The sequence below is a fragment of the Oreochromis niloticus genome, linkage group LG9 (genome assembly GCF_001858045.2).
Source record: "Oreochromis niloticus isolate F11D_XX linkage group LG9, O_niloticus_UMD_NMBU, whole genome shotgun sequence".
NCBI lineage: Eukaryota > Metazoa > Chordata > Actinopteri > Cichliformes > Cichlidae > Oreochromis > Oreochromis niloticus.
Window position 1 is genome coordinate 8,831,633 of NC_031974.2, and position 138,369 is coordinate 8,970,001.

Here is a 138,369-nt window from a genome sequence, read left to right on the forward strand (position 1 = left end):
GCAAATATTATTTTCATATTTTCCCATTTAAAATGTACTCTTCTGAGTCAGCACAGACGTAGGCTTACTCTTCTCTTGCACGCCTGTGTTTATGACGAGGAAGATTACACAGTTATGTTACGGAGAGTTACTCAATGCAAAGAGGATAGGCAAGATCATCTGAACCCTCAAGTAACCATGCTATTTCATGCTACACTACAGAAAACAGTGGTTGGAGACTGCAGCACAAGCAAAATTACTACAACTGAACTTGCCGTCTCATTGCCTTTCAAATGGTTGCTTTAAAAACAGGCTGTGTTACACTGTAATAAATTGCCTGTTTTTCCACAAGTTTGCATAAATGGAAATGGTCAAATTCGATGTGTGATTAAAAAATGCTGGAAAAAACACTCAGAAAAATATAATATGGGAAAGTATTGTTTTTGTTGGCTTTTTTGTTTTGTTTATAGTGTATATGAAGTTATTTTGGGGTACTAGAGCAATTAACTGTGATACATCAGCAAATACTGCAATGCTGTTGCTGTCTACATACACAGGAATTCACATTAACGACTTATATTCAGAGTCCAGCCAGAACCACAGCGAGTGATGCTGCAGGACAGCAATTTAAAGTGTTTAGAGTGACATTGTTTCTCCATGACATTGCTTTTATATCCAAGCATAGCCAAAATACTGTGAAGAACTGTGAGTTGTCTGCCTACAATAATGAATAATAGTTTGCAAATCTTCTGGAATCTGTCTAAGTGACTGCAGTCAGTCCAAGTCAGACTGACTGTTTGGGGACAGGTCGCCCTCACTAGATGATCTGTGCAACAGGGGCGGCTCTACTGTGGTGGCATGGGGTGGCGTGTGCCACCCTAAAAATGGTTCCGCCAATAGCATCGAAACAGCTTTATTTCTTGCTGCCAGTAGCAACCAAAGCCTATGATTTCACCAGAGCACATTTTGAATCAACACCATGGGCATTTCAAATTTCAACAAAGGTGTTTAACTCTTAAACTTTGGAAATGGAAAGACCGTGAGAGTTATTAACCCAATAAATCATGAAAAAAATTCTTCACAACAGTCCAGATTTCAGAAATCTTTTGTAAATTTAAGCCACTAACAATTTGATTATTCCTAATAAAAAGAGTGTGAAACAAAATTAGACTTGTATTTCTAACTGATCGACCTCATCTTGTGTAGCCTTCTGGGTTTTATATTTTTGGGCTACATGCTGGTTTATTATATAGGCTATACAGTACATAAAATCAAAAATGTAATTGTAGTTATTTGAGCTAAAGCCAATAAGAAAGTTACAGGCTATGTTTATATGAAAGGTGTATACTTACTGCATTTGATGTATTTTAACGATATATAATACATATTACAGAATGTAAAACCTGGACAAAGGTAAAGAAATGGCTGATTTTGCCACCCTGTTTGATTCCAGTGCCAACCTAAAAAATTTCTCTAGATCCGCCCCTGCTGTGCAGTCACCTTTAAGTTGCAAGTGCTCACCAAGAGGTTGAGGCTGTTATGTGCTAAACCTCTGAGCAAGTAGTTGGTCACTGCTACTATTTCCAATGAATCACTAAAGGTGAAAAAAACAAACAAACAGCTTGCACCCACCAATTTTTCTTAGCCTTAAAGAGGCTGCAGTCCTGTTTTTATTCTAGTGTGATTGAATCAAATCAGGTTTGAGTTGGGTGCCTGTTACAAGTTCTGTTTTCTTTGCTCTTTTATTTTAACAGCTTTATTTCCTGTGACATCTTTGAATATTTGATTCATGTTAGTCATAGTGATGAGTTTCAGTGTTGCATCAATAGTTTTTGGTTTGTGTCATGGAAGTTTAAGTTCATCCCTCCTTCTCCTCCAGTTTCCCCCTTCTTCGTCTTTAGGTTTAGTTGGGGTCTGCTTGTCTCCATGTTCAGTATGTTTCCTTTTAAAATGTAGTTATTAGAAGTGAAAGATTGCAATCAAATCAAAGCATATAATCTTAACCTTGTGAGATCTAAGTCATCATATGATGACATTAACTCTACACTATCAGAATATGCATTACTGTTTTTACATTTTTTGGCAACTCGGGGACAAAAAGAAATAAACATCCTGACATATATCAAATATATTTACATTTTTCCAAGACATGTGGTTAGAGTTGAGGTTCTCATCAAGTTATTATCCTTCTTGCACCAATGTGCCAATTCCTGTGAACCCTGAAACGCTGTAGAGGCAGACTCATGATGGGAAATGTATTTATTATTAAACTAAAATACCCATCCTAGTCAGATGGCAAAATGTGAAACGAAACGTAATTCATCCATTTGTATTCATGAGCACGAACCATCATTAACTGTTGTGTGACGATCAGCAAGATTTTCAATATCACGTATTTTCAAAAGGAAGTATATTTCATGTCTGCAGCACATATGTGGTGCAGACAAAGCGGGGACGCGCCACCAAGAAAACCGAAGTTTGGAAGAAGCAGCAACCATTGCATTTTAACACAAGCAAATATCTTTTTTAAGTCTAACAGAGACACTTTTGATATCTAAACCAAACCAAGTAATGTATTTTCAATGGATTATTTATTAAAAATAATAAAAATGATGTGTGGCCCAATCTCGGGTCCCTGGTGTGAGCAATGAAATGATTTATTTCATGTTAATGTCAGCTGGCAGAACAAAAATCATATTCAGGGACACGAAAAACTGTAAAATTGACATCTATAAATTAAAGGTCGTAACTATTGCGCAACCTGCTGTGAGACTGTGTGGGAATATCACAATGATACATATAAAAATATAGCTGGTATCATAAATTACACCGCTGGGTCACTTGAAGGAAACCGACCACATCTAAACTTAAGATGTGGTCGGTTTCCTTTTTAAAGCTTTCTAAACTTTTCTGCTTTCTAGCTCTCCATAGTTGTGAACATACATGTGTTCATGGTTTTACACAAGATCCTGTGCAGCAGGAGGGTCTTTACCTTGCAATATGAAGCACCTTTGGGATGATAGTTGTTCTGATTTGGTGCTAGATAAATAAAACTGAATTGAATTGAATAGCAGCTAACTGAAATTATAACAATGTGTCCAGAAAAGACAACAGGAAAGAGTCATAATTCATATTTTGGCAGTGAAAAATGATAAATCTTCAAAGAAAAACACCCACCCGTGTTAGAGACATTGCTGCCTTGCAGTGTAATGTTATATAATCTTTTCCCCTCTGATTCTTTCATGGTTTTCAACAGAGGGGATGTCCTGAATCCCTCCTCAGCTGTGCTCATTGCAGGCTTGATGATGCAGGTTTGGTTGTTCATAGCATGCAAAGACAGAAAGACCTGTCTGTCAGGGGAAGCATATTTTTGCCATTTCTTAATCACATGACCAGGCAGGCATGTTGTTTACTGTCACGCAAGCACCTGATGAGTTTCCTGCAAGCTTTGACTTCAAGAACAAAAGCTAATTTGAGAGGAACAGAAAAAAAGCGACCAAGGATGGGAAGCCAACCTATTCCTTTGATATCCAGTGCGAGATCAGCTCAGACTGAAGCCAGTTTTTCACCCGGATGACAGATGGAGAAAGTCTGGCACAAGTCTCTCGCTCTGCACATGTTTTTACTCTCCAAAATATCAAATAAGAGACACTGATCAAAATCACAGTCTTAAACACTAAGTCAAGGGATTAAAAAATATTGAAGTGTAAATCTATCACATTCACAACAGAACCATTTGGTTTTACATTGTTTCTAGAACATAAAATATGGTAGTGATAAATAACATCAACACATATGCATAATGGTGGATTTACTGGCTGAAGGTTTGTGTGCATTGGAGGATTTGGCGCCATCTCCTGTGGTAGACTTTTATTGTGAACTTCAATACCAATTCATTAAACGCTGCTAAAAAATAAGTGATAGCACGTGCATGCTTTATATTTGAAAGATTTAGAATACGTGTAACAGACATACACGCTTCCTTACTTAGAAATTACAGCAGTGGGATAAAGAATAAAATAGTAAGTACATTACAGGCAATTATAATAAATGCCAATTTAGTGACTATAATATAATTTATGAATGTGTGATCCATAGCGAATTAACTGAATAAATAATTATGTAAAGTATAATTAAATCACTATGGAATATTTGTTTTGTTATTTCAAATATTCCAATAATAATAAATAAAATAATTACACATCACTAATGAGTGTAATCTAGGCTCCTAATAACAATAATTAAATGTGAATATCAGACTTATTCTTGGCTCATGATGGACATTTAGGGGGAAAAGCAACACACATGCAGATGTGAAAAATGAAGTGCACCCTCACTGTTACCATAAAAAAGTAGTAAGGTGAGTAGAAGCTGGGTCCTGCTAATTAAATGCACCTGATTATCTGATCATCAGCAAATGTGAAAACCTCTATAAAAGCAGCAGTTTGGGCAGTTTTGCTGGTCAGGACCATTCAGGTATGCCACGGAGAAAAGACATCAGCAATGATCTTAGAAAAGCTGCCCATCAATCTGGGAAGGGCTATAAGGTCTTTTCCAGATAGTCTGAAGTCTATCCCAAAAATGCAACATGAATGTCGTCTTTAGAATCGCATAACAGAGCTTATTTAATGACGATGACATATGCAATGAGGGGCAGTACTCTGTTGATGGCAGAGGTCGGAGGAGGATAACCAGACAGCTTTGAACTGACAGGGACGCAACAGCAACTCAAGTAACCCTTTGTTACATGAAGTTATGCAAAAGAGCATCTATGAACAGACAACGCATTGAACTGTGAGGCAGATGAGCTGCAGCAGCAGAAGACCACACTAGATTCCACTTCCCTCAAGTAAGAACTGTTTTCCAAAGTTGGCTATCCGGAATTGGCCATCATGATAGATAATTCTGGTTAATGCTCCATGTTGCAAAACTTAAATCCTCTCAAACTGGTTTCTTGACCATGACAATGAATTCACTGTACCCAAATGACCTGAACAGTCACCAGACCTTAATCCAGTAGAGCACCTTTGGGAAACACGTCAAGGATGTGAAGCAAATCTGCAGCAACTGTGTGACCAACATGAAACAAAACCTCTAGACCTCGTTGAATCGTTGTCATGAAGAGTTAAAGCAGCTCTGAAGGCAAAAGCGGGTCCAATGTCATAACAGCAAGGTGTAACTAATGAAGTGTCCAGTGAGCGTGTATAAAGCAAAGTGCTTCTTCAGTTAAGAGTGCAGTGGTGTGCAGCGGTTTTATTTAAATCTTTTTATTTCATTTATCTACAATGACCATCGTAGAGTAATTCTGTAATTCCTCACTATGTCCATTAGGTTTAAAGTCCAGCTAACCAGCGTAGGACCAGTTGTACCTCTGGAAAAACAAAATGTTGCCTACTCCTAATATATTAACTAATATTTATCACTTATAAGAACTGCTGACACTTTTACCACATTTTAAATGCACAAAATAACAGTGTCTGGATCTCATTAAATTATTATATTTCATTTTTTAAACATGTATAAATGGTGAGGTTAGCTCACAACAGGAAGAAAAACATCTTTACTGGCACAATTTGTTTATTAAAACTTATTATAATAATACGTTGTGAACTTATTAAGATATGATAGCAGGCGCTCTAAGTGAATTAAAGTTCAAAAGGTTCCCTCGACCTGCTGACATATCACAATTATAATTATAATTACCGCTGCTGCAGATGTGATGTCAAACAGCTACATGTGGCACCGTTTTGGTGCACAGCTGGCGATATGAATGAGTCACATTCACAGCAGGTTTTATGTTATATGAAAGCATGTTCAGCAGACGTAAATAAAACATCATAAGGGTGAACAGGATGGGAAAATATGGTTCATCACACAATATTCTCATGATTGTCGTATAACTTTGATTTACATCGAGTGCAAAAGAATAATAATAGCAAAACAGCAGAATTTAATTTAGAGCCCTGAAATCTGTTGACTTTGAAAATGAGTTCCAAAACAACCAAACGCACTTTTTTGGGGGGGGGGGGGGGGGGGGGAAGATGTAAGATGTCGAAAAATATGTTTGTGTAAATGTATATGTTAGTTATTACCGCTGCAAACATTTCCGTTATTTTAAATCTAAATAGATACATTTATTTATTTACCAATTTATAATTTTTCTGCACAGTTTTCTTTTTTATAAAACATCAGATGAATATAACAACGTAACATAATATGTATATATGATAAGATTATAGAATATCTGTATTTCACAAAAGCTGACCCCAAATACAGAAGCTGTAGAAGAACTTCCATCACGAGTTATTTTGTTTAAGTAATGATTGAAACATATACTTCCGCCATTACAGCTGTGATCCCTGTTTTATCACTAGTGTTACCTTTATCATGAATTTATTTGTAGAAACTTCCAAGGTTGGCACACAGTTAGAGCATGTAAAGCATCCGTCTTCTAACATAGAATCATATGAGCTCAATAAATGTCTGTGAAGGTTCTCAGTCATCCAGGTCATCGTAGTCAAAGGAGCTTGCAAAGAAAAGCGTCTGGACTTCTTTAAGTTGCTTGAAGACGTTTCACCTCTCATCTGAGAAGCTTCTTCAGTTCTAAGAACTTTGAGCTCAATAAATATGTGTATATATGTATTTATATTATGTGTAAGAGTATTTATGGATCAGTTGTTATATATTATAATAATAATAATACTTATGATTATTCTTATAATTATAAAATCAAATTATAAACAATACTTACATTATATAATACATATTAATATATAATTATATTTATATTTAATATTATTTGGTCATATTAACAAATATTAATTAATATATATAACAAATGTTAATTAATTAGTTCATAATAGCAGAATAAAAACATTAAAATAAGAATATTATTACATTAACTAATCCAATATTTTTATTGTTAATTTATATATATACATTCTTTTTAAAATTATTTTTAATTGTTAAAAAACAGTTAGGGAGGTTTTTTTAATCACACTTCATCATCATTTCACACCTTGGCAGCAGTTCGTTGCCCACCCCCCTCTCTTACTGCATGTGTTTGTGTTGTGTCTGTACCCCATAGTTAAAACTGCAGGTCCAAAGTCTTCCTCAGTGTCATTCCCAACACTGGTGACTACTCAGTAACAGGCTCCCTCCATGAAGCGGTGTCGGCGCTGTGCTAGCCCCTCCGATCAGGTCTAGAGGTGACTCAGAGCTGTGCAACTGTGAGATAAGTACCAGCAAAGTAATAGTGACTTTAAAACTGCAGAGGCCTGACCTTTGACTGGACATTTGTTCTTTTTTTCTTATTATTATCCTTACAGTTTTATAGATCTGTCAATGGAAAATTGTACTTAGTAGTCAGTATAAGCTTTTAATGATATAAGTTTGCATATGATAGAATACTGTATGTTGACCTCTGATGACTTAGACTGTTGTCCACTACAAGACTGTTTTATAAATTCTTTCTCACAGCGATATTAGCTGAACAAGCAGGAAGAGGAGAGCTGGACACTTTTATCTGCGCTCTCTAACAAGAAGAAGGGCCGCGTCCTTCTGAATCTCACAACACACACACATACACCTGAACCACTCTTATCTTCACTCCCTACGCACTAACATTCCTCTGCCTATGAATAGACGTATTCACTGTTGTATTGCTTTGTATATAAATAAAGACCAGAGCGGTAACAGAGCGCGCAGCACAGGGCCCCCACTCTGGTGTGAGCGTTCTGTGACCGCCCTTGTATACAAGTGAAAACCACAGCGTCTGTGTGTGTTTCTACCCTTAGACTCTTAGCTGAAGAAGTGTCTTTAGAATAAATCTCTTGACAAGATCTATCTAAGCTGTAGTTTACAATGACATACATTATTTACTATAACTTAATATATATGAACTCTTTATATATATAAATACCTGTATGTATAATAATAAAGACAAAGATGCAAATGTTAGTGCTGGGATTGGTAGTGGTGATGATGATTTGCTGTTGAGATGATGATGATGATGATGACGATGACGGTCTTAGCAAAATTGTTTTAGTTTTCCTTTTTTTTGCATTTTTTCTGCTTGTCTTGTCCTATTTTGTCTGACTCAATTGTGAGGAAATAAAGCAGTTTGAAAAAGAAAATTAACATCACTTCATTCTTCTGTTTTCTTGGCGTAGTCGAAGAGTCTGTCAGTCTTCACTTGGAGATGAGTTACTTGTTGTTGAAATTACTGCCAGATCATCTGCACAGTTAAGATCTTCCATTTGTGCAGACATGCTCCGTTGGACGCATCGTGGACGATCACATGTTGTTTCACGCTTCAACCAGTCTATGGTAATGAAAAGCAGGATCGGAGAAAGGCAGGAGCAGCACCAGCACCGAGGAATTGAAGTGTTGCGTTTGTTTTTGCCAATACCATCGACAGTACGTTTAACCGTAACTTTGACCACCAGGTGGCAGTATTCAACCAGCAGGTGTGTGACATGTTTCCAGAAGTGTAAAGTTTTTGGTCTTGATGTTTCTTCTTTTGCTGCCATGGTAAATAAAAACATGTTTTTAATTACTTGCCTGGTTAAAAAAAGGTTATACTGACTCACTGCACCATCTTGTGGTAAAAACTGGTATTACACAAAAAGTAAACTGCAGCCCAAGTTCAGCGTGACTTGACATTTCTTCAGTTTAGTACTTATATATTTTTTTTACAAAGTCACAGCAGTTATTGCTTCACATTCTGATGAGTTTTAGTGAATGTTGCAGGAGATTTAAAATTTTAAAAAAAATCTATGTATGAAGTGCTGTGCAAATGTCTCCAGCTACCCCTCGTGTCTTTATATTTTGCTTCCAAGGTGTCAGACTTTCTTGAAATTTTTAAAGTGGTCTTAAGTTGAAGTTCTCCACACTTTCTGGTAGTCTTTCACATTTTTTCTCTGGACACTAACTGCTTTTTCACACACCTTCAGTCCAGTGTCTGTACTTGAACTGTTTGTTCAGCCCCTTATCACTTAAGCAAAACAAAGACACCCAGCTCAAGGGATGAATCAGTGTTGTGTCTACACATAGCAGATAACTTGGCAAAGAATCAATTGTGAACTGTATCTTTAAGGTCACAAAAACACAGGATTTGTTCCAAATTTTTCAGCTGAGTCTACAAAAATGTCAAAGATAAAACAGTTTGGTTGGAAAAAAAAACTGCAATTTTGCAGCAACAAGGTGATGCAGAGATCCCAAAGAGCTATTAGCTGAAAACTCGGCATATCTCAGCATTCTGTGCAGTGTCCTTAAAGAAAGAAAACTGGACAGTGGAGGACAAAAGAAGCACTTACAGGCTTAATAAATTATCTACAGGAGATGAACAGTGTGTGGAATCATGTCCTTAAGGAGTAGGTAAAACAAGTCCAGCAGAGGACCTGAGATCGGCATCTGGCCCTTCAATCACTGAAGCTCCATCAGAAATGGTCTCAGTGGAAGGGTGGCTGTCAAGAAGCCATTCTTAAGGAGGGGAAACAGGAGAAAGGGCTGTGGTAAGCCAAATTACACAAGAACTGAACTTAAAATCCGGGCAACAGGTCTAATGGAGGGAATCCAAATTGTACATTTTGATTCAAATCATCGTCAGCGTGTGCGGAGGCGCTCAGGCTGGTCAGAAAGTTCAGGCTGTGTTGAAGAATAAAGTGGTCACACCAAGATATCAAATTGTATACTCAGTTTTTCCCTGATATACTGTATTCCCACATATGTTTGCACCACATTTTTCAATAAATCACTGCACATTTTTCCACTTTTTCCCTAGCAACCTACAAAGAAATGGCTCGAGACTTTTGCACAGTACAGTACCTTTAATGGTCAAAAGAATTTATGGGTTGTGAACTTGATACAGCACCTGAAGAGGGATATACCAGAAAAAAACAGTTTAAAAAGCACTCTGACAGTAATACTGGAGTATGTTTGATATCATCTTTATGCTGCTTTTACATGCTCAGCAGGACTTTTAATTAAAGCACAGTGTTACCAAAACCTGAACCTCGTTTCAGCTGCAGTCATATCAACATCAGTACAGTTATAAATGATTTATGGGTCTGGATCTTGGCTTTTTTTGAATAACAGCAGATGTAGATAAACCATTATGTTGCTCTTCTACCCGGTGCTGCTGAGTACCGCCTGCAGTTCCTTTGTCCTTGTAATCACAGCTTAAAAACTTATCCAGGAATGTCACGGGTCTCCCACACTGACACGTGCACGGACAGAAAATTAAAACCCAGATTACAACAAACATACAGCGCAGAATGGAAATAAAAACATAGATAACATAAAAGGAAACATCTTCATCCTCCCTGCACAGTTGTGACAGCAGCCAATAAAACAGCTCCTTTACGAGATTTACCAGCACTGCAGGAGCACATCTGGGCCCAGTTTTCCATATCTGCTCGCCTGAAACAACCTGTTGCATAACCCGACTCGCATTAAAACCTTATTTATACAATGTGAACCCATTAAACGCATAATTTCACATACAGAATTAAAATGACAGCACTCAGACTTACTTTTCTGCAAGCCCGCATGTCTAATTTATAGATGAGTTATACCATTATACATGTACGTGAATAAAAGCCACATGTTAGAAATAAGACGTCTGGAATCATTTCCTTTAAAGGAGAGAAAGAAAATTACATTTTTGTGGAATAATGCGAGGGGTGTAATGACCACCCTCAGCTCGGCGTTCCTGCTACAGTCTGGCTGAACGCCAACAGCGAGTCATTCACCGCCGTCAGTTCATTATATTTGTTTTGAGCCAGCAGCACCGGGCGAGCGGGAAACGTGATATTCCGCTTGGGACCGATTCTCTCGTGGCGATAGAGTAATTTTACTCTTGTTTAAAAAATAATAATTCACAGCGTTCATCATTGCATTGGCCCCGTGGTCCAGTGGTCATCTGAGAGTGAAGTTACAGAGATTGAGAGACAGTTTGAGACATACATTATTGCACAACCCAGTGAGTATACACAGCTGTGAACTCTGACATACTTTTACAACACACACACTGAGCCCGACTGTCTGGTTTTGTGTGTGTGTGTCTTCAGTGTCTCGTTACATCATAAAACATCATATCTGAGGAACTTTGAGCCATACTACGGGCCAGCTGGGCCTGTTGTCATTTCTCTTCATAATTATGCTGAAAATGGGGATTTAAAATCGAATGTTTTCAGTAATTTCAGTCCTGAATGTCACCCAAAAGTCAAACTTCCTGCTGCAAAACAACAATTTGCAGCAAATGACGTCACTTTGTAATCAAACCTGCGAGGTTTAAGTTATCAGCCATCAGAACATGTGATTTTTGCTTTTAAAAATGACTAAGTCACGGCAATCAAGGGAGAAAAACGCAGTAAACGGTCTGACATTCAAGAAAAACTGTTTCATTTCTTTTCACAGAAGTCCTGTTTGTTTATTCTGCAAAATACAGGGTTTAGATTGGGAGCAGGGCAGCTAGAATATTTAGACCTCTGAGGGTTAAAACGACCCAGAGAAAATGCTTCTGATGGCAGAAAACTTTAGAAGTAAGCCACAGATTATCCTTCAGCACAGTTAAGCTGTGGCTGTGTCGTTTCTTCTTGCACTTCTTCTTACACTAAATAAAACGTTTTTTCTCCAGTATGTAGATTTGTCTTTTTTCCCACCTCGGCTGTGTTTAAAAAAATAACAACAATAATAATAATTCATTATTTAGTATCCAGTGTTTTCTCAAATCTGAGTGTTAATATGTATATTTTATATTTCCAGAGAAACACAGAAAAAAATTCTTTTCAGAGGAACTTTGCTAATAAAAATCAAAAAGCATACCTGATTATGATAAATATCAAACCTTTGATTCACATTTAACTGATTTGTACTTCTTAGCGAGGCTCATCACTGAGATCAGGTATTAAGATGAGAACTAGCAGGGATGCGGTGACCAGAGATGAGAAAATGTCAGTGAAATTCACAAGTTTGCACATTAGCAGGTCTAGATTTAAATGCATCTTTAGTTTGAGGTGAGTGACTAAAGTGGTTACTAACGATACAGCTGACTGCGGCTGACATTAGAAGGATAAATTAAGCCTGAAATATCCCCTAATCACCGACCATCAGCTACAAAGTGGCGTACGACAAGGTTTTAAGCTACGACTCAGAAATTAAACGGTTTTAGTGGAAGTTGAAACCACACACAGGAGCAAGCGTATCATTTTTTACAACACTCACAGGGTTATACACCATGAATCTCTCCCCCGTGGCAGACTGTAATCAAGCAAACTCTACGATAATCTCCTGAGGTATCTGAGGGTTACAACTGTGCTGACTCAAAGCATTTAAAACCATTTTTTGAGTAGCCACATGGTTTGGGGTTTTTTAATCATCAGCCACCCTACACAACACCATTCAAGTTCTAAGATCCCCATTTTAACATAGTGGAGGAGATCCAGAGAGCATTGCAGAAAAGTCCAAATGGTCAAAATTGGACTCCTGGGGAGCAATCTAACCAATCGCTGCCTGAGGAGGCGACCTTGAAGGGTTAGATCAGCCCAATTTAAACCAGGTTTGACTTTTGACTTTTATGGGCGGAGCTATGGAGCAAAAATACCGCCGTGTAGCTGTGCATCTGGCAGTGATGATGTGCATCACAGCAGTAATTATACTGTGGGCCCAAAATGCTGCAGGGTTAGCCATTTGTTTTAATGAATCACCTGCCAGCTAATCACAAGAGTGTTTTATGCTGCTATGGCACCATGTTTTAAGCTTTAGGGGTTTTCAGCAATTATTTTTGTATAAAGAAGTTTCTTATATATTTATGTTTGTAGTTTTCTACTCTTTTAAAACTAATAAATAAAAGTAATAAGTATAAAACCTGTCTTTATAAGTTTGCCATTAATTATATAGATATTTCTATATAAAAACTTTCTTTGGTCACAGTTGCTTGAAGACGTTTTGGTGTCAGGACACACTGAGGATGTGCGGTGGCGTGTTTGATTGTAGATTTATAGGTCCAGTGGTTTTAAACTTTAATGTGCTAAACAGACGCCTCCGGTCCAAAGCAGCATCGACACAGTGGTTCCAACCTTTGACCTTCTTGGCTAAAGCTGGGATGTTTTAACAGCTATGATCACGTTTTTTTTCCTCTAGTCATCCCAGATTTCTGCCCCAGTACGTCTTTCATACCACAAAGTGGAAACTATGGGGGGTTTTTTCCTACAGATTTTGGTCCAGCCAGCGGATGTAGTTGTTCATGCTCCTCCGTCCCACGCTCGACATCATCGGCAGATACGCAAACACCATGCAGCCGTGAAAGCCGTCCTCATAGTGGTCACTGGTCACCGTGACGCCAGCGTCCTGCAAACGTCTGGCGTACATTAACCCGTCATCCCTGAGCACGTCAAACTCACAAGTCATCACGTACGCCTTAGGCGTCCTACCCAGAACGCCCTGCTCCGCCAGCAGCGGCGACGCCCTCACGTCTGTGAGCCCCGGCACCTCGCCCACCACACCAGGTGACCCGGTTTCTTTAAGCACTGGCCGGAAGTGCTTCCTGCGCTCAGCTGGCAGCAAAGCGGTCCAGTTCAGCTTCGAGCGAGTCTCTGCGCTGATGCCCGACTCGTCCAGAGAGCTGTGGTTGTTGGCGAGCAGGAGAGGCTCCAGGGAGGTGTTGCCACCCAGGTACTGCAACCAGAAGCGAGCCATGACGGGCCTGTAGAGGATGGGCACGGCCTGGTTCTGCTGGTAGGATGGGGTGTGGAAGTCGAGCGCCTGCAGCACGGGGTAGATCAGCGCCTGGGCCTTGAACTTCACCTTCAGGGTGTCGTCTGAGCTGAGCTGTGGACACACGCAAGCTTTAGATTTCAGTTCAGAGGAAAAACTCTCAGAAACACCAGATTTCATAAAATTTACATAAAATATTCGGTTGCTGCTTTTTGCCTGATATTTAAAGCCCGACCAATTTTCTTTTTTTTGACTGACACCAATATCGATATTTGACGACAATATAGGCCAATATTTTTTTGTCCTTTTAGAAATGGGAAACATAAACATTGATTTTTATGTGTGCCTAAGATAATATGACAATGCATGTTTAAAATAAAGTCGCAGCTTACTCCCTTACGCTCTTCCCGACCCTGCTCTGATCAGCTGCTTGTTATATTTGTGGGGTACCAAACACGTGTTGCCAACAGGAAAGCTGAAGAGTCCAACAGCAACACTGTAAATGCTTTTCTTTTAGCTTTAGGTACTTTAGGACAAACCTGATTAAAACTGTCCACATGCTGCCTTGTGTCACCTGTGTAATAACTCAAGCTGATGAGGTTAGTTTCTGACCCGTGTCTGAGCACAGCTGGTGTCTTCTGACAGTTTCCACTGTCTCCGCTGTGATAGGCTGGTTAAACCAGGCTGTTATGATGTCAAGGAGTGAAGGAGGACCTGCAGAGGGTTGGTGGGACAGAACTGGATGTGATAGAGGCGGATGACCCACTGTGGCACCCACTCAAGGGAGCAGCCAAAAATAGAAGAAGAACACGAAGATGTTCCCATTGCTGCACTTTACATACAGGGTCGCTACCACCAGATAATCATTTCAAGAGATAAACAAACAGAAACGTGTGTATTCTGCATAAACAGGAAGTAGAAACAGTAGCAAACTACTCCAAAACTGCTTCTCCTTCTCTGTATGCATTTGTTTTTCTACCTTTTGCGCCACAGCGGCAGCCAGGTTTCCCCCAGCGCTGTCTCCCGACACACACACCCTCTCTGGATCGATGCTGTAGTGCTCTAAAACCTCAGTGGACAGGAAGGCCCGCGACGCCGCTATTGCATCATGGTACTGATCTGGGAACACGGCCTCTGGAGCAAGACGGTAGCTACAGCAAACAGACAATTTAACATGACAACAATATTATACTCAGGTGTTATAATGACTATAATTAAAATCAGTTTAAGTGAAAAATAGAAAGAAAAAGCTAAACCAGGAGGTAAAAATGAACATCTGTAATATTAAATGTTGACTTTCTCTGTATTTCACAGAATATTAGAGTTTTAAATCCTTCATCTGTGATGATATTCCCGAGCTAGCAGCTGGGGTGAACAGTGATTTCAGTAGGTGCTTACTGCAGAGCCAAACAGGCTGAGCTGGGCCTGGTTAAAGGCTATGGCAGGGATGTAGATGGTTTAAAGGCAGAGCTGAACTAGACCAGGGGTTCTGCAGTAAGCAGCCTTTCTGGCAGTGCTGAAGAGAGGAGTATATGAAGATGGATTTGGATAAAGAAGAAAAACAAAAGGAAGAATCCAAGTCCAGAAACTCTCCATTAAGAGGAGAGAGTCACCAGCGGGGGCAAACTGATTTGAAAGAGTAATCTTTTCCTGTGTAATCTTTCTCATGTCAAGACAGGACAGAAACTTCAGGGTTTGTTTGGTTTTTTTTTACCAAGAGGGTAAACTAAAATAACAGAAAAACTAAATTTACACACACACACACACACACACAAAATATCTGTCTTTCAAATATTGACATCAGCCTAGAATGGCACAATCGGTACATCTCTAACCATAATCTCATCACAAGTTTCACTGATGTTTTGAGCACATTCAGCCACATCACATGGCCTTCAGCTAAACCACGTCCATGATAAATGAACAGACCCGAGTCTGTGCGGCAGACTGCTGCAGACTGTTTCCAAGGTCACAAACGGACCGTGATGCTAAACATGAAAAAAAAAACTCCTGAAAACTTTCACCCAGTTTTCCTCCTTGGGGAAGAGTTTGAAACATGCTGTCTGAAAACGTCAATAATACTTTCACATCAAAATGACACGAAACAATCAGCTGTCATTGCTATGATTGGCTAAAAAACAAGAGAAAAGCATTACTTGTTTTCTTCAAACCTTTTACATTGACAAAATCCACGACCTGCAGCTTAAATGTGATCGACGCCCAAAACTTACTCAACTGACATAACGACAGCATCCAGGTCCTCCGCCATCTTCCGGCAAAGATGGTCATAGGAGCGCATTCCTGTGAAGCACATAAACCGATGCTGAAGTTACAGTAAGGCTACAGTAATATATTGTAAATTCACTTTAGGCTTAGTTGGTATTACATTATACTGGATACCAAGAGATTTAGAAGTCTCAGCATTCCTGGGCAGCAGAGGATGACTCATATGGCTGCTCATATAACTTCCTGTAGTAGTAAAGTCTTTGGGAATATGACTTTCAGATCATTTGACCTGTGACTTTATGACTTTATGGATTCAGTTGTTTGTTTCGACTCATAACGAATAAAAACTTAAGTTATTTCTGTAAAATACTGGAGGCAGAAAGATGACCAAGCTACAATATGCTCACAAACTAAATACAGCAAGTCTTTAGGCAATGAAAGCACCACACACCGAATATGTGAGGCTCAGTGTTGATGACACAGCTATGAAGATGATAGCATCTTCATACAAAAAGAAAAGCAGTGTTTGCTCCGAATGTGAGAAAAAAGTTCACCCTTCATATAAGATTGTGTTTAACAAGCTCATGTTGTCACAGTGAGATCTAAACACTGAAGCCAGCAGAAAAATAGGCTTTAAAATAGACTTAAGTTGATTGGATTTGTTTAACCGTCAGCAGCTTTACGGTTGTTTAAAGCCTCTTATGCACCGCACTCACGTCCGCTGCCGAGGGCCCAGCCGCCACCGTGGAAATAAATAACTCCTCTTTTCAGCCTCTCCCCTCTGATGGGATGAAACACCCGGGTGGGGATGCCTCCCAGCGCGGAGTCTGTGACGTTCACGGCGGGGCTGGAGCGAGCCTCAATCACCTCCACCCAGGACACCACCCGGTTCAACAGGTGGACGCGGTGGCACACGCCCATTGCATGAGCTACGTCACTCTGGAAATTTTTAAAAAGAAATAACTTTTATATTTTGTGCTCAAGAAAAAATTTTCAAGTACTTTTTGCAGTTCTCCATCACAAACATTGAAATATTGCAGGTTTGCAGTTGAAACTATGATAAATCCCATAATACTGATGCTCAAAGCTGGTTACAGAACCAAGATTTTGGCTTTAGATTGTCACACTTGGACTGAGCATGCAGGGGGTTAGCACATGGTTTGCCTACACGACCTCATCTGACACTTTCACCAGTCTTAAAAGATTTTTTAGGTTTAGCTACAGCTCTGTTCTGAAGCAGAGCAGATCATTAGTTAAGCTTGTGTGGCACCATTCGCCTATTCCCTGAAATCAGTTTACAGTGTAACCCGATAATAATTCCCACGATCAGGCACAACGATTGTCCTCAAACTACACATCCAGCAAATTTTAATCTGGACTTTTTGTGCGGTTGCAAAGCGAGTTAATAATGCATGGTTGAAATAATATGCATAATATTAGTCTTTCTAAAGGAACTGATTTAGTTTGAACTGGAATGCCACAGGTTTGGTGTTGCAGTCTCTTTGTGCTCAAAGTGACCGGACCTGAAGGTAAGAAACCAGCAGGGCGTGAAAACCTGTTCAATGTGGGGAACACACATGGAAACTCGTCACTCAAGATGTGGGTGTGTAAACTGTGTGGTGTTCAATTAAATGTGAAGCATTTCAGGTGAGCTACAGATCTGTGACATGCAACAGGTTCAAGCCCATCCGCCTGCCTAGTTAAAGGTCCTTTTTATGTTATTCCCTGAATACAGATTGGAGGACTGTGGCTGCTACTGATTTTACAGTTAAAGTAGAGCCCCCCCCCTTTTACCTCCCCATGTGCATTCAGTTTTATTCTCCAATATCCACATCCACACAATTTTTTCCAGATTTTTTGGGTGGTGGTTGGGGCAGGTTTGTAATTTTTCATTGATGGAAAGCCAAAACCTGTTTGGTCGGTGCCAATATTTTCTGTATGGAGGAAAAACTCTCTCTCTCTCTCTCTCTCTCTCTCTCTCTCTCTCTCTCTCTCTCTCTCTCTCATATATATATATATATATATATATATATATATATATATATATATATATATATATATATATATATAAAATATAGTTTATAATTAATATCCCTGGAAAAACTGTCAGGATCAGGTTAAAATCTGCCAAATCCAATATGCAAAAGCTTCAGTCGATATTTCTGATTCTGCTGTGGAAGTTCTGGTTTACTCAAGTGTAGGACAAAGTTTCCCAGATGATGTGAGGTGAAAGTCTTCAGATTTAGTCTTTGCCAATGTGTTAAAATGGTGACGACAACCAGCCTGAGGAGGTGTTATTGATGCTCCGTGTCTGTGAGTCACCAGCCTCGAAAAAGTGCTGTGTTTAGTTGGAATCTAAAATTCCCAAAATTTCCCCTTACAAACCACTTATAATTAAATAATAACAATAATAATAATAATAAAATATGAATGCTAAGCAAGCTAAACCAAAATTTTCACATAGTTTAATCAAAAATTAAACCAAAAAAAACGTGTTGTTCTGTGTAAAGAACAACAACAACAACAAAAAAAAAACTAAGTTGTTGCTGTACATTATTGCAATAATGCTCACTATAATTATTCTGGCCGATATTTAGTAAACAAAATTACAAATTTGGGTAAAATAGTAATGACTAAATAAATACATAAGGAGTGTATTTAAATATGAGTGAAAGGGGATGCGCTGAAACGCAAAACGAGGATAGTTTCAAAACAAAATGCAGCACAATAATCAATATTTTGTTTTAATAACCGCTGCAGTCAAGTCCAGCCACCTGTTGGGATTTTTACAAAGTTTGGGAACAGAAATTGCTAAAACTGCATTAAGAGTTTTTCCCTCTGGATCCAGTTCAGATTTAAGACTGCAATCAGGACAGACGGAGCAAATCTATTTAAAGTGTTATATACAAGGATTCTGCAGGATAGCCAGAACAAGAAGAGAGAAGGCCATCTTAGTGATGAAAACAAGCTGTAAAATAACCCCAAGACTTTCTAAAACCTCTGGATTTATCCTCTCAGTTAACCTGTCGAACTTATGAACAGACTTAAAGTAGTTTTGTATTTTTTAGATACCTTTTATTCCTTTTTCTGTTTTTTTTTTTTTTTTTTTGTGGTTGTTGTTGTTGTTTTCCACGTTTAAGACTCGCCTTTATCAGTTTCAGTGTTGAGTTAGATCTTTTTAATCATTAGATTATAGTAGGCGTTGGTCAAAGGCGAGATTTTAGAAGTTGAGAATAGATACTGGCTGAGACTAAACGCATATTTTTATTCTCGTTTAGATTTTATTTTTATAGACATTTTTATTTTGGCTCATTCGTCATACTAAAGCAGGCTTTCATTTTAACCAGTAACTTCCTTCTCTCTGCACTAGCTCTGATCTGCAATAAAATAAAACCTGATTCTCATATCACCTGTTCACTTGCACGGTTTTGTGCCTCAGGTGTTGTAATCCTGACAGCCCTGCCTTTCCTCACATCAACCTGCCCTCTTCTGCCCTCCTGTCAGTGTCATCAATCAGCTCTCACCGCCTGCATGAAGCTCCGGAAGAGCGCGTCCAGCATCATCAGTTTCCACGGCTCGCTCACGCCGCTCGGTAGCGGCAGGTAGACGTAGTAGGCGGCCGCCGACAGCAGCACGGCTCCGGCCAAACGGAGCCTCATCGCGTCCACGGTTGAAACGAGACTAACCCTCCCACGGTCCTGAGCGGTCGCTGCCTCCACCAGAGATCGACGAGACTGGGAGGAATGACCCCGGCTTCAAAATAAAAGCCCTATGTAGAAACCATGGACCTTTTCACAAAGATAGGACGTTGCGCTGGAAACATTCGTCTTATTTTGAAATGCTTCATAAGGAAGTAGCTTAAGAATTTCGTAACATTGTTGCATTTGGGAAATGTAGTCCTTTTGAGCTCCGATCGTAAACCGAAGCATGCTGAAATAAAACTGCGACATTTTGACAAATTTAAATTCAAATATTTTCTTTTCGTGTCAGTTTTGATCAGATTTATAGCTCTATTTGCAAACATTTTAATCTAAACGTTAAATAGAAATGTCAATTTATTAAGTATGAATATAAATTAAAATGGTAAATCCAAATACCAAATTCTAAATATTTATGTAAAATATTTAGGAAATTGCAAAAAAAATTACAAAACTGTGAAATGTAAATAAAAAATCATATATGCTTAGTATAAATAAACAATTTGAATTCTTAAATATAAATTTGAAATTAAAATTTGAAATTCATGCATACATTTTACAAATATACATTTTATAGTTAAATGTAAATATTAAATGCATATTTTAAATTTAACATGTTTATGTGTTAAAAATAATGTAAATGTTAAAATATTACATAAATCTAAACATTAAAAGTTTGTTTTCATAATTAAGTAATGAGTCTAAATACTGGAATTTAAATGTTGTTGTTTTTGTTTCTTTTATTTGTGCACAATGGTAAATAAAATATTTAAAATATCAAATTAAAAAAACTTAAATATGCATTAAAAACTAATGTTGATTCATTAAAATACTGATTTAAAAAACGAACACCAAATCTTAAAAGATATTAAATATAAATATTAAGCGTAACTGTTACATGTTCTTGCAGAAATCCGATGCTGGTCTGCTTCGTTCCAAACAAGCCTGATAAAACATTTGAAGAAAACTGAACTAAAGGTTGGCAGTGTTGCTCAAATCTGACTGCAGTACTTCCTTGTCCTTCGCTGGTTTCCTAATTAGCTACACCTGCCTTCAAGTAGTCACACAGCTGGCCAATTAAGCAAGAAGGTAAGAAAATAAAGTTTTGCAAAGAGTTTAGCTGACTCACTGTCTGTTCATTAGTTTCTAGGTCCGTAGTTTGGTAGCAGCTGACAGAAGTGGCTGAATTTGCTGCTTCCTGTAGCTGAAGCTATGATGTTTATATTAAGGCAAGCTTTAAAGCAGTTTTTTAAAGATGAATCAAAAACATTTTTAATGTCACTATTAAAGCTTATAGTCTCTTTTATGTCATGTCTAGATGGTTGCTGTTGTTCTTGCTAGCTGTCAAAAGTCATCAAGAAAATGGTAAGCAAATGAAATTTGATAATTTTATCCACCAACATTTTTGCCTAACATACTCCAATGTTCTCTCACAGATCAAGAAGTGCCCCATACGGATGATCAACTGGATTTAAGCAGCATTTACTTTGGAAATGAGACTTTATGGAGCAGTGGGATACTTGATAATTCAACCTTGAATGAGAGTAACTACAACACAACATTAACAGTGGATTATCAGCCTGAAGCCGAAACACTGGCACAAAACAGGTCTTTGCCAGATCTCCAGTATTCATTAAGTCATACTGAACCTCCACTAAAAGAAGCAGAGTCTGGTTTTCAGGTACAGGTGCTCCAACAGCAGCGTACTTTCTCATCCAGGCAGTCACAAGAGCCCCAGGTGCCGCCACCTACCTCCCCACCCAGTGAGACTACCTGCCCATCACAGGTGCTCTTGCAGGTGCCAATGCCGCGCAGTCCTCCACTTTGGCAGCTGGAGGTACCACAGCAGCCCCGTTCTCCACTCCATCGGCTGGGGGTGGCTAAGGTGTCCCAGGTCTCCCCAGAGTTCTACTCCCCATCTAAACAGCTGTGGGTGCCAGATGAGCCTGGTTCATCACACCAGCGGCTGGATTTAATCCAAATGCATGAATCCCCTCTCCAACGGCTACAATTTGCAGAGGTGCGCCAGCAGCCTAGAGCTGAACTCAGACGGGCACAGATGGCTCAGGTACCCCAGCAGCCAAGTATCCGGCTCCAACAGCTGCAAATGGCCCAGTGGCCCCAACGGCCACTCTACCAGCTCCTGATCCCTCGCTACCAGGCCAAGTACTCGCACTACCAGCCTATGATATCCCGTTACCAGGAAAGGCTGCTAGGACACCGACCCAAGACTCCGCTCTTTCGGATCAAGCATCTTCGACACCCCCAGCAGATCAGATATACACGTTAGCAAATAAGTTTTTCAAGCAGCCTCATTAAAATTATGATCCAAATCTTTTTCTTTTTTTCCCTCAAATTTTGTGATCAAACTATCTTCACTGGGATGTTATAAAAGAAGGTGGGGAACATCAGGGGACCTTTGTATTTGACATGAATTTCTTTCAGGCACAGCAGCTAATAAGCATGTGGCAGCCACACTAAGAGAAGCAATGGGCATGGTATCTAGTAAAGCCTCTAAGATCATCCAAGAGTTCAGATGTTACTTTCCTGAACTCACGATTTCTGTTTTAGCACTGCAACATTGAAACACTGTTCTGACCTTTCAAAGTAAAATACAACTACTGCTATAATTATTTTGCTATGTGTCTATTTATTTGTTGAAAAGCTCAATATCTAGTTTAGCATTAAGCTACAAGAGCATACCTGTTTCAGAACAGGTTTGTACTGTTTAACCTAAAACCTGAGGTTGTAAATAAACCTATAGTATTACACCATCTTTGATAAAAGCTGCCAGCATAATGTGTGCCCAAGGGGGTTTTGCAACATTACCAATGAAAATATCTTAAAAATTCCATTCCACAGCACATCTACTCCATTACACTCAGAAGTCTAAGAACTGCTTCTAACAGGACATGACTGGTTGTCTTTAAAACATTGTAGAAAGTAGATGCTGTTCACCTGGCAGACCTTTGTGTTTCTATGTTTCTGATGTTTATTCCTACTTCTAATTATGCATAGGTTCATAGATGTAGTGAAGGGTAACATTGGTGGGACAGAAGGGAATAGTAAGGGTAGGGTGAAATGGAGGCTGTCTTTAAGCTATATGAGATTCTTAAACTTTTGCAATAAATGAAATAAAGGAGATTTTTAGACTAGTACACTTATTTAATGTGTTTTTTATGTTTGTTAAGCTAAACCTAATTTTTAATGTTTGTAGCAAAGGAATTTCCAAACTTTGCAATGATTTTATTAATATAAATCATGTTAGTATATATACATAAAGCCAATGGAGGAATACTTCTGTCAACCACACATGTATTCTTTTAGCAGAATTAACCTTCATAATTTAAAATCATACTATTTGGAAATCCAGTGAAAATATTTAGGCTTCTTTAAGAACAAACATCTAAACCAATCAGCAGCTCCAGAAAATGCAGCTGCAGGTTTTTCACATTTGAGTCATCTGAACAGGATCTGCAAAATGGAAGCTGCTGAAAAATGATTTGCAAAGAGTTGCAAAATACCTCAAGGTCCCTTCCTGCTGTCCTAGTGAGCATAATCTGCTCTGAAGTAGTTACACCTGTGGTCACTTAATCAACGAGATGAAGGGTAAACTTTTAAAAGATTTTCAAGAGCTCAGTTTCTTTTGCTAGTTTCCTGGTTTGGTAGCAGCTGATAGCAGTAGCTGCTGGGTTTGTGGGTTCTTGCTGCTGAAGCCATGAGGTTTTTATTAAGGCAAGTACTAAATGGGTTTCTATGAAGCTAAAAGTTTTAAGTTAGAGCTTACAGACACTTGTTTTCTTTAGATGGCTGTTGTTGTTACTACTAACTGTTGGAAGTCATCAAGCAAACGGTAAGCAAGTTAAATTGCATCACTGTTTAATTGCATAGATTAAATATTCTTAAAGGTTAACGAACTGCTCTTTGCTGGATACCAACCAGATTCAAGTAGTCGTTACCTCAGGGGGAATGCTTCATGGCGCAGCGAATCACTTGCTACTCATACTTTAACCTTGAATGCAAAGGCAAGTAATTCTGGCTCAACAGTAAATCTAACCATGCAAATCTCTGCCTGATAACTAGTTTTATGCACATCCTCAAATGTCACAGGTAGCAAAGTCCGGTTTGCAGTCACGGGTCCCCCGGCAGCAGCATCAACCTCAGGCACCCATTCAGCGTATATGCCGGCTCAGCTCAAAGACTTTATGCCTTCCTAAGAAGCCCCAGCAGTTCACCAGTCCACTCCAGCTGCCCAGACAGCAGGTTGACTCCCTATCTTGGGGAACCCAGCCAAAGTGGAAGCCTTCCTGCCTGCCCAAGCACTTCTGCCAATCCAAGGAGCCTCGGGTGTCCCATCAGCCTGGTTCTCCACTCAGGCTGCCTGGTTTCCTGTCCCAGTGGCCCCAGTGGCCTGACCGTCCACTTTACCAGCTCCAGAGACCCCACTATCCGGCCAAGTGGCCACTATACTCACTCCAGATGCCTCAGTACCATGCAAAATGGCCACACTTCCTGCCTTACTACCAGTCCAAGCGTCCACACTACATGACTGTGTTGCCTATCTACAGGGGGAAAGTTATTGGTCTACCCAGCAAAGCAACTTCAGTATCCCCAGCAGGTCAGTTACTTCTAGAAAGTTCAAGTTCAGTCCAATTTCTGCTCAACCTTCATATGGGTAAGCTCTCATTACTGGCTGAGTAACAGGAGTGAATTTTGAGTGGGATTTATTTCTTTCAGGCACAGAAGGTGGTGCTAATGTAATAGCCACACAAAGGGACCAATGGGCATGGTATGTAGGAAAACGATTAATGAGATAACTGGTTTTCAATGGCCTTTATTCATGAATGCTTTCTGTTAGGCACAGCAATGTTGAGCCTTCTGAATCATTGTACTGACCTTTCCAATTAAAATAACTTTCATCTTGACTCTGTAAGCATTAATTGAATGATTTGGTAATAAAGTTTGATAAGGTGTGTGTATGATGCCAACACATAATGCTTTCCTTCTGTTAAGAGTTAAAATTTGTAGAAACTTGTATACAAAGCAGATTGAAATTTTACACTGCAGATAAGAGATGCTGTGGAATAGCTCTCCCAGAGATTAATTACTAATGATTAAATGCAGAGTGCTTTATAAACACAGTGAGAAAGGTGAGGTAAAAAAACAAAAAAAAAAACTCGGTGCATCATGGGAATCCCCCAGCAACTACTGCAGCGTAACTAAGGGAGGATTTGGGTTCCCCTGATCCAGCCCTAACTATATGCTTTAACAAAAGTTTTAAGCCTAACCTTAAAAGTAGAGATGGTGTCTGTCTCCCAAATCCAAATTTGAAGGTGGTTCCACGGAAGATGGGCCTGACAGCTGAAGACTCTGCCTCCCGTTCTACTTCTAAATATTCTAGGAACCACAAGATTCTTTGTCCCATGCATAGTCCTACAAGTACAACACACAATGAAATGTTCTGAACTGCTCCTTTGATCAAGACATCATAAAGAAGTAATTTTAAATTAAAAATCTGAGAATGTATATTGTGCAAATGGAATGTTAAAGTGCTTTGTGCCTTATTTGCACAGCAATTTATTGACCGAGCAATGCAAGTAGTGACCGGAGTAACAGAGTGCAATGTACAACAGTGACCAGCGTAATATAAACCGTGTAGGACTTGGATGGCCTGAGGATAGAAGCTCCCTGATAGTGGGGAACCTTCTGCAAGTAAGTCAGTTTCAGTTTTCAGTTTTATTTGTCATATGCAAGTTAGCACAGGGTCAACATCGCAATGAAATGTGTTTGACGAGCAGCGGTCTCTCAGCAGCATGATACAGTAGGAAAAAATATAATATAATAAGTAGTCAGTAGTGGCAGATATTTGTAGATGCAGCTGATGGCAACATCAATGAACTCACAGACTCTGTCATTGGATATATTGGAAAGTGCATGGATGATATCATCACAAAAACCACTGTCCGCATATACCCAAATCAGAAACCCTGGGTAAATAAAGACGTTCGCGCCAAGCTAAAAGTGCGGACCTCTGCCTTTAACTCCGGGGATGCTGATGCATATAAAGCAGCCAGGTATGACCTCCGTAAGTCCATAAAAAAGGCCAGAAAGGACTACAGGGACAAAATGGAGTCCAGCTACCACAGCTTTGACACCAGGTGACTGTGGAATGGACTGCGCTGCATCACTGACTACAAGAAGGTCAACACAGTCAGTGTCCAGCCCACTGCATCTCTCGCAGACGAGCTTAACAACTTCTATGTAGTCAGTAGTCTTAGAGCGAAGTGCTCTAATGGGGTGATGCAGTACTATAAGGTCATTAAGATAAGATGGGGCCTGATTATTCAAGACCTTGTATGTGAGCAGGATTTTAAAGAGAAGAGAAAAATTTGCTCTTTCTAGACCGTATCAGTACTCTTGCTGTGCGTTTTGTATAGACTGAAGGCTTTTCAGGGAGTTTTTTTGACATCCTGATAATAAATTTCAGTAGTCCAGCCCAGAAGTAAGAAGTGTATGAACTAGTTTTTCAGCGTCACTCTGAGATGGGATATTTCTCATTGTAGAGAGATGTGCAAATGGGAGAAAGTAGTCCTACATATTTGTTTAATATGTGCATTGAAGGACATATCCTGGTCAAAAATGACTCCAAGGTTCCTCACAGTGTTACTGGAGGCCAAGGTAATGCCATCCAGAGTAAGAATCTGGTTAGATACCATGTTTCTAAGATTTTTAGGGCCGAGTAAAATAACCTCAGTTTTATCTGAATTAAGAAGCAGAAAGTTAGATGTCATCGAGGTCTTTGTCTTTAAGACAATCCTGCAGCTTAACTAAATGGTTTGTGTTATCTGGCTTCGTGGATAGATAAAGTTGGGTATCATCTGCATAGCAGTGAAAATGTATACTATGCCGCCTCATAATACTGCCTAAAGGAAGCACATAAAACGTAAACAGAATTGGTCCTAAGACAGCTGATTCAGATAGGTCAAGAGATGGCTTTTTAAATAATGGTTTAACAACTGCCAGCTTGAAGACCTATGGTACATGTGGCCTATTATTAGAGATAGGTTGACATATTTAAGACTGAAGCATTAATTAATGGAAGGACTTCTTTGAGCAGTATTGTAGGAAAGGGGTGTTTGGGTTTCTGTATAGAACCTTGTATATATGATATTTGAAGTAGTTAAAACACAGTTTATAATAAAAAAAATACTTCAATAATAGTGACCAAAAACTAGTAATTGACTATAAATAAACAGAATAAAGTATCAGTGATAGAACTGTTAAATACATAGAAACTAGCCCAGCCTGACCTATCATGCTTTACAGAAAAAAAAAAAAGTATTCCATACAGCAATGTGTATAACAGTAGAATATATTGCTTTCATTAGTAGCACAACCAGCCTGACATCTTCTTTTTCTTGGTTTTTAATTGGCTGTTGGCAAACAAAGAATTGGTGCACTACCACCACCAACTGGTATGGGGTTTGAACTAGAACGTCACCAGTGTGGGACCTGTACCCCCAAAATCCTTTTCTGGTTTCCTAATTAGCTACACCTGCATACAAGCAATCACACCTGAGTCCCATTAACCAACCATGACGGAGAGGGAAACTTTTTAAAAGGGCTGCACTGGCCTTGCTGTGTTTTTCAGGTACTTGATTTGGTAGCAGGTGACAGAAGGTGCAGAGTTTGCTGCTTCCTACAGCTGAAGCCATGGGTTTTCTAGTAATGTAAGCTTTTGAAAGTGTTTTTACTGATAGCTGAATCAAACCATCTCTTAAGTTGTGTTATTAAAGCTTGGAGTCATTTTGGTATTTTGTCTAGATGGTGCATGCTGTTCTTGTTAGTCATGGGAGGACCTCAAATAAATGGTAAGCAAACACACCATTGCATTTTGCAGACTTGTAGACTACTTTTTGCTTAAAAGCCTAAAACACTGTCTCTTTTAAAAAACCTGCAGATCAGAAGGTGCTTGTTGCAGATGATCGATTGGATTTAAGTAGTCTTAACTCTGGGAATGACACTTTGTATGGCAGTGAGACATTTGGAAATCATACATCGCCCTTGAATACAAATAACCACAACACAACTATGTCCTCCACTAACCAGTATCACTCTGAATCTGAAACCCTAAAACAGAATGGCTCTGTGTCCAAAGAACCAAAGTCTGGTGTTCAGCCCCTACCAAATCCACGGGCATCTCAACCACGTCAGTGCAAACCCAAACAGTCACAGGTGCCCCAGCAACAACTAAAAGCTTCCTGCCCACCCAAGAAGCAGCCTTCATGCCGACCCTGTCCGCCCCAGGGGCCTAGCTGCTGGCCCTGCCCACACAAGGAGCAGTCTGCCTGCCGGCCTTGCCCAACCTTGAGCTGCCAGCTAAAGCAGCCCCAAAAGCCAGAGTTGTCTGAGCATGTTGGTGACCCAGCACTGTATCAGCCTCAGGTGACCCAGCAGACTGGTTTGCATCCACCCAGTCTACATCAGGTGACCCAGCAGACTGGTTTGCATCCACCCAGTCTACATCAGGTGACCCAGCAGACTGGTTTGCATCCACCCAGTCTACATCAGGTGACCCAGCAGACTGGTTTGCATCCACCCAGTCTACATCAGGTGACCCAGCAGACTGGTTTGCAGCCACCCAGTCTACATCAGGTGACCCAGCAGACTGGTTTGCAGCCACCCAGTCTACATCAGGTGACCCAGCAGACTGGTTTGCAGCCACCCAGTCTACATCAGGTGACCCAGCAGACTGGTTTGCAGCCACACCATCCACCCAGTCCCTCTCAGGTGAGCCGGCAGACTGGTGTGGATCCACCCAGCATCCCTCAGGAGAGCCGGCAGCCTGGTGTGCATCCACCCAGCTTCCCTCAGGAGAGCCGGCAGCCTGGTGTGCATCCACCCAGCGTCCCTCAGGAGAGCCGGCAGCCTGTTGTGCATCCACCCAGCGTCCCTGAGGAGAGCCGGCAGCCTGTTGTGCATCCACCCAGCGTCCCTGAGGAGAGCCAACAGCCTGTTGTGCATCCACCCAGCGACCCTGAGGAGAGCCGGCAGCCTGTTGTGCATCCACCCAGCGACCCTGAGGAGAGCCGGCAGCCTGTTGTGCATCCACCCAGCGACCCTGAGGAGAGCCAGCAGACTGGTGTGCCTCCACTCATTACGCCTCAGGTGACCCAGCAGAATGGTTTGCATCCACCTCATCTGCCTCACTTACCACAGCAGACTGGTTTGCATCCATTCACCCAGTCTATCTCAGGTGACCCGGCAGACTGGTTTACATCCACACCATCTACCCAGTCTATCTCAGGTGACCCAGCAGACTGGTTTACATCCACACCATCTACCCAGTCTATCTCAGGTGACCCAGCAGACTGGTTTACATCCACACCATCTACCCAGTCTATCTCAGGTGACCCAGCAGACTGGTTTGCATCCACCTCATCTGCCTCACTTACCACAGCAGACTGGTTTGCATCCACACCATCTACCCAGTCTATTTCAGGTGACCCGGCAGACTGGTTTACATCCACACCATCTACCCAGTCTATTTCAGGTGACCCAGCAGACTGGTTTACATCCACACCATCTACCCAGTCTATTTCAGGTGACCCAGCAAACCAGTTTGCATCCACACTTTCAACTTCAGGTGACAAAGCAGACTGGTTTACATCCACAGCATCCACATCAGGTACCCCAGCAAACTGGTTTGCATTCACACTCTCTGCCTCTGGCAATGCAGCAGAAAGGCTTCCCACCCCTGCATCCTCAGCCACCACAGGGCCCTCAGCAGGCTGCCTTTCTGCCCCAGTACCCCCATCCACAGGTTCCCCAGCAGGCTGTCTTTCCATCCCTGCACCCCCATCCGCAGGTGCCCCAGCAGGCAGTCTTCCCGCCCCTGTACCTCCATCCGCAGGTGCCCCAGCAGGCAGTCTTCCCGCCCCTGTACCTCCATCCGCAGGTGCCCCAGCAGGCAGTCTTCCCGCCCCTGTACCTCCATCCGCAGGTGCCCCAGCAGGCAGTCTTCCCGCCCCTGTACCTCCATCCGCAGGTGCCCCAGCAGGCAGTCTTCCCGCCCCTGTACCTCCATCCGCAGGTGCCCCAGCAGGCAGTCTTCCCGCCCCTGTACCTCCATCCGCAGGTGCCCCAGCAGGCAGTCTTCCCGCCCCTGTACCTCCATCCGCAGGTGCCCCAGCAGGCAGTCTTCCCGCCCCTGTACCTCCATCCGCAGGTGCCCCAGCAGGCAGTCTTCCCGCCCCTGTACCCTCAGCCTCAGCCCATGCCTCAGCAGACATATTACCAATTCAAGCAGCTTCTGGAAGCCCAATGGCCCCAACGGCCACTCTACCAGCTCCAGGCCAAGCAGCCACGCCACCAGCCTTTCATGTCACACTACCAATCCCGATTGCCAAGCTACAGTCCCAAGGTGCCACTGTACCAGGCCAAGAAGCTTCAGCACCCCCGCAGATCAGATACCAACCTTAACGATTTCAGAGCTTCATGTCGGTGAGCCAACCACACTGGCACATCAGAAAATGAAATGGGCAAAATCAATGAGTTTAATGTGAGTTTCTTTCAGGCACATCATCCTTGTGTTGAAGCAGAACCTGAGGGGAGCAGGGTATGTATAAAAACAATAAGGCAATCTAAGTTTTCAAACACTATATTAAATCTATGCCTTTTATTTTAGGCACTGCAGTGTGGAACCCGCTGGACTATTGGACTGACCTTTCAAATGAACGTTTAGTTTGTGCTTTAGTCTTGAATACCTGATGTTTTGTATGATCTGTTTGATGCCAAGTTTCTGAGAACCTTTGAATGTTTTAAACATGAATCTTGAGGTTTGGTTTAGCTCATGTTTTTGTTGTTGTTGTTTTTGTTAAGCCTGTGCAAAAAATAATCCACATTCAACCAACACACCAGTGCTTTTCTCAGATTTGTAGATATTCTTTGGTAAATGGTGAAAAGCTGATACCAAAACAGTCTCTGCATTCTTTGAGAAACGCATGTTGCATCATAACTGTTGTGACACACGGGGGTTTATGGTACCCACATCCAATCTATTTAAGATTTTCTCTATTTTATGATTGTGATTAATGGTTCTTAGAGGTTCTTTAGATTTATAAAGGTCTTAAATTAGTGCACCTGTTTAGTATAAGCTTGGTGGGGTAAGTGGGACCAGGTGCCCAGTTTCCCCATGAAGCAGCCAAACATTTAAAATGCAAGTATACCAAGCTGGGAGGCAGCACGTGCACAAGAAGCTACTGCAATCTCTCAATTTTTGCTCAAGCTGCAAAGCTGCTGGTGTCTGCTTTCCAGGTACAGCTTAAATACTAACCAAATCTGAAAGAGCACTGGACAAAGATGGGAGTGTGTGTGATTAAACTTTGCAGATTATTTTTAATCCCTGTATTCTCACTGTAACACTGAACATGCCTAGTTTCTGTCATTTGAACCATTGTCATCTGAATTTGTCATATTAAATTAATATAAAAGGTACTTTCTGCCATCTTGACACTTAATCTATTTTTAGAAATAACATGCATGCTAGCTGCACTGCAGTGAAGCTGCTGTGAGGTTTCTACCTAAATGTAACTGACACCCAGGGATTCAGGCTGTTTAAACCTAATTTGAATTCTTATTGCGTTAATTACTTTAGAAAGGACAAACAAATATAAGTTGCATCTTGTGCCGATACCCCTTTACTGATAAAGTTAGGGTTTCTATTAGTTGGATAAGAGGTTGAAGGAAATGGATTCTCGCACTCAAACATTTGTACACTCTGCACTTCTGGGAAATATGCTGAAATTTGTATCTAAGGAGTTCTCTAGTTCTGTCTTGCATTTTATCTAGCCATACAATCACAAGAAAATCTGAAGCCACTTGAAACTTTCTTGAAGAAAAAAACATAATATACATATTTCAAGAATATACACACATACTGAGCAATAGTTCACCAGGCTTTTTTTTTGGGGGGGGGGACACTGGTTGTTTGGCAAAGAACCCATTTTACATTCGTCTTTAGACACTTTACCAGCAACCTTTGCAAAAACACAACTTGTTCATATTTTTGTTCAAAACTGTTTGACAAGTGAAAGTGATTCCTAAAGAGCTATTAGCCAGCATCTGGCCTTTCACTTGATCCATCTACTGTTCAATAAGACCTTATCACGAATGGTCTCAGTGGAAGAGCATCTGTCAATAAGTCATTGTTGACAGGAAAAGGCTGGGTTATATATGTAACATTTATTTAAAATATTTAATTCAAATTTGAGTTTTCAGAGTGGGTTTGTTTCATGTTAGGTTGTTTTCTCATAACCAGAATCTTTGTCATTGTAGCAATGAAACTACAATGACAAAGTAGTTTTAATAGAGTAAATAGAGGTGCAGTTCTGTCAGTGCAAAAGAAGTCAGTCACACAAATTAATTCATGTATATTTTATTCTATTGTACTTGATATAGCTTTACTTTTCTTTACACACACCTATTTTTTTTTTTTTATCCCCTCGGTCATCCTCTTCACTAGAGGGCGCACTACCGTAAAGCGTATACACAGTCGTGTTTACGTTGAACTCCTGACGAAATGATTAGCATCTTCTATCTCGAACCGGATTACAAAGCCTTCATCTCTTAGCCAATCAGATAATTACATTTAAGACATGTAGGCGGGACCAAAAGCGGCCGTTCAGACGCTCTTCATGTGTCTGTCAAGTGAATTGGGTCTGTTTTTTAAAAGCCCGTGTAAACCGTTGCGTGCAAAGCTTAATTTAATATTTGCGTTAGAAGCTGCAGATTTTGGTGTTTACTGATATTCCCACTCAGGTAAGGCGGAATTAATTTCTCTGCTTGGTTAGCTTGGATGCTAATGCTTATTCACAGTGTAGCTGGTTGGCAGCTCATTGAGCAACAAGCCGCTTGCGGACGTTTTTCCTCCTGATTTTCGATAAATTCAGCGACATTATTAGCGACAGCCCTTTGTTATGTGTCTCATCAGTGCTTCTCCCGCTAACCTCGGTCCTCTGAGGCCAGTTTTCAGTCCTTCTGTGCTCTTATCTCCCCGCAGCGGATACCATGGGTGAGGTGGAGCTGTCCTGTCGCGCTTACGTGAAGATGTATCTGCACGCCTGCCTCTTTCCGCGCTGTAGCATCAATGGCCTGCTGTTGTCGTCCAGCCCAACAGGTGGCGCTGTTTGCGTGACTGACTGTGTCCCGCTGCTCCACTCCCACCTGCCCCTGGCTCCTATCACCCAGCTGGCCCTTACACAGGTGCTCACAGGTTTTTTTCTGCCCTCACAATTTTGTTTAATAGCACCACAGTCTGGAGCTCTGATCCTGAAGAAGCAAAAAGACCTTAAAGACTCCTCGTCATTGTTTATTGCGAAGGCATTAAAACCCTGCAGTCAGATATTCTGGACCAAGTTACCAAGTTATTAAGAAATTATAACTTGCATCAGCGTTAAGTGAAGTTTAAAAGTGGCGGGTGGGTGCTCTCCTCCTTCCAGGTGGATGTTTGGTGTTCACAGACTCAGCAGAGGATAGTGGGATACTACCAAGCCAACGCCTGCGTGTCTGATAACAGGTAAGTTTCCAGAGCTTCGGGTCACTAAAGAGGTTTTCATTTGAACCCTGTTTTTTGTTTTGAGATGCGGCAAAGCTGGACATTTGCCCTTTCGTACCTCATGCAGTAACACTTTACAGCTCAGCATATCTGTCTAGATGGGAAACCCAGCACGAAAAGGTTATTAAATAAAAATTAAAACAAGATGTAAAAAGACATTTTAGTTAAAATTTAACAAATCTGAAATCATACAGAAACCTCTCAGTTCAGAAAAGAGATTAAAGGGTTACCTTTTGTCAGCTTTCAAGCAGTAAAGTCAGCTTTGGAATGAATAAAGTGGATCTTCATACATATCAGATAAAAATAAGAACAGCTGAGAAGACACTATGATATTCTCAAGAAAAATATGGCATCCTTCTGTAACTTTGCAGCTTTGGCGGAGGCATGTGGTCTCAGGAGTTTCTATTTAACACGATTTTATGTTTTCTACTCGGCAGCCCGACGCCGTGTGCACTGAAGATCGCCGATAAGATTGCAGAGCAGTTTGACAATGCAGTTTTATTAATGGTAAGAAAAACAGAAGTAAAATAGTTTTATCGGCTTTCTCTTACCTGCTGGTTTAACCTGGACATATAAATAAATCATCCTGAACTACTTTATTAAACAGACAGCACAGCTAAGCTTAACTTATTTCTGAATACCTGCTTACCAACAATAAAAAAACTTTTTTCTGACAGCTCGATGGCAGTAAGATGTCTCCAGACTATCGGGTTCCTCCCATCGTGATGTACGAGCGCAAAGACTCAAGATGGATACTCAAAGACAAACACACGTAAGAGCACGAGTGACCAGATCCCAGCAAACTGCACGTTTATGTGGTACACGCTGTGAAAGCTGAGCAGCACGTCTGTTTTTAAGCCTCACGAAATCTTCTCTTTTGTTTTGCGCCTGAATTTTGTCTGAAAACCACACTCACCTGTTCCTTTTTTCCTCTGTCCTGTTCAGGATAATGCTGAGACAGTGGGAGGAGACTCGGGCCATAGCGAGCCAGATGATGGAGTCAGGTGACCACACGCTATTGGTGGATTTCGACAGCCACCTGGACGACATCACAAAAGACTGGACCAATCAGAAACTTAACACCAAGATAGAGGAGCTCGCCTCGCCGGCCAATGGAAATATTTAGACTGAAGAGTAGCATCACTTTGTTTTTCCTGCGCAAATGTGATTTTTACAGAACAATGCACACTCGACACAGAGTTTAAGGAGACGTTTATTTTTTTCCGAGTGAACAAGGACATATATGCATAAATAACAATATTTACATCTCACTAGTTTCCCGCCCAACCCCAGAGTGTGCCTTGTGGTCCATCCCAATACCCTGCTCATTTAAAGGACACTTCCACCTTAAAGTCCTCCTCTAACACTACTACAACATATATATATATATATATGTTTCCCCTCTTTCCCTTAGTTTATGCATTAGTATGATTCCAGCAAACAATACATGAAACAAGATGGACAAAAGGACAAAAATGCGTTACAATACTAAAATCCTGCAGTAAATATCAAGTTAGATGAAGCTCAAAATATTTGTTTTCCATTAGGTTAACTTCGAAATGAACTCTCAAGTTTGTGTTTTTGACTTTGCGAAGATTTAAAGTAATATATTAAAAATAAAATGGGGGGGAGGGGGGGATACATCCACCCTTTATTTAACACTGTGCAGATGTGTTTGTCAAGACTTTAATGCCTCGTGTGGGCACTTATACTGTAAAGAACTGGTTAAACAGAGTTGTGAACTTGAATGAAATTACAAATATAACAGTTCAAATAAACTCTCTGTCAAAGTTTATACTGTTTAGTGTCTTTATTCTGTCTTGTGTTACCTCAAATCCTCGATTAAAGTGTGTTTTTGCAGCTGTTCTTTTTATTTGCTGTTCAGCAAATACCTGCCAAACTTCTGCAGAAGGCGCTACAAAAATAACTTGTGTCTAGAGGAAATTTCTTCTAAATCATGTTAACTTCAGGAAAGAGGAACAATATGTTGCAAGTTCGGGAAACCTGCCTTACAACGTGTCAAACTGAGGCTGCCTTACACTCTCAATAAGCCAAATATTCAGAGCTTCTCCTCCCTGTGTTCACTGCAGAACTTTTGTATTGAAATGTGTGTTTTGTTCGTCCTTCACAAACCCCCAAAGAAAAGCTGCAATAGAGTCTGAAAGTTTAACTTTTAACAGGCATTTAAAATGATTAAAACGGTGCAGCTGTCTAACAGCGCACACTCATGTAAATCAGGCAAGTTTCTCACAGTAAATGGTTGAAAAATAAATGCGCTGAATGTGATATTCCTGACTGACCTGCTCCAGGGTGACACACTCCTCCTTTCTCATCTCCAGTTTCAGTTTTTGTCTATTAAAAGATGACCATTTAAGACACATTTGTAAAAAAAAAAGAGTACTCATATTTTTAACTACAAAACCCTAATGGTATAAAGGACACATCTGCACTGGATCTGAAAAGACTTGACGGCAATATAGTAAAGATAAAGGTGCTTTACAAAATAGTCTATTAAACTACTACAGGCTATTATGATGCTTTTTTTCCCTTTGATTGTACAGTGAAACTTCTATCTAGTCCTGTGGTATAAACAATTTTCATCAACACAACTTAAGCGGCGTCTACAGTACTAAATGGCTCCAAATGACCCCCCACCCCCAATTCCTAACCAAAACAATAGACTTATAATATGTAAAATGACCCAGTAGTTAATGAGAGGAATTTACAGGAAGATGATTACTCAGCTCTGATCGGCATGCTGCTTACATCACATTCTGAGATGCACGATGAGCATAAAAAGCTTCCAAGTGTTGGCTTACATGTAGTGTTTCCAGTACACTAACTAATATCTAAAATGAAAAAGAAGGTGCACCCCAAAACTGATATTAAAGGGGACCTATTAATGCTTCTTTCCAACTCTGTGTTTTTACTCTGGGAGCTTTGCATGATTCACAGTTCAAAATAAGTCCTATTTGTTTTTCAGGTCGCCCTGCAGCAGCGTCAAAAGGTGCAGTTTCTTTAATGGCCACTTGAGGCTGCTAGTTCCAAAAGGGAGTCAATCCCTGTGTTAAAATTCTCAGCTTTATAGCACCTAAAAGCATAAAAACAGCCTGAGACAAAAAGTATTTTGGCCTGAATGGAATGTTTCTCCTGTAAACACCATCTTTTGTGCTCTTAGCATTTTTAGCATTGTTGATGATATTGTCTGATAAAGAATACAGCCTGCTGTGAGCCACAAGTCTGTGCTACAGTTTTAGTCACTACACCCTCTTATCCAAATGCTCCTCCCTCTTTAAGCCAGCTTTTTTTCTGATTGGCTGCCCCTCTTAAACGTTTGGAAACGGGAACCTGCAGTTCCTGTTTCCAGTGAGTGGCGTTTCTGTGCTCACAGTCAGAACTATGTGTGCAATATGACAGTATTGGGTAAATCTACTCTTGTTTGAAACAGAGTTGTCAAACATGTTTCATATGGGTTTTGACCACTGTGGCAAAAAATAAGGAAAAGCAGAATAGGTCCCCTTTATATTAGTTCACCATTTGATTTCCTATTTCTCTTAAATGCTATGCATCCGTTTCTGTGCAACGTGTTTGGGCAATATGAAAAAAAACAATACAAATGCCACAGAAAATAACTGGAGGTTCCTGTTTTGATATCTTATTATAATCTGTCTTAATTAGAATAATAAAAGAAAAAACTCCTTCTAGCTGTCGGATTTATAATAAGGGGGAAAATGTGTCTTATTTTTCAAATGCCACCCATCAAAGTGCTTAGAAAGTCCCACAGCCGATGCTCTCGTTGGTTGGCGAAGGCACCGTGACGAGGTTCAGGGTTATTTCTCCCAGTGGGGACTGGCTGGCCAGAGACTGGAGGATGGTGATGGATTCAAAGATGGACTGAGCGTTCTGTACCTGCTGTTCTTCCCACGGTAGAGTGATCTGCAGAGGAAAGAGCAGTAAAGGCAGTTTTTACCATTTACTGAAATCAGACGGACTGAGCGTTCTGGACCTGCCGTTGTTCCCATCGTAAAGTAATCTGTAGAGGAGAGAGTAGTGAAGGTAGTTTTTGTTAGTTACTCAGATCTCCTGTGTTGGAGCTGCGGATTTCTCCACAATTAAAGGTCCCTAAAATGAATTTGAAAACTAGTTTTAACGCTTCCCTTTCAGCGGATTAGCTTCCCCTCACAAGCAGAAGGTTTGAACAGCATGTGGGTGGGATTTCTGTGCCTGATATAATCAGTTATGAGGGCTAGCCCCTCTCTGACATCACAAAGTGCCAAAAGTGGGGCATTCAGAGCAGTGTGAACCCTGAGCTTTTGGATGAGGAGTGTGCAAGTCCACTTTAACAAATCACAAAAAGGAGAGCAGGGAAGAGGGCACCAGTTAAGCACAGGTTGTTACAGAAGAATAAATAAGTTAGGTGTCACTAAATTCACATGTGAGTAACAATCCCAGCACCTGAAGGATGATTTAAAGGAAACTCATGTAGAAAAATGAATACTGGCGACAATTAAAGGACAAAGAATAGAAACTTTTCTCTAGTTACAGTTTTCAATAATCCAGGCAGTGTGTGGTTTACCAGAAATTCCCTGGTAAATCCCCACCACAGAAAAAAGTACTGCTGAGTTTGTGTGGTTTACCTGAACAATGATCAGCTTTTTGGAAGGGTCCTCTGAGTTACTCAGCTCTTCTCCAAAACACAGGGTGAAGCCACACTGGGGAGGCTCGCCGCCATTTGAACGGAAGTGGTCCAACTCTGACGATTGAGGAGGGAAGGGGGGGTTATTAGCACTTCATGTAAGTGATCAGCTCAGGGCAAAAAACAGCCCTACAGTGAATGACTGAATCTTTGCACATGACATTTAAAATCAAAATTCCAGATGGACAATTTCAACCAAAAACAAGATTTTTTCTGAAGATTAGACCTTATTATCACTAAAACTCTGTAAAATTAAAAAAATAATATGTACTTAACAACTTAACATTGATTTTTCAGTCTTAAACAGCGCTGCCAGATGTATAATGAACATGCGTATTGTGTTTCCAAGTGTGGAAGGATTGATGGCCTGCTACGATAAAGAAAGCTGAGAATGAAGGGAAAGCTGCTGATTTACTGCTCGACCTGCATTCCTACCCTCACCTATCGCTATGAGCTGGCTTCATCTGAGTTATTTGGGAGACACTTATTCCCATGGATGTACCAGCCTGTAACACCGTTCAGGAGCAGCCCTCCACTTCACTTTTTTAAATGTTTTTTATTTTTTCCTGTAGTCAGGTCAAGCTGCACAGAGCAGGTAAGTAGTACGACAAGTCAAACCCAGAACTGAATCAGCAACTTTTCAAAATAAAACATCCTGAAGACTCCTAGTTTAATAACAAAGCTGTGTTGGAGACACGTAAACTGTGTTCTCCCGGGGTCAGACTAAAGCTGCTGCTGGGTATGGCATGTGTCCAAATGGGAGGATGACATGCTGCAGAGATTATGTGCATCTGCTGTGTTTGAAAGGCTTCTGCATTTCCTCAAAGGAGAGCTGGACAGGAAGAGGAAGATGCAGGCATCTCTGGTTACGACTGCTGCCCAGACAAGCACCAGGCAACGGTTTTGTCCATTAACAAGAAATATGGCAGGCAATTTGATAGCAGTGTTATTATCTACCGTGAGCTAACCATGTCAGCAGTGCATTAGAGCAAAATGATCCTGGCTATGCCGTCAATTATTCAATCACAGCTGCAGACTGGCGCCAAACGATGTTTTGGTGGCAAAAACACACTTAGTTCATAAAACAGTGATGGTAATGAGTCTGTGATACTTCAGTTTATAAACCCTAATTCAAAAAACTAATGACATATTTTGACTAAAGTCCTGGTGAGTTCCTTTTTTCCTGCAGAGTACATATTAGCTACACTGCGCAGACATTCAAGCTCTTGCTGTGACAACATCTGTGTGATAATGTGTTCTACAGCATCTGGCAGTGCTGTTAACAAATATCAGCGCGCTCATTTCTGACTTACGTTGCTTGAAGATTTCTTTATTGAAAAGGAGCACCGGCTCCGTGTTCCTCTCCATCTTGTGTAGGTCCGGCATGGTCGTGTGCGGCCCCGTCCAGAACACCCGCCCCTGGCAGAACCTCTTGCCGTAAACTCCCTGCGGAGTGGAGGTCAGCACCACCCCCTTCTCCATGAAGGGGAGCAGGGTGAAGAGGGCCTGCAGCTCCGGACCGGCTGGCAACGTGGAGGGCGGCTCGGGTAGGGGGATGCGTGGGAACCTGCCTTTGAGGACGGCTGGCGTGGGGGGAATAAGCGAGGAGGGCAGGTACGTTATCCGCACATCAGTGCCCTGAATCTGACGTTTGAGCACCTCCTGTCCTAAATAGTAAACTGCCACATTGAAGGAGTCCTGGGCTGTAGAGATGGAGACAGAGGAGTCGTTATCTTCTCGAGCCAACAAAAACACACTCAGTGTTTTCACAGCAGGTCACGTCTGGGTTCATGACTGTGAACCCTGCATATCACAGCCTGCTCAGCTGTAAATGCTTTATTACCTCCTACAGGAGCGGTCACACTCTCCTCAATCCGCACGTCCAACCTGATCTCATCGACCGCTGAAGGGACACAAAACAGTTACATCAGCAGCTTCTTTTGGTCACTTTGATTTGTTAGTTGAAATGTAAACACATGATGAAATAAGAACACAAGGTTACACTGCAGTAATCCATTTGCTTCTCAATGTGTGTGTGTAGGCTTGTATTTTACTTCTTTGTAAAGTTTGTTTAGTTTTTATTGCCTTAAGGCACAGCAGACCTACACAGGTTTTTATGCTTTTAGTTTTAAGCACACTGACACCTGTATACGTGCTTTGACATGTGGCATATAAATAAAATTACCCGACCCAAGGTCAGCGATTAGATTTCTCCTCAGACATGACCTGATTTCAGAGGCAGCGACAGACCTGCTCGTCCTCGAAGTGCAAACATGATTTTTACAAAGCAAAGACTGACCAGTGACTGCAGCCTCGCAGGATCACAGGAAAAAACGGACTCAAACAGAAAGGAAATTTGTCACTTTGTCTTAACTTTTAGATCCTCCGCCAAACTCAAAGCAATGTTTTCTTAAAGTGTGAAATATGGAAACTTATTTCCACCTGTGAAAAAAAACTTTAAAGCAATTTTTTGCCAGTCGTAAGTCAAAGTTTCGTGTCTCTCAAACTACTGATAAAATTAAGAAAGAACTTGAAATTTCAGGTTATCCATCAATTCGCTTGCGCTTAACCTTTTCCGGGTCGCGGGGGGCGCTGGAGCCTATCCCAGCTGTCATAGGGTGAGAGGCGGGGTACACCCTGGACAGGTCACCAGTCTGTTGCAGGGCTAACACACAGAGACAAACAACCATCCGCACTCACATTCACACCTATGGGCAATTTAGACTGATCAAATAACCTATCCCCACTAAATGCATGTCTTTGGACTGTGGGAGGAAGCCGGAGTACCCGGGGAGAACCCATGCAAACACTGGGAGAACATGCAAACTCCTCACAGAAAGACCGCGGCCTGAATTGAACTGAGGACCTTCTTGCTATGCGGCAACAGTGTTAACCACCGTGCCACCGTGCTGCATTTCAGATCATTAAGTCCAAATTTGGAATCAATAACCTAAAATTTTGACAAAAAATGCCTTTTTTCAGTGGTGTAAACAAGTTTCCAAGAAAATATTTTAAAAGTGTGGGCTAGAGGCGAACTCTTCGGCAGTGTCAAATGAAGAATTAGCTCATTGTTCATGTTTGAGGAAGCTGGAGATCACGATTCAACTTCTTTTAGATGGAAAAGAGAACAAATGTAAGGGAAAAATCATAGGATACTCCCCCTCCCATCGCTAACTCTATTCACAAGAAAAACTACAGATTACGAAGAAATAATCAGATTACAAAGACAGTTAAACTCACAGTCCGTCTGAATGAAGGTGGTGCACCGAGTGGCCTCCTCCGTCTGGACGGGGCTTTCCTCGACAGACTGAGAATCAGACAAGATTTTTTTTTAATCAGTATTTATGAACTTGAATTCGCTTCACTTTAATTATGCTGTTTATGCTGCTGCAGCTTTTAAGTCACTGTTAATTTGCCTCTCAGATGCTCAGATTAGCTGAGCTCCAGCAGGCGGGAAGCAGTCCATTATACCAACATCTATAATTCAAACTACACAGAATTGGAAAACAGAGTTTGATACTGCAGGATTTCGTGCTGCTATCAGATGCTCTCCTATCTCGGAGCAAATAATGAGGCTGAAATGACTCGGCATACGCCCCACATCCTGAAAAACTCACCAGCTGAGACGTGGCTTCTTCCCTCTTTATCTGTTTGTCGTCACTGGCGTCGTCGCTGTCTGAATCGCTTCTCCTCCTTTTCGACCTCCTGGAGGCTTTTTCTCTGCTCTTCTTTTCAGGCATCACCACACCTAAACACACACAGAGGAAACACTCGTGAAGCAGCTGAAAACAATCAGCTGTTTACTTTTGACCCGTTTTAGTTCTCTTCGGTCCCGTTGCTTCTGCTAGAATTTTACTCATTCGGTTAAATAAAAAGTCTTTGATTAAGGCAAATGTCCTCACTAGAACTAGCAAACAAACAGCTCTGCAGACGTTTATTTTATTTTCCATGTAATTACCAAAATAATAACCAAAGACAAACTCCGTCAGGCTCCGTCATGTTCGTACTTTGACCTCTGAATGGTGATGCACAGACAGTTTATTTTTATAGCAGCTTTAAAATACGACAATAATGCAAAGTGAGTCGCGTTGGTCTTCTGCAAACCTTTAAGCGAACCGCAAAATCTAGTTTTACAAAGTCTCATGCTGAGAAAATGAAGAAAAGACACAAAACAGATTTACTGTTTTATTTACTGACATTTAAATCAGTTATATTGTGTTTTTGTCAGTACTTCCCCGTGTTATGTCACCAGGGTGCCACCTTAATTGGTTCATGGGGAAGCATTCGATGGTTTGAGCTTCCCAAATGTCGGGCTTTGTTTTTCCACTGGCCCTAGTGCCGTGAAGTGAATATTTAGAGATTTTATAAGTGAAAAAGTATAATGATCAAATGATTACTCTTAAGTCATAAATCACTGGCTCTGGTCATTGCACGGGTGAGCATAATGTACATAACTGTGGCTACAACGGGCTGCAGTAAGAGACACTTCAGGGTAGAAGCCTGGCCTGGTCACTGTTAATTTATAAGTCAGAGACATGACAGAGATGGAGATGGATGGAGAAGGAAAATACTTAGAAAGAAGTTCTAAGTTCTAAGAAGTTCTCTGTACCTATGAAGCGCCTTGAGGCGACTTTTGTAGTGATTTGGCGCTATATAAATAAAACTGAATTGAATTGAAGCCTTATATTAGTAGCTCTGTAGAAGAAAATGATGAAAAAAAGGACAGCTACTTAATAGCCAGGATGCACATTTAACATAAAATGTTATTTAGCCTAAATCCTGCAAGGCTGTGATTGATACTTAACTGGGGGATTGAATAACTGGGGGATTTTATTTTGGCAATCTCACATATTTCCTGAGGACTGTGTGGTATATTGATTGGTGCCGTTCTAGCTGAAGAACTTTCTACTACACCCTTTCACACAAGTGCTTTTTTTGATGCCTCAGAGGCAACTCAAGCTTGACTTAGACACCTTTTAATCCTTTACTGCATCGACCTGACATGTGGTTACATTCCTATCAAAATGTGCATCAAGTTGTGGCATAGATTTCCCGCTGAAGCATAATTCAGGAATCAAGTGTCAGTATATCACCCCAGATGACTTTAACGTGCAGGCTGGAGGACCCAGGCATCAAATTGCAGACCTCCCAAATAACAGAGATACCCACTGTGCCTCCTGAGCCCCAGCTGCCACATTCATGTCTCTTTTTGTAAATCTCGGGGACCAACCCGACTGACAAACTGACCGTTTATCGAAAACACCTGTGAACAGCAGCCCCGATAGCAGTAACTGAATCAGTATTTAGCAGCGCGGTGGTACTGTGCAGAATTTGCATGTTTCTGACAGCTGCGCTTCGGTTTCTCCTGCTATCAAAGTGAAATACGCAAAGTTAATGCACCTTATCCTGACCCGGAGCAATCTTACAAAACAGATGTAAATTCAAAGTGTTTTAACTTGCTGTTAAGTGAAGGTTAAAGGAAGTAAAAGTAATTAATCTGAACCTGGTTAAGCAGCAGAGGAACTGTTTAAACAGTTAAAATATATAACTAATAACTTTAAGGTCCAAGTATGAATTTTATAAAAGAAGTCAGACATCTGGAAAGAAAGTTACTGATGATTTTTTTTTTGGGCTTAAAATCAAAAGCAGATGTTTTAAAATATATTTATTTTTTATTATCATTTTTTTTATTTAAAGAAACGATAAGGCACAGCAGAGCTAAAAAATAACTTAAATACAGATAAAGTTCATGCAAAGACCAAAGTGCAGGAGATTATCAGAAGAAAAGATGGTCATAAATCCACACAAGAATCCAGGTATTTCTCCCTGGAAACAGACAAACATCGGCAACACAACAAGCGCAGAGGGCACGGCAGAGCTTTAAATTCCCTTCAGCCTACATATAACATATTTGTTTGGCATTTTTATGACATTAAACAGGCAAAACAGCAGAAAATAGGTCAACAGTCAGAGGGTCCAAAAGCACGGCCACTTAAAGAAAAAAACGTGTGAGAGAAATAAACAGCGAGAGGGCTTAACGCTGCAGAAAAGGTGGAAGTGGTGATCAGACTAACAGGGCGCTAATAGAGATGAAAGTTCACCAGTTTCTGCAGGCACATTGTGCAACATTTACTCTGCAACACCCAACGCAGCTAAACCTCCATTTTCTCATCTACTGTTAATCTGAAGTCAAACAGAAATCCTGTGAGTGGGCCAGCACCCACAGCAGATAAACACTCCGATTAAAACCACGTTTATATGTAATATGTTTACATTCATTTCTCTGATGTAAATAAAGGTTACTTTAATTATTTTAGTGAATCAAACCTTTAAAAATGGAGAACAATGTCGACCACAACAACAAAGAAAACCTACATACATATATTTGATTACCCTTCCTTCAGTTCTTGCATAAATTTGCTTCAGTGTCACTCATTCTGACATTTAAAATCATATTATATTAATTTTTTTCTGCTAGTTTTAAAAAGTCTTGCAGGGACGAGCAACTAAAACCAGCCGAAAACTGAAGGCTGTTTTTGCAGCACATATAACATTAAGTTCGCTGGCTGCCGCTGATAAACTTATCAGACTATTTCTGATGGTCTGTGACGTACTGCTGACAGATTAAATATTCAACTCTGTCAAACAGAGGAACTATTAAGCTATAAACCTGACATCAACTTTCAACAGCAGCAATGCCAGCCCTGCTAACAGTCGGGCAAAACTGTAAACACGTTACCATCAGCCGTGGGAAACTTTTAGATCCAATTTCTCAGTTTGTTCACGTTAATTATCGAGTTTATAGTTAGTGATGGTGGGCTTCTGGGTGTTCCTAATATTCTGACTGGTTCATGTACAATAGTAATTGTTTAATGCAGTATTTATGTGGTGTTATGATGATAAAGAAAAGCTGAAAAAGTAGGTCTTTGTAAAAGCAGAATTGATGGCAGAGCTGTTAGTCAAGTGCTTGGTAACTGTAGCTTTCAGAATAAAAGCTACAAAGCTCCTCCACATTAAGAGCAGAAGAAACTGACCACCTGCATTTACTAAAAGTGAGAGGAAATGAGTTTTAGTTCATCTTTCTTAATCTTCGCATGATCTCTGAGATGTAACCAACCAATCAACGCGCTGGATCTGTGCGTCTGCAGCCTGAAGAGACAGACACTGTTGTCATGTGCTTCCTGAGGTTTCTGTTTCTTAGAAAAAGAGCTGCTGCATTTTGAGACATCGCCGGCCTGCAGTTGCTCATCTCACCCTACAGTTTAATGAGGATGCACAGGCGTGGCAAAGCGTGTGAACTGTTTTTACTTCTCAATCAATAACTGGAACAGTTTTAAGTGGCAGCCAGGCAAACATCCACTGTTGTATTAAATGCAACAGACTGTTGTGAAAGTGTATTGCAAACAGAATGGGTTTGTTGGTTAACCCCCATCATGACTAAATACTAACCCCGAGGAGCTACAAGTATTCCCATACTACCTGCTTTAAATGTGCTAGAGTTCACCAGTCTGACTCAGAGAGGTCAGGATTAAGTTTATTTTTTGGCTGCTAAAGTGACACAAAGGCTGCAGCTCATTATCTTGAGATAAAAACCCAACCTGGCAGAGGGAAGCTGACCATGTGACTGTGTGAATGTTTGCAGGTCTGCCCTACATTGCAACTGAGCTATCAGTTTACCAGCCACGATCATCACAGGCTGATACTATGTAGCAGGATTTGAGGCTTATCGTGCTAACTTTGTGTTTAACCCTGGATGTACATTCTTTTAAGGGTGGGTCACGTCTTTTTGGCTCAGTTACATTAAATGAAAATTGGACAGGAACATCGTGGCTAGGAAAACTCGGTGGTTGCCAGGCGATTGCATTGAATTTTTTTGCATCTGGCATCGGCTGACCAGAGGTTCCAATAACCTTAACCTCTGGGTTTTTAATTACTGTAATAACAAGGCGATTGCACAGATCACCTGGTGGGAGGCAACCTGTCTCCAAACAAACAGTCCAACTGACTGCAATCACTGTGAAACAGCTGTTTCCACGTAATCACCGTCCTAATGTATAAACACAGACAGACTGCCAACATGCTGCAATCAGACTGAGTCAGTCTGCACCAATGAGGGCAAATTATTTGTTACATGACTCTTTGCAAGAGAGAAAACTATTGCACACAATAACACAGATATTTGTGTGCAATTGCCAACTTGACCCCATACAGTTGTAAACTGATTGCAGACTGACTTGATCAACCACTGACTCAAATGGTTGCAGATATTTCAAAGCAGTGTGATTGCATATCTGCAACGTTCTTCAACCTTCTTATTTGTGGGACTCTGGCATTACCAGGCCACAGTGCCATGCTAGCATATGCTGCAAACCACACCTGCTCCAGATAAGAGATCAACGCATACCAGCACCCACCACTTAGTGACCTAACAATTCTCAGAAAAAGGGTCACCACTTCCCGACCCCATTGTGTAGGTAGAGAGTCTGTAGTCTTAGAGACCCTCTTAAGACTCTGATGGCTCAGAGATTATATCAAATACGCAAAGTTTATACTAAAACAGGGAGCCTAAGCTGCTTACTAGCTGATCTTGTATAAAATTTTCAACAATTCTGAAAAAACTATAAAACTATCTTACATGCTCTACAAAAATACCTTCACCAAACCTTCACATTGATTTAGGAGTAGTTTAGGTCTATTCATTTTCATCATCGAGCAGGGATACCAAGAACTTTAACATTCAACATTTTTGCCAGCTTTTCCAGTCTTACTGACCTTCGTTAGCATATATACAAGACTTTTTCACGCTACACTCTCCCTCTCATGCACACTCCCAGCCTGCTTTGTTGCTCAGGCTGTATTGTGTCTTAAACCTACTGAGAGTTTTCAAATATTGTACTTTGTTCCTGGTTTCGTAAAACAAGGCAGCGGTATAATTTATGGTGCTGCTTTGAATTCCCACCACAACGGGTCCTTGTGCGCTGGTGTGCCTGCATTGTTCTGCCATCAGGAGTGAAACCGGGCTGTTCGTGTTAGACTGTGAGCTAATAAATCTTAAACAGCAGTTATTCTTAATGAAATACAGATGTCTTGAGATGGAGGACATCTGAGCCAGTGAAGTGTGAACAACAACTATCAGAGCTCTTACAGAAAAACATCCATGGTTACATTAATGAATTCAGCGTCTTTACACTGCATATTCGGGCCTCGCCTAGGCTTCACATGTATGTTTTTGTAATTGCTGTCACACGTCTGTCCTGCCTCGTGTGCCCTCATGTGACCCACTGGGAAGTTTTAGGTTGACTTAACCACCTTCGTGTGACCGCGAGACTGATTTTGTCATTGAGGTTATCAGGTTTGAGGTAAGTCAAATGCTTTGCTGCTGAGGTATAACTAAGTTGTACTACGACCTAGCCAGAGCGCGCTGAGTAGGTACTTCAAGTCTCACCTTGCTCGCTGATGGGGACCAGGCGGTACACCTTGTATGGTTCTGAGATGTCCAGCTGGGCTCGGTCCATCACCTCCTTAAACTCAGGACTCTTGTTGAGGGCGCAGCGCAGACGGGTCTTCCAAGCGGCCGGGTTGTCCTGGCCCCCGTCTGTCAGCTTCCCCTTGAACTCTGCCCACGCCTGGGGAGAACAGCGATGGCGATCTCAGAGATTTAAAGCAGACTGGATTTGTGGCATTTAAAGCAAATCTTGAGAATTTCAAGAGCTACCTTGAAGATCGCAGCATCTTCGTCTTTGCGGAAGTCCTGTTTCCCCGCATGCTTCCAGGGGATGCGGAACATGGTTTTGGCCTCGTCATCCCACACCAGTCCCGGATATTTCCCACTGCTGACCTGAAACAAACCAAAAAACACGGCAAAGTTTAAGAAGCTTATAGATTTCCTGAATTTCACCTGAACCTGGATACCTGCAGACATAAATCAGGGCTGCTAACCAGCCACCTCTTCTGCATGTCTTTGTAGAAAAAACACTTTTAGATTGACTAATACTGCAGAAAACACAACATCATCCACCTTTAAAGCAAAAATATGCAAACTTTAGTGTTCTGAAATGATCAAATCTGACAATTGTATTGGTTTTTTTGTGTCACGGAATTTGCCCTGTCTCTTCTTCATCACCCTCAATCAGTCACAGCAGATCCTGCCCCTTCTTCAGCCTGGTTCTGGTGGGGGGCTCTTCCTGTTAAAAGGGAGTTTTTTCTTCCCACTGTTGCCAAGTGCTTGCTCAAAAGGAGTTATTTATTTATTTGTCGTTGTCTCTGTACTATTGTGGGGTCTTTACCTTACAATATATCAACCATATATAACCAACATGAGGCGACTGATGTTGTGATTTGGCACTATATAAATAAAATTGAACTGAGCGTTTTTATTACTGGACTCTACTAAAGTAGCTTTGCATCATTAACAGTTCAGAATAATCCTTATTTATCTCATATCAGGCCTTGATGTGCCCCATTAATTCATCCTGTCTGAAACTAGCTGTTTTAGCTCTCTCCAGGCTAACTCTCTCCTGATTTGCTCTCTGTGACCTCATAAAGCTCCAAGAGTGGAAGAAACTGCCTGAAACTGAGTGTTTAGAGCTACAGTGAAGCTTGCACTTGCACTGATCTCACTTATATATGTCAGAAAACAAGAAAAAGCAGAACACATTCACTTAATTGGAGCAATATCTGTTTATTTCTTAACCAACTAATCTAAAAAATATAAACTTGTTGAAAGTGCAGCTGAGCTCAACCTCAGCGGATATCACTTCTACACAATACACAGAATTTTGTGGCCTAAAGTCAAAATCAGTTATTTCCTGATATTCAGTTTATGACTTTAGTTAATAATTCAGGGTTCAAACTGTTTCATAAAAACAAAAAGTTGCAATAACCACCTATAACACATTTATATGATAGTAGAAACAGAAAAGTGCATTTTTCCACAGCTGACCTACAATTTGCTTAAGCAGATTATGCAATTGCAGCTGATTTTCTAACAAGAGAAAAGTTAAACTTTTGCTGGTGTCATTTTCAGCCCCATAGTTATGAATATATGTTTGTTAGTGACCTCTCAATCACCCCTTTCCTCTCCCTGTCCCCCCCCCTCTTTCATTTGTCCTTACCCTCTCACACTTATGCACACACACATACACAGCCACACACCTGTTCGACGATCCAGGAGCGCAGTCTGCGAGTGGAACGCATTCTCCCAGCTGCCATCGCTGCTTCTTTAAAAATGCTGAAAACACCGCAAAGTTTCAAGGCCAGCGGCAAAACATCAACACAAACAACTTCGATCAACTGCCCCGACATGCCCTCCTACACCCACCCCGCCTCACATTTTTAATAATAGCACAGCTTCACTCTGAGCACATCAAAAACATCCAATATTAGACATAAGAAATATGTAAAAATATGAATAAAGGTCGATTTGCTTTCGCGTAAAAAGCCAAGTTCAAGCCTCGTGTTCAAGCCGGGTCTTTAAACAGAGCCGACACACATTAAAAAAGAAAAGAAAGACAAAAACTTTCTAAAATTAGGTCTTTTTTAAATGGAGTCTGGACTGGAAACAACAAAGCAGCTGCAAACATCCTCCCACCGCCGCATGTTATATTTATAAAAAATCAAATATAGACGCTAAGGTGTTAAATTAAGGAAGTTGATTTAAGTTTCGTTTACCTCGGTTGTGTTTCCTCCGCGGTGCCTGCGGACTGACTGCCTTCTCCTCTTCAGCTCTGCGGCTCAGTCTGTGAAGGCGCTCCTTTTCCCCGAAGTCACGTGGTTTTAGAGAAACCCTCCGCAGGTCTGACACCAGGGGGCGAAAGTGAGCACACACAGAGACACAGGGTCCTGAGTATGTGCACAGAGGAGACAGTGGAGATGTGACTGAAGTGCAGACTTTCACCTTTCATTCAAGGGGATGGGAAAAAGTATTCCATTATCTGTTTAAGAATGACATTCAAAGGCTCTAAAGTAATTGGACAATAAGTGAGAAGCAGTTTCATGGCCAGGTAAGGCCTTGTTCCTCATTATTGCATGACAAATAAAGCAGATATATGAGCTGGAAATGAACTAACCAGCCAGGAACACCTGTTCAACTGCTTTGTAACGCAAATATCCAATCAGCCAATCACGTGGCAGCAGCTCAGTGCATTTGGGCATGTAGACACAGCCAAGACAACCTGCTGAAGTTCAAACCAAGCATCAGATCAATAAAGAAAGGTGATTTAAGTGACTTTGAATGTGGCATGATTGTTAGTGTATTGGGCGGGGGGGGGTAATCTGAGTATTTCAGAAACTGCTCATCTGATGGGATTTTATAACATAACCATCTCTAGTGCTTACAGATAATGGTCCAAAGAAGGGAAAATATCCAGTGAGCAGCAGTTATCTGGATGAAAATGTTTATGACCTAAGTAACATACCATGTCACAAATGTCAGATCATCTCAAGCTGGTTTCTTGTACATGACAATAAGTTCACTCTACCCAGTGACCTCCACATGCACCAGACCTCAGTCCATTAGAGCAGTGGTCCCCAACCCCCGGGCCTCGGACCGGTACCGGTCCGTGAATCGTTTGGTACCGGGCCACGAGAGTTGAGGCTCAGGTGTGAAATTTGTGTTTTTCAGGGTTTTTATCGGTTTTCAGCGTTATTTTGTTATCGTTTTTATCGTTAACTCGGTTTTCCTGGGTCTTTTCACGTGTGTTATGAATAAATCTTCTTTTTTTCGGTACCGGTACTAGTTTTATTTTGTTGTATTTATCCGCGACACCTTAAAGGCCGGTCCATGAAAATATTGTCGGGCATAAACCGGTCCGTGACGCAAAAAAGGTTGGGGACCGCTGCATTAGAGCACCTTTGGTATGTGGTGGAACAGGAGATTCACATCACAGCCACCGAGAAAGCTGCAGCAGCTGTGATGCTATCTTGTAAGGACTAAAGTCTCTGAGGCATGTTTGTTGAATCTACACCATGAAAAATTAGGTATTAGCAAATTACTGGCAAGTTGTACCTAATAAAATGTCCAGTGAGTGTATATTTAGATTGATTTTTGTGTAACTTGTCCAGACAGTCAAACAGTTATACAAGAGGTATACAAGGTTCTTAGATCTTGTTTTAACTTTAGTCACCATAAGCGTAAGTTTCCACCTTGTAATAGGAATATTCTTTCTGGGTCAAAATGATGTGATAATATTCATAAGGCATATGTTTGACATGTTTTTGGCAGATTACAGGCCAATGAGTCATCTTTTGGCAGAGGCAGTGCGATTCCTCAGGAAATGTTCTGCTGGGAATCCTTTGTGTCCTGCCAACAAAGTGAATGTTATTTTGACATTTGCCACCTAGCTAAGCAGTATTTAGGGTCATGTACATCCACAATCATCATGGAAACAGTATTCCCCGATGGCTGTGGTCTCTTTCAGCATTGTAACACACCCTGCTACAAAGCAAAAAATGGTTCAGGAATGGTTTGAGAAGCACAGCAACAAGTTTGAAGTGTTGACTCGACTTCCAAATTTCCCGGATCTCGATCCAATCAGTTATCTATGGGACGTGCTGGACAAACAAGTCCGATCCATGGAGCGAACAGTTGGCAGCAACAGGGGGACCAACACAATATTAAGTAGGTGATCATAATGTTACACCTGATCAATACATATAGATATATCTATATATCTATATATAGATATATATCTATATCTATATATCTATATATAGATATAGATATCTATATATAGATATAGATATCTATATCTATATATAGATATCTATATCTATATATAGATATCTATATCTATATATAGATATCTATATCTATATATAGATATATAGATATAGATATATATCTATATAGATATATATCTATCTATATCTATATCTATATATATATATCTATATATATATATCTATATATATATATCTATATATATATATCTATCTATCTATATATCTATCTATATATCTATCTATATATCTATATATATATCTATATATCTATATATATATCTATATATCTATATATATATATATATATATATATATATATATATATATATATATATATATAGATATATATATATATATACTAACAGCAGAGATAGTATAAACGTTCAATGTTTTTTTGACTGAATGATTCATTTATTCTTTATTCTTGTGCCTTTTTTCCTTATTTTCAGGCACTTTTAATAAGAAAATACCAAATCTCCAAACAATCAATTCACTGTAGTGTGTTTAAATTCAATTAAAGGTTATTTAAACCCTCTGAATGGTTATCCTTATGGGCTACTTAAGATAAAGCATCTGAATCTCACTGATATACAATCACAGAATAATAAGTAACATGAGACGTACTTTACATTTTAAATTTAAAAAATTATTTTTGTGTTAACTTTAAGTCTTAGCTTGGACTTTTTTCTTTGATACAGAATTCATTAAATGTTTTATTTGATAACAGTTTTGCTTTTGCTTACAGGGTTTCTATGTAAGTAACAGTGCTGATGCATTCACGAAACAGAGGAAATCTCGTCTCCTTACACAAGTTTGTATCATTTCTTTAGACTGTAAACTGTAATCTTGTTGTTTACAAATGTAACGTTTAAATTCTCATTAAAAACAACACTTTAAAAGTCACATTTGGCTAAAGTAACTTCAGAAGAATGTATTAATGAAAACACCACAAAATCTGTCAAAACATAACAGACATCAGTAACTCCACTTTCGTTAAAATAATTCTATTTATTGAGATGATGTTCAACCTCATATATCCACCCACTTTTTATAAAGCAGAAAAAACTAGAAACTCTCAGACAAAATGTTAAAGACTGAAAAAAAATTACATTTTGGTTAATAAACATACATTTATTCTGAACTGACTTTTACATTTACATTTTTTTAACTGGATAAATCAAACCGAGTTTATTACATCAAGAGCCAGCTCCACACCACAAATTATTTCCTTTCAAATCTTAAAATTTGTGCATCACTGCTACCTAAAAGGCACAAAACGTGAGGGCAAAAGAAAATCACAAATAAATGATTTTTTAGACCCATTCCAAAGGTTTGTCTCCTTCAAAATAAAACAACAAATTTCAAATACATTTAAAATAAAATAAACATGCTAATTAAAAACAGTCTGAATCTAGAGAGGTGTACTACAAAGAGAGATAAATCAGTTAGTTGGGCATATCGAGCTTTAAGTCAGAGTTTTCACTGCGATGAAGGTGGATCTCTTAAATGAACGTGAACCCTCAAAGTGCTTTTTACTACAAGCCTCATTCACTTCAAGCACACACATTCATACAGCGCTTTTATTCTAACACACACACACACACACACACACACACACACACACACACACACACACACACACACACACACACCTACCTGCTCTACCTTGATGACCACAGGCTCAGTTTAACCTGCTAGATCACCATAACTAATGCTTAAGGCAACCTGGTCCTGTTCTATCAAAGCAGGACTCGGCTTATGGAGTTAACGTCAGGTTTAAACCTTGGTTTCCTTCTTACAGGGCTACATCGCCATGGTAATTTACACTGCAGCTACACCAAAGCACATATGAAATCACCTGAAACAGTGAATCCATTCCCCATGGAGCTCAGCGTTTGTAGTGACAGTCTAAATGATAAGCATCAATCATGAAATGCAGATTTTTAGGAGAAACTTTATTTGTAGCTTTTTTTTTTTTCTCTGTTTCCTGGAGAATTTCTGTATTCAGTCTAAATTAAACAACAAAGCCTGTTAAATTAATGGAATATTTAGCTGTAATCATGTCAGGTCCTCCTGTATCCCAATGATGGAGCATTGCTGATTCTGTTTTCTGTGTTTAAACTGTTCATATTTCTCTAAGATTACAGCTTTAGTTTCCTTTGTATTATCCCCTGCTGTGCTGCCAGTTTTCAGTCTGCGATCGGTCACATGCTACAAACTGTCTGGTTTGATCAATCGAGAAGAAGCTCTCATCTGCTACTGTCACGTTAAAACTGAGATTTTTAGGCAAGGTTAAAAGCTTTCTGCAGCACTCATCTTTGGCTTCATTTTCTTTTAAAATATATCGTTCATCTCTCTCAGTGACCTCCTCTGATTGACGTAAATGGCATTCAATCATTTTGTGAAATAATGCGTTATACACCACCTTTAATGTGAACCCGGATCAGAAAGCTTCCATTAACAGAGAAGGTTGAGAAGCAGCAGTTATGTCTGACTGGGATTTTAAGTTCTGTCAAGCCAGCTAAAGCAAAGAAAGCCTGGCTTTGTTGAGCTTGCTTCATAGTACACTCCTCTGATGAGGATCTGTCTGGAAAAAAGGTCTGGAAGTCTTCATTTGTTTCGAGGAACTTTTTCTCCAAGAGGAACCTCCATCAGTTTCTGTGGGGAGAACAGAAATCAGCTACTTGATCTCAACCAAAGAAAGAGTGATTATTTGTAAAGGTAACTGTGAAGAGTGGCCGTCGAACAGGAGAAGAAAACTATGACTTGCTTTGACAGGCAGTTTCCTTAAATTCATTTCTGCTTTCTTTTTAAGGACAGATGCCGTGTGACTCCCCATGAGCAGATATTTTTAGTTACTTTGTGTCCGTGTTGGAATTTGTTTTGAATTTTTATGAGTCATATTTTTATTGCAGTGTTTTTTTCTTTTACTTGATAAAGCTTATTGTACCTTTGAATTCTATATTTGATCATGTTTTGTTTTTTTTAAATCAACTTTTTCAAGATTTAGTCTTAATATTTTTAGTGGCTCCTAATTTTTTTCACACTGTTAGTTTACTTAAAGACGATTGTAGTGGTTTTAATTGGTTAATCAATATGTTTTAAATACATAAAGTAATGCTGGATGTTTTATTATTGTAGCTGTTTTTAATTTTTCTTGTTTTTTTTTTATTTTACTGTGATGTTTTGTAGTTTTAATCAATTTTAATTTTTTAAAATTTGATTTATTTTTAGTTTCTCTTGATTTTAGCCTAATTCACTCATATTCATATTCAGACTTCCCTCGCCCTGGCCTTCTCTTCCAGCTCGTCAACAGAGATAATCTGTCCAGCTAGTCCTGGGTCTGGCCCTGGGGCCTCCTCCTGGTAGGGCATGCTCAAACCGAGCTCCTCATTCCGTCTTTAAAAGAGAGCCCTCATTCTTTCAGTCATTTTCCAGAGATAATGATCGTAGGTTAGGGTAGGAATTTTTATTTTAATTAATTTTTTGAATCCCCTTTGTAATAATGTTTCTAATTTCTCTCTTTTCTTTTAGTTGTTACTGCATTTATTGACATTCTCAGAGTAATTATATGTCATTTTATGGTTTGGTTTGGTCATTATTTTTATTATTATTTTAGTTTTTTCATTATCCAAAGTGCCCAGTCCTACTGAACTCTTTGTCTGTGTGCATGAATACATTCATCAGCGTCCCACCTTGAGCAGTCGAGTTTGGTAAGCGTTGTCCTCCTCGCCCTCTCCTCGCTGTACGTCCACCTGGTACCTCTCACAGGCGCGAACCACCTCGTTGAGGTCGTAGATCAGAGCCGGGTCCAGAGAGTGAGCGTTTATCAGGCTCACCAGGTACTCCCTGTAGTGCTTACTGTGGGAACAAACACACACCTGAATCTCAGAAGTTATCTTTATCAAAGGAGGGACAGATTCACCTACAATATTTGATTTTTCTTTTTAGGCGGTGTATTGGAAAAGAGTTCACTCAGCTACAACCTAAACAAACCCAATATTCACTCTGTGTTTGGTCTCGACCAACATGTAAGGAAACTATTTGACCACCACTTTACTCACAAGCTGCCATTCAGCTGAGTCTGCTTGAGCAGGCAGTGCAGAGTGGCTCTTTTAGGAAACTGCTGCCACAAATGTTGCCGTGACAGTGAACCTAAACAATAAAATTCAAACTGGTGCGTCTGCCTGACCTGATTTACTCTCTGAATCATACTCTGGGTTTTAAAGGGAAAAAGCTGATGTTAGCAGTTCCTGGCAGCTCTGAGCAGATACCTGGTGTGGTGATGAATTCTTATACAGTGTTTTTGTTCCTGAACTTGCCTCAATTTACAGTCTTCTGATGAGATTACAGTAAATCAGTCGCTCCAAGCTTTAAATCTCATTTTGTTTCCCTTTGGTATGTATTGGAATGTGTAAAACGTTTAAGTGTTGGGGAGGACCTGCATACGTAGTTGTTTATCTTAAGAGGTTTTTTTGTGACACTGGCTGAAGTGACTGTATAATGAAAAAAAGAAATTCCAGCATCATCCTGTCTTTCCGGATCTGCTGGATTTCTTGAATATGAACCCTGATAATCTCTCTGACAGAGAACCAGAAGGTAAGAAGTTTTTGCACCTGTGTGTATTATTTATCGTTGTCTCAAATGTTGCAGACCGTTTCCATAAATCAACGTTAAAACTTCTTTTACGGTTGAACCTCGACTTGAACTGGAAGTTGAATTTGAAGCTCATTGTTTAGCTCTATGTCATCACTCTTGCAGGGATGTTTCAGCACAGCAGGCAGCTGTTTCAAGCGGAAATTCTTTAAGATGTCACAACACACCACCAGACAGAGACACAGCTGAACATAATAGAGCCACTGAAGAGTCACATATTTCTATCATGAGATCAGACGGATCAGAGTGGGAGCAAACGCAAACATTACTAGTGTCTCGCCTGCCCCAAAGATTTGGACGTACAAATTGCTGGTTTAAAAAGAAGATTCGACAGGAGTGAAAAAAAAAAAAACAACAACTAAAAAAACCCAATTTGGACAAACTGGGTCTTGAAGAGTGTCAGAGGTTACACGACGACGGAGTCTTCAAGTTTTATTAAACTCGCAATGTGTGTCCCTGCTGGCTACGAACAAAGAAACTACATCTTATTCAGCCTCGGTTCAGTTCATGCTAACATACTGCAGTGCTAAATTAAAAACTATAAACCAGCACAGAAGTGCTAATTATAGCATAAACCATCATCCTTACAAACAGCAAACTGGGCATGATGGGAAATAAGAGCAGTTGCCTTCGTGCTGGAGTTAGAAAAAATACACCCGAGTGAATGTGATCCTTATCTCTACAAATGACAAAAAATATATATAAATCTTTAGTGCTTATTGATTCTTTTAAAGGCATAAACCTGCATGTTTATGCTGGACCTCAGTCATCAAAACTCCCATTTAAGTATCTCGATCACTCTCACATGGTTCTAACATCAGGACCGTCATTCTCATTGCTCTCAACACAGCATTTCTCAGGTGAGTCTGTGCAAAAGGTTTTAAGGCTTGAACCCCAAATGATTCAAATTTTTATGAAAACATTACAGAGCAAATATGTGGGACTAATGTAGCGTAAAAACACGGTTCTCCTTTACGACACCCATGAATCTTCTCTGCAGTCTTCTTCATTCTTAACCATCTCAACCGTTCCTCTCCTCTCAACCTGACACATCCCTCTGATGTACTCATTTCTAATCCTGTCAATCTTAATGAAAACTTTAACATCTTACGCTCGGCCTACTTTCTTTTTATCACCGCCACATACATCATAGCAGGTCTAGCTACCATCTTCCAAAACTTCCCCTTGTGCCACAAATGACCTCTGATGCTATAAGCTTTAGGATACGGACAAAGAAAACATACACACCAAAAACTGCCTAGTACAATAAAACCACACTACATAAATGTACCGTATACAATTATGTGTAATTAGCAGTGCTATAACATGCACATGTGACACAAGACTGAGAGCACGTGTTTCTATTTGATGGGAAGCTTCACCGTCACCACTGTTCAATGGAGGACAGTATACAGGTTTTGATAAGCTGTGAAAATCACATGAGAACTGCAACCACAACAATGACAAAACACCTTCATGTGTAGAAACAAGAGCAGCGCGTACAAACATAATGAGAAAGGCTAATTCCTGTTTCAAGATATTCCATTAAGAGCGCTGTGAGTGGCGTTCTAATTTGAAACTTCCATCGAAGCAATTAAGATGGATGAAAAACTGTAAAAGGAAGTGGACGTGACAGCCACACAGATTCACTCACTCGCAGAGTCCAGCTTGTCCTGGCTGTGTTTTGATGCCACACGGTGAATCCACCTGCTGACCGCCTTCATCCTTCTGCTCCATCACACCACATTCATCTGCACCAAAAACACAAAGTCAATAAAAAAATATTAAAAAAAACAAAACAAAAAAAACAGTCATTTAATTGATGCTTGAGCTCATTTATTAAATACCACCTGCATTCCTACGCATGGACACTAGAACTAACAGCCCCTTAACAACATCACTGTCATATTACATCATTCATTATTCCTAAATATCAGCTGTAACCTTTTTTGTATTAATTTATATATTTCTTAATTATAAACTCCCTATTTACTGAATATGAGCATCATTATCATCATTACTGTGAGGGTGATGAAAAACCATATGGACAAAAGTATTGAGCCACAGGTGTATAAAATCAAACGCTTAACCATGTAGTCTGCCTTTACAAACACTAAGGAAGGAATGGGTTGCTCTGAGGAGCTCACTGAACTTGAGTGTGGTAATGCAACAGGATGCCACCACAGCAGCAAGTCTGTTTGTGAAATGTCTTCCCTCTGAAATATTACACAATCAGATTGAAGTGGAAGCATTTAGGAGCCACAGCGACTCGGCCTGGTGTCGGGCCAGACCATTAAAGAGTGGGTGACACCAAGTGCTGGGGCATAGCTGCAGAGCTGCACACCTCCCCTGGCATTAACAGCAGCATACAAGCTGTGCACCAGGAGCTTCATAACAGCTCCTGTAGCTTTGATGTGTAGCAGGCCCAGTACTTTTATCCATGTAGTGCAGTATTTATTTACAGAGCTCAATTTTCAGATACTATCATAAACAAATACACTGCTATAGCTTTTCAAAGATCCAAGAGACAGACACCCTCTCTACTTTTAAGATTAGACTCTTTTCTTTATGATAAAGCTTATAATAAGGGCTGAATCAGGTGGCTGTTTATAGGCTCAGGGTGCTAGGGACTTCCCACAATGCACTGTGAATGTATTTGCTATTGAAGCATGTCACTGAAATTCTCTCTGATCTTCTGATTGTTTGGATTCACTCTCTAATATCGTAAAGTCTATGCTAAAATATAAAACACTCCCTCACAACTATTGTTGTGAACTGGATATGCATGAATAAAAGTGAATGCATTTATTTTTCTTTTAATGCTGTTATTGCCAAAGTTTGTTTGGGTTTTTTTTTTTTTGCACAAATGACAAATCACATCTTAGCATTGGACTTAGCTTCTCTAAACATCAGGAAAAGCAAATCCGACCACTTAATTTTCAGAAATTGTTCAGTCATGCCAGGATTCCCATTAACACAAAAAACTGTTTTACCGGTCTGAGCTCCATTAGAGGGATCCGTGTTGAACTCCACACCGCTCCTCTAAGGGCAGGAAAACAAATCAATAAACACGCAGTCAGTTTACATTTAGATCGGGTCATCATATTTAAACAAACCCTCACATACCATCCACTCTTATTTATAATTATAATAGAGCCACAAAGAGACGAGTTATTAATGAGGATAAATCACAAAATAAAACTTGTGTTGTTATTTGTCAAAAGGCCAATTCCCTGGTGACTCAAAGGGGAGGGGACATACCAAGCACAAAAAGTTCTATTCAAAACAGGACATAGGCTCTATTTACTATATCTGGCACAGTGGGCTGTATAACCACAAGGCCATCTTGTTTAATCCTTTACAATCAAATCATTTTTCCCTGTTTTTCACTGCCAGTCAGTTTATCCTCCAGATGACCTTAAATATCTTCATTCCAACTCTACAAAACACAGCTGATATTACATTATTTTGTCAAAGTGCAATATATTAAAATACATTTAGAAAATTGGATAATATAACATTGACAGAGTACACAGAGCTGCTCAAACAATTAATAATGATTAAAGATTTAAAGGTGTAAGCTGGTTTGCAGGGAGAGCACACTAAAAAGAAAATCTGTGATTCTGTGTGACCAACACAAAGTCACGCAACAACACAAACGTAACTATTCCAAAACTTCTTTCTCCTGATCATCGCAGGAGCCTAAGACGAAGCATTTCCTCCTCTGTCTTATTTATTCACTTCTTCTCCTGATGATTTCTTTTTACTTCCAGCATCTGTATGAAAGACGCTGCTTGACTTAAATCCCACTGGTAGTGAGATATGAGACGGAGTCAGGGTAACAAAACAAAAAATAGGTGAGAAAATCAAAACTAACAAGAAATGTTTGAATCCTGTTGTGGGAGCTATTGTGTTACCTTATGTGTGCTGCTAGGGGTCACTTTTTGTGTTTTATAGTATGGTGTGTTTATGGGACTGTATTTAACCCGTTTTGCCCCACTGGCAACAATTGTTGCCAAAGTTTATCACTGTCATTTTCGACTCACAATAAAAAATCTCAAAGGTACTAATGCAACTTTTTCCACTTATATGCTAGTAGACAACTTAGACAAAGGTTTTGATTTTTAAAAAATCGTTTCCAAGTGCTTCCTATCGCATGACATCATCTGCTTCCCGCTCTTTCTGGCTGAAGACATGGCGGATGCAAATCATCCTGGAAAGAGGTAATTTTCATAAATTTCTTATGACTTTCCCCCCAAACATATTTATAATTATTTAATCATTCAAGTCTCTAGAGTAACCCTCCCCAAAAAAATTGTACCTAGGATAAATATTTTTTTGTTCATGGGCTTATTTCTGTGAGTGGCAACAAAAGTTGCCAGTGGGCACATAGCATGTCGCTAACTAAAGGAAAACACTGTCTGCAGGATTGCTCCTAATTTACTTATTTTAAAATTGTAGAATGATGTACAATGGCTCATTTTAGTCCTTTTAGAATAATTCCTAGCTAAATAAATTCACATTTTTAAGCATCTAAATGACATCAACAACGCAATCCCGATAGCAGAACATGTGGCAGTAGATGAGATGATGATTGAGTATTTTGGAAGGCATGGGTGCAAACAGTTTATTAGAGGGAAGCCTATTCGTTTTGGGTATAAAATATGGAGCTTAGCATCCTCCTCCGGGTTTGTCCATCAGATGGAGCCATATGTAGGAAGCCACACACATCTGGTGGAAACTGGACTTGGTCAGGGTCCAAGTGTGGTTCTTGGCCTGGCAGAGAAAGCTGAAGTGCCACCTGGAGTCAAGTTTTACCACGACAACCTCTTCACAACCCTGTCCCTGGTGGATGAGATGACCCTGAGAGGCTATGGCAGCTGTGGCACGATGCGACAAACTCAGCTCCATAACGTTCCCTTCACAGCACCCCAGACCTTCAAGAAGACACCCAGAGGAGATGCTGAGTATCTGGTTGAGGCAGAGAAGCTGATTGTAAGGTGGAATGACAACAGCGTGGTCACCGTGGTGTCGAACATGGAGAGGGAGTTCACCGAAACTGAGGCGAAGAGATGGAATAAACAGAAGCGGACTATGGACAAGGTCAGACAGCCCAAGTGTATCCAGGACTACAACACACACATGGGAGGAGTGGACCTGCATGACCAGTTTGTCAGCCGCTACAGAGTCAACATCCGGTCCAAGAAGTGGTGGTGGCCATGCTTCAGCTGGGCCCTGAACAGTGCCATGGTGAACAGCTGGTGCTATTACAGGTACACAAGGCTGTATGTTATTTAGTGATATCACAATCGAGTTGGTGATGTTTGACTCGAGGTCATCGCTAGTGCTCTTCGGTCGACAAGAGCAACAGTGATGATATCCAGACCAACATCACAAACTCAAGTGTGATATTGCTTTTACAGAACATTCTACATATGGGGCATGACGTTGTAGAAAGGATGAAACGATGCACATTCATGCATCTATCATGCTTGTTTTGTCATTCATTTAGGTCCTGGAAAAGCGGGGAGAAGGATCTCCTCTCCTTCCAGAGGCTGGTAGCCCAGACCCTCCTCCTGCGCCATGGAACAAAGCCAAGTAGGCAGGGCAGAAGATCTTCAATGGCGGTGGCGATAACTGATGCCACCAGGTTTGATAATTTGAACCACTGGCCCTGCAACACTGGTAGCAGGTACAAGCGATGCAAGAACTGCGGCGGACGCACATCATTTGCGTGTGGAAAGTGTGATGTGCCACTACATGTGGAGTGCTTCAAGAAGTACCACACTGAGTAGAACATGCATGAAAGATGATGGAATGTATGGGAAGAAATATGTTATATATGTATATATGTTTTTAGAGGTTCTAAGAAAAAAATGTTTGTTGAGTTTTTGAGTATAAAAAAATTGAGAATAAAGAAATCAGTTCAAATTGTTTGATGTTTTGAATTTTATACAGGGGGAACCTGAGGCTCCACCTTTTTGTTATTATTTATTATGACTATATTATTATTTTGTTCTTATTATATTATTATTATTACTTCTCTATTATTATTATTAGGTGACATTTGACCTAGTGACAAGCTGTGTGACTACTGGCAACAATTGTTGCCAGTCATAAAAATGCTATTTTCTTCAAAAAAAAAGTACAAAATGGAAAAAATAAATACATAACATGATTCAGAGGGACTCAACTGATAAAATGATATGCCTTACAACTCTGAAAAAAATCTGGGCACAAACGGGTTAAGGTAGACACATGTAATTAGCGCCCGGTGTTATTGGTCGGAAGAAGCAAACAGTTTGTGACCGCTGCGCTGTTGTGATGAATAATGTTGGATAAAGAGAACTGCTGAACAACAAATACAAGTGATGGAAGTGCAATAAAATGTTAAACAGACAAGATGAGTACGGCTGCAGTTATTAGACTGTGACAAGTTTCATTCATAACAGTGGCATCGTGTCATCCCCGCCAACGAACACCTCTGTGGCTTTCAGATGGCTTTTAAATTCCATTTGGAATATCAAAGTTTTTTTCTGGTTGATCTGCCCTGGATCACCTGCAGGTCATTTAATATGCTGTTGCTAGGCTCACTACTAAGTCTCACACCAGATCCACCACTTGTGTCCCTTCGCTGGCTTCCTGTTCCAGTGCAGCTTTAAAAAAGTGAAATTGAGCTCTTTTAAAATATTCACCTGAGGTCAGCTGACCCTGAGGCCTCCTAAAGTTCAGCCAAGTCACATGTTTTGTGACAGTTTCTGCTTTTCTGCAGTTCATACTCTGCATTTTGATTCTGTTTCCCTTACTATAAGTTTCTGCAATGCATTTCAATTCTTTAAACTCTGCATTGTCTCAGATTATTTCCTGTAAAGCGCTTTGCAATTCCCGTCAGTACAAACAAACATTTCTCGCTGTCTGCTTCAGGTCATGGCCTACTGCCATCTGCTTCAGGTAACACAGTGACTGAACCATCCCTCACGGAAAGCAACAGTTTAAAATAAAAAAAATTTACTGGGTGAACAGCAGAAGGAAATACACGTGTGGTTTGCGGTTTTTAGCTCAGCTGTGAGAGGACAGGTGGAGCAGGATATTTAGAGAGCGGAGCCAGGTGGATTCAGCGGCACAGCTGTCAGCTGATATGTACAATTTGATTTTCAATCCACATCAGTCGGCTGCAGCTTGCTGTACAACAATCAGCAATGCAAACAATGCAGAGAAATATACATACATGACAGTCTCACCTGCAGAAGCGCCTGTAGTCTGGGAGGCTCCCAGTCTCTAAGATAGAAGAGGCAGTCTCGAGGGTGATGAGCGTGCAAGCCATTGAGAGAGCAGTCAGGCTTACATTTAGTCTGCAAAAAAAGGAGCAGCAGGTTTTAGTGAGGTTAAAGAAAATGTTACACTTTTAACTAAAAATTGCAACACTTTAAGATGTGGAATATTTGTCTAAATAAATCAGTCTTAAACCAAACTGTATGAATTTTCCAGACATTAGAAGATCAAGAATGAACCAGAGGATGTTTCCTGAAACAAATGAGACTGCAACCTGCAGCTTGTCTCATACAAAGCACATCCTCCCAACAGGCTTTGATATCACGGTGAATTGGAGCTCACAGCCTAAATGCCAAACACTGATATGACAAAGAAAAAGGGGGCTGTCTCCAATACAAACATTCAGAAGCTTTGGCTCTGTGCTATAATTCACCCTCACCTTGTGGTAGGGGTTGTTGCAGCCACTGCAGAACTGGTACCTGCACTGCGAGCAGCTGAAGTGCATGCAGCCGCCCTTCGTCAGAGCATACTGGAACCTGCAGTGAGGACATGCTGCGGGAAGATGAGAGAAGAGTGAAAACCTTTCAGTGTAACAGGAACAATTGGCACAGATGAAAGCACACATTCAAACTGTGTGTGTGGTGAGGGAAGCTGACTGATGTACAAACAGAGGAGCCAAACACTGAAATGAAACTTGTGGTTGTGGTTTTAGGTCAAGTCTCTGGCTAGCCTTACTGATTCCGTTGTCTCTCAGATAGCCAGCCAGTCCCTGTCTCTGATATTCCGGGTCATTCTCCCTCTTCCACAGTTGGAACTGCTCGCAGGACACATCCTGGTGCTGAGGTTCCCACTGTGACCAGAGAAGGGGTTAATGATTTGAGTGTTTCCTGTACTGAAGGGCTGGCAAAGTTTCAAGGTTGCATGTGGAAACTTCTGAGACCTCTTCCTTATTTTTAATCAAATGTAAGATAAGATAGACAGCTCCCATGCACAACGGAAAATATTTCAGATTATACTCACAGGTTTCTTGCACTGAGCACAAAAACTCTTATGGCAAGACAGGCATGTGACCTTCAGCTGGTCTCCCTCGTTGATGAACCCAGACGTACACTGAGAAAGACAGAAAAGAGAAGTTCAATGGCTAAAAGAGATCTCTGCTTGGTTTTAAAATAATCAGTAAATACACGGCTGCAGAACATGAAGGGAAAACTGGATCGCAGCATAACACAAGTCAGTTAATGTCCAGTCAGGAAGCATAAACCACTGTGGGTTCATTTCACCTGCTTTCGTGCAAATCAGTGCGACAACAGCTGCTCTGGAGTGCACCTGCTAAACCATTCCCCAGAAACAGGAATAGTTTAGCAGGCTATGGCTACAGACCATTGCCTCTTCCTGCTCCATACCAAATTACTTTTCTCTAGTTTCGCCTGCAGCCCATTCAAGTTGCGCAGGTGGTCTAGCTCCTGCAGGAGCCATATGTGCTGTCACAAAAAGGTTTACTGTGGAGCAGATACCAGGAGACGGCCGGGATGGATGAGGACAGCTGGACACCTGATCCAGCTTTAACTATTTGCTTTATGAAAAAGGAAGGCGTTGAGTAAAAGTAGAGGGGGGACCTGGTTCCACAGAAACCGCCTCAACAAGCGTTACATAAGGACCTGACACCTTTAGACCTGTGCTCACAGTAGAGAACCGAGCAGCTTGGCTGGTTTTTGCAAGGAAACACCAGAACCAGGAGATCTGCCATTAGCAGCCCGTTCTTCTCACTGATGAGAGCAGGTTCACACTGAGCACACGTGACAGGCGTCAAAGAGTGCGGAGACAGTGTAACAAACCTGCCTGAAAAGAACAAATAAATAAAAAAAATTATCCAGCGTGCCCACTCTGGCAGTGGCTCTGTGATTTTCTCTCCCGCAGTTTGCAGAAATCTGAGCTGACGTTATTTTTTTATTGATTTACTCTTAACAGGATAAGGTTTCAATTTTTTCTCCCAATACACCTGATGTCAGTCCATTACCAGACCACCGATCTGAGTGGACTCAGGAGACTCTTTCTAAATGAAATCATATGTGGCGTTTTACCATTTCAATAATGTGCTCATCCAGAAAACAGAGAATACAGCCGTACCAGGACAGGCTGCGTTTCTTTGACTAGTATCATAAAACTAAAGTACCTACAAAGGCTGAAATAACACAAAGCGTTCGTGGATGTTCAACTTTTCCCTCCACACTTCATGTAACTTAACAGGCCAATAATTATTTGACAAAACGACAACAAAAAACCCCCCAACTGTAATCTACAGCACTAACATCCAAAGTTCCTAATTCCTTATTCTTTTAATGTTTTCAAGGAAATTCTTTTGTTTCTTTACTTAATCTAACTCCATATATGAATTTCAAACAACTGCTACAACTATAAGATAAAACTAGATTATTTTGACTCTGAGGCGCGTTAAGGGATTGTCCGTCCTTGTCTGCTTACACTGTCAATAAAATCCAGGCTCCAAAGACGGAGCTTAAAATAACCCAAATTATGTGTTGTATGAAAACTATGGAATGCAAATTACAGTGTGGAAATCTGATTGTTAAAAAGATTAAACGACAGGGACGAACAAGCAGACTGCGTTACGGTGAACTCACATGATAGCACCACAGGAACTTGGGGTCTTTCATGAGAGCGTGCTCGGTCAGCTTTTTGTGGAACAAGTCGTACACCTCAGGCTCCAGGCAGTCCCTCAGCTGGAAAACAAAACACGACAGGAGGCATTGCCGCTTCGTTATTATGAGACGAAAAACAGCTGCAGGTTATTTTCACACCTATCTGCAATTTGATGTGTTCTGATACTAGTTTAATGTAATTTTGTGCACTTTAAACAAAACATCTTCCCCCTCTGAGCACTTCACCCTGTTAAAAATGACTATGTTGAGATAGATACAATTATCATGCATGACTACAATTCACAGCATCTTCTAAGAATATCTCAAAGAACTAAAAAAATCTGTTTGCAGATCAAATTCTGTCTTAATAGCTGAAACAAAGCTCCATTCTCCCATCAAACCCACAAATAACCCCAGTTTCACAATTTCTTCATAAGTAATTATGATCACATGGAGAATCAGATGCAAACTGAAATCTTGGCCCTTTTATCTGCAGACGATACTAAAAGCCCCTGAAGTGTTCCCCACAGCCTTGCATACAGTCAGGAAAGATGTTCAAGCTGCAGTTCATGAGTAAATAATTATAGTACGCTTAATCTGTTTATACAGCTGTTTATATTGCATATCTGTTTAGGCTTTGGGAAATATGATTGAGACTTTGTCTGTAGTTGTTTCTCACATGTAGCAGGAGATAATTCACATCAGACATGTTGTTGTCTGTGGAAATACTCTGAGGTTTAGGCAAAGGCAGCTGGAGCTGAGAGAGGCAGGAAAACCACTTTAATTCAAGCGCCATTATCACCTGTGCCTCTCTCACATCAACACAAAAGGACACGGCACAGGCCTTGTAGCAGAGAGAGTGCAGGTCAAAGTGTTTATTATGTGATATGATATCACATGCACCTCCAACAGGAAATGTCTAGAAGAGTTCAGGGCTCAGTGGAATGTGTGAAAACAGCTTTTCACAGGGGTGGGGGGGTGATTATGGACTGCTGCACCAGTGCCATGTGGCACGTGGTCTCCTGCTCATCCACTGAGCTAAAGCGTTGCTCAGAAATGCCTTTTATTTCCTTAAATATGCTCTGTGTCATGCATTTGTAACAAGGCTGCGTAAAACCAAAATAAATGACCTGTTAAAAGATGCATCTGGGGTCTCTTGTTAAAACTCCTATATAGGACTTTTCACGTTAACGTTTTTGGCACATTTCCTTTGAGTTCACCTGTATATCCAGCGTGGAGAAGTAGCTGTCCAGCTTCTCTGGGTCGTTGATGTCAGGTTCACAGCAGCTGGGACACACCATGTCTCGGATGTGTTTGTCTCTCACGGCGATGGTAAAGTGGGCCCTGAAGCATTCGAAGCACACGGAGCACTGACAGGATGTTAGAGACTGCATCTGGAGTACCAAGGGGAAAAGAAAGAGACTTTAAGAGCTGTGCATTAAACATAACTATTGAATTGTGTTGTGGTTGCTGCGGAAACAGATCGCTCTCCCCAATGACCCACCTTGCTGCGGGGGAAGATGCTCAGACAGATGGGGCACTCGTTGTTGAGGAGACGCCTGATAAAATCTTTGTCATGTGACTCTTTCACGGCTTGCACCACATCCTCCAGGGAGTAGCTGACACCTGGCTCTTGGAGCAGCGACAGGACAAGCTCGCAGCGCCCCCAGCTGGGCAGGTCATACAATGCCAGCAGCCGCCTGCACGTCCTCTGAAGGAAGCAAGCCAGGTCAGCACAGAGGTTTATGTTAAAATGAAAAAGATACAGGTAAAAACTAAATCCCTTTCTAGTCAAACCTGTTTGTCTGGGTGTGCGGGATCAATCGGCGGCTCAGGCTGGGCTGTCCAGATTCGCTGGTGGAAAGCTTCCAGCAGGGGGCGCTGAAGCAGAGACAAAGCCCCCTGCATCTCACCTCCACTCTGCCGCAGGGCCTCTTCACATTGGGCCACATCTTGGAAGCCCAGAGAGTGAAGCTCCTTCATCTTCACCCAGCGGGAACAACAAAAACAAAACAATGAAGCAAAGAAATCGCTTTAAAAGGCTGCAGTGAAGATAAGTTTCACATCAAGAGTATTTACACTGCTGATAAACAATACTAAAACAGGCGTTTGCTCTTTCACCAGTAAAGAGGTTTGAATCTCACCAAACAACAGGTGAGAGGTTCCAGCAGTGTAGTGAAAACTGGGAACTTTCCAGCAACAACATTTTCAACATTTGCATCTTAATCCCTGTGAGTTATAACCTACCACGTTATGAAGAAAAGCAAAACGACGTTTTTGGATTTTGAGGTGTGTCAAACTGATTTTCTTAAATCAAAAGAAACAATTTTCTGTCGTAATTCACAAAATATTTGCAGTATGAAGGTTAAAAATAAAAAGAGTCGTTTCTGAGGTAGAAGGAAAAAACGACAAAGAAAGAAAAGTTCATACTTTCTTTTAACAATAAATATGTATTTAAAACTTTAACGTGCTTTTAATTGCCCCACCTTTTCTTTGCGGTCTCTCAGCAGCTCTCTCACGGCTTTGTCGGTGTCTCCTCCTGTTTTCAGCCACGCCAGCTTGGCCTCAGCTCTGGACAGCTTCATGCTGTCACCTATGGAGGTCGGACCGCTCTTCTCGGACTCGCCTCCGTCTCTCTCCAGCACGGGCTGCGTCCCGACACTCCCCATTTTGTAGTTCAGTTGGACGGAGGCGGCCATGGCGCAGATTTCATCCAGCAGGTGAGGCAGCTCTGAGGTCAGCCAGTCGCAGGGGTTAACGTTGCTGCCACCGCATGCGCACAGAGCGGCGTACACCTCCTCTGGGCTCATGCCTCGCTTTTCTGCTTCCTGTGAATGAGAAACATAATGCATCTTGTCTTTTCCAGCATTTCAATACTCTAATATTCTAATTTATTTTGAAAAATGTAATTTAAATGTTTTGAGGCGAGTCTGTGTGAAACTTTTGCCGTACTCTGATGTGATGGACAAGAGCGAGCCCATCTTCTTTCATCATCTTCTGCCTCTTCAGCTCCAGGTTGATTCGGGGCTTCGGCTGTGGCCGGTCCTTAGGTCCGCATGGCGTCTGCTGGAGAGACTGGGGCAGAGAAAGTCCACCAGAATCTTTAGGGGACATGTTGCACATCTCACACACTGTGGAGGCCTTGGTGTTAGCGAAGGTGCAGAATTGGCAGGTCCACTGCTAGAAGAAGAAAGAAAAGCATGTAAAGCAAACACTAACAAAAACTGATGACTCCAAAGGCTTTGCTGGGACACCTCCATCATCACTTAAACTAACCTGAGTGTAATACCAAGTGAGAATGGCATTGATGCTTTAATTTATGTGTGAGATTATTGTAATATTTTCATGTTTAGCTTAAACTTGACTTTAATGCTATTAAAAAAAGGCTTAGGTCCTCCTACTATCTGTGGACAAGGTCTAGAGATCTGATTGGCCAGTTTGATTGGTAGGTGGTGATTCAGTACGTCATAATGATCCTGACCGCAATGATGATAATATGAATCCTGGTCTATTGACTAATACAAGAAAAGCTGAATATATCTAGAGATAGGTACAGCTGTTAAGTTTAAGGAACAGTAGGTGTAACACAGAGGCTACCATGTAAAACAGCGGTCCCCAACCTTTTCTGTGCCACAGACCGGTTTAATGTCAGACAATATTTACGACCAAGACAAAAACTGTGGTATTTAAATATAATAATAAACGCGAATTCACTGTGTAATTGTGTAACTTTATTAGCAGCGTCCTCCTGAAATGCGCCAACAACATTGAGTAACATCCTCCTCTCTGCCCCTCAATGCTCTCTGGTCACTATGGTAACACGTAAATATTTCTTTCAAAATAAGACACACAACTACAACAAGGGAAAGACTCAGGGAAACTGAGTTAATGATAAAATCCCTGAAAACCATAACTTTCACACCCGAGCCTCGTGGCCCGGTACCAAACGACTCACGGACTGGTACCGGTCTGTGGCCCGGGGGTTGGGGACCGCTGATGTAAAATGTTTCCGCTGTCTTACAAACAGTGTAAAACCTAAATATATTGTACATACGATGAAACAACAACATGAGTTAGCCAAAAACATCTCAGAAACATCTAATCAGCAGAATAATTTAACAGCAAATTAATGTTTTTCATTAATCTGTCTTCTTATGAATTCTCTACTTCACTGAATAACCCAACAACAAGTGACTGTAGATACATGTGTTCTCCGCAATAAGAAACAGGTTAGTAGCATTATCAGCAGCAGGAGACAAACCTTTGAGTCAGACAGAGATCTGAGGATGGACATGTCAGAGGAGACCGGAGGGCGAGTGGCCAGACGGGGGCGCTCACACACCTCGCAGAGGATGCTGCTGCCTTGATTCACCACAGTGCAGCTCTTACACTGCCACTCTGAGAGAACGAGCACCAACACAGTTATATTCAAATCATATAGTCTTCAAACTTTAATATATTATGCAGAATATTTGTGTAAAACAACAAATGTTTTCCCCATAATAAGTTAAAGTTGGTGCTTTTAACTTATTAAAAGCACCAAAGTCTCGTTTTCTATTTCTACTTTGTTTGTAATTCATGTTATTGTTTTTTGGTTTTTGTTTTGTTGTATTACAATCATTTCAATGACTTTAACTCGATTTAGTAACAGGGCATCTGAAAATTAAACTTAAGCCTTTAAGTCAATCTTAATGGCACCTTAAATAAAATTTAAGACAAAACTTCCTGAGGCTTGAACTATTCCTTTCACCACCAGGGGGCACCAGTTACCAGTGTGCATCTCTTTTCAGCTGCCCACTCATATTTAAGAGATTTCATCTCATGTGACCTTAATGACCTCCCTAGTTTAACAGGAAGGTGACCTTGACTCTTGGCACTCCCCTAGTGATACAACCTGGTATTACATGCAGTGCAGTGCATGAATGCTTTGAACACAAATGCACAATGTTTGATGTTATTCTCTTAAAGCTTTAGTTAATTTTGAAAGGTTTCAGCTCTTTTTAAATACAGAAATTTACTATAAATACCTTTAAAAAAATATTGCCTGAGCGTGTGGGCAAATAAGACAAAAAATGCTATGTTTATATTAAGCGATATCTCAAGTTTCATCCATCTTCAAAACAGGGATTCTTTTCTTTAGTGGGAAGTTCTAGGAGTTGGTTTTAACCACAGAGAACAACACCCTGTAACCTGCTGCGTGTGTAAACTTTTGCTCTTACCTGCGTTCGGTGATGCAGGAAGTGACATAGTGCTTTCCTGAACAGTGGACACAGCCGTGGCGAGTCGAGGCCGTTCGCAGGTCGTGCAGAGAACGGCTCGCATCTCGTTCACTGTAGTGCAGTGAGAGCACTCCCATGGGGACAGAGACGGGCTGAAAAGCAGCAGAGAAGGACACGACATTTTATTTCAGCTCCAAACAAGGACACGTCTTCAGCTAATCTTAATTTCCTCCACAGCTGCAGATCCTCAGATGTGATTTCAGGGATCTCTAGAGACCCTGGTGTTTGATTCTCAGCAAAAACTTTTGGAGTTTTGATCAAACAAAGTTTATCCTTTACTGTAACAAAGGAGATAGTGAACAAATCCAGCGTGTGGCCTTCCTGGGTTTGATCTGCTGCCAAACAAAGAGCTGACTGGGGTTTCTTTTCTCACCTGGATGTTTTGGCAGGTGTAGTAATGGTCCTGTTGTGCCCTTTACGATCAGGGTGGGAGTGGTACAGCTTGTCGCACTTCAGACACAACCTCTGGAGGCACGTGGCGCAACGAGCATGGACAGCAGATATTCCGCAGATGGTGCAGGTGTCTGCAAGAAAAAGACAAAGAGTTAAAACAGTAAGCAACAAAAACCAAGCACAGCCAAGGTTTTACTTTTGTTTTGCAGCTGTAACTCAGCCTACTTTGTTTTGTTTGCTGTAATTTGTCCCTCTTGTGACTGGCCCTGTTGGGGTGTCGGTGGAAGAGGTCATCGCATGCGTCGCAGAAATGTGGATTGTCACATGACGAGCAAAACAGAGACGCATCTCCACCGCACAAACTGCACTCACTCACTGCAGCAGAGCCTGGAGACAAACAGGAAACAGACAATATTTTTAAAATGTATCAGGTCTTTGCCATTTTTCACTAAATTTAAATACATCCTCAGATAAACAACACCACAACATATTACACTCTGTATTAAAATAAATAAGTAACTGTTTTCTGTATGACTTTATCAGTCTCTCACATCATCGTGGAGGAATTTTGGTCCAATCCACTTTGCAATGTTGCTTGAGCTCATTGAGGTTTGCAATCATTTGCTTATCCACAGCTCTCTTAAGGCCCCATTACAGCAAGTTTTAGTCAGGTTGAGGTCTGGGCGTGGACTGGGCCGTTGCAACAGCAGATTTGCTGCTGTGCTTGGGGTCATTGCCAGTTTGGGCCAAGCTGCCGGACAGATGGCTTCACATTTGGCTCTAGAATACTTTGGTATACTGAAGAGTTCATGGTTTACTCAGTGTCTGCAAGATCCCAAAATCATCTCCTCTCCACCATTGTGCCTGGTAGTTGTTATGAGGTGTTTATTCTGATATGCTGAGTTTGGCCCAGTCTGTCCAAAGGACATTGTTCCAGGAGTCTGGTGGTTTGTTTGGACTTGTTCAACTTTGCCATGTTCTTCTTTGAGAGAAGAGGCTTTCTCCTGGCAACCCTTCTAAATAAGCCACACTAGTTTTTGTTCTTAACGTAATGACACAGTGTAATATGTCACTGCACAAGGACCAGATGATTTCTTTTTTTAGTATGTTCTGATACGGAAACTTTAGACCTGAAAGAGGGTGTACTTTCATTTTACCATAACTGTGTCTTTTCAAAAATGCTATACAAAGTTTCTAAATTGCTCAGGAGCAAAGCAAAGTTTCTAAAAAGCTTCTTAACTTTGTGGCATCAAATGAAGAAGACACTAGTTAAGAAGAAAACCTGCTGGAATAAAAAATAAATAAAATAAAAACTTTCAGGCTGTCAGGTGTGGCAGTAGCTGACCTGTTGATGGTTTTGGCACCAGAGCAGGTTTAGGAGGAAGAGGCAGGATCAGAGGTTTGTCCCCCTGCTGCTGCTGCTGCTGCTGCTTCTGCTCCTCTCCAGGCAGCTTAGCCACAGAGTCAGTCACCAACTGAGCCTTAACAAAAATAAATAAATACATAAATATCAGCATCACATGCAAAATGAATGAAGTCTGAAAGGATAAATATTAAAAAACCAATTATCTTAATTCAGCCTCTGTTTTTATCTTTAATGAACTTTAATGAACTTTTCAGCCGACAGCCTTTTGAAACATGTACACACCTTTGGGATGACGAATGGGATGATTTCTTTGAAGTGTTCTAGGTGAGGATGAGTGCCCTGAACAATCAAACATAAGAAAATGGAACATCAAAAGCGCACACACATGTTACCAACAATCAGATCTGCTTAGGAGTCGATACAAACCTTTACTATCATATCCACTTCCGTGCGTAGCGTCATGACCTCCAGCGTCACCGCTGCGACTTTTTCAGTATCTGGATCCTCGACCTCGTCGGGAAAGCTGAGGCCGTCGACCTGCTGGTTTGTGTAACCATAGAGATAGAGGACTCTGCGGCCTCCCTGTGGACCAAAACCCGCATTTCAATCCTTATCTTTTAAACAAAGCTGAAAGGTTCTCAGTCAACGTTTCTGCACTGGAGTTTTTTCTCACTTTGATGGCATCCACTGTGGTCCTGAAAACAGGATTGTTGTGCTTGACACTCCTCCAGTATCTGGGTCTGGTGGGAGAGGTCAGGTTACAGCCATACTTCTCCAGGATGCTCAAGGCCTTGATGAATCGATTCAATGACTCCAGGACCTTTTGAGAAGAAAAATTAGTAGCCTTTTAAATAAGAAACAGTGAGAAAACTTTAATATATTAAGGAATCACAGATAGAAGATGAGACTGGTATCAAATGTAGGTTAACAAAAGAGCTTTCATATCCTATCCTATTCACGTTTCCTGTGAATTACTATACAATACAAGCATCCTGGATACTAATACTTGTTTCTGTTTCGCTATGTCATAGACATTGAAGTGATGCAGTTTTGCTGCTGAAGCTATGCTATATCCCATGATATCGATACTCAAACTCGATTACAGAAAAAAAATGCTCTAAACACTGACTTTCGTTTAAGCTCCTGGTTCTGTGTGACATCATAGAGAGGGAAATCCCTATTTGGGCTTCTCAAAATCTTTTAAAGAGGGGCGCACAAACAGAAACAAGCTGACTTAAATGGGGAGGGGCTAACAGCTCGTTTCAGACAGAGGATGAACTGAAGAGCTGTGCAAAGTCCCAGTGTAAGATGCATAAGGATTATGTTGAATAATCAATAATGCAAAGCTACTGTAGCAGAGTTTAAGATGTTTTGGAACAAATTTATTAACAGAAGCCACAGTTCTGAAGATACTTCTTCACTCAAGGAGATCAATTAAGGAGAAGAGTCACAAAATCTTTTTTTCTTTAATAAAAACACTGAGTAGACCTTTGGGGACCAAACAGACAGAAATGTTACATCAAACTGCACTAAAACGATCGTTTAAGAGAAAAGATTACCTCCTGTTTGTTGCGACCTGCCGAGTTCTCCTTCAGCATAACCTCCGCTGAGATGTGGCGGTACTTCTCCGACAGAGGCAGCTCGATAGTGGCCATCGTCTGAACGTCGGCCTTCACTTCCTGAGCTGAACCTGAGGACGCGAGGAGAGACCGGGCTCTTCCCCTGGCCTCGTCCATCTGGACCGACGCAGGACTGCTGCTCATTGCTGTTAGAAAAAGAAGAGAACTTTTTAGAAATTGTTCCAGGGCTTCAAAATCGAGGATCAGCTGATTTATTTGGTTTGAAAAATCACTGCAAATTTGCTGTTATTTTCAGTCTGTGAGATTGTTATTGTAAAAGAAATAACTGATTAGTGTAAAATATAAAGTCACATTGATGTGCAGCATATTTTAGCAAAGACTGCCAGAGGAGTTCAAAAAGCTAAAAAAAAATTGCTGGTTTTAAGCTTTCCATCAGTCACTTATTCACCATTTAACAATAATAACAGCCATTTACTGCTATTAATTGATACATTCTTAAGAAATTAGAACTTTTACATTGCTGATAAACTTACAATGTAACCTCCAAATTTCAAAATACATTAAGTCATATTTCTAAATAACAAAAATAACTCTTCGATTGGCACTTAGTTATGATGACCAAGACACCCAGTTTATTATTAAATATGATCTGTAAACTACACCATTACAGCTGAACCAATTAATAAAGCTTTGCAGGTGTGGCTGTCTGCAGGTGTAAAGCAGGTCCCCTGCTGGTTCCAGTCACACCTCATTCCACGTTGGTATGCAGGGACTGTTTGAGGCCTCAGGCTGTTTTTTGTCTATCTTACCCTGCTTTCCTGCAGGGTTAAAGATGTCCGGCTTATCTGTATCATAGTGTCTACTATGTCAAAGTTCAGTCATGTAGTTTTTAAAGACAGCATTGATTTGTATTTAATAATAACAATCAGGATAAATAAAGATATATATTAATCCCACAGCATCAATATAAGGACCCAAAAATGTCAGCAGATTCCTGGAGGCAGATTACTGAAATTATACAAAAGCTCTATAAAGGTTCCTCACAGAAGACTAAATCTGGAATAAGAGCAGAAAATTGTTGCCAGTGAAAAAAAAATAAAAATAAAAGGTATGGGTTAGTTATTTTGAGATAGTATGTAGAAATCTTTATTATGGTGGTAAAACAAGACTCCATACCTGAGAGCCACAAAAACAGGTATTTATTCTAAAACATCTGGAGGACCGAGGTCAAGTAGTTTTCTACATAACAAATTTTAAAACTGACTCTCAAAAAACGATGCTATAAAAACACCTAAAAAGTCCAGCCCTCGTCTTCATTTGAAAAATTATTTTTGAGAAGTCTAATAACAGCAGGGACCTAAACTTTCTGAACTTTCTCATAACTCCTATTATGAAGGGCATCGTTTTTATTTTATTTTTTGTGAGCTGGTCAGATAGAAGGCATTTGATATAATGACCCAATAAACAAAAGTCAAACACAATGGTTTCATAACAGTGATTACCTGAGTTACCACCTGATTTTTAGACTTTCTTCAACTACATAGTATTAACGCCTGATCACAACTGTTCCACATATTCACACGTTAAATACTTAATATACTTTAAGAAATACATATACTTAAATTAAAAAAACAAAATAGCTAGGTGCAAAAATTGCAAGCTTGTTTATTCTTTTAAAAATCAATCACAAAATGGCCAATCCACACTGGAAAAGGACACGAGTGGCAGAGGAAGGATAACAACAGGAAGGATCAACATTCAGGTAAATCAAACAGTCATCGGTGACCTTTATAATTGATAATTTCACTTTTAATCAGTCATGTGATCTGATGGGAAAGTCCAGGCTAATCATAGTTTCAGAGGTAAACAGTTCAGTATCACATCACAGTCGCCACTTTAAATCCGCTCCCTGCTGCTTTCTGTACAGTAAAACATCAAATTAACTGGAGCCGACGGTGGATTTTTTGTCACTTTTACCGTGTTGAAGTCCCAACAATAACAATTCACAGCAGCTAAAAGCGAAACTCTAAAAACAGAAACTTTAACACAGCTCCATAACTTAGCTTCATATCTGATCAGTTAACTTACCGCCTCAGCTGCTCTGGCCTTCTTTTAACGGTTATTTCTGTCGCTTCTTTTCTGAATAAAGTCTTTACATTTCCGCGAGTAAAGTCAGCATGTTTTAGATTTCAAGCCAGCGGTTAGACCCACTCCTACAGTAAGCTGCTTCAGTCTGTCTGAAGCTAGCTTTATGCTTTAAACGCGGAACTCCTCCATACTTCCGGTCCGATTGTCATCTTTTCAAAATAAAAGCGGAATTTACATACCTATACTAGTAACAGTAGTCACGAAAATGATGAACTTTACTATGTATGTATGTATGTATGTATGTATTAAGCTCCCAATTGTATCATACCTACATTTTTTAAATATTTAATTAATTATGACCAGCGACCAAATTATTAATTAATTATTTAATTAATTGTGTAAATATTTCATATTATATTTACATTTTTGTTTGTTGTGACACGTTTTACCAGCTTTTTGGACAAAAAATGTGTCTGAGTCTGGTATTTTATTATCTTTACTATCTTTGAAAAATAATCATCAGTGATGCAAATTTGTGTTTTGCATTAGTTATTGCATTAATTTTCATTGACCACCCCCCCCCCCCCCCCCATTAGTTTCAGTTTTACTTTTTCTTCTCATCATTTGAGTGATAATTCTTTATTTTTTTAAATTTATGAATTCTGAAACAGTAAAAATACAACAGAACTCCTCTGTCTCGATACAGAGATTCATCAAATCCTCCTGCGTGAATAAATTTGAACAAATTAAGAAAACTTAACCAAAAAAAACATTACCCTCCACTCTCGCTGGCCACTTTATTAGTGACACCAGCTCAGCTGCTTGTTAATACTAATATCAAATGAGCCAATCATATGGCAGGAACTCTAACTGAGCATGAGAATAGTGTAAAAGGTGATTTCAGTGACTATGTCATGGTTGTTGTTGCCAGATAGGCTGGTTTAAGAAACTGCTGATCAACTGGGATTCCCCTACAAAATCATCTCTAAGGTTTACAGAGAACGGTCTGGAAAACAGAAAACATCCCGTGAGAGGCAGTTCTCTGGGTGAAAATGTTGAGTTGATGCCAGAGGTCAGTGAAGAATGGCCAGACTGCTTAAAGTTGCTAACAAGGCAACAGTAAATCAAATAACTTCTCATTAAAATCAATGCATGCAGAAGATCATCTCTGAACCCACAGCACATCGAACCTTGAAGCAGATATGCTACAGATCTGAAGACAAAAGAAGGTCTAACTTGGTACTACCAGTGAGTGCCACTTTATTAGGTACAGACACATTTTTATTTAGGTTCATTTTAAGGGAGTAAATAATTTTCCCATTTATTTGTCTTTTTTCTAAAGTATAGTTTTATTTTATTTCACTTCAAAAAAATGTGTGAGCTCATAAAAACCTTTGTTTTATATATTTAAAGCTTCTCAGGTTTCTTGACCAGTCGAACAAGAAGCTACTGTGCAAAGTCACGTTCACTTTAGCACAATCTTCTAGAAGAAGTATATATATTACACCCAACGTCATTCATTAATTTTGCTCTAACTCTGATGACTTGTTGACTCGTTGAACTCCATCAGCAGATTAAGCTGTTTCATACAAATACAAGACAAAAGACGAGCTCAGGATGAGCCAATGAAGAATCATAATAAATAATTACATTTTGTTTAAACCACATGACTTTTCTTCATTAGCTCAGTTTCATTTTCTTTTTCAGTTTCTTTTGTCAAAAGTCCTTTAGGGGTGTAAAAGAAAACATTAAGGGTGAAATCAGCTTTATACTGCAGCCGATGTGAGGCTATATCAGTGAACCTGATCCAATTTAAGCTTTATTCTACAGGCTTACACTGTACAGAAGATTAAAAGAGGTCATTTTAAAATTGACAGTATATATTTAAATTCTTAAACTCTTTGGAAATTGATTTTAAAATGTATTTATTGTAAAATCACTATTTTGCTCTGCATTTATTTATTTAGCCTATGTACTTATTTCTGATCAGACAACCCCCTTCTTCTTAAAGAGTCCTGTAAACGCCTCTGGATATCTGTACCGTAAGTACTGGGTTGCCATGTACAGGATATTCAAGTTTGAAAACTGAGGCTGTGCCAGGAGAGGAGGAGGGAGTCAGTAGGAGGCGCATCCGATATCAAATCGAAAGCAAAGTGAATGAGGAAATAAAAAAATCCACCAGACAGACATATTGTCCTGTGCTGCAGCCGTCGGACTTCATTTAACCCGCTCCAGCGGATATATTTATGATAATATATTCCTGAAAAAAAGTTTCTTTAGTCATGTCAAAGGCAGCGACTCTGAAAATAAGCAGCACGACTGCGGGGAAGGTAAGTCGGTGAGCTTTTGCTTTGTGGGAGTAAGCGCTCTCTGAGGAGAGCAGGTTGCACGGTAAAGGAGCTAAACGGCTTCCCGGCGGCCTGCAGTGACTTTAAAGCGGACTTTGTGTGAGTGTTGAGCCTCGGTGTGTTTGAAAGCAGTCGGTTATAGTTGGAAAAGCAGCGGAAAGTCCCCCGCAGAGGGCAGGAAAACGAAAGTAAAGCTTTTCACAAACGTGAGTCAGCACTTGAACCGTGTTTTATTTGGTTTATTTAGTCTGCTCACCTTGTCTCCACAGGTGGACAACTTCCGCCAGGCTCTGTATCGGGAGGTCAGTTGACACACTGATTGCGTTAAATTAGTAAAATATTGAAATAAACCACCTTTTGATGACTTAATGATGACTTGATTCCCCTCTTTGTGTGTGTGTGTGTGTGTGTGTGTGTGTGTGTGTGTTTCCAGGCAGAAAATCTCTTCTCTGACTTCATCCCTCTGAAGATCATAAAGCTGGACTCTCTGCTCATGGTGAAGCATTTTAACTGACAGCCTCTGTGACCTTTGACCTGGGAAAACTGCTCTTCACTCTTGTCCTTATGTTTGTCTTTTATTTGATTACTTTGTCAGGATGAGGTCTTCAGCATCACAGAAACAGCTTCCCTTAGGGCTCCTCTGGACATCCCCATACCAGACCCTCCTTCCCCCGAGGACGAGGTGAGAGCGCAGCAGTCTGTGACGCTTTTAGCTTCACCTTTCACTAAACATGACCAACATAAATGTGTTTGAGATCACTCATTCCATATGAATGTGCTTCAGTCCACTAAAACAGTGAGAAGGCTTTTACTTTGAAAGAACTGGGTCATTCGGCAACTGTAATTGACCCATACATTGCCTCTCACGCAAGAACGCTTCAACATGTAGACTTGAGGAGCCGGGTATCGAACCACCGACCTTTTGATTAGTAGACTGTTATCAGCACAGCTATGTAAAGTGCCATGGAGTTTCTAATATCCTCACTTTACTACACAGGCGTGGAAGTTAATATTTCTAGAGCTTTACACAGTCACAGTGATTTGAAATGCACATGTAATAAGACATATTATTTAACTTGGACTGTACCAACGCATGTTAAAATAAATCTGGGTTGGTTTGGACATCTTTAATTGTGGCTCGTGAACAACAATGAGCTGGACATCCAGATAAGATTCAGGACAACGCTACTAATTATATTATTATAACACCTTTTCTTTATAATATCATACAGAAGGAATAAGAAAAGGTCAGTTATAGACAGAAGTTGGGATAAGTAAAGGTCTGTAATTTTTGGTTCATTTCATCTCTGCTTATCGAATTAAAATAAAACACCCTGAGAGTCTACATGACTCTCGGGGTGAAGCTCGGGATAACATAGTGACAGAAGCTTAAAGTCTGATCTCTGACTGCAGATTTGGAGGCCTGTAAAGACCCCGCTTTGCAGGTAGAGGACTGATGTTTGGTTTGCAGCTTGTCATATACAAGGCACATAATATTCCTTAAAACAGTCAAAATCAGGGGAACAGTTTCACAAAAATTAAGCTCAAATTTTCTGAGAAAACATTAGAGACCAGAAGCTTTGCAAGCTTTGCCCTTCCAAAAATCTCAGTTATATTTTTTAATATACTGAAAGTTACTTTTCTGGCGTGCTCTTCACTAGTGTATTAATTGACACAGAGTCGACCGACACACTCACATCTCACTGTGACAGTTTTGACCTTTGAATGTGTCTTTATTGGCTCTGAATGAATTTTAACTGGATTAATGTGAGTGCAAATATTCAGCTTCCTCACTTGGAGGAGAAAAAAGGGGTATAGCACCTATGGAGACAAAACATGTGCTATGGATATCACAAAAATGACCCCACCCTGCCATGCTGCTGTGGGGTCACAGATAGGATTATAAAAGAAGGAGGAAGGCTGTGCACAAACTGCAACTGTGACATCTGATTTGTACATTTTTAATTGATTTAAGACGCGCGGTAAAGCTGATCTTTTCTCACTCTGTAAAAAAATGTCTCTCTCAGGAGATGGAGACCGACAAGAATGAAGACGACGAGAAGAAGAAGAAGAAGCGTAAGGCATTTTTGTAGTCACACGTGTGAAAACTGAAAGGTAACATGTGATGTCTGTGGGGACGGGGAACAAAGGCTTCATCTGTTCTCTCTGCTCTTCAGCCCCGAAGTGTGGCTTCATCAAGGGGAACGAGAAGATCATGATGGTGCTAGAGAGAGTGAAACCAGAGATAGTCGCTTTTAGAGAGACCATCATCACTGTGAGTGAATCACTGCCGCTCTGAGGGCTGGTTGATGCTCTATGACAGAAACAATATGAGAACGATTTTAAAATGAGGATTAATGCTCTGGGTTCAAACTGCAGGTCACCTGCTGGATTCAGCACCTCATCCCAAAGATAGAGGATGGAAACGACTTCGGAGTTGCCATCCAGGTATACGTCGTCTGTTTATTTGGCTGTTCTTTCATTTTAATTGAATATAAAGCCACTGATTTCAGCTTGTGCATTAATGTGATAAAGAAATACGTTGACCTTTAAGGCTTTTTTTTTACACCACAGGAGAAAATCTTGGAGAGAATCGCTGCAGTGAGAACCAAAGTCGACGGTTTTCAGACCAACATCAACAAGTAGGTTGGACGTAAATGCTTCTTTAAAGCACGGCAGCTGCCTTTGTGTCAACTTTAGAGTAATTTTACTGAGAGTGGAGCCTTTCATCACTGCTGTTTAAATCCTCAGGTACTTCACAGAGAGGGGGGACGCTGTGGCCAAAGCTTCTAAGGAAACTCATGTGGTGAGTGATGATCTCTGCCTCTCTACATTTGAACGCAGACTGCAAACATCGTGCCACAGAGTTCAAACACACTTAGAGTGTTTTCGTACCTGCTGTGTTTAGTTCATTCAAATTGAACTCTGGTTTTGATTTGCACCCCATTGTGTTTCTTTTGTGCACATGTGAGCACTGTAATCACATTTGGGTGTGGACCAAAACAATCGTACCAAGACCCTTTGGAGGAGGTAGTCTAGGCCTGGTTCCTAACGACCTCCCATACAGTTCATTTATGTTGTGAATGCACTCTGACCTTAATCTGAACCAACTACCAAGTGTACGTTGCTAGATAAGCTAAACATATCCCTGTACCTACATATGGTTTGCATTCTGGGATGTGGACAAGGTAGACAAAGGTCTGTACAAGTTAGCAGCTAGCTGTGAAATGAACGTAATCCTCCAGAACTCAGCACCTTGTTCCTGATTTTACTTTTGTCGCTCCCACCCCAGGCACATCTGGCCAATACGGGGACTGAATGTTCTCACATTTTTGTAATCATGCACTTTGGTTTGTTTGGATTCTTTTCTGTGTGAAAAGAATCCAAATCTTTTCTGTGTGAAAAGAATCCAAATCACAGGAAAAAAGCTACAAGTTTGCAAACTCATCAAATGATTCGGACCAGAGTTAACGAACTATAGGTGTGAAAACGCCCTTAAAAACCTTCCTCAGACAATAGCTGGAGCAGTGGTTCCCAAAGTTTTCTAATAATGTACATCCTGACCACCACACGGAGCAGAGGAAGTGATGCTGGATGAGTTTTGGGAAATTTTCTTTGAAGTGGAAAGAACAGCTGGATTTAATGTCAGTACCAGATTTGAACAATAAAAAAGGTGGATGATGGCAGCATTTTGAAGTCTCACTTTTAGCATTTTGGCCACCACTGTTAGTTTTTGGCCGCCCTTTTGTCCAGACATACCTGCTAATTACTGTGACATAACAAACTAATCAGATCCCAGAATTTCACTCACCAAAACCCGATCACCTGTCTGTTACACACAGCGAGTCACATTAGTCAGATAACTCCATTCAAAATGGATTAAAGTCAGTAGAAGCAAGACTGAATACGTGTGGATGAAAGAGCTGCAAAGCTAAATACGCTGAATATGAGCTTAAAGCCTGAGAGAAGACACAAAGATCTCAGAGATAGATGAACACTAGCTGGTTTTGGTCTTTTTCATCATTGAACACCCCAACAAGCCTCGAGCCTTGAAGTTTATGAAACAAAAAGGAAATCTTAAAAATGCCTTTAACTCTTTTCTTCTGCCCTCAGATGGACTACCGCTCACTCGTTCACGAGAAGGATCAGGCCATCTACTCGGATATCAGAGTGATCGTTCTTGACATCCGCGGCTTCTACGTAAGAAGCCTAGATTTATATTTTCCCCCCAAACACTTAAACCATGGAAAAAAATGGATCTTAAATAAAATATTTGAGTTTTTCTATAAGATTGAAAAACTGATTTTCAAATAGTTTAATCACTAACAATGTATTTTTAGCTGCTGTAAGTCGATTATTTACCTGCATTTCTGCTTGTTTTCCTCAGGCCGAGCTTTATGACATCATCAGCAAAAACCTGGAGAAGGTGACCAACCCAAAAGGAGAGGAGAAGCCCTCGATGTACTGAGGCTCCCGGGGAACGGGAAAAGCCACTGGGATGAATTTAAACAACCTTCAGCTGCATTGATCACCTGCTAAACTCAATATCAATCAAGTATCCGGCTCTTTGTTTGATAAACATTTAAAATAAATACATAAACAACTGGATGGGGGGTTTTTAGTTCTGCTGTTTCATGGTAACACTTTGGTTTTATACCAAGATTTGCACTAAATTTTAAGTTGTGTGGTAAAGAATGAATAAAGAAAAGTGTTTTTCAGACTGTGTGACATCCTCAGATTTATTTTTAACAAAGAAAAACTTTTCGGCATGTGCACCTCTCATCAGTGAGGAATCTTATTACAAAAATATCTTTCTCATTCAGGATCAGGAGGGAAAAACCCAAAGAAAAAACAAGACATCAACAATAATAATTACATAATAAAGTCAGGAACAGCAACACAGGAAGATTAACCGGCCTCCAGCCATTTATACTTCTGGTCCTTCTCCACCGGGGATGAGCTGCAGAAGAGAAAATATGCCGCCATAAATCATCCTGTCAAGGTTTAAAACACGGGGGATTATAGGACATGATCAGATGTTTGTTTGGTTACCATGGTGATGTTATTGCCATTGAGGAGGATCTGGTCCAGCTTGGTTATCCTCCTCCCCTCTGGTGTGATTTCACTGCAACACATTCATTTATAAATATAGTCAGCAGTGAACCCGAGAAAAGGTGTAGTTAGAGTAAAAATGTAACAGGAGTACTTACAATTCTGTCACATCCTCCAGGACCATGTCTGACACACACAGTTAAAGACAAACTGTGCAACAATAAACAGTAAAGAGACATCAAAGTGCAGCTAAAAGCTAGAAGGTTTACACAAACGAGCAGGAGGATGTGGAGACGTGGACGTGAGCAGTACCAGCGCCCATCTACAGAAGCCTTTCTACTTCCTATTAATCCCTAATAATTAATTAACTAATTCATTAATTAACTGGCGGCCACCAGCGGTACTCCTCATCCTAGTAGACACAACTGTGGTATCAATTCAAAATCCTATGTCCCCTCATTCTCAAGTTATCGCATTCACAAGAATTTCACAAAACTTACTCTGACCTTGAAGTCAAGGTCACCGAGATTCAAACTCCAAGACTTTTAGAAGGTGCACCTATGTTATCAATTTGAAAATCCTAGCTGACTTCCCTCTTAAGTTATCAAATTCACAACCTGTTGTTACTTTAATTTGCACCAATTTGGCAGAAATAGATTTATGATGGTTTATTACTCCTACCTGGACAGACTGACATGCCTGACGTTGAACTCTGTGTTGTACTGTGATGACTGACTGTTTCCTTAAATTATTTGATCAGTCTATTTGTCCCCCATTGTACAGATCTACACATTTTTTTTTATGCCAATGGTATTCTGCAAGTGTCCTCTCTCACATTTCTAAATAAAACAGAAACAAAAAGCAGCACGATAGTTCACTGCTTCTCATTGCATCAGCTCCACCTCACAGCATGGATGATTTCAAACAGTTTATGGTGTGTACAGAACAATACAGTAACATCGGTAACACTTTGTAAATTGTTGGTGTTTAGGTGTGCACTAACTCGCTCATTTGGACACGTTTTAATTAAAAGATACTGACGAAGTCATCGAAGCCCAGCAAGGTGCCGACAATTTCTTTGTCAGTTTTCATGACGATGTGAATTCGGGAGCCGATACATTTGTCCACAAGCTCTGCAAAAGGAAAAATACAGAGAAATTACACATCCTGTAATTCAGGTGGGTGTTTCTACTTCTTACACTTCACTTAACCGCTTTATTAACTGGTGTCTATCTTTCTTAAGGACTCAACAGTTAACCCTTTGAAATACCATAAATATTTAATAATAGCCTCCTAGTCACATGGATATAACATTAAACCGATCCCCTTAAAATAAAATAAAAAATAGAAGTTTGACTGGATTACAAATATGCAAACACATATTTTAAAAAGCATCACCTATAACTAAATAGAAATAAAAGGACGACAATGTATTTTGAACATGCCAGGGCAAATCTGTGAATTACGTTTTCATTAAGTGCAATGTAACACATTGACACAGATAAAAGCAGCTTTTTTTCGTATTATTTCTTTAAATCACCATTACAAAAATGATAGTTTTTTTTTTTATTTTAACTTTTCAGCTAGAAACTCCCCTCTGACACTTTAATAAACAAACTAAATCAAATAAGAAGCATTTTGTTTGTGCTTGCAGAGAGTAAAGCCGCAACGTTAGCTCCCTACCGGCGTGATGCTAATGCTAACTAGCAAACATCTGCCTAGAAAATGATTTTCAGTGAGCCGCGGCTTAAACTGCGGCCGCCGCACGATGACTCGGAACAGCCTCATTTAAACCCACAGACGTCAGGAACAAAACACAGCATCATAGAGATTTTACAAACCGAGCGGGAGCAGCTGCGACGGGTTTGTAGCCGACATGTTCAATCAAGAGACTTCCCTCTACAAAGCCAGAAGTAATCGACAGAAGAACCGAAGTGGCAGCCAGACAAGATCAATCAATCTAGAACAATTTCGTCTCTGGAGAAACAAAAAACATCTTCAGTCTACTTTTTAAAGAAATTCAAACATTCATGGTTGGAACCAAATATAATACACTTCTTTTTAAATTCAAACAAAACACACACACACCTGAGGACGATATTAAATTATTCTGTATGTCTCCACACGATGGCGCAGGTTGTGTCGAGGAACACATGACATCATTTTTGTGTTTAAAAAAGAGAACAGAACAGAGATCAAGATAATTCACCCCTGTAAAATCTGACCGTGGATAGTTATGCTTTATTTCACCGTGACAGGTGGAATTTAAGGTGACATGCACGTTTTCTATTGAGCTCGAAACACAAGAGACTAAGCTAATTATCTAGTCTTTAACGGCAGATTATCCGGACTTTATTCTAGGGCAAGATGTCTGATAACATCCAAGGAAATTCCAGATTGAAATGTAGGAAAATATGAAGGAAATGTTAGTCAACTCGTGACTTTTTCCAAAAGAACTTCAGCCTGATTGCATTTAAAGCCTTTACATTCATTTTGTCCTGCTTAAGACAAAAAATACACTCAATATAATTGTTAACTGTTATCTTATTATATTATGTTACATTGGTCAACAGTGAATTAAAACTTTAATCGGTCATTTAAATGTTTTTATTACGTTATATTAATAACATTATACAATTGGAAATCTCTAGTAATTTATACACGCCTTCCTGTTGTATATGTTTATAACTCAACTTTTGTTACATAACGAAAAACACTGAAAGTAGGTAGGGTAGGTAGGGTAGCTAAATGCCAATTAGTTAGCCTAAACGGGATTAGCTAAAAGGTTATTAGATAAATGCTGATTAGCCAGTTAAAAGCTAATTGTATGCTAACAGCTAATTAGTCTGCTAAAATATGACTAGCTAAATTATTGTTTGATAGTTAGCTAAAAAGTAATTGAATAAGATAGGCAACTAAACAGTTAGTCAGCTAAAAGCTAGTAAGCACAGCTTAGCTAAATTTTATTTTAAGTTGAATTTAATATCAATGCTGAAATTTTGAAAACTGTAATAAAATGTTGGCTTTTGTCTGCACACTTAAGAAAGTATTGTCTAAGTAAATTTGCTCCATTGACTCTACTTAACTGAAGACTGTCCTTGGGGGGGCAATTAGCTGTAAGCTTAAATTTCGGTAAGCGAAAACGGAAGTGCGCTGCGGGGGATGCTCTTGCCCAATTGGCCAGTGAGGACTAAGCGGAAGAGAAAATCATCTCTGCGGTGCTGCCGTCTGTCTGTGTCACATATTCAGGGAGATACAGACAGAAAAGTCGGCCTCGGTTATCTGTGTTTACATCCAATTCCGGAGTTAAAACAACGATAGACTGCGGGTACAGCAGCGGGGATGGAGCCTCAGGGCAGAGACGAAGGGAAGGGGCCGGTGCTGCACATCGTGGTGGTTGGATTTCACCACAAAAAAGGCTGCCAGGTACGTGAACCTCTGCTCCCAGCTAACATCGGCTAACTGCTAACCAAGTCCTCACATTGAGTTGACATAAAGGTGCATTTTCACTAAACTTCTGTACGGTACGAGTGTCACCTTACATCTCTAATATGCGCTTGTTTTTTTAAACAGCGCATGCACAGTCCTGCAGTAATGCGGACATTTATAAACATAAAAACAGTAAAAACTACAGACTTCTCACTGCCTGGCTTCCCTGTCAGTGAAGAGGGGTTAAGAACAGCAGTTTGCTGTGGGCTCCCAGGGTTATATAACACGAGGTCTGCTGCCAGCAGTTCAGTGTTTTCATCTCAGGCTGCAGCATACTCATCATCACTTCTCCTGGACCCTGCTTTTGTCTGGGTATGCACAAAAATGGAACAACAAGCCGATTAATCGATCAGTTCAGGTTTTCTTTGAGCTGTTTAGAAACATTTTCTTGGTATCATGTCATTGTTTACTTAATATTTTAGGGCCTTTTTGGTAAAAAGAAGACACTTAACTGTCACTATTATAGGAGTTGTTGTTGTTTAAAAGCGAAAAATATGTTTTGTGCCCAGCTGACAAGACAGACAGAAGGCATTACTGACTCATTATTCTAGGACTGCACTAAAAAGTTTTAAAAACTCCTGCTCGATCTTGCACTGGCCCTTTACACGACTTGTCAGTTTGAAACAAAGTCTCTCTTTAAAAAGAGCCCCTTCTGTTTAAGCTTGCTATCTCTTGATTGGCTGACTTCCAGAAGCTTGCTGAGGGGCAGGAGCACTCAGTGTTTACCTTTTAATTTTTTTTTAAATCTTTTTAAGGATTTTTACTGCATATGAAACTTTTTGACACTCCAACGAGGAGGTTTACAAGATTTCACATTTGTAGCAGTTGTTTAATTGTGAAAATAATTTGTCTGACAAATCATCACCTAAGACCAAATTGAACTCTGTGTGGCCGTTAATGTAAAGTGAGCTTAACACCCCCGCTTTACTGATTCTAATTTTTCCTCACATTGTTGTTTTGTTCTTCTTCTGCTGCTGATTCAAATTTCATTAAATGTGCAGTTACACACTGAACTTCCTCCTCCTCCTCAGTGGTGTTGTTGTTGTCTCTGCTCTCCATCTGTTTTTCTTTCTGCGGTTTTGCAAACAGCTGCTGCTCAAGCCCAAAGATAAAACAACAGCTTTCCTGATGTAAAGATGAGACCAAAGCCCTGGCAAAGCACCCAGTTTGCAGTCTTTGTTGCCTTTAATGGGCCTGCACTCAGGGATGGAGGTGATGGAGGTTATCTGATAAGGGTCAGCGATCTCCTGCTGGGCGGCACAAGATTGGGTTCCTGGCTCTTTAATCCGTTTCTCTGCCTCTCTTTCACAACCGCCCTCCTCCTCTTATTCACCTGCTGTCCATCTGCTTGCCTGGCAGGATTTCGAGGACTTCTACATGTATTTTTTATTGGAAACCTTAATCAGTAATGCAGCAGGAACATCCATCACACAGAAATATGTTTACTTATATTTTCCCACTTAATTTTAAGCATGTAAATACAAATAAAAATGCACAAATGAGCCTGATTAAAAACATTGAAAGCATGTTTTTTTAATTCCTTACATCTGCAAAGTTTATTTTTAACAGTACATTAAGAAACATTGGCACATACATTACAAATCTGCACCCTAACATGTTTTGCAGTTGGCTCAGTGTGTTTGTTTGGAGGATTACATAGTAACTCATGGACAGATTTGTATGAAAATGCCACAAAATGTGGAGCTTGGTCCACTGCGAGATGGGACAAAATTGGACATTTCATGCACATCCATAGACACTTTAAAGATGTGGCTAATGTAAGGTAGAGCTGCCACAAACGATTATTTTGATAGTTGACTAGTCACCGATTATTCAGTGTGTAACTGCATGATTAGTCGACTAATCAGATCATGCATCCATTGGACGTAAAACGTGCATCTTATTGCACCAGCATGCATCTGCTCTTATATAACTATCATTAGCTTACAGCTTGAAGTGTTTAAGGTATGTGCTAACTAAAAACAAAGACAAGATGATAGTTTAATTAAACTTTTAATGAAATTTGCAGATTGTCTCAGTGAAGTTTAATAATGAACTCAGCCATCTGTTCTTTGCTTTCTAAAATATAAAAGGACATTGGAGTAAATTCTCGACCATCTCACACTTCTGTTTAATCAGTTTTCTGTGTGACGTTTATTCAGCTGTGTGAAAACTATAACTTTAATCTAACTTTAATCTTTAAGCAGTTTTCTGTTCCACTTGTGCGGGTGTTGCTTTCATGAACCTCTGTCACTGTGCCATGTAGGTCCACTGTTTTGGACCCACCCCAAGTACTTAAGCATACTGGCTTAAGTGTTTGGGGGTCCAGGCTGTAACTCCAAAGGTTTTCCTGAACAAGTTGAAAGCTGGATTTTTAGAAATATTTCCTACATTTGAAATTTACTTTGTCTGTATTGACCAAAAGAATAGTTTAATGTCAGCTCCTCGCTCTCTGCCTAAAAATATAAATGAAAAATAAACTCAATTCAGGATGAATAAGCTCAGTAATGGATGCATTTCTGTTCAGAGCATCACTTCTCTGGGGTGAGGAGTGGCACTCTGCCCTGAGGGAGGATTTCCCCATCAAACATTGAATCATTGCTGGTGGGTGTGTCCGAGGTGTTCAGGACCAGCAGGTTTCCAGTTAGTCTTGTTGGAGGGTTTTTGAAGTTTAATTGTTAGTTATGATATTTCTTAGTAGTTTTGCTGTCCTTCTGTAGTGTATATTTAGTATATCTCATGAAGTCATTCATGCATTAATCGATTGGTAACATTGCATTCTTTGTAGTTAAATTACTTTACTTCTCTCTCACTACTTCATGAAACAGGAAATGTGATGTGTATATGAAACTTTCTAAGGTACACTTATAGTCACTGTTGCTGAGCGTTAGTAATTATTTCAAGTGCTTTCACATATGGGGACCTCCTGCTAATTAGGAACTGACCCAGTAGAGAAACGATCAATGGCAGTGGAGAAAGGAGCAAAGCTGATTAAACTAGATGTGAAACATGCAGTTCTCTTTGTCTTGCCATTATAATGAAGTTTGATTACCTGATAGTAATGCTGTTTCTGTGTGTGGCAGTGCGAAGTGATGTTAGGAACTGATTTTGATCTCTGTTGTGTCCTGGCTCTCCCCCGAGGTCTCCTCGCAGGTGGACTTGCCTGAAACAGCTCACCTTGCAGGCATCTGGGTTAAATGCCTGAATGTCATATATCCTCCTGATGTGGAGGAGCAGCTCTACACTCTACTCTTTCGATCTCTACTCGCAGCTTGTGGCTGCTGGTGAGGGTGTGAATGTAGACCGACCAGTAAATCACCTGGAAAGTGTTGTTCGGATAAACTCAATTATCCTGAATACCACATTTGGCCTAGATTCTGGAAAAACTGGACAGAAAGTTTGGACAAAAATATTTGAAAAGGTGTGGGGAACATCTGTTTCGAACTTTAAAAATGATTTTTTTGCAGAAAGTCAACCAGAATAATTGTTAAATATAAACTTTCAGTCCCTTCTGGTGTTTAAGCTACTTGTCTGTCTCTGAGAAATGGAAGAATATTATAGGTAACGACCAGTAATGTAGAGTGTGTTTTTACATTTATTGGGTCTTCGGTGTTCTTCACATTGAGATGTTGTTTTTTTTTTTATTGACTGCCCCCATGAGTCTCCTCTCTTAATCCAAAGCCTTCTCTGATGTAGTTGGATCTCTTTTTGCCACTCCAGTGACACCAAGTTGGCTTGAGGCTTTGGAGAGTGATTGCTCATAAATCCTCTGCATCATAGGATGTGCATGGTATTTGCTTTGCAGGCCTGTTTCTAGGCTATTCCTCTGCACCATCCGTTTCATTGGGATGATGTTCTAGGCAGCTTTTGAGTCAACAGTTGTGGTCGAATTTTGCTTAGGACGGTTTCCTGTCTGAGTGATGTGATCAAGCCATTATAGGAGCTGGCTGAATTCTCACAATACTAATACCTCCTGTGGCAGAGGGGACATTGGAGGTATTAGGTATCTTAGGAGGCATCTTTCCTTTCTTTCATGAAAGGAAAGATGGTAATAACATGCACCGTCCAACTAAACAGGAAAATTAATGATCAGCATTATGTAAATTGCTGCTGCTGTGTCTTCCCACTGCATACCATAATTTTCTAATAGGCAGATGATGTTTAACTTTAGATTTTCATTTTAAGCCCACATGCAAACTACAGATATTACACAACAACAAGAAAATCTGGTTTCTATCAATTATTTGCCTTTTGTGAAGCACTTTGCAAGCCACGTCTTTCTTTTTAACTCCAACTGCTGCAGTAAAGAAATGTTGTTTTTACCACATTGTCCACCTTTAGCCTTCCAAACATACGTGGAAGATTTATTACTTTAGAGGCCTTAAAGTAGGTACTCAATACACAAATGGCTCATAATTAATGATATTAGATTTTAGAATATGTGTCCCAGATACAAGAAACAGTGTAACTATGATAAACACAATTAGAGCCATTAGAGAAAGCATCCCTGTATAAATTTATTATGATTACAGTCACTAAAATACCTCAGAGAAGGCTAAACGTCCAGCACAAAACATCACAGTAAGAAGACGTGGCAAACTGCACCTCCTGCAACTCATTAAGTTTTCATTTGAGGTGAGGGTAAAATGATTAGGAAAACACATTTGAGGTCATTCAGTGCAAGTGATGGAAATTTTCCATGACTTCAAACTCGCAAACGTCCTCATTTGTATTCAGTCTGTTCGCAGATTACCTGTATGAGCTAAAACAGCTTAAATGAGGTGTTATTCTTTGTCTGTTCTTTCCTCAGGTCGAATTCTCGTACCCGCCGCTGATGCCAGACGAGGGTCATGACAGCAACCTGCTCCCAGAAGAGTGGAAGTACCTCCCGTTCCTGGCTCTTCCTGACGGAGCACACAACTACCAGGAGGGTACGGCACAAACTCACTTTGTAATTAAGTCTTACGAAGTCTTAAAAATCTGAGATCCCAGTGTTACTTCATTTGCAGAGTGCTGACAGATTGTTTACAAATGGTGCATTTTTCTGCTGAGACTTCAAACATGCTTTTGAAGCTTGAAGTTTTGCTTTAGGGCCTGTGTGGCCTGTGTGTTCTCCACGTGTCTCTAGGTACTCGAGCTTCCTACCACAGCCCAAAGACGTGTGTTACAGTTACTGGTTATGCGAATGTGAGCATGAATTTGTGTCAGTCCTCTGTTTGTTGGACGGGCTGTACCACAAAGGAGGCTGTAATATAATAGGCATAGGCGTAATTGAAAAGGCATCAAAGTACTGACAAGATTTTGTGTGAATAAAGTGCTAAAACATGTGAATAATTCTAGGTCTCAGATACCTGGCTGCCAATAAAACAGGGTTTAAATCACTATTATTGAAGTCTGTTATTGAATTTTAAAAGTGTGGGAATGAGTCAGCAGGTGCTTCTCACAGAGGTGATAAAATCATGATTGTCCTCCGGTGTTGATGATAAAAGGCTGGTGTCACTTCTGTAAACAGAGAGGTGGGTGTGAGCGATAGTGAGTGACTCGCCTGTTGTGGCTGCGGTCATGTGACAGGCCCGTGCTTCACGCTGACCTGTGAAGGCAAATAGCAGGAACTGAGCCAAGGTTCATATCTGTAGTTTCAACTTTAAAAACTACACTCATCAGCATGGGTTGACATGCAGGACCCAGGAGAGGACAGTTCTCACTTCCTGCTCAGAGCTGTCAGCTGTTTGTTGGTCAGCTCGGTGATTCAGAAGTGAAAAAACGAGGGCTTCATGTAACAGAGACTGCTGTTACACGAAGAGACTGATTAGTAAAAGTATCCAGGATATTCAGAAACAGCCTGAAATAATACACCTTTTAATTTAGTGAGTCATGCTTCTGGACTTCAGTTATCATCCAGGTGGTCACTTTTAAAGGGCTGAAGAACCCAGATCTGGATTCTGGGGTCACTTGCTTTACTTTAATATTAAATATCATTAGAAACTGCTTTGTTAGGTTTATTAAAATATGGTCTTGATAAAAATAGAATTGTTGTTTTTTCCCAAGTCGAGGGCTGTGTTCAGAAGAGGAGGGCCTGGGGAGATGCATTCTCTTTGAAAAATGTTTAATAAAATAAAATTTTAAGTAGTATGCAGATATCTGCAGAGTGCCACTGGCCTATCCTCAACAAATGTCACTGGGCTAGGACTATTGCTGCAACATAACTGAGTGAATTTACTCAGATTTGTCATGCAGTCTATTACACATGTGACTTACATGTGAAAAATCCCCAGTTTGTGACTGGGAGGAGACATAAACACAACCTCAGGGCTCAAAAGTTGGTGCCAGGCCCAAGCCCAAATAAATGGGTGGGTTGTATCAGAAAGTGCATGTGTGCTTCATCAGACATGTGGATGTTGGCCTCTGCTAAGCCCAAAAGTACCTTCTGCTTTACTGAAGTACAGCTTTAATATACTTTTTGATGTTTTTCTCTCTTACTATACTTTCATCTTCTACTCAACTGCATTTTTGAGGCAAGTACTGTAATTTGTACTCCGTACCATTAATTTTACAGCCCTTTTTTTTTTTGGCACAGTGGTGTAGTGGTCAGTAGTCAACACTGATGCATCACAGCCAGAAGGTTCCTGCCTGGAACCCTGAATATTTTCTCCAGGTACTCTGACGTCCTCCTGCAGTCCAAAGACATGTAATAAAGGATGTATGAATGTATGATTAAATTTGGCTTTCCTAAAGTGCCCAGCAGTATCTAAAGTAATTACAATCATCTCCAGCTGCAGCTTTAATGAATCAATAAGTATTATCCAGTAATATAATGTACATGGAGCTGCATAATGAGTAAATAATGCAGGAGGGCTCATTGCTGCATGAGCCTCGACAGTCTACACTGTTGCTATGTCTGATCAATTATTCTGACTTCCTGTGAGCCTAAAAAGTCTCCCCTGAATACGTATCAGCCTGAGCTCCACTCGCACAGCTTTCACTGTAGAGAAATCTCTGTGGATCGGTTCCTTTGTTGCCTCCAGCGTGTTGTGAACTGATTAAGAAACAACAGTGGCTCCTTCTGTGAAACACTAAAGGCAAACGGGGTGTTTCCTGCATATGTTTGGCACTGGAAAATCACCAGTCTCATAAAACTATTTTAAAGCAGTTTAATTGGGGTTTTGTTTACTCAAGCACATATATTTTTTTTTTTTTTTTTTTTTTTTTTTCCTGTATCAGATAATGAGAAATAACTATAAAATGTTGAGATTTCCAGAAACGGGCAGCAGTTTATTGATGACTGCAGTGTTTTGTGCTCTCTCTTTAAGCTATCGCATCCTTGCACAGGTGATCCAGTCAGTAAAAAAGAAAAATGGTGATCTGGTGGAGCAAAATCTGTGTGTCGTGTTGAGCAGAGAGTTGAGAGCTGTATCCTGGCATATCAGGGCTGCTTGGTTGGGTTTGACGTACTGAGAGTGTGGCCTCTGCCCAGATGCCCCTGCCGTTGCCTCCTCTTTAATCTGTGACGTCCACAGTCTAACCTTTGTGACCCTACTGTCGTCTTGTTCAGAGGAAATATTAGTCACGTTGTGAAATCCTCCTCAGCCCCTTTCCTCAGACTGAATGAACGGTTGAGCCCTGAAGTTTTATGCGAGTCTCTTCCTTTCCCCATCATCTTCTTAATGACAGAGGACAGCTGTCATGTCGCTGCAGTTTCTAATCTTTGTGCTGTTGATTGATGATTGACGTTGTTTCTATATTGGTACATATCACTCAGTGAGTGTAAAAGAGGAATTGGGTTGTAAAGCACATGATTTTTCAACCTTAAGTTGGACTCCCAGTCCAAACCAATCAGTAATGAGATTTTCTCCTTTTGAATTCCTTATTCTTGACTTTACATAATCCATAATCATGATGATTTATCTTGTTTTTTTTTTTTTGTTGTTGTTTTTTTTTTTGTAGGGGGTGGATTTATGTGTGTTTGAAGCTCTTGTATGCTAATTTTGAAAATCATTTTTTGAGCTCCATTTTTGGGAAGCAAAACGCTTGAGACGCCTCCGTAAACAAGATTTAAAATGCTTAAAAGGATGATGTGAATTTGGACATCTAGTGCAGCAAAGATTTTAGTTATTCAAATGTCAAGAGTGTCCCTGAATACACCGAAATAGTCCAGCATGACTCTCAAATGCAGTCATCCTTCATTATTGTTTCTGGCCATTAAAAAATTGCTGATTCCAAAACTTGTTGATACTCAGCTCTCAGTAGCCCTAAAAATTTTTATTTATTGTTGTTTAATGAAACAATTATCAACTTGCTCTCAGTGTAAAATAGATTGAATATTCAGTGTTAGACCCGTGTGCCTCTATCAGCTGGAACGCTTAATCTGCTGCCTTGAGTTTCATTCTGTGGTGTCCAATTAGATGGCAGGAAATCCATCCAATGTACAATATACTCTGCAAAATACTGCAACAAAAAATATGTTTGGAAAAAAAAAAGACAAAACAGCACAATGAATAAGCATTTATGTCTAATATGCTTTTTTTCCCTCGCAAGAGTGGCGTTAACGTATTATTGAAATACTAAAATGACTGTTGTACCATCTGATACGACTATCTGAATTTTGGAGCAGAAATTGAGACCCATCAGATGCAGCCATGTTTTTTCGAATCTCTTAGGGTCCAGTTTTGGTGAGCCTGTGTGAATCGTAGCTTCAGTTTCCTGTTGTTAGCTGACAGGAGTCACACCCACTGTGGGCTTCTGCTGCTGTTTTTGTGTGCACATCATCAGAGATGCTCTTTTGCATACAATGCCACATTCAATGTGTCTCGAATCAACTTTCTTCCTCTTTCCGATGTTCAGTTTGAACTTCTGCTGGTTGTCTCAACTGTGTCCTCATGCTGCCATGTGATTGGCTGATGGGATATGTGCAGGTGTCTGTCTTGTAAAGCCGGTTCTGAATTTCTTTAAACTTCTTAACGCAAACAGTTTTAAACAGACTGTAAACTGCACAAACTCTTATTCGTGACTTGTGAGCTGTAGTTAATGTGAACATGAAGAGCGGCTTTTTTTTTTTCTCTTCTTTTTTTCAGCTATCATCATGCAACTTGTAAATGTTTGTTTCTGCCTTCAAGTTTATCCAGTTTGGCAGCTGGTTTGAAAACCTGCTGTCAGCCACTGCAGTCTTCCACAAACACTATCTAAACTTACTGGTTTTTATTGTATTGATTGCCTTTGCTGAAGCTGCTGTTTACCACAGAAAAGAATGCATATCAGTCTAATCTAACTGCACACGAGTGATTTTTCTCATGCTGTTTATTCTTTTGTCTTTCTGCCCTTTAGCATGTGGTATAATAATGTGATTGTATCTTTTTCTTGGTTTGCAGACACTGTGTATTTTCACCTGCCGCCTCTCAGTGGAGACACAAAGTGTGTCTATGGAGTGTCCTGTTATCGCCAAATAGAAGCAAAGGTCAGTTTATGAAGGACAATAGGCACACTTTAATGACCAGGCACCTGTGTGCAGCAGCTCTATGACAGAAAGCTACGCCCATGCCATTTCATCACAAAAGATTGATGAAATGGCATGGGTGGGGAACCATGCAGTTTATGTAAATATATTTTTTAAAAATGTTTTTACTGATTTTGTAAGAGCCTGGTAGCATCTCATTTGTAGCTACTGCTAAAAGGTGTTGGCAAGGTTTGAAATGTGAAGCCAATATGGAAGTGCCTTAAATTTCCTCATTTCTTTAATAGCCACCAAGGTTGATTATTTCTGTTTTCTTTGTATTATTGAAAGGCTTTACCTTACAGTATAAAGCACCTTGAGGCAACTGTTGTTGTGATTTGGCGCAATACAAATACAATTGAATGGGATTGAATTGCCTCATCCCAAAAGCAAGGGTAGTTCCTGAAAGAAAGAGCTGTTTTAGTTCCAGGAGAAAAAGATGCCATTGTGATAAAGTGGCTAAAACTAGAGACAGAGCTGCTAAGTTTGCAGGAAAAGGGTGACGTGAAGTGTGATGATCACCACACTACAAACGCCACGTTTGATTCACTAAACTCATCATGAAAGTTTTTAATATGTCATAGATCAAGTTAGCATGAGGATAATTTTTACTTCAGTGCACTCTGACTCTTTTTGGGAACCATAAAAGTAGCCGCCTGTTGGCTATTATTGTTATTATAGGATGTAAATGTACATTATTAGGTTTCTGCATTTGCTTCACTTCTCAGATCCAAAGCTGTGTCTGTTGTTTGCATTGAGTCTAGTGAAACTGACCCAAACCTTTTGCGCTGTAACTGCAGCAACAAATTAAAGCAGAGCATATAGAGGGAAGTTTATTTCACGTTTCTTTTTTCTTGCTCGTCTTTCAGGCCCTAAAGGTCCGGCAGGCTGATGTCACCAGGGAGACTGTTCAGAAGAGCGTCTGTGTCCTCAGTCGAGTGGTGAGTCAGTCACTGGATGACTTAATTTAATAAGCTCTAATTTCAGTCTAAAAATTAAATTAAGTCAGTGGGCCGTAAAATGTTGCTGTGAGCTCACATGGAGAAGTGGAAGGAAATCGTGTAGAGAGGATGTTTTTATTTCCCGGCACTGTGGCCTCCTCATTTAGGCTCTAAAGTCACTGTCTGCTGATCTATATGTGTCTGTATGTTATATATGTGTCACCATTGAGAATTAAGATTCATAATGTTTTATGTTTTACCCTTAAATGTTTTGGCTTTATAAGAAACTTCAGTTTCTTATGAGGTAATATTCAGAGCCAAACCAGGGTATTCCTTTTTTCCCCATACATATGAATAAATCATACGGTTATATTTACAGTGATTCATTGAGGGGGCAAAACAGTGTTTTTACCAGAAAAAGCATATCAGCATCCCCTTGTCCCTATTGTGATTTCCGCACATGGTTATGTTGCTGTGACAATACAAGTTTTGGGAAGGGGACCGTGGCACCACAGACCCTCTTTTAGCAGTGCCAATTGTAGAGTGGGGAGAAAAACAGAGGCAGGAGGAAAAGCATCAAGACAAAGGATGTTACCACCCATGCTAAATAAATATAAAGCAGAAATTAGCCTCACAGGATTTTTATGGGTCACACTGTACATGACTCACTCACATATGGTGTGTTTGAATTTCCTCGTAGCCTCTCTACGGTCTGCTCCAAGCCAAACTTCAGCTCATCACACACGCCTACTTCGAGGAGAAAGACTTCTCACAGATCTCAATCCTGAAGGTGAGAAAACAGTCAGACTAAACCTGTTTGAGTGAGGTAGTAGTATTTGTACCTTCCAGTCAGCTGCTTGCTCACCTCCTGTTTTCGCTGCAGGAACTGTACGACCACATGAACAGCTCTCTGAGGGGTTCAGCTCTGGACGGATCACAGGTTTATCTAGGTATGTCCCAGATCTATCAGATAACAGGAGGGTTTAACAACAAATCTTAGCTTTTATTTAACCTTTTCCTAAACATTTTTTTTTTTTTCTTCTCCCATCAGGGTTGTCACCGAGAGATCTAATCCTGCACTTCAGACACAAGGTGGGGAACATCTGATTATTTAAAGCACTAAAATTCATCAAAAATATCCTGTTTATTTACCTTTTTTTTTTTTTTTTTTTTTTTTTAAATCTTTGCAGGCTCTCATCCTCTTTAAGCTCATTTTGCTGGAAAAGAAGGTGAGAATTCAAACTGAAATGCATCCTTCCCCTTTTCTTAATATAGTTTGGTAATTGTGAGGTATAGTTCTGTCACTCCTGGCTCTAAGAAAAGACAAGGCCTTTCTTTGGCCTTTCTTTAGCTCATCTTCCCGATGACTCCTTTCAGTCCCTTTCAGGGTATAAGAGAGTCCTGACCCAGTTTTTCTGGCTAAAAAAACATTTCCACCATATTTGCTCTAAATATAACCATATAATGTTAATGTATACTTGGGATTCAGATATTGATCAGTATGCTTTTTAAATTGAGTGGTGCTCAATATTGGCAGATAACCACAGAGACAGATTCAACATAGGAAAAAGTTTGGTGCATCTCTGATTTGTAGTTATTTCTATTTTTAGACTTTTGAAAAAAAAAAAACATTTTTCTTTCTAAAAGTCTCCAAATCTGATGTCAGAGATCAGACATACAAATCTTTTTAGGCATCCACATTCATAGACCATCATACCGGTTATCTGTCCTAAAACATTTAATGGATCGAGCTCAGGTAGTTTTCCAGTTTGCCTTGACAGTAGGGACCTGAAGTTTTGAACAGTTTCTATTAAGAAATTTCTGCTGGAAGCTTTTAGCCACTGTGAATTGGCATGGGATGACCCTTTGGCTCCTTTATTCATTGTATTAGTCTTTTATACACTTGTAGATCCTGTTAAATTCTGTGTGTCTCATCCATTTTTAAATATTTAATGATCTTAGTTGCTGTGAAGTCCACCCTCCATTATTTGACTTAATACATTTTTAAGGCTGATTCCATTACTGCCATTTAAGTCCTGTTAAATTTTAATTAAATGTTAAATTGTTGATCTGTGAATAAGATTTACTCTTTTCTCTGTGTGTGTGTGTGTGTGTGTGTGTGTGTGTGTTTATATATTGTGTTTTTAAAAACATTTTTCTGTGTTTTTCTCTGTTTTGCCTTCATGTCTCACTTCTTACTCTGTGCTCATCCATTTTGTTCACCTCTTTTCTTTCTTTCTTCTTGCTCATGTTTGCAGGTCCTGTTCTATGTGTCTCCTGTCAACAGACTAGTAGGAGCTCTGATGACAGTGTTATCGCTGTTTCCAGGTCAGTAACTCCAAAAGGAAGACAGATCTGGCACTGATCTTTTGAACCGCCATGAATCAGGGCTTTGTGACACCCCACACAGGACTTCTCTGATAAAACTGTTTGTGTTGTTTTTGTGTTTTGGATTCTTGTTTCATTTTATTGATTCTTTTGTTCCAGTTTTGACTTCATGCTCATTCTAGTGACTATTTTCGTTTTTGGCTAACTGTTAGGCATATGACACATTCGTGCTATGCAAACCTGTCCTGCAAATATCTTTGTGCTCTTCCAGTGTGAAAGGCTTTGCAGCCTGTGGTGCAATTGTAGTAGTAGATTGACAGAACGCGTTTCCTGTGATATTCGTGCAGGTATGATCGAACACGGCCTGGTGGACTCGTCCCACTACAGACCTAAGAGCAGTGTGTCAGAGGACCAAAGTTTAGTGGAGAGTGTCTCGGGTGCCGAAGAGTTCGTCTCTGTGTCCGTCACCGACATCGATAGCACCGCCCTTGACCTCGGGGTGGAGACGGCCCAGCCTGCCACAGAATCCTCTGGGAATAGCTCAGAGGGCGACAATCACCACCTCAAGCCGCCCTCACGCATCTCTCCTGAGTCCTCCGAGAGCGAGTGGGAGACTCTCGACCCCAGCGTGCTGGACGAAGGTGGACCGCAAGAGGCACCTTCTGAGACTGAGTCCGAGCTCCCGGAAACATTTGACTCCAAACCCGGAACGCCGATCACAGTGCAGCCGCAGGCAGTCACCGGTCAGGGAGGGGTCACCCAGGGCCTGGTGTCAGGTCTGGAGGAGGATCAGTACGGCCTGCCACTCGCCATCTTCACTAAGGTAACAGCAGCGATGAATGCTTTCTGTTGAGAATTCTGTTTCCTTTGAAGTGGTTCAGTGGTGCAACCCTCAGACCAAAATCCGAGAGGACTTTTGCAGATTGCCGTCTTCTTGTGAATCTTTCCTGAAGTTTTCTGCGTGACAAACAAAGCTTCATGTGCTGACCCTGATTGCACCTGTTCCCGTTTCACCTTTTTGATTTGAAATGTCTTCTTGACACGACTTTATAATTTATCAATATTGGTTAATAATTAACCATTAAAATCTCAGCCCAGACAGCTGGGTGGAGATAAGCAGGTGTACGGCTGTCATAAACACAGCGACCTTTGTCTTTTCTTGTTTCCAGGGTTACCTGTGCCTGCCCTACATGGCGCTGCAGCAGCATCACCTCCTGTCAGACGTGACGGTGCGAGGCTTTGTCGCCGGAGCAACCAACATCCTCTTCCGTCAGCAGAGGCACCTCAGTGACGCCATTGTCGAAGTAAGTCCTGTGTGTGTAAAACTGTTTTATTAACTTTTAAAAATGTAAATATTTAATCTTTTTTTTTTTTTTAATACTACACTGTTTCAGGTGGAAGAAGCTCGTATCCAGATCCAAGACCCCGAGCTCAGAAAGATGTTGAGCCTGACCACAGCAGACCTGCGCTTCGCCGACTACTTGGTCAAACACGTGACGGAGAACCGCGACGATGTCTTTCTGGACGGGACGGGCTGGGAGGGTGGAGACGAGTGGATCAGAGCCCAGTTCACCCTCTACCTTCACTCCTTACTGTCTTCTGCATTACAGCAAGGTAAGACAATCAAAACTGTTCACGATACTTATAAAATAAATAAAAAAATAAACACCTAGAAAGGCTCGTACAAGTAATCACATTTCCATAAAACACATCTGGGAGCTTGTACGCATTTAGAAATGGACGGGGCGTTTATATTAGGTTTAATGTCTTTAACTAAATGCCCCAGAAAGAGACAAGATGAGCGGGATAAATAAATCTATCCAGCTTTTCTCCATCTGATAATTGGTTTTAACTTTATTTCCAATGAGTACAACTTACATTAAAAAAAAAAAAACCCATAAAGCTCTCATCCTGTTCAGATGCTTTGCTTGTCAGGTTCCATATTGCATGTAACTGAATGCCTGTCGTTATTTCCCATCTCTTCCTTTCAGATAACGAGCGGCTGCTGGCAGATTACGGGGCACCTTTCATCACAGCGTGGAAGATCACCCACAACTACCGGGTGTGGTATAGCAACAAGCACCCCGGCATGACCGCCGTCACCCCAGGGTAGGTGGACAGGAGGGCGACTGACCTCTGTTACCTGCAGCTGTTGATATCCAGATTTAAAACTTGACAGTAGCAAAAAGGAAACAGTTTATAATGACCCATAATTTGCATTGCAGGCTCTTTTGAATGTTTCATATTTGTTATTCATGATCCCATCTTTGTTTTAATGAGCTTATTTTTACTGCTTGTCTTCTCCGTTGTAGACATCCGTTCCAGGGTCAGTACAGCGTAGCCGACGTAAAGCTACGACTCTCACAGTGAGTGCTGTTTCATGTTATCTTCTTCTTATCTTCTTTTTCTTCTCAAAATCAGGAATTTGTATAAAGTTTTAATAGCAGATAAGATGCAGGGTGAAGCTTCACCCCATCACTTGTTTTCTGCAGTTCAGAGCATGTATGTTGCTGCCCTCTAGTGGTGGTTAGAAGAAGTCAAAGCTGCAGCAGCAGAGAGAGGGAGAGAGAGAGTCCGAGAGACTAGTCTTTAAAGTCGTGCTTAAAGACCATCTGCAGAACTTTCCCTTTTTATTAAACCAAACACACAGTGTGAAAAGTGACACCTGAGACCTTGCCCCACCTTGACTGTAGTCGTCACAAATTAGGGTGGTCACACGAAACCTTGGCTGATTGTGACCCACACCCATTTTCATACCTTGGCTTGTGTGATTAGGTACAAGATCAGTAGGGGGGGGGGGGTCCATGACCCTCTGAGGGACACTCTCAGTAGGGCTTAAAAATCAGACTCTCCACCAGTTCCTCTTTGAACCGAAGAAGCTTCTCGGATGAGAGGTGAAACGCTTTCAAGAAACTTGAACAAGTCCAGATGCTTTTCTTTCCAAGCTACTTAGACTACGATGACCTTCATGACTGAGAACCTTCAGACATGTTTTGTTGGTACTAAACTCTGTATTCAATACTGTTGACAGTTACATTATGCATATATGCTGAGATACTGGGTGTGTGTATGAGGGTCTGCCTAGGAGTGGTTCTCTTCACATCTGCCTGAACGATAGTTTTCTGTGCCTGCTTCAGGCCCCCCCCCCCAGTACATTCTGAGCATTTTTAAGATAATTTCTCCTTGTTTGTTTCCCCCTGCCAGACGTATTTTTACTTAAGGTACAACTTTAAGTATCCTTCCCACTTTTGCTAAATCCTCTAGCTTTTACTTTGAAGGAGCTGTCTAATTTTTAACACATGCAAAAGTTGATATATTTATACTGTAAAAATCTTGATAGTTTATTTAAAAAAGGCCAACGTTACAAATAATGATGCCAGTGTTTGTGCAGGTAAACCCTATGAGCCAAAGGCTTCAGATTCCTCTAAACACAGTTCCAGACAGTGTTTTCTACTGTTGGCTCTGTGTAATGTCACAATGAGGGGATATCAGTTTTTTTCAGACTGGCAATAATATGAGAGTCTGCACCAAGGCCCAGTAAAATATAAATAAAGTTTATTTTGAACTTTGAATCATGCAATTGTTACTCTAAAAAAGTCCAAGGATGAAAATATGGAGCTGGAAATGAAAAAACAGTGTTTACTTAAAATGCCAAATGAAGTAAAAATAAGTCAAAATATGGGAGATTGAGACTCCCAGCTCTGAAGAATGTGTTTTTAAAATTTTAGCGTCTCTTTTTAGACCCGCTGATGATTAAATTTTCAATGGCTGTCAGGCTCAGTGCACCCAAACACCCAGCTGTGAATACTTTATGAATACAGTATATGACAAGGAGCAGCAGGCAGCGCGTCGCTTGGATGGATATAGCAGCTCAGCGGTCAGTGTCGACTCGGGTCGGGGGTTGCGGTGGCAGCGAGGGTCTCATATCAGCCGCAGTCATTAATTATGAGTGAGTTTCATTCTCAAAAACGGAGCCAGAAACTTCTTCAGCCTCAGCTCCAGTTTCATTCCAGGAAGTGTGGATGAAAGGCGACTCCGTCCACAGCTGGAGTGCCACGTCTAGTGTTACGCTTCAGATAAATGCCTCCCACCACACACACACACACACACACACACACACACACACACACACACACACACACACACACACACACACACAGTGGAGAGTGTCTAGATCCCTAACTTAGCTTCATGCTAAGATCTGCTTGGCTGTCATACCCAAAGTTCTCGCTTTACCCTCTGGTGTTCGGTGACATGGCCCCTGAGAAATTTGTCGTAATGCTTTAGTAAACAAACACACAGATAGACAAACAGCACAGGGTTAGATTAGTGTAACTGCGCAGCGTCCAATCAGGAGACTTCTACTAGATTAACAGACACCCCTGCGCGCTTTTAGCACATTTACTTTGTCTGAAAAATTATGAGAGTTTTAAATAGTTTTAAATATAATAAAACATATTTTACAGTTTAAAAAAATCATAAATGATTGAATAATTTTTAAAATACTTTTTGACAATCGGAGCAGTGACTGTGCAGTAAGAAGTTCTGGTAATCGGCCCATAGAAATGACTTGATTTAAATTTGGCTTGTGTCCCGATTAGGATCACGTTCCCGTTAACCTCTGGATGGCTTCCAGTACGGCTGCTATATTTAGATCTGTGAACATCTCCGTTTACTATGAACAAAATCCTTGCAACTGTTTATTTCCATAAAGACATCAGAATCAAATATCAAGTGACACTAAATAGGATGAAAAAGGTCACCGATGTATTACAGTTATTGAACCAAGCACGCGTGAGAGTTGTCTTTTAGTAGAAAATAAATAAAAACAAACACAACAGAAACACTGAACGGGTGTTTTTACACATGCAATATAGAATATAAGTATAAAGAAGCCAAAGCAAAAATTAAAATAGTCACAAAAAACAGTATAATTGTTTGTGACAACATGATTGTGTCATTATGTTTATTTATTTATTGCGAAATAAAAATAGTCTTCCAATAGGAAGTATATTTGGTGTCTGCAGGACACATGTTGTCCAGATGCTTTAGTATCATCATGGCAACCAAGAAAACAGAGCTTTAAAATGAGTAGTATGCACTGTACTTTTTTTCTAAACATAACCAAGTCTTCAAAATCTTCTTTTTTTTCCACAGAAAACATAGCATTATGAAGATGTTTAGCCAAGTCATTTTAGTATTTTAAATAGAGAACTTCAAGTAGAAACGCAAAAATCTCTGACATAAATGACCCAAACTCGGGTCTTTGGTGTGAACCATGTGAACGCTTCACCACCCAATCCCTCCAACTTCCTGTTTCTCCTTTTAAAAGTAGAAAATATTGATTTTGTGTACATATATCAGTACATATGAGACTGTACAGCTGAAAAATTGTGCTCAGTCAGAAAAATAAGGAGCGGAAATTCATGTGCAGGAATATAGAGATTTAAAAAAAAAAAAAAAAAAAAAGGAGGAAAATTTGTATTGAGAAACAGGAATCAGTAGATTAGAAGTCACGAGTGTTTTGCAACCTGCTGCATGAGGCTGCGTTGTAAGGCCAAGACAGCTATGAGTCACACCAGTCAATAGAACATTTTATATGCTGTTTTATCATACCAAGAAAGCTTGTTGGGTTTTCTTTAGTAACATGTCTCATCGGTGACCTTCAATTTATTTATTTGGTGCCCGTCAGTCTCAGGACACTCTTGACCCCAAAGAGCTCAAAGAGCTGCCTTGGTGCTTCTCATCAGCTGGAGAATCGGCAGAAAACTCTCCCCCTGTGTTTCCCTGCATCGGTAAACACAGAGCTGTTTTCCTGCAACTTGAGACATCACGGCTGGGGAAGAGGGGGGGACTGGGGTTAGTGGGGCGGATGGTGACGAGCCTGATGTATCCCACTGCTTGGGAAAGTTTAAAAGAAGGCTGAGTCTGTGCACTCCACTCAGCTCATCACTGGATTAAAGAAAGAGAAAGACTCAGTGCTACGCTTGACTTCCTTGTGAATGTGCTGTGTTGCATGTGTATTATTGAAGCACCAGGAGGGGGCTACTAAAGGCCAACTCTTTTCATGTCCCCTTGTCATCAGCATTGGACAAAAAGCAGCCGGTGGCAGAGATGCTCTCAGAAAACAGTCATGTGATGAGCTGCATGGCTGCAGAGACACGCACACACACACTGATTCTTTATTGTTGGCGTACCGCACTCTGCTACATAAGGAGCTGTTTATTTGGGTCACTCAGCTCGATGGAGAGTGCACACAGAAGCTCTGGGCTTTCTGGAAACCAGTGTGAAACTGGGTGGCAGGTTTACATGTGAGCCACAAAGTTTCCATTATTTCACCCCGATTTCCCCTGAACACATTCAAAGTTAAGATTTTTTCCAGTTCTGCAGTTCATCTCTCTCAGAGCACAGTGAGCAAAACATTTAAAACCAGGATTCTGGATCTCGTTCGTTAGTATTCATTAGTATTAAACTAATACTCCTCTAATTTTAATGTATTTTTGATCATATGTGAGCGTTAAGATCTTAAGTAGGTTTACTTAATCATGTAATGAATAAACATAAACCACTAAACCAGTGTCAAGAGCCATCCTTAACCCTCAAGCGACCAGGCTATTTGAGTGGCTAAAAATATCCAGATGGGATCACTTGTGACATATCAGGAATTCAGTTGTTTATGTACCAAACAAGGAAAACAAGGGACAAAAAGACAAGAACAAACAAACATATAATAAGTACAATTCTCAAATAAAAAATTGTTTGTTTGTTTGTTTGTTTTTTACTGGAAAATTGTAACATTTTCCTGAAAGGGGGGAAAAAAAAAGAAGAAAAATGCCAGAAATTTTCAAGGAAAAAGTTACAAATTTATGAGGAAAGAAATCACAAGTTTCTTATTCTGTTTTAAAATTATTTTAAAAATCTTAACAAAAAAAAAAAAAAAAAAAGGAACAAATTTATAGGAAAAAAGTGACAAATTCAAAATGAACCCTTTAAAGCAAATTGTGTTCTGGGTTTTCTTTTTCCCCCCTAAAAAAACCAAAATAATTTCCACAATATATTTTGTGTATTAACTTACAAAAAATGCCGGCTGTAGCAAATAGGATACAAATGAACTCTCATATATATGCAAATTAATATTTATTTTATTTTAAAGACCAATCAGAAGGTTCAATAAACACACAATTCTCAAAAAATGTTTTGTTTTTGTTTTTTAAATTTCATGGTTAAGGCTTTAAAAGATTTTTCAATTTTTACATCCTTTTTTTTTTTTTTTTTTTTTTTTTTACAGGAATACTTTCTTGTTAATATAAAATCAAAGCCGATAATATCAAAACAAACAAACAGCATATTTCCACAATTTCTCTACATGAAACTAATGTAACAGTTGTGAAATTATTGTTCGGACACATTTTTATGATAAGAAATTGTCATAACGGCACATGTCAACAGACGACTGTGATCATAAATTAACCCACGTTAATATAAAGAAGATTATATGGATTACGTTTAAAAAAAGCTTTGTTTAGTGTCAGAACGTTTAAAATAGTCTTAAATCCAACATGATAGTAATTGTTAGCAGTGCTAATGGACTAGATTTTACCCAGACGTTAGACACTTACATCAGGATAAGCCTTTGTCAACAGGGACATGTTTGCAAGACCAAAAAAAAAAAATTAAATGGTGCTTTTGTCACTTACTGAAGTATTTGATATATTTTATTTTTCTAGATTTATACTAAATTTGGTCTTCAAGAAACCCTGGGAACAATGTGCTGCAATACATTCATATACAAAAGATGATTAAACAAGTTTCAGACAACCATCCAAACATTATTTCTTCTTTTTTTTTTTTTTTTGGACTACTGGTGGCGCTGTTGAGTCGGTGACGGTAACAAATGGGGTGCTGTGTGGAAATATAAAACAAACAAATTTTATTTTATTTTATTCTTCGTTTAGGAAACTTCTACACTCGGTTATATTCGGTTGCTTTAACTTGCGTGACCCAACTGCCCTGCTGGGATTGTCCGTCAGCAGGTCCTCTACTTTAGCCAAAAAGAAGCACAGCGAGGAGAGATTCCTGCCGAGGAAATGAGCAGCCACAAAGCTGGATTATTGATCCTAGCAACATGGGCTTAGCAACCGCAGCTTGTTTGGCGGATCCACTTGCGGGCGACGGCACTGCAGGACAGCCGTCTGACTCCAAGACGCCTCAGAGTTGACGCTCCGCTGCTCTGCTCTGCTTCTGCGGAGAGCGGTGTCATGTTGATGCTGCTCTGGCTCTGTGTGGTTTGAAGGAATGATGGCACTACGCACACGTCTCATTTTCTGTTTGGTTTTAGGTTTCATATGTAGACTTTACATCCTGCAGGCCTCTCAGAGCCACTCTGAATCTTGGCAGCAGTTTTTCTTAGTGGAAATCTTGAATGTTTACTTTAAAATTCACAGTTATTGCATTGATTAAATTTTTTTCTGCCTTTTGATGTGTATTAACAATGGCATAATAGGGCCAAAAAAAGGGAGGAAGCTCCCGGGAGAGGATGGGTTATATTAGAGAAATGTCACAAATTTATGAGGAAAAGAAACTCACATATTTGAAATTTAAAAAATGAGTTAATCCAGATGAGTTAGCCAAAGATGCACAAGAAAAATTCCTAGACATACATGTACATTTATGCTGGAAAAAAATACAAATATATTAAAAAAGACCTGCAAAGTTATCATAATTAAGACATGAATTGACAATTGACAGAAACACCCTGAAACTTTATAGAATAGAAAGAAGTCAAGAGAAGCATAAAAAAGTAAAAAGTTATTGAAGAAGAAAGTCGTGTCAGGGGAAAGAAGTCACACATTTGGGGGAAAAATATCAGTTATATGAGGATGAAAAGTTTTATAAAAACCTTTTTTAATGAGTCCCTGCAGTCTTTTAGGTTAAATATGGCCATAAATATGGAGAATGAAAGCAAGAACCTGCCTTCATATTCATTAAATCCTCTGTCTTAAAGACTTTCTTGTTTTCCTAAAGCATTTTATTTAATATAACATAAACAAAAATAAGACAAATTGAGACTAGCAGCTGAAACAGACAACATATCTTTGTTTTTGCTAGTTGGCTCACAGAACAGATGTGTGTTGAAATCCAGTGATGTAATCTTCACGTGTGGTAGCTTTGTTTCCCAACATCACTTGTAAGTGCATCCCAAACCTCGGCGTTGCGGGCCTCTGGTTTGATTTTCATGTGTAGTAAACTCGACAGTAAGTTTATGTTCAGATGAAATAACGGCTGATTAGAGGCTTGAGTGACAGACGTCTGCTCTCTGCAGCTGCTGACATATATCCCCATCGTTTTTAACAACGCTGCTGTTTGCCCAGATGATGCAGGAGTGAGATTCCTGCTGAATGTCAGGTCAGCGGGGATCCGCGTGAAAGGTTGTGTGCTGGATTAGCGCCAAGCTGCTGTTCAGATAAAGCTAGGCGCGGCTGCATTTAGCCCTACATTTGTTGTGAAACTTAGTCGTCTTGTTTCCGCTGTTGGGTCAGCTCTGATCATCACATTCACCACCTGTGACTGATGCTCAGTCTCTTTGCTGTTACATAATCCCCTTTAACAGGTTGGTGCAACATTTAGCAACAGCACGTTTATGTGGTTTCTTTCCTGGAAAGGAGGAAGAATTCCTTTAGTGTCAGATTGTAGACAGGGAGACAATAGACAAGAGTGCTTGTTCTGGGCGTTTGTGAACCTTTTGTTTTCTCTTTGCAGCTCGGTGCAGAACAGCGAGCGAGGGAAGAAGATCGGAAACGCCATGATGACAACCAGTCGCAGTGTAGTCCAGACCGGGAAGGCAGTCGGTAAGGCAGCTGCTCAGTTAAACCCAGATCAGGCCGTCAGACAGCAAGGGTTTTGCTTGTTTTTAATTAATTTCTGCACATTACCAGTCAACATGTCATTAAAGTGCAAACTTTCAGCTTTAATTCAGCGTTCAGTATGAGCCCCAAAGAGATGACGGTACAAGTGAAGTAGGCCATCATTAGGCTGAAAAAACAAATCTATTAGAGAGATCCAACAATCTGGTACATTCCTAAAAAGCAGACGGGCTGGCTCAGCAACACCAAAAGGCCTGGAAAACCACTGAAGTGGATGATCACAGAATTCCATGGTTAAGAAAAACCTTTTACAAAATACAACCAACTGAAGAACTTTTGAGGAGGTATACATATCACTGTCAAAGGCAAATATAAATGAAACACCAGTTACACTCAAAAAACAGGAACACTATATAGGACTTGAACGACTTATGGCAGGAATGGGGAGCTCCAGGCTTTCAAGGGCCAGTGTCCTTTAGATATCACCCTGGGTCAACACACCTGAATCAAATGATTAGTTCATCAACAGGCCTCTGGAGAGCTTCACGACATGTTGAGGAGGTAATTTAGCCATTTAAATCAGCTGTGTTGGATTGGCGATCGTGGCTCAAGAGTTGGGAGTTCGCCTTATAATTGGAAGTTTGCCGGTTCGAGCCCCGGCTTGGACAGTCTCGGTCATTGTGTCCTTGGGCAAGACACTTCACCCGTTGCCTACTGGTGATGGTCAGAGGGCCCGGTGGCGCCAGTGTATGGCAGCCTCGCCTCTGTCAGTGCGCCCCAGGGCAGCTGTGGCTACAATGTAGCTTGCCATCACCAGTGTGTGAATGGGTGGATGACTGGATGTGTAAAGCGCTTTGGGGTCCTTAGGGACTAGTAAAGCGCTATACAAATGCAGACCATTTTACCATTCAAACACACATCTAAAACCTGCAGGACACAGGCCCTTGAGGCCTGGAGTTCCCCCACCCCTGACTTATGGCATGGACATGGAACCAGGAAATGGAACCTTCACTTCAATTTCAGCTTACTTTTATTTATATTTTGCCAAATTACCACAACAGTAGCTCTCAAGGGAATTTATATTGTAAGGTAAACACCAAGCAGTAAAGTACAAAGTGATAATGAACCAAAGCAAACCGCAAAAGCAAACCAAGAGTTTGTAAAGGGTAAAGAAATGGAGTTTTCTTCAGTGACTTAGTTACCTGATCTCTGTCAAACACAGGATGCTTTTAAGTCTTTAAATACAAAACTGAATGAAGTTTTATAAAAAACTGTTGCAACACTTGCAGACCTAACTGTAACCATGACTGTGCCCACATTAAGTAATCATATGTCTACTGTAAGAATTCGTTCTGGTGTCACTGTGGGAAAAACAAAAAAGTAAAGAGAAATTCTCTATTTTCCACTCTCAGGTCAGTCAGTGGGAGGGGCATTGACCAGCGCCAAGACGGCCATGTCCACCTGGTTCTCCACATTGGCTCAGCCGGCACCAGCGTCCACCCCAGCCTGTCCTGAACCTGGCACTGCAGTCAAACCGTGACAACTGGCAGCCCCGAAAATCCTCATTGACTCTGTTTCTGTCTCATCTTCTGATTGTGAAGCTTGGGGGGCCGACAGAATGAGCACTAGTTTCATGAAGGATAATAAATCTCTATTCAAAATCAAACGAGAGCCATCTGAAACATACAGCCATAAGTTGGTGTTTCTGGCACTTTTTCCAGCATCATATTTGCGGGGCACATCCCAGACAAGGAGGCAGACACTGCCTTTGTGTTCCCTGTACAGTCCATAACCACTGTGAGCCAGAGACTGCCACTGCTTTTGATCAAAGCCAGAAAATTCAGCAGGTTGCATTATTATGTCTGACCGCCTCTTTCTCATTGCTGCCGTTTGTATTGCTGGATGCTTTCCTGTGAGACACTAAAAATGCTGTTTTGGGGTTTGCGGTGTTCACTCTGTGCTGCATATTTATACAGTTTGTCTAAAAAGGTGACTATTTTGCTGAGAAATGAGATTAAGTAAAATATATGTAAATTAGTCACAGGATTGAATGGAAAAGCATGATCTGTGGTCCCTTGAAAGTTTTAATGGTACACATTTTAAATGCAGTCTGGATCCTGTTTACCAGTCCTCTGTGGTAACATTGTGGTTAATGCGGTAACAGCGTGAAATATAATGTATCACTTACAAGAGCAAAGCAAGTGGTAATGAATCAGAATTATCCTTTTTAATTCAATAGGATTGATTTTAAATGAAAAAATCAAAACAAAAACGTATAATAGTTGCTAACATCATCAAATTTAGCAAGCTAATGGTACTTTTCAGCTAGCTTGAGGAAAAAAAATATTATAAGGAACATTACTGATTGCTTGATTCTTTTCAAACAAATAACAAACAAACAAACAAACAAAAAACCACCAAACAAACAGCCAGGGAAAGGCAAGTTAAAATTTCTGTATTATTTAAAATTTTTGATTTACTTCTAAGTTGAAATTACAAGATACCCAACTTAAAATGTCGACTCTTCTAGAAACTAACCTGAAATTGTAATTTATGGATAGTAAAGAAGTCAGAAACAAGCTTTCATGGAAAACATGCAGTTATAAAGATTTACTTTTTTTTTTTTTTTTTTTTTTTTTTTTGAATATTGTTTTTAAAAAGAGAAGAATTTAGTAAGATTAGTTTAACCTTTTTTTTTTTTTTTTAAGCAAAAGTACCCCCCTAAACTAAAACACACAAGAAAATGTTACTTTACTTTTGAACTAGCTTACAAGTAAAAAATGTAATTGTGAAGGTAAAATTAAATTTCAGATTTCATTCCTTTCAGATGGAACTTCAGACTTCCAAGTCATTGTGATCACGACATCGTGTTTATGACTTGAAAGGTCATCGACCTTTAAATCTTTAAAATCTTTGCAAATGCAGGAACTAATATGTGAACACTATTAACATGACCATAAGACACTAATAATGTTACAAAGAGAAATGTCGTGTTGATGTGACTATTGAAATGAAGTTAACCAGTTAACTTTGTTTGAATTTTTCTGCTGCTGTTACTAGAAAAACTTTTTTTTTTTTTTTTTTTTTTAAAATGGCAAATGTTAGCTTTAGCTAAAGGAAAAGCTGATGTAAAAAACCCCCACCAATGTTACTTAAACTGGCTTAACTTGGCTGAGGGGAAATAAAATAAAATAATTAGTTATTTTATACAATAACGGAAAGGAGTTAAAAAGGAGAAAATGGGAAGCATTTTTTTTAAACTAACTTCTAGCTTAAGTTACTGAGTCCACTGTGTTGTTTAGTATCAAGTATTTTTACATGTAAATGTTTTTTATTTGATTTACATTTTGTCTGTTTGGTGGAAATATGTAATTAAAAACAGTATAAAATTGAATTATCTTTTCAGTTGACATTACTTGATTAGTCATAGCTCTAGATTTGATTCACTCCTAAATAAACATTACAATTTCAAATTTCAAAACCCGAACACGCTGTTATGATAACACCACAATGTTATTACAGAAATCCTTGTGAACCTTGTCTGATTGTGATGAAACCCAGCTGTTTGACAGGGTATTATAATCCCTTACCTAAGCCTTTTTGTACTTTACTGTCAGTATACATGCATAAATATATTTTAAAGTATATTTGAAGATGGTAAAGCAGACAACTTATTTATTTGATGTGTAACTTGTTATCCCATGACTCTCCATGTTTTGTTGTAACAACACTGGAAAACATCCCAGGCTGTGGACCACTGTGTATTTGCACAAAGCAGCTGTTATATCTTCTTTTTATGGATCTTTACCTTGTATAACTGTAATTTTGAGGTGCTTGAAGGATCTTTTCCCTCCATGCTACAAATACTCGACAACTGTTGGATTAAAAGTGGTCCAGTGAGCATGCTCTGTCCAGTCCAGTTTTACAGTTTTTGTTTTCTTCACGCTTCTTTGGACATTGACTCATTTTCTGGTGTTTTGATTTAGAATTAAGTATGTTAAATTGCTAACTGTAAAGAAAAGCTGCTTTTTTTTAAAATCCTCTAATGATATATTTTCATTTTGTATTTAAGTATATATATATATATATGAATGTATTATGAATTCAGATTCAGAATATTTTCTTGAAAGATGCTTTTAATGTATTGGAGAAGGAAGTGAGGTTAACTATATTGCTGTATTAAACAATCAAAACAAAAACCCACCAGACTTTTATTTTTAGCTTACACGGGAGCATTTATTTTCCTTTATCCCTTTGGGTTTTTGTCTGGGAACAAATGTAGGTCAGTCCCCCCACCACAAAAAAAAACAAAAACAGTGGCTTTGTTTGTGTGTGTGTGTGTGTGTGTGTGTGTGAGTGAGAGTGAGGGGGGAGGGGGCTGTTGTGGTGGCAGCAGCACATGGCTTGACAAAAACACACCACAATGTTGTCCGACACCTGCATGCTAGCATAACGGGAACTCATGAACCTGACGACCTCGCATGTGGCTTTACCCAGAGACAATCGGAAACTCACACCCAGTGAACCCCTCCTTCAGGGGAACTGATTTATGTTTTTAAATGATGCCTAATGATTAGCAGAAATCTAAAGAGAAAACCCTCAGTTCCGTTTCTGGAACATAAACATTTCAGTTCAGTTATTACCTAACTATTTCACAAATGACAGCATGTTTCCACTTTCAAAACCTTTCTCCAGACTCATTTCTCACCATCCTCAGTGGTGGTTGTGTATTAGAATCGTTCTAATGTGACATAATGGCTTAATTTCAAAAAGTAAACCAAATGACAAATTTGTCCAAATTTAGTCCTGTTAGATATGTTTTGGATGTCCAGTCCTAAACTCCTGAACGTAAGCCTCAAGATTACTGTTTTGGACGAGAGTGGCGCGTTAAGGCATCAAAAGGACAAACGGGGAGAATTCCAGCTCATTCACTCGAGTTCGCTGAGGTGAAGCCTAGCACACTTGGCTCCAGCTTCACTTTTCAAAGTGGCCGCACCCCTGACCCCAGCATCCACATGGATTAAATTTACAGTTGTAATGAAGCTGAAAAGGTTTCCTATAATCCTATATCTACAATCATATTTATTCTGCTGCAAAGTTGGGCACTTTAACATGGAACTCAATGGGGGCTTCCTTCCTTTTTTATTCTAGCAACCAATTGGTTAATTACTGTCTGCAACACATCTCTGTGCAATAGGGGACTTGACTCAGCTAGTTGGACTCCTACATAAAAGCAAGGTTGCTGATGAGCTGTGTGATTTTGCAGGTAAATCTCTGTTCTGCAACAACTGTGTCACTTTATCTGGAAGAATGTCTTTCAGATCTCTAAGGTTTTGGCTTAACTCTATGTAAGTTGTTAATGTGAAGTAGATGGGAAGAGATTTGTGGTTAATTTATCACAGCCACTGTATAATCTCAAAGAGACTGCATTCGGTTGCAGACTGATAGCAGACTGATTCAGTCTGTTGCCGTTTTATTACCACTTCAAAGCACCAAAACTGCTTCGGAAGCAGCAACTAACTAGTTGCAGATCTGGTCTTTGAAGCAATAACTTCAAAGGAAAAAAAAAAAGATTCCAAGTTCATCACACAAAGTTGCAACATTTTGCTTTTGGTCTCCATCCCGTTTTTCTACTGTGACTAACATTAATGAGAAAGTAAATCTGAGGAACAATTTGACAAACTATTTTGTTTCTCGATTTCGTGTCTGCAGCCTGGTGTTGTTTCCATTTCATGGTATTGATGGCTTCACCAATATACTATACAAACATGTGTTTCATGCACACTTATGCCAGCCTTCACACCTACACAGGATAAAAAGAATTTGATAAATTGTACCTTTTGGAGCTGTACATGTGGAATATCCTTCAAAACAAATGCTACACAATTGAGTGGAGAATTTGAGACCTCCACTCAACCGTTTAGCATTTGTTTCAAAGGATGTTCCACACGTACAGTTCCAAACAGCACTCGCTTCTTTCTCTCCTGTTCACACCTACATGTCTTTTTCCATCACTAAGAAAAAAAAAAACAAAACAAAAAAACCCCACAACTTTTATTTTCCAGATAGAGCCTCTGTACCTTTGCATGTGAAATGCGCCGCTTCTTCCTAGGCAGCAACTCTGTATTTGCTCGCACAGTTTCTGTATGTAGCAACAACTGCAATTTTACTGAAGTCTGTCACATGAACCAGAATAAACAGTATGTCGGGGTGTAAGCAATACACTTTGACTTCTTGAGCAAGTATCTCAACAATGCCAGGCATGAAAGATGAACTTGCTTGACAGCATTTTGTATTATTTTACATGAAATGAGTCATTTTTTGAAGGTACTGAAACTCCACAGAAAACCATTTTAAAAACGTGCATTATTTTTGCATTTCTTCATCTAGCACCCATTTTTCAAAAATTGTATAACAAATAAACAAACAAACAGGGAGTCTACTTTCAGGAACGTTTTTGGTATGTTTTTTAATAAATTAACGTTCATTCAAAATACAGTGCCAAAGGAATATGATGCAGCCAAACATGCTAGTAAGGTTCGTCATGAAGCACCTGTGCTCATGTTTTAAAAAAAAAAAAAAAAAAAAAAAGGTAGGAGGAAGACCCCGTCCCTCCTCTAACCCCGCCCCTCTCCACTTCTGCTAGTGGTTGGCGGGACCGTTTCCTTAGCAAAAGCCCCAAGGCCAGCCCTCTCCTCTCACAACCAATCAGCAGCAAGATTCCTTGATATTTACTTCGGAAAATGTAATTCAATAGGGGAAAAAAAAAAGAAAAAAATAGCCACAATCACACTACAGTAATGTCTGATATTAATTTAAAAGAAAAAAAAACCTAATACAAAATAGACCTGGTTATTTCCCCACACTAGAACAGTTTTCTTTTAAACATATGAAAAATAGATATTCTATTATACATTTTATATATTTCAGCAGCTTGGAAATAAGAAACAAAAACTTAAAAAGATCATGAGTCAGAAACCTGTTTGTAATGGAGTTATGTGTTGGAGAAAAACAAAGTGTCCCGATCATGTCACGGCAGATCGAGCGAGGCGTTGACTGCTGGCTGTGTGGAAGACCGGTGCGCAAACCAACTCGAGGAACAGGCAGCGGCGGCGTGAGGGCAGAGGACAGAGAGGTGAGGGAGGAGAGGCGACGGGTGGCTGAACCTGCAGTCACCCTCTCTCTCGCTTTTAAAAACAGCCTCTCTGGCCTTTCCCAAAAACCGCAGCCTCTGTTTCCCTCGTCTGCAGGCCTTTTGAGGAAATACGTGATCCTGTTTTTTGAGAAAGGAAAACTCTGCTGGAAATTAAACTTCACCTGCTTTGTGACTGCAAGAGAGGAAAAAAGTAAACCAGTGTTACTGAAATTTGAAGCTGTAAGCTTAAACTCTTAGATTAGGAACTATTTCATTACCTCTGCAAAAAAGTTAAAAAAGAAAAGCAGCAAATCTTATCATAAAAGCTGAAAGCAGAGAATGACGCAGTTAAAATCTAATACAACTCTTTTTTTTTTTTTAAATTAAGAGTCAAATATTTTCTGTTTTAAGAATCAAATGGAGAGAACTGCTGCTTTTCTACATTTTTGCACTCTACAGTCACTTTTGACCGACTTTAACTATGTTAACTTAACGTCTGAAACCAGTTCGTTTTGCACGGAGCAAAAGAAACATGAAAAAGTGGATCGAACTGAGGTTCTCATGCTGTAAAGCCAGATTTTCTGCAGAGTATTCCTTCATCAGTAATGAGAGAAGAGGGTGAAAAAGAAAAAGAAGAGGAGAGAGGGGGAAGCAACTATCTAATAAGGGGCTTTGGGGGGTAATTTTGGTACAGTTGCCATTGTCATTTATGAGTAGGTTTACAAGTTAAGTGCATCATTATCCGCTGACGTTTAGATTATCACATTGTAGAAACTAGAGCCTGAACGATGCTGGATTTTTTTTGGTGTGGATTTTTTTTAAATTAAAAATTCAGTATATTGGTGTATACACACACACTAATCAGCCACAACATTTGAACCACCTGTCTGAAGATCAAACAGCTTTGACACCACTGCATTGTACTGCAAAGAACTATGATCATGATTTTAGCATAAGTTATAACACCACAGTTAAAGTGATGTGATGTGTGTCTACTACCAGGGAGTGGCAGTAATGGACCTAGAGGCTGCTGCACACAACGAAGCACGAAAAGCCAGTGGTGACTTAATGGCTGTCAACGTAAACGAAAATGAGGTTTGACACAAACTCCGCCAGGTAAAACAAACTGTGCCACAACTGTTGAGTAATTCCCAGTGAATATAATAGTGCATTGTGGTTTGAAACGACCAGAAACTTCCAAAGAGTAAACAAAAATGAGGTGCAGTGCAAACTCCAAGTGAAACTAAAACAAAACAAACTGTGTTACAACTGTTATGAACAGTGATATAATACTGAATCGTTCCCAGTGAATATCAGTGTGTACAGTGGCTTGAAATAACCATCCTTGGAAAGAAAAATAAATAAAAGAGCAGCTTTAATCTTGTGGCTGATCGGTGTAAATACAAACCTAGAGCATTTCAGAATGTTCTCATTAATTATCATGGTTAAAATTACTTTTGGAGGCAGATCGCCGATTGCCTGACAATGTTTCAAAGTTGTGATTCCTACTCTGCTGCTGACAGTGCTGAGTGTGATGTAAACCATGAGTCCAGTGTTTCTCATGCAGACATGGGCAAAATAACTTCCACAAATGCTCTTATTTTCAAAGCCCACTCCCTTCCCACCTCATGTTTCCTACTGGCTGGCTCACTGTTGTGGTGGTGGCTCCAGCTTTTTCCCCTGTGGTAGATTGGACACCTGCTGACCAGTGCCAGCAGGTGTCCAAACCGAGGGACGAGAGACTCACCGGAGAGGCAGCTGAATATATTGCACTGTTATTTATCACAGAGACCACAGCAATTGAAAATTGCAGAGGAGCACCTTATAAAACAGTAATATTTATTTTACTCATTTCAGAACGTGACCACCACAAACAGAAACGAAATCTGCAGGAAACACTGGAGTCTGAATTGCTTGGACGCCTGAATGACCTCAAACTTTGTTTTTTGTGTTACATTCATAGAAAAATATCGGACAAGACGTGTGCCAATCGGCCACCAGCTGATATCGGTCAGGCTCTAGTTGAAACAGTATGACAAATGTAGGAAAATCTAAACACATTTCACCGGCAAAAAAAGAAAAATAAGAAACCAATGAACCGGGGGGAAAAAAAAAAAGAAATATTTTCGATTACTAGTAATTTTGAGGGGGTGTTTTTTTGCTCCAAACTTGTTTTGGGCTGGGCTGCTCATCAGCAACAGCCTCTAAAGTCCGGAGCTCCCTCTACAATACAGAAAGTCAAACCCTTTTCTTTTCTAGAGTTCCAATGAGCCCCTCCCCTTATTGTTTATTCCTTGGTAATATAGTCTCCTGGTTTAGATGGAGAGATAGGGGAGGGGTGCTTATGAGCTATACGTTAGGGAGGGCCACCAGCTCACCGTCCACCTCGAACTCCTCCGCGCCATCGGGGGAGAAGAGGTATGTTGGGGGTTTCCAGGGGGACTCCTCCAAACAGGAGGGATACAGCTTCCCCACCGCACAGCGGAAGTCCTTGCCTAGATCCCAGAGCACACGTTCGGACACGGGCTGCCGCAGGAACCAACGATCGAGCTCCACGTCATACTGATAGATGGCATACTTGGCACGCTCGTTCATGTGGGTTTCACGCATGAAAATGCAGAGCGAGTTGAGCAGCACCACGGCCCGCACGCATGGGTCTGAGTAGCGCTTGGCAGGGATATTCGCCGCCAGACGCCACTCATTCTTCTTGACATCATAAATCTCCACAGTAACTGAGGAGCCGTCAATGGTGCTTGTCGGCAGACGGATGCCGGAGTTGCTGACGACGTGGAGCCCGCCGATGTAGAAAATGAGGTCGCCGAAGGCGGCTGCAGATGCAAAACAGCGGCTCGTCTTGCGCATGGCCATCTCCATCCAGGTGTCGGCTCGTGGCAGGTAGCAGTACATCAAATCATGGGTCATGACATATATGCAGTTATGCGCCACCACCGAGGTGCTCCAGTTCCAGGCGAAGGGTAGGGGGCTCATCATGGTCCACTCGTCCTTCTCGCAGTCGTAGCGCTCCACTGTGCGTTTATTCAGCTCTCCTCCGACATTATCACCTCCGATTGCATAGATGAAGCCGTCGCAGTAGACCAGCGTGGGTTTGATTCGAGCACACAGCATAGGGGTTTTGGGCACCCAGGAGTTTTGCTGGGCATCAAACCAGAAGAAACTATCGACTGAGCGGAAGACTGCCTGTATCTTGCCACTCTTGCCATGGTTGGAGATTGAGTTTTTGAGAGGGATCTGCCCACCAGCGATGAACACGTCATTATCAGGAGTCACAAGTGTGCCCACCTTTTGCAGGTCTCCCGGGGGATTGCACAGCTTGTACACTTTCTCCGCCTGCGGGCTGTAACACACTACTGTAGTAGGCACGTTTGATGAAAATACATAACCGTCGCTGTGGGTTTCTGACATGGCCTCCACGAAGATCAGCATCTCCTCTTTAGTCATGCCTAACCGTGGCTTGAAGAACTTGGGCATGGATTTGTAGAGGCCCTGAACCACCACAGACTTGTCGTTAGGTGGCAGACCCTGGAACCAGGCGCGCTGGGTCACCTCAGACAGTGCATCTATGCGAATCTGACTCAGAACCGAGGACAGGTGCTGTGACCGTGCCTCCATATTATACTCCAACCACAGCATAGCAGCCTCGCGCACAGTCTCCTCTTTTTCGACGTTGAGGTTGTCACTGCTCAGGATGTCTATGAGCAGCTCGTGGGACAGCTGAAGGAAGGTCTCCTGTCGGTACACTTTGGGGAACTTGTGCTCCACCATGCGCTTGGCGCTCTGCTTTAGCTCAGTACAGCTGTAGAGGTCACCGATGCTCAGCATGCGGACGCAGTTCTCAGCGTTGATCTTCTTCACCAGGTAGTCTCTGCACTGCAGCAAGACATCCTCAACCTAAATAGGAGAATAAAGGATGTGTCTTTAGTTTTAGTCTTCTTCATATTCTTAACTTCAAAGATACAAAATAAGGATATAATTTATTGAGGCCACTACTAGAGCACTACTTTCAGTGGCGAATTGACACAAATTTAGATCGACAACGGAGCTCTTTGGCACAGAGAAATAGCACAGGTTGTTCCTTTTCTTTGTCCTTCACTGCACTGACCTGCAGGAAGCAGGCGGTCTCGTAGAGCGGCTCTACTGTGCTGTCGCTGATGGCCAGGTTGCCCGTGTAGGCATACGTGATGATGATCTGCAGGGTGGCCGCGTCCACGTTCCTCAAGTGGACGTGGGTTTGCGTGCTCTCGCTGAGGCCGCTCATGAACATTGCCCTGCGAGTGAAAGACCGGAACAACAGTGAGACGACAGTCAACGCAGCAGCCGATGAAAGAGGAAGTGAAACAGTGAGATCTCGTGTCAACTGAGGTTCACTGGTGTTCATGAAGATATGAGATTTTAATCATATGAGTCACCCAATTTAAAAAAAATAAATAGAAAACACATTTTCACAACATCTTCTTAACCATAACTCAGAGCAAGATAACAGATACAATCAGCTGTGATGGCGAGTAGCCTACTTTATCCAATTTGTACTTTCCTCTCTTTTTAGAGGTACCTCTGGCATTATAGCTGCCAGTTAAAATACTGATATAACACCAGTTTAATAATACTTCTTAATATCTGTATAAAATGTCAGAACTTGGCTAAATTCAGCATTTCCCACACAAAGGCTTCACTTTAAAGTATGTTTGTCACCTCATTTTAACATTTCTGTTCAATTTCTGTCTGATTGAAACACAGGACTGATAATTCTTTATCCATCTGTCAGGTTCTAATCATGAGTCATTAATGCGAAAACAATTATTAATCCAAAACTGATCCTCTTTAACGGGGCAAACATCTTGAGACATAAAAATCGGTGAAACAAACCATTTCTTACACCAGTAACGGCACATGCATGCTGGGTAACACTAACTAACAACTGGTGTTATGTCATGCATTTTTATATTATAAAATTATATGAAGAATAACTTATCCAAAAGTCACATTAAAGATCTCATGACCTACAAGATCATCATCAGAATGTTAAAAAACACAATGATAGAATTTCAGGTCAGCTGATTTTGTCCAACTTTATCATCTTGGGCTGCCTCTGCTCTGGAGCATCACTCCAACCTCCATGTACTTTTTTTTTTTTTTTTTTTTTTTTTTTACATGAAGTCACCAAGGCCGAAGAGCAGACCAGCTTTAAGTTATTTTCACCAAGTACCTTTGACAAAACAGCTCCAAAGTTTGGAGTTCATAATCTGTGGTAAACACTGCATCATCACTGGTTTATCTGAAGCAGATGTTACTGCTGTCTTGTTGAACACCAATAAGCTTGTTTCACTAGTACCGGATGACAAACGGCAACAAGCAACACCCAGCACATGGCTGGTAGTCTCCAACGCCCACAGTGCATCAGCAGCCTCGGTGGGATGCCCATGCTACCATTCATCAGCGGCTGGTGTGAATCTCAGCCTCTTTAGCCTCCTTTACTGCATCAGTTCCTTCAGATTTACAAATCTGAGGAACAGTTAGTGGCTTGAGATGGTAATTTACATTTATTTGGATTCTGTGCTAGATACAGAGTGTTCAGAGGCACTGTGTATTACTGCACAACTACCATTTTTGTGGGACCAAAAGCACCAACACTTAATTTCCTTACTGATTTTCAGTTAGAAAACCAATCAAATGGGGTGGGTGGGCAAACAAACAAAACATGAATATATCAGCTTTTTAACATTCTGGTGAGCACTGGTGAATGCTTTTTGACATGTTCAAGGGTGATAAGGTCTGATAAACAGTTGACTACAACATGCTGCTCTAATTTTTATTTTTCAAAGCAATCACTGTATGAAAAAGAAAGAACCCACCTGAAGACTGGTTTTTGGGGGCTGTGTGTCTGTGTGCTGATCACACCAGCGACCAAACCTGCCAGCCTGTATTACGCAATCCTGCAGGCATACCCCTGCACACCCCCACCTCCCTTGTTTTCCCACTTTTTGCTCTCCATCTCTCACCAGGACCTACGTGACCAGACTTTCCCCCTATAAACACAAGCGCTCTGCACAGCCACCCTCCATTCCTTGAAGAGAGGCATGCGTGGAGAGAAAAAGGAGGAATAGGCTCCACTTTAAAGCGAAAGTGCTGCGACACCTCTACACCCTGAAGGGGAAACATTTCCCATGTTCACACCAGATAACGAGTGCATAGGAAACAGCGGCGGGAGGCTGAATTGATGGGAGGTTTTTCTAGGAGTACGTGCAATGAGACAGGAAGGAGGTAGATGGTGTGTTCAAATGCTGCAGGAGCTCCCATCATGCACAGAATCTTATTCACTACAGTGCACACCCTTTATCCCTTTATCATCCAATGTTGTGTGTACAAATGAGGCATCGGGGGGGCTTTGAGTGATAATGTTTGCTTCATTTTTTCCCCTCATGCATAAATATTTCAGTGCCTGTACCACAAAGCAGGTTCAAAGCCAGCATCTAGCTACCTTATCACTGAACTTAGCTTAACATCAACAATCAGGCAAAAGCTCAATTTCTATTTCTACACCGAATCCATCTAGAGTTCATGATGCAACTTCTGTAAATGGCCAACACTGCTCTAAAAATTCACCACTCAAACCCTGGTTCACAGTGGAGTTTCTCTTTAAATTCATTCTCTTCCGGTTGATTTGAAAAAATGACAAGAGAAGAAGAAAAAGCAGGAAATGATTCATCAAATTTAGCAATTTTGTTCATTACAGGCACTACGTGTGATAACAGCTATCTATGTGCCAGTAATAATTCTCAGTTACTACTAGTAGCAACAGGAAATCTGGACAACATGATGAACATGCACATAACACTTCCACTGCAGGTTAAACACATAATGAGGGGGTATCCACCAGCACCACCTAGGAAGTGATGTTTGTCCAACATCCAAGTAGAATCCATGGCTAAGGACATCCACATACTTGCAGGATAAGCCTCGACAATCATCACTGCTTGCAGCTTTATTTTAACCTGTTCCTACTTCTGCAGGTTTGTCACCGTGTGAGAAATTGAAGACATGCATCTCCTAGTGTTTGAGTTAGCTGAGCAGGTGGTTTGATTTATGGGGTCTTGCGAACTTTTTAACCTTCAAATGTTTGACTTGAAATACAGTCATGAGCTTTGCTACTGTCAACTCCAGAAATTGTGTAGATTGTCTCCATCTCTGCTGACAGCTACATCATCTTTACTGGTTCAACAGCATCAACTCTCTGCCTCCATCTGTGTCTGTCCCAGGCTACATGTTGGCTCCCTCCCCTGTCAGATCCTTCTCTTTCAGCTCGGCCGTGGTACATAGTGCAGACCAGAGCAGTGCAGTTCCTTAGTTTGTGCTCAAGCAGACCATCTTTTGTACCGCTGTCTTGCTGGTGAAGGCTTTAATCAGAAATTGCGGCCAAATAAAACCTTTTTGTTGATAAAACAGACCACTTCTGTCGAACAGGCTGAAACTGAAATGCATTTTACAGTCCGTAATCACCCATTTTAAAAATGCATGCTGTCTAGTCCTGACGACAGCATGCATTTTAATAAAAAAAGAAGGCGTCTCAAAAACATGCCTTCTTTCATATTTTTAATGCCACCAAGATGAGCCTCTTTATTTTAATTACCACATTTTTGTTAACAGAATCATCTTTTTTTTTGGCCAAGTTTGTTCACACAAACAAGGAATTGGTCTTCATTTAGCTTGTGCTTGCGTGACATACTTTTTTCTTGGTTATGTCAAACCCTCAATTGGTGTAGAGGACATTCCAGCACTCAAGGAAACACCTGCTCTATACAAAACAAGTGGATGGTAACACTTGCTCTACTACAAGATGCATTATTCATTAAAACCGAGGGAGGTGAGCACCCACAGGCGTCACCAGGCTACATAAAGACAGCATGCATACATCTCTTCGCATTTAGAGTCACAAGCAGCCCGAGGCTGTTAAAAACAGAAGTGCACAACGTGAGTTATTCCATCCCCGTGAGGCGCACTCACCTGAAATAGGAGCTACACGTGGCCAGGACCATCTTGTGACACGGGAACTCTGTGTCCTCCACCAGCAGCACAACGTCAGTCAGTAACTTCTGTTCATAGAAGAACTTGAGCTGCTCCAGCAGGGAGACAGCGTAGTCCGTGTTGACCGGCCTGCGCTCACTGAGATCTGACATGGTCGCATCCCATGAATCCCGCCCCAGTTTTGAAAAGTAACGCAGCCGGCAGAACCGGACTCCAGCCAACCAGGAGAAAAAGTTACAATCTTAAAGATTCAAGAGGATAAATGGGGAAGGGGGCGGGCAGGGGCCAACTCTTTAATGACTCCCCAAGCCCAAGTGGAGGCGTACAACACCTATGTCAAAAAATATCTGTTGCTCCTTCTGCTAGAGATGTGCCAAACGTTGAGCATCACCATGAGGCTTCCAAAGGAAGGGGGTCTGGGTTGAGGAAGGGGCTGTTTCCCCCTTGTGGGCTTCCTATTTGTTGTCTGAGGTCATGCAGTGAGGCACTGGGGAGCGGAGGTAGAGAGCGAGCGAGTGAGCGAGCTGCTACATCAGTGCTTGTCTGTAAAAAAGAAAAAAAGAGGAAGCATGAGTCTCACATGCAGAGAAACCAGTAGTAGAGGAAAAATAAATCTACAAACTCTTTACATTGCTCTGATTTTCTTCAGGTTGTCTGAGCATTGAACATCCTGAAAAATTGCATTTCCTGTCAGAGTCTCAGCACTCACTTCACCCTCTCGTCCAGAAACTGCGCTGGCAGCTGGTCAGTGAGTACAGCCGTTTTCCCACATGCACTGCAGCCTTGAATTCTGAGGAGCTCTTCAGTGAGAGCGCAAATAACTCTGAGATTAGTTGGTCTTTAACCTGCACAGCCTGTGTGATCTCACACTAAAGAGTATTATCAGTTGAAGCAGACCATTTCCTGCTGGGTGGGAGAGGTTAACAGTGGAAAATATCCCCACCCGATGAACATATAGGTTTCAAATCTGTGAGGGTTTTTATTTTTTGTGCAAAGGGACTCTTTCCGAAACTAAATTCTGTTGTATGAAACGATTTGGTGACATGACATGATCATGGTGAAGATGGTAAATAATTACACCCGTCACACCCCAAAATTCACAAAAATATGCAAGACAGATCACTGTTTAGTGACTTAGATGATGAAACAACAAGAGATGCATAGATCTAATATTTGTATTGAATATTGGTCTGAGTCAAAAGATTGGGCTGGATAGACATGTTATATTACAAAACTAGAGAGAGTGCAATTTAACTGAGTCTGATATTAACTTACAAAAAGATTCCCAGTCACTCAATTTAATTTAACACTGGTATCGAACATTGACAGATGCCTAAAGCCAAGCATCTGTATCGCACTGGAACTGGAAAGAGTAGGGCCGTTGCATCCCTACAGAAAACAGCCTGGCTTGAAACTACCCAAAACCCTTCTATGAAACAAGACAGCATCTGAATTAGATGGATTCACAGGGTTGTCTTGTAAAATTCTTATTCAGAGGCTACAATGCATCAATTTTTAATAGTCCCTTTGTAACTCCAGGTGTAGCAGTCACAAAAGACATGTTTTGTTGTTTGCTGGTGTACAGCATGGCAGTATGGCTTCTCCATTGGCGCAAGGGGTTGCCACAGGCTCCTAACGTTTGATGTAGCATAGTTTTCACATCAGACGCCCTTCCTAACACAATCCTAAAGTAAACCACCTTCACAGGAAACCCAGGTTTAACTCTGAAGTTACCTGGATAAGAGCAACTGGTTTATGGAACAGACCTCAAGGGTCACCGAATAGTTAGATCAGGGGTCCCCAATCTCAGTCCACGAGGGCCGGTGTCCCTACAGGTTTTAGATGTGTCCTTGATCCATCACAGCTGATTTAAATGGATAAATTACCTTCTCAACATGTCTTGAAGTTCTCCAGAGGCCTGGTAATGAGCTAATCACGTGATTCAGGTGTGTTGACCCAGGGTGAGATCTAAAACCTGCAGGGACACCGGCCCTCGTGGACTGAGATTGGGGACCCCTGAGTTAGATTAATGCGTTACAGTCTTCACCAGTCACCAGATCCCAACTCTACCTAATATCTTAAAGAGATTCTGGATTTTAAAGGACTCTCAATAATCAAACGAGCGAACATTTTGCCTGATCTGATCTCATTTCACCTTTGTTCACAGCTGTCAATTAAACAAAAAATAAGTGAAAATCCTCAGGAAATAACAGGGTTTTAAAAAATGTTCTATGTGCAGTAACGTCACCAGCAGCACTGCCAAGAAGCAAGGAAGATGGGTCACCACATTTTGCCAAAAGAAAAAAAAGGAAAAAAAAAAAGCCTTACTAAGCCACACTGAAGCAGGGGTTTTCCAGCTCCAATTAGTCACCTGTCTTGAATCTCAACCTCATCCAGGTCTATGAAAATCTAGCCTGGAGTATAAGCCGCAAAGGTGATGTTACTAAACTGCTCAGAAGATACCTCCCCTTGGAAAAAAAACAACCCGCTAATAATCTTTACCTAACATCATGTGTTACATCAGTCTGCAGGCTAACAGATTCGGGGTTAAGCATCGGTGCAATTTACTAGCACTTTCCTTATACCGCGGAAAATCACTCTGCTGATGCCAGATCGACGATCATCCGTCTATCTTTATTAACAGCTGTCAACTGTCAAGATTGATACAACTCCATCCACATTTATGCGTCTACAGGGTTTCTTCCACCTAATGCGGGCCCAATCTGCACGCAACACCTTGGAAAACGTGCTTTTTACGCAGCTAGCCAGCCACCGAGGACGCAATCAGCCTCACAGCCTGCTAACAGGTTATCCTGCAGATAAATGCTGAGATTTTTTTTCAGTCCGATCAAACATTTTTCGGACCAGACTGAAACTGGAATGCTAGCTTCGTTAGCACGTTCCACCACGTCCAAAACAAACCCCGGTGCTGTCTAAAACACGCAGCCGTTAGCCAGATGTTGAAGTTGGCAAATACCATCGCCTCTGGGGCTATGTTTCTTACGTGTACGTACACAGAGGTGGTCCCCAGTCTGTTGATTACGGCACCTAGACATCTAGCCTCTATGTAACGTTATATCACTGACTCAAGTAGTCACCCGCGGCAAGTTAGCAACTATAGCTTCCCCATTAGCTTCGCAGTTCCGGTGTACCTTAGCTGTTAGCTAGTGAGAAGGATGAGCCGGCAGTTATAGTTAGAAAATCACGGATATAATATCATCAACTCAGCAAAGAAACTGTTATAAAAAAAAAAAAAAAAGGGCGTTATAGCAGTAGCTAACGAGAGTGGTCATGTTGCTAACACGCACACAAACACAAACTGCTAGGCTAACTGCTAAAAGAGCTAAATAAGCTGAGCCACTTCTCGCGCAGAACGCCTAAAAAATAACACAAATTTAGCTTACTGTAAACCTTAGCAGGCTCCACACTCTAAACCGTCACGGGATCTCTTCCCAGTAGCAGAAAGCGTGCAGTTATCTCCCCGAGCCGAGCTGAGAGGCTGAGTAGCTGTGTGGAAGGTCCGAGCAGCGGACAATCTTTTAACGCATCATAAGCGCCTCCAAGACCAGAGGCCAACAGAGGATACAGCGCCTGCGCCGGAATCAAGCGAGACGCGTCCTGTGGTGAAGAGACAAACAGCGACCCCTGCAGGACTGAGAGAGACACTGCACCCGAGAAAAATAATTACGGACATTTATTATTTTAGAACCACTGACAGCAGCAAAGTCCCCTGCATTCTTATTTATTAAAAAAAAAACAAAACCCAATTTCTTTATTAAAGTCTAACACTTAACAATAAAACCCTAGTATTTTACTGATATTTACAATAATAGATAATATAATTTTCATTAATCTTACAGATTCAAATATGTAGGCAAATAATTATGTGACATCAAAATTAAGCTTTTAATCAAACATTTGGCTCTACAAAGAAACAATCAAATAAGCAAATAAATACACAGAATCAAAAACAAAAAAAACAAAACACAAAAATAGATAAATAGATAAATAGAACAAATGAACTTCCTTTAATATTTTTCATACTTACTGGGTATATTTTCTTATACCTGTTTACTTTTTGATACATATTTGATATTCATTATTCAGCACATTTTACTGTGGGCGGCCCTTCCATCTTTGAATAGTATTTTTTTAATTAAAGATTTCTTAATTAAAAATTAAAAATTAAATAATTATAAGATAAGAAGTTCATAATTCTGTAGTAAAAAATAATAATACAGCCAAAAAAAGAAAAATCAACAAATATGAATAATACTTAACAAACATGCCACTTTAAAATGTAATGATTTTAATAATTATTGAAATTACTAGGAACGTTTATGATTTATTAAATTTCTTTTAGATTTCAAAATGACTTCATATTGTATTGTACACATGCATGCATGAAAATTATTCAATTAATTCACAGCTGAGTTTATATCTAAATGATGTAAATCCTGTATTTAAGTTTTTAAAGGATATCATATTAACCATATTTATTCGTGAGTTTTAGTATTCATTCTCTTTGTAGCCTACCATTCGAGCCCTTTTTAAAATCGATATTTTCTTTAACTGACTTTGTTAGATTTTTGTTTAATTATGTCTCCCTTCGGCTAATAAAATAAAATAAAATAAAATAAAATAAAATAAAATAAAATAAAATAAAATAACTGTCATTTTGATGTCAGGTGTTGGTCTGAATTTGGCAGGTTCAGACGTAACTGTCCGGTGTAACATAATTTAACTGACTTACTCACTGATGCCGACTCTTTATTTTGTGTGTCCGTTTTAGGTTATAACCCCCTAAAATAACTCCTAACAATTTATTTATTTATTTTTTTATTCGCTTTACTTTAACCCGAGCAGGTCGCGATGCTGATTTCTCCGTTTGGACTTGAAGCAGGCAGCCCTGCAGGAGCTTCAGCTGTTTCCTATATGACTGATTAACGGAGATGTTTCAGCTTTGGTTTGTGGTCGCGTCTTGTGGACCTGAGAGGGAAGCGTCTTTACCTTTGTTTGTTTAGAGGAACTTTAACTATAGAAGGGAAAGCAAACAAACGAACGAGTTTGATTTCCAGAAGCTTGGGGATGTTTATGTGGCTGTTTTAACCCCTCTGGAGGTTTTATTTCTGACAGGCTGAGCACGAAGGAGAAAGAAAATGGACGGTAAAGGCAGCCTTAAATATCTCATCTCATGTCATGCTGATGAAACCTTTAATTTAATAATAGATTATTTACTTGTTAATGATCTTAAAACACATTTTTGTAGATGCAAGCAAACAGCCACAATCATTTGGGAGTGGACAACAGAGAAATCACCATCCCAGACCTTTTTTCTATGTCCAGCCACCATCTCAGCCCTACTACCTCTATCCACAATGGCAGCTCAACAACCCATACAGTCAGTTTGGTCTGCCTGGAGGTAGGTAAACTCATCCACTGTTGCATTAAACCTGCAGATGGTGCGTGCAGCTTCATTGCCATTCATTCCCTTTATCTTCTCACCATCCACCCAGCTTTTAACTTTGGCCGCCCCTGCATGCACCCTTACCAGTACATGCAATACCCTGGCTTTGTTTTACCACATGCTCCAATTTACCCAATGGATTACAGGCGAATGTTTGAGCCTCGCTTCCACGGCCCTGTCTGGGGCGACGTACCTCGCCAGCAGCAGCATCACTACAATCCACAGCCTCATGGCCGTCGGGAAACGGCCTGCTCGGAGGCCCAAACTGACCCCAGCGACGCCATAACCAAGCTCATAGAGTGCCTGGATAAAATTCGAGCCAATGAACTGCATGGCACCGAACGAGAACTCGACTCCGGAATTGCGTCCCAGTCCTCAGGAATGTTTTCTTCAGAAGAAGAAAAGAAGAATGAAGAGCAGGCTCACATCTTGCATTCAGAGTCCCCTACTGTGACCTTCGGTGAATCCACTGCAGCCAATGAGTCCAGCCAAATGATCTTAGACACCCTGAGCTCTCAGGGATGTTGGGCAGGAAGACTGGAAGAGGAACTGCCCCTCGATAGCTCCTCTGTCCATGAGGAGTGTCCTGAGGGCAAGCGGTCAGCAGCAGATGAAGGCTTCCTCCATCTTGGGAAAGAAGAGGTCATGGATATCCAGTCAGATGTCTCAGTGACTGATCAATGTGTTCCCAGATGTGATGCTGAGGAGCCACGTAACTCCACTCCAGTTTCACTTGCCCTTTCCTCCATTCAGCCATCGGTAAAGGAGCCTAAAAACAGTGACCACGTCTCAAAGGTGGAACATCCAGCAGCGTCTTTGGATGAAGCCAAAGCTGATCGGAGCTACCGGATCCTCAAGCTGCCGTTCGATGATGTTTTAACACCTGGGTCTGCTGGACCTGGCCACCTCTGCTCCCCGACTGCTCCTTACTACTACAACTACCTGTCCATGCAGCCAACACACGAGCGCATGAGCGTCCTCAGTCCGTCTCTGGATGAGCTCTCCTCCAGAGATGAAATGTTCTCCACGGATCTGGACGACGTGGACCTCTTTCCCCAGCACATGTACACAGGAAGGCGGCTCACCGAGGTGATTGGTGGATCCCCCCGTGCTTCTGAAGATGTAGAGGAAGTGTGGCGGCCAGGTACGAAGAGGTATGTGTGCGCGTGTTGTGGGAAGAGCCTTGCTAAAGGGACGGGCAGGAGCAAAGTTCACAGCTCAAAGATGTACATGGACGAAGCTGGAGACTCGGAGGATGAGGGCAGATATGGACGAGGGTGCGAGCAGCCTATCAGGGTGGTTGTGAGGAAGCATTCTTCACCGAGGAAGTCTCACCCCTTACCACAAAGGCATGCAGCCAAGTCTTGGTATAAGAGAGGCCTGTACAAAGAGCCCGCGGATGCAGTGGAGCAGGACGAAGAGAGAGATGGTTGCAAGCAAGAGCCGGGTGAAGGTGAGGCTGGAGAGATGGACAGTGGTGAGCTGCAGTGTAGGACATGTCAAGGTAAGTCTGAGCCAAGAACATCTTCTCCTGTGATATTTTTAAATTGTTTCTGTTTATTATAGTGACTCTGAACCATCTCTCACAGAGAGGCTCTGCAGAGAAGATCTGACTGAAGGTGATGTGATTCCCAGGAGGAGACAAGGTGTGCCGAAGTTTTATTGTTGCTTGGTTTTAAATTCTCACCAGCATCAGCTGAGTGGTTCAGGTTTTCATAGTTTGTTTTTCTTATGATGTGAGCAATGTTTGTCATATTTTAGGATTTAAGAAGAGCCAAACAATAAAATAGAATTTAAAAAAATGCAAATACCAAATAAACCATAAACTCTTTAGTCTAATTGACTAAATAAGGTGTGGTTTTACTGTGGTGCAGTTTCAGTTTTCATACGTTTCTACTGTGCGCATGTTGTTTTACTAAACTTTCACTCGCGCTGTTGTCTCCTGCTTGCATGGGTTGAAAAGAAACAAGTGCTCAGTGGAAAGTGATGTACCACAGGCCCAGAGATGAGGCCCGTGATGACGACGAGCTGCCACCACACTGGGAGAGAGGTTAATGTGTTTTTCCTTAGTAGGTGGTTATTTATTTTATTTGGATTTCCCGTGTGAATATTTGACAGAAACTACCCTGTTGTTTATTCAGGCTCTACAGTGAGAGGGGAACCGAGATGTTAATGTCCCTCGACCGACTTTTGAACAAAGTTTGTGGATCTGTAGGTGAAATTCAGGAAAATGCTTCATTTGATGGGATATTTTTTTCACCCAGTTGCAGTACTCTGTACTGCTGTGGGGGTCTAATATATTTATAGTGACTGACAACTGATTGTGATTTATTAAAGTGTGTTAATTTTGTTTCTTTTTTTTCCCCCTCAGGTCCCCCAAAGGGTGTAAATGTTCAAGGATAATGTGTTTGGAGATATTTAGAGCACTAGGTGAAATGCACTGCACAGGAGGCCGATTTATGTTTGGTGAAAAAAGTAAAAAAAATCAAAAAAGAAGTAAACCTCAGTGACACTGTCTTGCACTATTCATGATTAACAGATTTCAGAGGTTGTAACACCCGGTGGTGTGCCATTGTTTGGGGCCAGTCCAATAAAATGTCATTATTTAATCTTTGTGGTGACTCTTTTGTTTTTAATATTGTGAATAGAGGTAGGAACGAATTACCTCCATACAAAACACAAAGTTTAACCAAAGCTGGCTATATTATGTTGGTATGGAAAATGTTCTTTTCACTTTCCAATCAGCCAATCCGTTCGAGGCTGATGTTCTGCTCCCCTCAATCTGTTTCTGAGGTTTTTCAAAAGATTGTTGGATTTTTCTCAGTATTGTTCTGAAGACTATTAATATTGACCTGTTATTATCTAAATGTCAAATTGTATTTGCAGACCCTTGAAATCACTGAAATCTCATTCACTAGTTTGTACCTCCTTGTTTCCTCTGTCCTGCCTGTGAACCTGAAATTAATTTCTGTATTCCTTAAAAGCATTGGGAGGATGTATAGTTGTGCAAGTGGTTTTTACCTTCACTGGATAAAGGAGACACGGTACACAGCTGGATTATACAAGCATTGGTGGACGGAGGACCGTTTAAGCAGCTCATCTGTTCATGTTTGTTATTGAACCTAAGACCCGAGTTCTTCCATGGCATGCATTTTTAATTTCTCTTTGATATTTGGGCTTACTGGGACCCGATGAATGTAAAAACAAAGAATAAACAGATTTTTCTGTTTTCCTTTTTTTTTTTTTTTTTTTTTTTTTTTTTTACCTGATTTTTGTTTCTAAGAAAAATGAGAGCCACATGAGGATATTTGTTTTCCATTTTGATAAAACAGAGGCAGTATAATGTCCTCGTAAGTGGATACCAAGCCATTGTAGAGCAAAATTTAGTATTTTGGTCTAGACAACCAAAACTGTGTGTGAAATGTCATTTCATTTATGTCACTTTAAAATGAGACAATATACCAAGCACCTGTTGCTTTGACTCCTTTTTCCTTGTATCCCCTTTTCACCTCTTCTGCTGGCACCTGTGGTGGGAAGAGGAGTCAAGGACTTAAGAAAATGATGGTTCCCCTTTACTCTCTGTCCTTGAGTTTATTCTCATTATGGCTGCACAGACATATTTCACTCAGAAGCTTTCATAAAAAAAACAAAACAATTATTTGAATGTAGCTGTGGCATTGATGCAGAGCTGAGAGCTGGAGTGTGTGCAGCCTGGTGACCTCGGGAATGCCTCCCTGTTTTTTGGTGATGGTCCTGGCTGTATTGGGTTCTCCAGGCCAGGAGTGTGAACTGGAAATAATATTGTACATCTAAATTAAAATCAGCAGACTCTGCTGGGGGTTTTATTCATCTTGTGCAATACAAGATGTTCAAAGTTTCAGCAAAACCTACAACTGTTTAGCGATCAACTGCATTTAGAATTTGTCCCGTCTTGGTTGGTCCTTTGAAGACTGTGTAAAAACACTACTGTCGGTGTCAACATTTACAACCTTTCAATACAATACAAAGCAGCTTCTGTGAATTATCAGTTAGCTTTTCAGTCTCCACATGCCCATGTGAGAAAAAGGGGGTACATTTTTTCTTTAATGCCTTCTGGGCTTCGTAGAACGCCTCTTCCAGCAGCAGTGCTGATTTAAAATCACTGCAAAGTCAACAAAACGGTCTGTTAGTTTATTCTTCATGGATAATGCCATCTTTAAACACTGCTCTAGGCTACTTAATGAGCTCCCATCTAAACTCATAATTGACTCTTCAGGGGTCAAACAAGAATATCACACAGCGCTTGTAGATGCGTGCTTTGCATTTTACTTCTGCTCAGCTCCAAATAAGGAGGAGCTTAACAAAGATGCTAAAAATGACAAGACGAGCTGCTTTGTGTCTTTTATCAATTCTTCTCTCATCAGGTAGATCACGTCAACAAGCAGCAGCTTTGTTTCATTAGAGCCAATCAGCTTCTCACCTCCCTGCCACCTGTTTTGGGTCACTGTAAGTCAGTGGAAGTCATCAGTCTTACTTTCTCCACATCTCTGATCTATTATCTGCCTTTTTCACAGGTGAGCTGATGCAGAGTGGGAGGGAATCTGTTGGAAACAAACATTTCTCATTGGCTTTTAATGCAAATTGCTTAACTTTAATTGGACAATTGTCACCTGGCACTAACATGCCAGCCTGGCCTTAATCAAGCACCCTGCATACTTTTGATTTCCTATTTAACCTGCAGAGGAGTTGTATTGGTTTCTTAGTGGATAACCTTTATGCATGTAGGTACTATTCACCTTTATTCTGTCAAAAACAATGCTGAGGTATTAAGTAATTCTTCTGACTTTCTTCTCTTTGCTCAGATATGGAGGCAGCAACGTCTACCATGCAACATTCGCACGGTTTGGGCCCTCGAGGTCCAAACCCACTGAATGCAGCTCAGCCATCTCAGGGGCTCCAACAACCAGCTCCAGGGGCTTCAGGGGCTCCACGTGCTGAGGAGCAGCAACACAAACCTTTCTTCTACATACAGCCCTCGCAGCCATACATGCCCATGCAGAGTCTGCAGTGGCCTGTACCGATGCCCATGCCTGTGTCCTACAATCCATACTATGGTTACCCAGGTTTAGGTAAGCTTAACTCAAACTGTTAGTGCTTTTTAATGTGACTAATGGGAGTTTTGGGACTCAAGGTCCTGTGTAGATGCTGAACATTATTCAAGACTGAAACTGAAGGTCTTCTAAATGCTGCCAGTTTCTCAGAACCTGTTTAATAAATAGGTTTTCTGCTTGTTTCTGAATATGGTGGAATTAAGTGAGATAGATAGATTAAAAAAAAAAATGGTAAAATTAAATGTTAGAGAATAATTGAGGAGTGAAATCTAATCCCCTGTATCTAAATTGTTTTCTTACTTAATCCTGTAGCGGTCTGCTTAAAATCCTCATTAAATAACACTGCTTATTGCACAAAACGTGTGTAATTATATTTTAGGTTCAGAAATTTGTATTTGGCAAGCTGTCTAGACTTTATTTTTCACAATGTGCATTTAAACATCTTCAAATGCTAAATCCTGGAACTTTTCTTTCCCTCAAGTGCCAACATGAGCCTTTGTCTCAACTATAAGGGAACGCCTTGCCCCCTGCCCCGCCCCCCAAAAGACACAACCCCACAAGCTGGCGTTAGATTTATCGCTAATCCACTCATCTCATTAAGTACACCTTGCTAGTACTTAGTCACTTGAAAAAAAACAATATAGTGCTGCATTAATAGCTAATGTGTAGATTAAAGTGCTGGAAACACTCCTCAGAGATTTTAGCCCATTAACATGATGGCATCGTACAGCTGCACATCCAGGGTAAGAATCTCCTGATCCATCGCATCCCAAAGGTTCTGTTGGATGTGGATCTGGGGAATGTGGAGGCCATTTAAGTACACGCAACTCAATGTCATGTTCAAGAAGGCAATTTGAGTTGATTTGAGCTTTGATGTGGTGGTATCCTTTTGGAAGCATCAATTAGAAGATGTGTGCAGGTTTTTTCTTTTTCTACATGGTCAGCAACAATATTCAGGTAGACTGTGGTGTTTAAACATTGCTCAGAAGCTTGTTATTGGCTCATTAGATATTTGCATTAACGAGCAGCTGACCAGCTGTACCTGAAAGTGTTGAGTTTATTTAATTTGGAAAACTTCTCCAACTGCTCAGTAGATATGCATTAAAGGAGTCTGAAGTCTGATTTATGCAACAGTCTTAATCAGCAATGACCTTCTTTCCCACTGATGATTAAACGTAGCTCTTTGAGCTGTAGTTTTTTCTGGTGGTAATCTTTGGTTTCAGGAAGGCTGCGTCAGACCTGTCTCTTTTGAATCCTATCTTAAAAAAAATGTAACAATGTTTTGCCAGCTGTGAGATTTACACATGGGATGATTTCTTTGGCATTCTCCTTTGTGTGGCTTCACCTGTATATTGGTCATTTTTATGCAGAATGGGGAGACGAGGAGGGTAAAATGCTGTGCAGTCCCACACAGGATGACACTAGGCAATCTCATTTGTTCAGCAGCCCAGTATTTACTACTACAGTCAAAGCCTTGTCATTAAAATTTAAGTGCCAAAATGCTAAACTAGGAGGGTATGCATTATAAATAGCCCTACACAGCTGTAGTTCTGTTTGTATTGTATTTTAAGCAATGTAGTTTTTTAAAAAAATTATTTTTATTAACACCTACAGCAGCAGCTGTGGTTTCTATGTTGTAGCCATGCACTCACTGGCCCCCACGAGCAGTAGTAAACCATTGTAGTGGTGGCCTTTAATTAAAATCTGAGGTATTCACATCATCCTCTTGTGTCTTGTTACAGGTTTTGGGATGCCAATGATGCCACACTATCAGCCTAATCCATACATGGAGCCACCTGGCTTTGTTGTCCCACATACCCACCTTCATCTCATGGACTACAGGCGCATGCTTAACCCCCAATATTACCAGACCATGGCCTATCATGCCCGCAGGTTGCGCTACCAACACAACTCCCCAACCAGAGAAATGACCAGCTCTGAGGTGCAAACTGAGCCACTCTCAGTGACACAGAACACCAGCACCCCAAATTCCAGAGACATGGAGTCATCCAGTGTCTTCCCAGTTAGTAGCAGCAGCACCAGTGTCTCCAACGGTCGGGTGCTCTCGTCAGCCTTGAGTGTGCAGAGTTCTCCAGAGACTAATGACATGGTGCCCTCCTCCACCGTTAGGATGCCATCAAATGGCAGCTTTGTGATTCAAACTGAAGAGGTGAGGATTGAAT

At 40.6% G+C, this 138,369-nt stretch overlaps 14 protein-coding genes across 30 annotated transcripts in view; 9 read left to right on the forward strand and 5 right to left on the reverse strand.

The window, feature by feature from the left end:
- Positions 1-9,794: 9,794 nt before the first annotated feature.
- On the reverse strand, positions 9,795-20,671 carry LOC100696776 (neutral cholesterol ester hydrolase 1). 5 transcript variants are annotated; one of them, XM_003439186.5, is made up of 6 exons: positions 20,521-20,671; positions 19,449-19,693; positions 16,641-16,863; positions 15,930-15,999; positions 14,678-14,849; positions 9,795-13,812 (listed from the first exon to the last, which is right to left on the reverse strand). In XM_003439186.5, the coding sequence occupies exons 2-6, from the start codon at positions 19,581-19,583 to the stop codon at positions 13,192-13,194; spliced, it is 1,221 nt and encodes a 406-aa protein (XP_003439234.1). In that variant the 5' UTR covers positions 19,584-19,693; positions 20,521-20,671; the 3' UTR covers positions 9,795-13,191. The 5 variants fall into 5 exon arrangements, with proteins under 5 accessions (XP_003439234.1, XP_005449170.1, XP_025765838.1 ...); XM_005449113.4 differs by having other exon boundaries at positions 19,449-19,712; XM_025910053.1 differs by having other exon boundaries at positions 20,515-20,671.
- Positions 20,672-20,717: 46 nt separating this feature from the next.
- Positions 20,718-22,556, forward strand: LOC102083267 (putative uncharacterized protein DDB_G0294196). Its single transcript, XM_005449117.4, has 3 exons — positions 20,718-20,851; positions 20,941-20,987; positions 21,059-22,556. The coding sequence occupies exons 1-3, from the start codon at positions 20,835-20,837 to the stop codon at positions 21,910-21,912; spliced, it is 918 nt and encodes a 305-aa protein (XP_005449174.1). The 5' UTR covers positions 20,718-20,834; the 3' UTR covers positions 21,913-22,556.
- A 649-nt stretch (positions 22,557-23,205) lies between these two features.
- LOC102075558 (uncharacterized) lies at positions 23,206-24,614 on the forward strand. The gene is made up of 5 exons (XM_005449118.4): positions 23,206-23,357; positions 23,429-23,475; positions 23,565-23,647; positions 23,733-24,240; positions 24,360-24,614. The coding sequence occupies exons 1-5, from the start codon at positions 23,341-23,343 to the stop codon at positions 24,437-24,439; spliced, it is 735 nt and encodes a 244-aa protein (XP_005449175.1). The 5' UTR covers positions 23,206-23,340; the 3' UTR covers positions 24,440-24,614.
- Positions 24,615-27,193: 2,579 nt separating this feature from the next.
- On the forward strand, positions 27,194-31,118 carry LOC106098930 (mucin-1). 5 transcript variants are annotated; one of them, XM_013277070.3, is made up of 6 exons: positions 27,194-27,352; positions 27,447-27,493; positions 27,583-29,031; positions 29,125-30,125; positions 30,199-30,240; positions 30,310-31,118. In XM_013277070.3, exons 1-4 carry the CDS (start codon positions 27,336-27,338, stop codon positions 30,102-30,104), a joined length of 2,493 nt encoding a protein of 830 aa, XP_013132524.3. In that variant the 5' UTR covers positions 27,194-27,335; the 3' UTR covers positions 30,105-30,125; positions 30,199-30,240; positions 30,310-31,118. The 5 variants fall into 5 exon arrangements, with proteins under 5 accessions (XP_013132524.3, XP_025765836.1, XP_025765837.1 ...); XM_025910051.1 differs by having other exon boundaries at positions 27,583-28,980; XM_025910052.1 differs by having other exon boundaries at positions 27,583-28,349; positions 28,560-30,125.
- Positions 31,119-32,257: 1,139 nt separating this feature from the next.
- emc9 (ER membrane protein complex subunit 9) lies at positions 32,258-34,780 on the forward strand. Its single transcript, XM_003439311.5, has 6 exons — positions 32,258-32,441; positions 32,683-32,885; positions 33,122-33,198; positions 33,675-33,744; positions 33,915-34,009; positions 34,183-34,780. Exons 2-6 carry the CDS (start codon positions 32,691-32,693, stop codon positions 34,361-34,363), a joined length of 618 nt encoding a protein of 205 aa, XP_003439359.1. The 5' UTR covers positions 32,258-32,441; positions 32,683-32,690; the 3' UTR covers positions 34,364-34,780.
- A 153-nt stretch (positions 34,781-34,933) lies between these two features.
- irf9 (interferon regulatory factor 9) lies at positions 34,934-49,755 on the reverse strand. Of its 2 annotated transcripts, none has more exons than XM_005449119.3 (10): positions 49,604-49,755; positions 49,088-49,163; positions 47,649-47,771; positions 47,379-47,559; positions 41,551-41,681; positions 41,174-41,240; positions 39,777-39,836; positions 39,247-39,636; positions 37,875-37,990; positions 34,934-37,173 (listed from the first exon to the last, which is right to left on the reverse strand). In XM_005449119.3, the coding sequence occupies exons 2-10, from the start codon at positions 49,142-49,144 to the stop codon at positions 37,006-37,008; spliced, it is 1,293 nt and encodes a 430-aa protein (XP_005449176.1). In that variant the 5' UTR covers positions 49,145-49,163; positions 49,604-49,755; the 3' UTR covers positions 34,934-37,005. The 2 variants fall into 2 exon arrangements, with proteins under 2 accessions (XP_005449176.1, XP_019218533.1); XM_019362988.2 differs by having other exon boundaries at positions 37,134-37,270.
- Positions 49,756-52,643: 2,888 nt separating this feature from the next.
- Positions 52,644-77,156, reverse strand: LOC100707250 (E3 ubiquitin-protein ligase RNF31). Of its 2 annotated transcripts, none has more exons than XM_005449112.4 (24): positions 76,947-77,156; positions 74,838-75,043; positions 73,952-74,098; positions 73,705-73,860; positions 73,561-73,617; positions 73,258-73,393; positions 72,138-72,299; positions 71,893-72,043; positions 71,460-71,611; positions 70,502-70,638; positions 69,193-69,417; positions 68,727-69,068; positions 68,038-68,223; positions 67,745-67,951; positions 67,461-67,634; positions 66,223-66,321; positions 64,604-64,693; positions 64,319-64,433; positions 64,023-64,135; positions 63,553-63,663; positions 59,305-59,353; positions 57,966-58,062; positions 55,351-55,516; positions 52,644-54,313 (listed from the first exon to the last, which is right to left on the reverse strand). In XM_005449112.4, the coding sequence occupies exons 2-24, from the start codon at positions 75,039-75,041 to the stop codon at positions 54,266-54,268; spliced, it is 3,324 nt and encodes a 1,107-aa protein (XP_005449169.1). In that variant the 5' UTR covers positions 75,042-75,043; positions 76,947-77,156; the 3' UTR covers positions 52,644-54,265. The 2 variants fall into 2 exon arrangements, with proteins under 2 accessions (XP_005449169.1, XP_005449168.1); XM_005449111.4 differs by having other exon boundaries at positions 69,193-69,420.
- Positions 59,374-62,580, forward strand: LOC109203539 (piggyBac transposable element-derived protein 3-like). The gene is made up of 2 exons (XM_019362989.2): positions 59,374-61,584; positions 61,824-62,580. Exons 1-2 carry the CDS (start codon positions 60,899-60,901, stop codon positions 62,104-62,106), a joined length of 969 nt encoding a protein of 322 aa, XP_019218534.1. The 5' UTR covers positions 59,374-60,898; the 3' UTR covers positions 62,107-62,580.
- Positions 77,157-79,086: 1,930 nt separating the features above from the next.
- psme2 (proteasome activator subunit 2) lies at positions 79,087-84,012 on the forward strand. The gene is made up of 11 exons (XM_003439307.5): positions 79,087-79,276; positions 79,564-79,596; positions 79,728-79,790; positions 79,890-79,976; positions 81,322-81,370; positions 81,472-81,569; positions 81,674-81,742; positions 81,869-81,936; positions 82,046-82,100; positions 83,408-83,494; positions 83,682-84,012. Exons 1-11 carry the CDS (start codon positions 79,229-79,231, stop codon positions 83,760-83,762), a joined length of 738 nt encoding a protein of 245 aa, XP_003439355.1. The 5' UTR covers positions 79,087-79,228; the 3' UTR covers positions 83,763-84,012.
- On the reverse strand, positions 84,006-86,571 carry lsm5 (LSM5 homolog, U6 small nuclear RNA and mRNA degradation associated). 2 transcript variants are annotated; one of them, XM_003439309.5, is made up of 6 exons: positions 86,435-86,571; positions 86,188-86,323; positions 85,384-85,479; positions 84,505-84,532; positions 84,347-84,419; positions 84,006-84,254 (listed from the first exon to the last, which is right to left on the reverse strand). In XM_003439309.5, the coding sequence occupies exons 2-6, from the start codon at positions 86,222-86,224 to the stop codon at positions 84,222-84,224; spliced, it is 267 nt and encodes an 88-aa protein (XP_003439357.1). In that variant the 5' UTR covers positions 86,225-86,323; positions 86,435-86,571; the 3' UTR covers positions 84,006-84,221. The 2 variants fall into 2 exon arrangements, with proteins under 2 accessions (XP_003439357.1, XP_013132405.1); XM_013276951.2 differs by lacking the exons at positions 86,188-86,323; positions 86,435-86,571 and adding an exon at positions 86,030-86,148.
- A 162-nt stretch (positions 86,572-86,733) lies between these two features.
- Positions 86,734-114,271, forward strand: avl9 (AVL9 homolog (S. cerevisiase)). Its single transcript, XM_003439184.4, has 16 exons — positions 86,734-87,772; positions 92,646-92,766; positions 97,201-97,286; positions 98,192-98,263; positions 98,964-99,053; positions 99,147-99,213; positions 99,315-99,355; positions 99,454-99,492; positions 100,522-100,591; positions 100,939-101,414; positions 101,761-101,895; positions 101,986-102,205; positions 102,583-102,700; positions 102,904-102,957; positions 110,351-110,439; positions 111,867-114,271. The coding sequence occupies exons 1-16, from the start codon at positions 87,689-87,691 to the stop codon at positions 111,992-111,994; spliced, it is 1,890 nt and encodes a 629-aa protein (XP_003439232.1). The 5' UTR covers positions 86,734-87,688; the 3' UTR covers positions 111,995-114,271.
- Positions 114,272-116,897: 2,626 nt separating this feature from the next.
- kbtbd2 (kelch repeat and BTB (POZ) domain containing 2) lies at positions 116,898-129,409 on the reverse strand. Of its 5 annotated transcripts, none has more exons than XM_005449109.4 (4): positions 129,041-129,409; positions 125,609-126,172; positions 121,710-121,875; positions 116,898-121,498 (listed from the first exon to the last, which is right to left on the reverse strand). In XM_005449109.4, exons 2-4 carry the CDS (start codon positions 125,779-125,781, stop codon positions 119,939-119,941), a joined length of 1,899 nt encoding a protein of 632 aa, XP_005449166.1. In that variant the 5' UTR covers positions 125,782-126,172; positions 129,041-129,409; the 3' UTR covers positions 116,898-119,938. The 5 variants fall into 5 exon arrangements, with proteins under 5 accessions (XP_005449166.1, XP_005449165.1, XP_005449167.1 ...); XM_005449108.4 differs by having other exon boundaries at positions 129,034-129,409; XM_005449110.4 differs by lacking the exon at positions 129,041-129,409 and adding an exon at positions 128,644-129,003.
- A 1,131-nt stretch (positions 129,410-130,540) lies between these two features.
- Positions 130,541-133,710, forward strand: buc (bucky ball). 2 transcript variants are annotated; one of them, XM_005449106.4, is made up of 7 exons: positions 130,541-130,795; positions 130,899-131,051; positions 131,146-132,600; positions 132,686-132,742; positions 133,060-133,146; positions 133,238-133,307; positions 133,468-133,710. In XM_005449106.4, the coding sequence occupies exons 1-6, from the start codon at positions 130,789-130,791 to the stop codon at positions 133,267-133,269; spliced, it is 1,791 nt and encodes a 596-aa protein (XP_005449163.1). In that variant the 5' UTR covers positions 130,541-130,788; the 3' UTR covers positions 133,270-133,307; positions 133,468-133,710. The 2 variants fall into 2 exon arrangements, with proteins under 2 accessions (XP_005449163.1, XP_005449164.1); XM_005449107.4 differs by having other exon boundaries at positions 130,542-130,795; positions 133,238-133,311.
- A 1,994-nt stretch (positions 133,711-135,704) lies between these two features.
- The window catches only part of buc2l (bucky ball 2-like), a 5,305-nt gene continuing 2,640 nt past the window's right edge, over positions 135,705-138,369 (forward strand). Inside the window, exons 1-3 of the mRNA XM_005449105.3 lie at positions 135,705-135,856; positions 135,938-136,204; positions 137,929-138,369. The exon at positions 137,929-138,369 is cut by the window's right edge and continues 1,659 nt beyond it. Coding sequence (XP_005449162.2) covers positions 135,940-136,204; positions 137,929-138,369 — 706 coding nt within the window. The 5' untranslated portion in view covers positions 135,705-135,856; positions 135,938-135,939. The remainder of the gene's footprint in view (positions 135,857-135,937; positions 136,205-137,928) is intronic.

What these genes read in the sequence shown, in the direction of transcription:
- kbtbd2 (XM_005449109.4), bottom strand. Translation starts at nt 125,781, where the DNA reads ATGTCAGATCTCAGTGAGCGCAGGCCGGTCAACACGGACTACGCTGTC. An exon ending in ACGTGTAGCTCCTATTTCAG is followed by an intron (nt 121,876 to 125,608) that starts GTGAGTGCGCCT and finishes TTTCACTCGCAG; the next exon opens with GGCAATGTTCATGAGCGGCC. An exon ending in AGACCGCCTGCTTCCTGCAG is followed by an intron (nt 121,499 to 121,709) that starts GTCAGTGCAGTG and finishes TCTCCTATTTAG; the next exon opens with GTTGAGGATGTCTTGCTGCA.
- LOC100707250 (XM_005449111.4), bottom strand. Translation starts at nt 75,041, where the DNA reads ATGAGCAGCAGTCCTGCGTCGGTCCAGATGGACGAGGCCAGGGGAAGA. An exon ending in TGAGAGACCGCAAAGAAAAG is followed by an intron (nt 68,224 to 68,726) that starts GTGGGGCAATTA and finishes CGCTGGGTGAAG; the next exon opens with ATGAAGGAGCTTCACTCTCT. An exon ending in TCTGAGAGACAACGGAATCA is followed by an intron (nt 64,136 to 64,318) that starts GTAAGGCTAGCC and finishes ATCTTCCCGCAG; the next exon opens with CATGTCCTCACTGCAGGTTC.
- LOC102083267 (XM_005449117.4), top strand. An exon ending in CAAAAGTCATCAAGAAAATG is followed by an intron (nt 20,988 to 21,058) that starts GTAAGCAAATGA and finishes GTTCTCTCACAG; the next exon opens with ATCAAGAAGTGCCCCATACG.
- LOC109203539 (XM_019362989.2), top strand. Translation starts at nt 60,899, where the DNA reads ATGATGATTGAGTATTTTGGAAGGCATGGGTGCAAACAGTTTATTAGA. An exon ending in AACAGCTGGTGCTATTACAG is followed by an intron (nt 61,585 to 61,823) that starts GTACACAAGGCT and finishes TCATTCATTTAG; the next exon opens with GTCCTGGAAAAGCGGGGAGA.
- irf9 (XM_005449119.3), bottom strand. Translation starts at nt 49,144, where the DNA reads ATGGCAGCTGGGAGAATGCGTTCCACTCGCAGACTGCGCTCCTGGATC. An exon ending in GGTCCCCATCAGCGAGCAAG is followed by an intron (nt 41,682 to 47,378) that starts GTGAGACTTGAA and finishes GTGTGTGTTTAG; the next exon opens with GTGTGGTGATGCCTGAAAAG. An exon ending in AAGAAGCCACGTCTCAGCTG is followed by an intron (nt 41,241 to 41,550) that starts GTGAGTTTTTCA and finishes TCTGATTCTCAG; the next exon opens with TCTGTCGAGGAAAGCCCCGT.
- avl9 (XM_003439184.4), top strand. Translation starts at nt 87,689, where the DNA reads ATGGAGCCTCAGGGCAGAGACGAAGGGAAGGGGCCGGTGCTGCACATC. An exon ending in TCATTTTGCTGGAAAAGAAG is followed by an intron (nt 99,493 to 100,521) that starts GTGAGAATTCAA and finishes TCATGTTTGCAG; the next exon opens with GTCCTGTTCTATGTGTCTCC. An exon ending in ATGACCGCCGTCACCCCAGG is followed by an intron (nt 102,701 to 102,903) that starts GTAGGTGGACAG and finishes TCTCCGTTGTAG; the next exon opens with ACATCCGTTCCAGGGTCAGT.
- lsm5 (XM_003439309.5), bottom strand. Translation starts at nt 86,224, where the DNA reads ATGTCGGCTACAAACCCGTCGCAGCTGCTCCCGCTCG. An exon ending in GTCGCAGCTGCTCCCGCTCG is followed by an intron (nt 85,480 to 86,187) that starts GTTTGTAAAATC and finishes TTCCTTTTGCAG; the next exon opens with AGCTTGTGGACAAATGTATC. An exon ending in GGGCTTCGATGACTTCGTCA is followed by an intron (nt 84,533 to 85,383) that starts GTATCTTTTAAT and finishes TGTGTGTGTCAG; the next exon opens with ACATGGTCCTGGAGGATGTG.
- LOC106098930 (XM_025910049.1), top strand. An exon ending in GGGAGGACCTCAAATAAATG is followed by an intron (nt 27,494 to 27,582) that starts GTAAGCAAACAC and finishes AAAAACCTGCAG; the next exon opens with ATCAGAAGGTGCTTGTTGCA.
- LOC100696776 (XM_003439186.5), bottom strand. Translation starts at nt 19,583, where the DNA reads ATGAGGCTCCGTTTGGCCGGAGCCGTGCTGCTGTCGGCGGCCGCCTAC. An exon ending in CTGGGCCCTCGGCAGCGGAC is followed by an intron (nt 16,000 to 16,640) that starts GTGAGTGCGGTG and finishes TGTGCTTCACAG; the next exon opens with GAATGCGCTCCTATGACCAT. An exon ending in GCTGTCGTTATGTCAGTTGA is followed by an intron (nt 14,850 to 15,929) that starts GTAAGTTTTGGG and finishes TGTTTGCTGTAG; the next exon opens with CTACCGTCTTGCTCCAGAGG.
- psme2 (XM_003439307.5), top strand. Translation starts at nt 79,229, where the DNA reads ATGTCAAAGGCAGCGACTCTGAAAATAAGCAGCACGACTGCGGGGAAG. An exon ending in CTCCTTCCCCCGAGGACGAG is followed by an intron (nt 79,977 to 81,321) that starts GTGAGAGCGCAG and finishes TGTCTCTCTCAG; the next exon opens with GAGATGGAGACCGACAAGAA. An exon ending in CGAGAAGAAGAAGAAGAAGC is followed by an intron (nt 81,371 to 81,471) that starts GTAAGGCATTTT and finishes TCTGCTCTTCAG; the next exon opens with CCCCGAAGTGTGGCTTCATC.
- buc (XM_005449106.4), top strand. An exon ending in TCAGTTTGGTCTGCCTGGAG is followed by an intron (nt 131,052 to 131,145) that starts GTAGGTAAACTC and finishes CCATCCACCCAG; the next exon opens with CTTTTAACTTTGGCCGCCCC. An exon ending in GATTCCCAGGAGGAGACAAG is followed by an intron (nt 132,743 to 133,059) that starts GTGTGCCGAAGT and finishes TGGGTTGAAAAG; the next exon opens with AAACAAGTGCTCAGTGGAAA.
- emc9 (XM_003439311.5), top strand. Translation starts at nt 32,691, where the DNA reads ATGGGTGAGGTGGAGCTGTCCTGTCGCGCTTACGTGAAGATGTATCTG. An exon ending in CCCAGCTGGCCCTTACACAG is followed by an intron (nt 32,886 to 33,121) that starts GTGCTCACAGGT and finishes TCCTCCTTCCAG; the next exon opens with GTGGATGTTTGGTGTTCACA. An exon ending in ACAATGCAGTTTTATTAATG is followed by an intron (nt 33,745 to 33,914) that starts GTAAGAAAAACA and finishes TTTTTCTGACAG; the next exon opens with CTCGATGGCAGTAAGATGTC.
- LOC102075558 (XM_005449118.4), top strand. An exon ending in CTTTAACCTTGAATGCAAAG is followed by an intron (nt 23,648 to 23,732) that starts GCAAGTAATTCT and finishes CAAATGTCACAG; the next exon opens with GTAGCAAAGTCCGGTTTGCA. An exon ending in AACTTCAGTATCCCCAGCAG is followed by an intron (nt 24,241 to 24,359) that starts GTCAGTTACTTC and finishes TATTTCTTTCAG; the next exon opens with GCACAGAAGGTGGTGCTAAT.